Consider the following 126,719-nt stretch of genomic DNA (forward strand, 5'->3'; position numbering starts at 1 on the left):
CCAGAGCAACATGGTGTGCAGGGGCAGGGTTAGACCCCCGTAAAAAAAAAGGTATTTGCACCACCACCATGCCCAAAACGAAAGATGTTGGGAAAAAAAAATGGTCTTCTCCAGTCTGTGATGAAAAAGCCCTTTGTGGACCCACCGGTGATGCTATAGCCTGAGAGTCAGGCATAACCACTTTCTAAAGCAACAAGCATGTTTCTTTCCGGTCTGAGGTGAAGGCATATACGTGATTTTCCTGATGCTTCGCAGCATAAACCAAATACTAGCATAAGGCCATGGCGATGACCTGTCAGTCCCTACGTTTAGCAGCTCGGTCTCAATGCTACCATCACGTCCTTGCGATGTTACGTCAGAACTACTGAGACATGCTCAGCCGGACCTTCACAACGCTCCGCAGGCGACTCAAGGCCGCCGGCCCCCTGCGCAGGGGCGCGCTCGGCCCCCAGAGATGGAAGATCTGCGCGCCTCCGCCTGGACCGGCGGGGAACATGCCGGGGAACGGCGGCTGGCGGAAGGCGGGGAAGGCGAGCGAGGCGGAGGCAGAGACTGGCGCGGCGCAGCCAGTCACGGCCCCGGGGAGGTGCCCGAAAGCAGCGAGGGGCGAAGGCCCCGCCTCGCAGCGCCCGCGCAGGGGGTGGAGGCTCAGGATCCGCCCTCGCCAGCCGTGCCCGCCCCTGCTTTCAATCAGGTCGGATCCCAACACATAAAGACCGCGGCGCAGCGGGGCGAGCTTTGCATACTCGGAGCGAACAGAGAAAGGAAAATGTCTGGGAGAGGCAAGGGCGGGAAGGGGCTCGGCAAGGGGGGCGCCAAGCGCCACCGCAAGGTGCTGCGCGACAACATCCAGGGCATCACCAAGCCGGCCATCCGCCGCCTGGCTCGGCGTGGCGGCGTGAAGCGCATCTCGGGGCTCATCTACGAGGAGACGCGCGGCGTGCTGAAGGTCTTCCTGGAGAACGTGATTCGTGATGCCGTCACCTACACCGAGCACGCCAAGAGGAAGACGGTGACTGCCATGGACGTGGTTTACGCCCTTAAGCGCCAGGGACGCACTCTCTACGGCTTCGGTGGTTAAAGCTTTTCACTCTTGGATCGTTTCGAAAACCCAAAGGCTCTTTTAAGAGCCGCCCATGTTTTCTTTAAAAGAGCTGTATCGTGTTTTTCGACTTTTGGTATTCTTGCAGCATTGATACTCTATCGTGCTTTACACTCTTGCCCTCCCTTCTTTTTCATGCTCCTCTTCCCGCTTGCTTTTAGTGTCGGGCTGCAGCCAAACTAACGGCCTTGTAATTCAGCTCTGGGTCTTTCTCTAGAGCCCTACCGCATCGCTTCCCTTTTCTGTCCCTTTCCTTCCCGGCAGCAACTTTCGGTGAGAGCCCGCCTACAATGCTCGGCCCTGTAAAGCGAGCAGTGTGGAGTTTGTGACTCTTGCCGAGGCATTCACCACTGGCCAGGAAGTCCTAGAAATTGCGGGAGCCTGAAGGGCAAGTCTAGTCCCTCCCTTCAGAGGCTTTGCTTGGGAAAAACACGGGCCAAGGGAATGGGCCCCCTAAGCCCTCCCGCTTAAAAAAAGGGGGGCAAAGAAACAAAACCGGCTCTGCCTCGCGAGTTCTCTGCTACAGAATAGCAGATCCTTATTTTCCTCCTGCCTGCTCGTACCGGAAGGGGAAAACTGCAGTGACTACACCGCGGTCGCTTCAGTCGGCGAGGCATGGAAGGGCCCCCTCCCTGGGGGCCGGCAGCCTCTGTATCCGGGCCCCGTCTGCGGCGACGAGCAGCTTAAGCACCCTCGCATTTTCGAAAAGCCCGCGCGGCCGACGATTGGCTCCGGGCGGTTCCGCGCTCGGCAGAGCCCGCGCTCCACTCCCCGAGGGCTCGCCCCGGCACAGCCCCCACCCCAACAGCAGCGCGATCCTCCGCCCACCCGGTAGCCAGAGCCGAGGAGCGGGGCCCATAGAGAAAACGCAGACTTGCCGGCCGTGCCTGAGCTCTCTGCTTATCTGAGCCCGGGCGTCTGCAAAGAGACACCACCCCACGCCCCCACTAACGAGCCAAGCCTCCTCTCTCTCTCCCCTCCCTTCTGGTGCGGAAGGGTCCCTCCCGCACCGCTCCTCTGCCACCTGCTCAGTAGCGTCTCAAGCTCCTTCTCGAAACTGTGGGTGGCTCTGAAAAGAGCCTTTGGGTTTCGCTTCTCTGCTCGGGACGCTTGTACAGGCCCGGTTTACTTGCTCTTGGCTTTATGGCTCTCAGTCTTCTTGGGCAGCAGCACGGCCTGGATGTTGGGCAGCACCCCGCCCTGCGCGATGGTCACCTTGCCCAGCAGCTTGTTGAGCTCCTCGTCGTTGCGGATGGCGAGCTGCAGGTGGCGGGGGATGATGCGCGTCTTCTTGTTGTCGCGGGCCGCGTTGCCCGCCAGCTCCAGGATCTCGGCCGTCAGGTACTCCAGCACGGCCGCCAGGTACACCGGGGCGCCGGCGCCCACCCGCTCCGCGTAGTTGCCCTTGCGCAGCAGCCGGTGCACGCGGCCCACGGGGAACTGCAGCCCGGCCCGCGACGAGCGCGACTTGGCCTTGGCCCGCGCCTTCCCGCCCTGCTTCCCACGGCCGGACATTCTCGGTCACTCGGTGCTCTACGCCGGCTGCTACAGGAGAAAAGCAGGTGAGTTACCCGCGCCCTGAGACCCGCTCTTATATCTCTTCCCCTTGCGCGGCCGGCGGCTCCTGATAGGCCGAGGCGCCTATCGGGGAACCGGCACCCAATGGCGGAGCGAATCTCGTTCTGACCAATAGCGACGGGCTCAGCTTCGAAAGGCCTCCGCCCGCGCTCTCGACGCACCCAATGACGAGGCGGCAGGGGCGGGATTCAGCGGACAGCTCCGCCCGCGCCGGACGTTCGCTCCCGCCGCCGCAGCCCGGACCCGCGGAGGCCGCGCCGCCCCGAATTTGCTTGTGTACTCTCTCCCTCTCTCTCTCTCTCTCCCTCAATCTCTCTCGTTTTAAACTGTTTTAAAGCAGCCGGGTCGGCAAAGCGCGGGTTAGGAGAGCGGGCTTGCAGAGAGAGAGAAGGAGACAGCGTGACTGTGTCAGTGAGCAGGGAAAGGCTGTAGTCGCCCCCCGTCATTGTTTCGCACTGGTTCTTATCCCCGAGGAAAATTTCACCTCTTTCCAGCACAGAGTCACCACAAAGCTTTCCGACCATCCAAAGCTGTACATGTTTCCATGCATCGGCAAACCACAACAGCTCCCTGTTCTTTTCCCCTGTCCCAAATGCACAGAGTTAACATGACTCAGTGCCTGATTTAATATAAAACTTTACTCCACTGTTTTTTTATCATTTATCAACCTGAATGTTTGAATAAAGTGAATTTTAGGAGCTTATTTTAGGGTGAATAATTACTAGAGAAAAAAAACCTGCATCGCCGTGTCACAGCTCTTTTTATGTGCATGGAGTGGCTCTTAAAAGAGCCTTTGTGTGGGTTAAAATATTTTTCAACATACACGCCAAATGCACTGAATAGATTTATGCACGTTCACCGCGGATGCGCCGGGCCAGCTGGATGTCCTTGGGCATGATGGTGACGCGCTTGGCGTGGATGGCGCACAGGTTGGTGTCCTCGAAGAGCCCCACCAGGTAGGCCTCGCTCGCCTCCTGCAGCGCCATCACGGCCGAGCTCTGGAAGCGCAGGTCGGTCTTGAAGTCCTGCGCGATCTCGCGCACCAGCCGCTGGAAGGGCAGCTTGCGGATCAGCAGCTCCGTCGACTTCTGGTAGCGCCGGATCTCGCGCAGCGCCACCGTGCCGGGCCGGTAGCGGTGCGGCTTCTTCACGCCGCCCGTGGCCGGCGCGCTCTTGCGGGCCGCCTTGGTGGCCAGCTGCTTGCGGGGCGCCTTCCCGCCCGTCGACTTACGCGCCGTCTGCTTCGTGCGGGCCATGGCTATCAGATGATGCAAAGGAGCTACGAAGAGCAGCTCACAGTAACTGCCTGTTGCGGAGAGGTATATATAGCACTGGTCCCGTCTCTGATAGGTGGATGGGCTCGTGCTGACTCTCATTGGTGGATTCAAAGTTTGAAAATCCCGCCACTGGCAGGTACCGCCTACCCTGTTCCGTCTTTGGTTTTGCTGTGTAACTCTGCCTTTTGAAGAACCCATTCTTTTATCGCGGCATATTTTTTTCATTTCTGGATACCCATCGTATATTATTGACTTTATTTTTTTAATAGATTGTTTGACTAAATAACAAATGCTTCTTTTTAAAAAGATTTATTTCTTTTACTGTGAATTTTTTCTTTTTTTCTTGTTTTTTAAATAAGGATATTTCTATGCACAGTTAACAAGGATAACATTTTTGATGAGATACGAAAATACAATAGCTTTTATTTAAATATGTTTAACTATTACAGAAATACATAGAATATTAAAAAACGAGAATAGAATGAAAAAATGGAGCTAAAAAAGGGAAATAATAAAAAATGTAATAGAAAAAAAATAACTTCAATCAAAGAATTACTCCCCATTATTGCTACATGAACACATAACCTGTAAAAAGGAAATAAGAACCAGAGGACGAGTATGGGAATTAAAGCCTGTAACTGAAGTTTTAAATGTAATCATGTATTAAGTGCAGAGGCTATGTTAGACTGCGTTGTCACGCTGTGCATTTGGAACAACGTGGGGGCGACTACAGCCTTTCCCTGCTCACTGACACAGTCACGCTGTCTCCTTCTCTCTCTCTGCAAGCCCGCTCTCCTAACCCGCGCTTTGCCGACCCGGCTGCTTTAAAACAGTTTAAAACGAGAGAGATTGAGAGAGGGGGAGAGAGAGAGAGAGGGAGAGAGTACACAAGCAAATTCGGGGCGGCGCGGCCTCCGCGGGTCCGGGCTGCGGCGGCGGGAGCGAACGTCCGGCGCGGGCGGAGCTGTCCGCTGAATCCCGCCCCTGCCGCCTCGTCATTGGGTGCGTCGAGAGCGCGGGCGGAGGCCTTTCGAAGCTGAGCCCGTCGCTATTGGTCAGAACGAGATTCGCTCCGCCATTGGGTGCCGGTTCCCCGATAGGCGCCTCGGCCTATCAGGAGCCGCCGGCCGCGCAAGGGGAAGAGATATAAGAGCGGGTCTCAGGGCGCGGGTAACTCACCTGCTTTTCTCCTGTAGCAGCCGGCGTAGAGCACCGAGTGACCGAGAATGTCCGGCCGCGGGAAGCAGGGCGGGAAGGCGCGGGCCAAGGCCAAGTCGCGCTCGTCGCGGGCCGGGCTGCAGTTCCCCGTGGGCCGCGTGCACCGGCTGCTGCGCAAGGGCAACTACGCGGAGCGGGTGGGCGCCGGCGCCCCGGTGTACCTGGCGGCCGTGCTGGAGTACCTGACGGCCGAGATCCTGGAGCTGGCGGGCAACGCGGCCCGCGACAACAAGAAGACGCGCATCATCCCCCGCCACCTGCAGCTCGCCATCCGCAACGACGAGGAGCTCAACAAGCTGCTGGGCAAGGTGACCATCGCGCAGGGCGGGGTGCTGCCCAACATCCAGGCCGTGCTGCTGCCCAAGAAGACTGAGAGCCATAAAGCCAAGAGCAAGTAAACCGGGCCTGTACAAGCGTCCCGAGCAGAGAAGCGAAACCCAAAGGCTCTTTTCAGAGCCACCCACAGTTTCGAGAAGGAGCTTGAGACGCTACTGAGCAGGTGGCAGAGGAGCGGTGCGGGAGGGACCCTTCCGCACCAGAAGGGAGGGGAGAGAGAGAGGAGGCTTGGCTCGTTAGTGGGGGCGTGGGGTGGTGTCTCTTTGCAGACGCCCGGGCTCAGATAAGCAGAGAGCTCAGGCACGGCCGGCAAGTCTGCGTTTTCTCTATGGGCCCCGCTCCTCGGCTCTGGCTACCGGGTGGGCGGAGGATCGCGCTGCTGTTGGGGTGGGGGCTGTGCCGGGGCGAGCCCTCGGGGAGTGGAGCGCGGGCTCTGCCGAGCGCGGAACCGCCCGGAGCCAATCGTCGGCCGCGCGGGCTTTTCGAAAATGCGAGGGTGCTTAAGCTGCTCGTCGCCGCAGACGGGGCCCGGATACAGAGGCTGCCGGCCCCCAGGGAGGGGGCCCTTCCATGCCTCGCCGACTGAAGCGACCGCGGTGTAGTCACTGCAGTTTTCCCCTTCCGGTACGAGCAGGCAGGAGGAAAATAAGGATCTGCTATTCTGTAGCAGAGAACTCGCGAGGCAGAGCCGGTTTTGTTTCTTTGCCCCCCTTTTTTTAAGCGGGAGGGCTTAGGGGGCCCATTCCCTTGGCCCGTGTTTTTCCCAAGCAAAGCCTCTGAAGGGAGGGACTAGACTTGCCCTTCAGGCTCCCGCAATTTCTAGGACTTCCTGGCCAGTGGTGAATGCCTCGGCAAGAGTCACAAACTCCACACTGCTCGCTTTACAGGGCCGAGCATTGTAGGCGGGCTCTCACCGAAAGTTGCTGCCGGGAAGGAAAGGGACAGAAAAGGGAAGCGATGCGGTAGGGCTCTAGAGAAAGACCCAGAGCTGAATTACAAGGCCGTTAGTTTGGCTGCAGCCCGACACTAAAAGCAAGCGGGAAGAGGAGCATGAAAAAGAAGGGAGGGCAAGAGTGTAAAGCACGATAGAGTATCAATGCTGCAAGAATACCAAAAGTCGAAAAACACGATACAGCTCTTTTAAAGAAAACATGGGCGGCTCTTAAAAGAGCCTTTGGGTTTTCGAAACGATCCAAGAGTGAAAAGCTTTAACCACCGAAGCCGTAGAGAGTGCGTCCCTGGCGCTTAAGGGCGTAAACCACGTCCATGGCAGTCACCGTCTTCCTCTTGGCGTGCTCGGTGTAGGTGACGGCATCACGAATCACGTTCTCCAGGAAGACCTTCAGCACGCCGCGCGTCTCCTCGTAGATGAGCCCCGAGATGCGCTTCACGCCGCCACGCCGAGCCAGGCGGCGGATGGCCGGCTTGGTGATGCCCTGGATGTTGTCGCGCAGCACCTTGCGGTGGCGCTTGGCGCCCCCCTTGCCGAGCCCCTTCCCGCCCTTGCCTCTCCCAGACATTTTCCTTTCTCTGTTCGCTCCGAGTATGCAAAGCTCGCCCCGCTGCGCCGCGGTCTTTATGTGTTGGGATCCGACCTGATTGAAAGCAGGGGCGGGCACGGCTGGCGAGGGCGGATCCTGAGCCTCCACCCCCTGCGCGGGCGCTGCGAGGCGGGGCCTTCGCCCCTCGCTGCTTTCGGGCACCTCCCCGGGGCCGTGACTGGCTGCGCCGCGCCAGTCTCTGCCTCCGCCTCGCTCGCCTTCCCCGCCTTCCGCCAGCCGCCGTTCCCCGGCATGTTCCCCGCCGGTCCAGGCGGAGGCGCGCAGATCTTCCATCTCTGGGGGCCGAGCGCGCCCCTGCGCAGGGGGCCGGCGGCCTTGAGTCGCCTGCGGAGCGTTGTGAAGGTCCGGCTGAGCATGTCTCAGTAGTTCTGACGTAACATCGCAAGGACGTGATGGTAGCATTGAGACCGAGCTGCTAAACGTAGGGACTGACAGGTCATCGCCATGGCCTTATGCTAGTATTTGGTTTATGCTGCGAAGCATCAGGAAAATCACGTATATGCCTTCACCTCAGACCGGAAAGAAACATGCTTGTTGCTTTAGAAAGTGGTTATGCCTGACTCTCAGGCTATAGCATCACCGGTGGGTCCACAAAGGGCTTTTTCATCACAGACTGGAGAAGACCATTTTTTTCTATTCTGTCTGGAGTGTTGCTTTATATTAAGTCCTAGACATCCTGGTCACATTCAAAAATCACTATATTTCCATTTAGATTTCTGCTGCTAACTGGATGAAAATTAATTCTGTGCAAATGCACAGCAAAAACAGCTATGTCTGCTAAACTTATGTGTGACCTCCACGTTTTCAAAGACCTGAAATAATTCTGAGTGGATAGATACTCTTTGATGTAGTATGTTTTCCTTTCCCCACTGCACATTGCCAGTGATAACATTTCTCTTTGTGGTATGACTACATGACTCTCAAAATCAGTCATCCTGACTTAAATCCATACCTCGTTTCTGCTGGCTATCCTGCAGTTCTCCTTTTTGTAAGTTACAGTGCACTGGGGCTACGAGATTAGGATAATTCCAATATGGAGAATTTGCCTGTGATCATCATGGCTGAATACACATTTCGCTATCCACACAGAGACAAAGGAGAGCCCTTCAAGATGAAGAACTCAGGCAGATCTTTGTGAACTCTGGCAACCCTTTGTCTCTCTGATATTGGCATTTGGTCCTGCCTCAGTCACAGTGGCTCCAGGAGGGAAGGTCTGTGTGAGTGATGTGATCTAAAAATATAATGGTGAGGTAATCCTTTCCCAGCATCTTTTAGCTCAGATATTTTATATTGGAATGTCTCTGCCTGGCCCTGAAGACTTCTGGTTTCTTTTTCCCTGTTATTTCAAATGCCTTGTTATTCCCTCTGCTTCAAATATATTCTCTTCACCTCTTGTCAGCTATGGGAAAGGAGGTTCAATTCACTCTCTTTGCTGGTTGTCACTTTGTCCCACTTCATCTACACAATAGAAAGCACGTTTTCCAGCACCATTTTGTAACACACATCCACACAACAAGGACACTTAACTGCAAATAAATGAGATTCTCCTCTGTGAAACCGATGCACATACTAAAACCATATCTTAAAGCATGAAAAATTACAGATGTTATGTCCAAATAAAGCAACTGATAAACACACAGGAGAGAAATTCATTCAAGGTTCTCCAATTCAAAGACATCTCCTCTGACTACCGCACTCAGAGAGTAGTGGTCAACGGCTCGATGTCCATGTGGAGACCGGTCACGAGTGGCGTCCCTCAGGGGTCCGTGTTGGGCCCGGCCCTCTTCAACATCTTTGTCGGTGACGTGGACTGTGGCATGGAGTGCACCCTCAGCAAGTTCGCCGATGACACCAAGCTGTGTGGTGCCGTCGACACACTGGAAGGGAGGGATGCCATCCAGAGGGACCTTGACAGGCTGGAGAGGTGGGCCCGTACCAACCTCATGAAGTTTAACCAGGCCAAGTGCAAGGTCCTACATCTGGGTCGTGGCAATCCCAGGCACAAATACAGACTGGGCAGAGAATGGATCGAGAGCAGCCCTGAGGAGAAGGACTTGGGAGTACTGGTGGACGAGAAGCTCAATATGAGCCGGCAATGTGCTCTTGTGGCCCAGAAGGCCAACCGCGTCCTGGGCTGCATCAAGAGGAGCGTGGCCAGCAGGTCGAGGGAGGTGATTCTCCCCCTCTACTCTGCCCTTGTGAGACCTCACTTGGAGTACTGCGTCCAGTTCTGGAGTCCTCAACATAAGAAGGACATGGACCAGTTGGAGAGGGTCCAGAGGAGGGCCACGAAGATGATAAGAGGGCTGGAGCACCTTTCCTATGAGGACAGGCTGAAAGAGTTGGGGCTGTTCAGCCTGGAGAAGAGGAGGCTCCGGGGTGACCTTATAGCGGTCTTCCAGTACCTCAAGGGGGCCTACAACAAAGATGGGGAGAGGCTGTTCAGGAGGGCCTGTTGTGATAGGACAAGGGGTAATGGTTTTAAAATAGAGGGAGATAGATTCAGGTTGGATATTAGGAAAAAATTTTTTACCATAAGAGTTGTAGAACACTGGAACAGGTTGCCCAGAGAGGTGGTGGATGCTCCATCCCTGGAGACGTTCAAGGCCAGGTTGGATGAGGCCCTGAGCAACCTGATCTAGTTGGAGATGTCCCTGTTCCTTGCAGGGGGGTTGGACTAGATGACCTTTGAAGGTCCCTTCCAGCCCTAACCATTCTATGATTCTATGATTCTATGACTTGGTGACTCCCTGGCCTACAAATCATTAGGACTGAAGGGATCATTTTGATGAGATATCAGTTATTATTCTTACACTTTTTTTTCACTGGCCTCTGTCACAAATGGGATATTGGCCCAGGTGGAAGTTTCCTGTGAATTACCCATTTCTTCCAGTGCTATGATCATAAGTCTCTGTCCAGAACGCAATTCAAAGGGTGGCACAATCTCAATATTGCCCATTCATTTCTCCCCACTCTTAATCCATGCTGATATTCTTAACTGCAGAAAAGTTCTACTACTATGCTCTGTATTCTTCCTTTATCCTCTCCCAGACTTATGGCTGAAGAGATCACAAACAGTTGATTCTGCTACCTTAGGGAGAAGAAGGTGACAAATAAAAAACTCAACCAGAGCTAAGACCATTCATTATATAAGGAGAAAAAGCACATGTTGTAAAATGAAAAACAAACAAACAAACAAAAACAAAAAAAAACCCTCCAAAACCCAAACAAAAACAGTTGTCAAGAGTAAGAACATTTTCTTTTCATTAGTGTCAAATTCCTACCCTCATCCAGTGATGCAGCTGACAGTGGTAACCCTTGAAAGCCTTTCCAGTTACTCAAGCATGTCAAGGCCTTTTTTGTTCTAAAGAATTAACAAAACAAGCACAGTTTACACCTTTGCCTCCACTTAGGTTTTGGTTCTTTTTTTTTTTTTTTTTTTTTAGTTTGGCTTTTTCCTCCCCCTGACCTCAGAAGAAGTTTATATAAATGGAAGTGCATTAGATCTGGATAGTTAATATCAGAATTACTCAAATGTTTACTTTATTGATCAGCAGGCCCTTTTCTCAACAGCTTTGGGTAATTTGGCCTATTAAATTCCCTTTCTTGTAGGAGTCTCCTTTTGTAGTTTGGGTAAACCCCAGACTCCAGTTGTCTTCTTTTTACTTACCATCCCTATACAGGTGGACACAAGCTGATCCCTGTTCATAGATGCTCAGCGCTGGCCTTGCGTACTAGTCTTGTTAATCATACTATTAAATGTAAAGTGTTACAAACTAGAAACCTCAAACAGCACAGAAAAGTTAAACTTTTTATTCTACCTCTCATTTCATGCATAAATCAACCAAAACTTGATTGCATTTTCAGTGTCCAAACCAGAAAACCACTATGTCAGGAAGACCAAGATTTAGACTTAATGCACTTAACATGGAATCCAATCCTTCTTTCTGGGGCCAATTCATTCAAAGCAGGTTGCAGGCAAAATAGGTGAAATACATTCTTCTTGAATGTGCCCACACTGTATACGCTTACTCTCAGGAGCCTGTGAAGCAGATTCCTGACTTCCTAACTGATAGCAGGAGTGCTGAGTGGCTGGCCTAACTTGTATATTGTGGGGAAATCTGGGCACCAGCCAGCCCTTCCAGTGCCCCTGGCAGTTTAGATGACATCCTAACCAGGGACAGTGCCACTCTGGCATCAGCCTATGGACTACACAGCTGCAAAGCACATACTCTAAAAACCACAAGCTATAGCACAGCACTTACACATGAAACAACTCTTCAAAACCTTTTAGCTCCCTTCTATGGGAAGACAGCCAGCCTGTATTCCTGGCACTCAAGTGCTACCTTGTGCTACTCCTTCTCTAGAAAGACGGCACAAACAGTCTCGTCTGGAGCCAGTACCTGCTTCACCCTCACACCTCTGAGGAAAACCAGCAAGGGAGCATCACTTAATGAGAGCACCCTCACATGGTGCGTGACACAGTGCTTCGGCTCGCAGCAATGGCAGAAATCCAGCCTACACTGTGTCTGGGTGCCACCATCACCGCCTGTGTGGCAAAAAAATGGGTTGCCTGCCAATCCAGATGTACCTGGAAGCCTGTCACATCAGCACCTGGGGTGTCACCAGCCAGGGAGATGGTGGATTGCAGACCAGCTGTGCATGCAGTGTGTGCCCAAGGACACTTTATCTCTCCATAGGTACCAAACATGGCTCTGGCTGGAGTGGATTGGTCATGTTGCTCCCTCCCTCTTAGCAGCATTTGCAGGGAGCCCTGGCACACAAACAGGAAGCAGCAGAGGGCAGAAAGCATGTAGAAGTGCTGGAATGTTTTGGGAGGAAGAGTGGGTTGCTCAGCATTGCTCTGTATGGGCTGCTCATCTCTCTGAGCAGCCAGGCTTCAGAGCTGATGGAGAGGCTGCTCTGAAAGGACAATGTGGTGACACCCTTCCTTGGTGGAATTCACTGTTAAATGCAGGTGAAAGAGACGCGCTGTTGATTCAGGAGGAGACAATTTTTGGGAGGGAGCCATGGCTGATGGACCTTTTATTAATGTTGATTGCCTTTCATGGACAGTTTGCCTCAGGGCCTGAGGTCCTCAATCCAATCACTGGTTGATGATTACATTCAAAATGTGCCAGAGTGGTCCAGAAGACAGTTTGTTAAGTGCCTTAGGTTAGTTTTAGAAGACCGAAGTACTTTAAGACATAATTCATTCTGCTGTTTGATATCCTACTGACAGTGAGGATCTTTTCTTTGCCTCTGTGTGAGAAAAGTAAAAATATGTTAACCTGGTAAACTCCTGTACGGTAGAGAACAAAGTGCATCTTTTTTCCTCATTAGCTCTTCTGGGAAGGGTTTTGGCCCCCTGATCTTTTTTCGCTTTCCGAGGAAGGGCATCCTTCCCAGCGCCTCCTAACTATGGACATACCCAGGTTTTGGACTACTGGTTTTCAATTGCCAAATGACATGCCATGGCATTGATGAAGGGAGGCCACAATAAGTGCCCCAACCCTTAACCAAGCGTACAGGGAGGAGTGTGCAACATTCCAGGAAGCTGAGTCTATGGGGACAGTCATTTGTTGCCCTACCCTACTTGTCCTGCTCACTATATATGCTCAGCCATACACTGGATTTCAAAGGCTTTGTGTGGCCTCATTACACTTAGCAGTCTTAACAACACCAGCAACAGCAACATTAGTATTGTGCAGGCAGAGACTTTTTTGCTGAGCTGCAACAGGTTTGTAGTTTGGTAGGTAACACTTTAGAATTTCTTATCCAAGGGGTTAAAAGCTGTTAAACTGTTCTGGCTGGTTTGATCACATGAGTTATTACATTTGTAACTCAGATGAAGGATGAAGTCACTGAGGGCAAGTAAGGCATGGGTGTAACACTGCAATAGGAGCATCATCATGGTTGCAGGGAGTATTTACACTTCTTTCCTGTGGAACACGTATGCAGCAGTGCAGCACATAACACGTACAGGCCCTTACCTGAATCTCCCTGGAAACTGTCACTTGAAGGAGGGAGAGCAGCTGTGGTGCACAGGTGTATGTGCTGTACTTCCCCCAGCCGTTTAAGAATGACTGACCATGGGACTCACGTATAGCAGGTGGAGCAGCCCATTGGCCATATTCATGTGGCTAGCTCTCATGCTGATGCCTCCTAACAAAATTGCTTGAGAAGAACAACTACTGTGCTATCTCTCATTATTGCAAACATATCTAAATATAACCCAGAGCTCATTTTCATAGGAACAAGTACTGGCAAGTCCTAAGCTGGAGATGGGAATGTTTGATAGCTCTCAGGTGCAGTGCCAGCCCTTGGCTGTGGTTCATGTGTCTCCTTCCTTATGCCAAGAGGTCTTAATAGGTAACAGCAAAAGTTGGACAGATCTGGATATCTGAAGGGAAGTGACTTGCAGGGTTCAGATTGCAATCTGACGCAGGTTTGTGATGTAGTGTGGCCTGCTGGGGTGCCCATGAGGTGAGAAAGATTGAAGTCATTCAGATGTAGCAGACATTACAGTGATGCTCTCCCCAAAATTATCTCTGGAGATCCTGATATCAACTCTCCTCCTCTTTTAATGAATGATGAAATCTCCCTCCAGTCTCATTGGGAAAGCCAAACTGCATGTCACAGTGTATGTGGTGCCTTTTTCATGAAGTCTTTCTACAACGTCCTATATATAAAACAGGATTATTTCCTTTTCTCATTCGCTCAGCTGGAGGTGAAACTGCCATTCCTGCCTTTTATATAATCCTTCACCACATTTTTTCTTTGCCTGAGTACATCTGTTCGTTCCTTCTAAACTATCTGCTCTGACACTCTTTTTAAAATTGCCAAACGCACCTCAAATTTCAAAACTTTTGTTCCCGCATGTATTTCCTTCATGTGGAGAAAAACATGTGTTCCAAGCAGCAATTCTACATCGCTAAAGTTATTTTATGTCTTTGCTGCAAAGCCGTTAAAAAAGAAAGATCAGAACTTCTCTAAGTGTCATGAAATTTCTGAAGTTACTTCAGTTTATTTTAAGACAGTAGACTGTAACTGTTTGAGATCAGAAGCTGCTACATATATTACTAGCTATCCTTGCTGGGAATGGGGAGAGGGTAGCAACTACCAGGAGAAAAGTCATGTAGACAACCGGGATGGTGACCATTTTAGCCACCTCAATTTCAGCCACCAATAAAAGTGAATCAGCTCTCTATGAAGCCATAACTGAAGGCTGGAGTATTTAAGTCTCCTCCAGTGACGGTTACTGAAGTAAACATGTATGAGTTCAAAATAACAAGAGTAGGCAACATGAGTTTTCAGTTTGCTGATGTCACTCATAGTCTATGCTTTTCCTCTGTCTATATGCTATGAAGTGTCTTCGTAGCTGCTAAATGTCATCTCAGCATTGCTACTTTGTTTCACTACGTAGTCATGTCAATGGAAAGTCTCCTGCACTGATTTACAAACATATATAAGATATAGGGTTTAAAATATATGTATTAATTTAATTCAATTCTGGTAATTTGTGAAGATAATATCTTCAATATCCACATCCACTCCAATTTATTTAATTCTTGTATCCTTATTTTATGTTACAGAACTTTTATAAAGATCCTGAAAGTCCCAATTTGATTGGCCCTTCTCCCTATTATCTTCCTGTTGGAACATCACACAGCTCAGGTGCACTTTTCCTGCAACCTTTTTTCTGATACTTTTTCCTTTTAAGGTTCAGGTTGCAATTTTTCCGTTCATTGCATTTATTAATAGTTTTGTATTCAATGAAATACAATTTTTAAAAAAGTAAAATATTTTCATGTTATATACACATCCAATATTTACAAAAGAGTCATTGTAAATGAAACAATGAGGTGGAAATAGGATTATATTTACCTGAAATTACCTATTCATATAACCTGAAATTTTGGTTGCTGATATCAACTTAAATACTGTGTTTACATTATATATTTGATTCTATCAAAGGAAATAAGAGGGCAGGGCTGAAGTGTAGTCTTTGTGATTCTTAAATAACTATAAAAGGCAATGAATAATACATTTGTTTATAATCAGGTACAGTTTCATTAAATATTATTCCCGAGCTCTGTTCTGTCCAGTGTATTACATCATCTTCAACCAGATATCAATATTGATTGAATTCTTCCTGGTTCTTTAGGAACGACCTATGGCCTACCTCTCCCCTTGTTAAAACTCAGGTTATCAGAAAAGGCTCTAGTTTTTGTCCTGAACGTATTTCCTTATTTCAGTGATGGCTGTAAAATACATAAGGAAGAATTAGGTGGGTTTTATTTAGAGTGAGAAGAGGATTCAGAATTGGCTTTAGATAAACCTTCGTGTAGACATAGTGTAAGATGTATTAAAAACAAAACAAAACATTAATATGGTTTTAAATTCTAGAACTATTAAATACATAACAAGATAATACTCTCTGGGCACGAAAAACATAACTACTAAACTGCATGACTAGCCCTTAAACATCTTAAATTACCAGAGAGACAAAGATAATTTCAGTAAATATCACCAGAAGTTTAGGAGCTTGCTTTCTTTTACAAAGCTGCAGTTTTGTCACATTAGCTATCAAATGACTTATTTCCTTGACAGTGACCCGCAACATGAGAAGCAAATAGCTTGAATTACTTAATAATTGGTACAGAAGTTCATATGGAAAACAAACAAAAGAAAGAAAACACCCAACACAAGGTACAAGGGTAAGTTTGCCTCCCTTGTACTGAAATTCCAGGAAGACAAAATAAAACAACTCTGTGTTCATAAATCTCCAGATATTAACAAATTGCTTACAGCTCCACAATAAGTGCAAGGAGGTGTACGAGACCAAATTTCACTAGACTTTAGCGTTTTAGGAGGTAAAACACATGGTCAAAGGAACCGGTTCTTAATCCATATTCAGAGCTGAAAGACGAGTTTGTGTTACTTCCTCCTCTTCAAAATCAATTTAAACTGTCAAAATAGCTTTAAATGGGCAGATTTCGACTTTGACCCCAAGAAAAGCCTCTAAAGAATCAGACTGAGTCGTTGCTGTAACATTTATGTCAAAAGGAAATTTTTAATTTGCAAGGAAAAACAAAAGTTTCTCTCCTCAGAGGTCTCTCCAGCAGCAGCACACGGGATTTATCGCCTCTCCTTTAACTCAGCCTGCGTGTTTGCGGCTGGAAACTCTCCCGAACGCAAGTACCTGCTCTTTTCCTCCTTCACCGGGGAAATGGGGCGATTTGGTGGCAGAAATTCCGAGGAAAATACACTTTTGTTAGTCCAAAGAAACACAAATCGAGCACACCGAAGGGCTCCCTGGCCGTGCAGCGGGGCGGGCTCTGCAACGCACCAATCACCGCGCGGCTCCTCTCTAAAAATACGAGCATCTGACCCGCGCCAGCCCAATTGTGTTCGCCTGCTCCGCAGAGGACGCCGCCGCGATGTCCGAGACCGCTCCCGCCGCCGCCCCCGATGCGCCCGCGCCCGGCGCCAAGGCTGCCGCCAAGAAGCCGAAAAAAGCAGCGGGCGGCTCCAAAGCCCGCAAGCCCGCGGGCCCCAGCGTCACCGAGCTGATCACCAAGGCTGTGTCTGCCTCCAAGGAGCGCAAGGGGCTCTCGCTCGCCGCGCTCAAGAAGGCGCTGGCTGCTGGTGGCTACGATGTGGAGAAGAACAACAGCCGCATCAAGCTGGGGCTTAAGAGCCTCGTCAGCAAAGGCACCCTGGTGCAGACCAAGGGCACTGGCGCCTCTGGCTCTTTCCGCCTCAATAAGAAGCCTGGAGAAGTGAAGGAAAAAGCTCCCAAGAAGCGAGCAGCCGCGGCCAAGCCCAAAAAGCCGGCGGCCAAGAAACCTGCCAGCGCCGCCAAGAAGCCTAAAAAAGCGGCGGCGGTGAAGAAGAGCCCTAAGAAAGCCAAAAAGCCGGCGGCCGCGACGACGAAGAAAGCAGCCAAGAGTCCGAAAAAAGCGGCCAAGGCAGGTCGCCCCAAGAAGGCAGCGAAGAGCCCGGCCAAGGCAAAGGCGGTGAAGCCCAAAGCAGCCAAGCCCAAGGCGGCCAAGCCCAAAGCGGCCAAGGCAAAGAAGGCGGCGCCCAAGAAGAAGTAAATTATACAGAGGAGTCTTGATCTACATACTTTGTTATCCAACGGCTCTTTTAAGAGCCACCCACACCTTCCCTAAAGGAGCTGAGGCACCGAGGTCGTCAGTAGCTTGCAGCAAGGATCCAGTAATTCGTAAGTCGTCAGAAGTCAATTGTGTCCCTTTTTTCTCCCTCCCCCTACAATTACCGAAAGAAACGCTAACGAGCACAGTAAAACGCAGCGGCTTTAGGGAAGTGTAGACTTTTTTTAAATCTTTCTGCCGAGTAATGGTTTCACTACCAGGAAGCAATGTTTTATAGTAATGATTTGATAAAAAAACGGGTGTACTTTTTTTTAAGACTATATTTTGTAACAAAATTAATGCAATTGTCAGGCACGCTACTACTGAGCCATGTCTAATCTATTGTATTATTTCTCGAGTATCTCCTTAAATGGTTTTGTCTATTTGGGGGGCAGAGGGGACGGTTTCCTACTGACCCGAAAACAGCCCTGAGCTCTCCCATTCATTCCTTTTGTTCCCGATGAGAAAGAGCTTTTAAGTATTGAAAAAGCCCGCCCTGAACAAGGATTGGCCAGCGGAGCGCCCGGCCCGCTGCCCCTTCCCCTCCTTCCCCGAAGATAATTTACGCCTCATATCTGGTGCTGTTTCAGCCACTCCCTGAGAAGCAAAACGCGGAAGAGGGGGTAGGGAAGAACGGGAGCTCTCACCGAAATACAGCGTTCCCGTGGTCTCTGGCATAAGAACTAAACGGAAAACGTCCCACACCGGGAAGAAGTTGCTTTGGGAGGACGTTATGGCACGACTTTGTGTTAACGAAAACATGGAAAGAGTTGCTACTGTCACCAAGCCAAAAAATACTGTTAATAAACGTAGAGAAAATGAGATAAAACACGGGTTGAGTAATTCATATAAACGGGCACAACTATAGTATGGATAACTGAGCTCTCTTACGAGTTTGTGGGTGGCTCTGAAAAGAGCCTTTGGATTATTTCTTTCCGGAAGAGACAACATGCCGCCTTTCCCTTGTGTTCACTTGGCCTTCGCCTTGTGGCTGTCGGTCTTCTTGGGCAGCAGCACGGCCTGGATGTTGGGCAGCACCCCGCCCTGCGCGATGGTCACCTTGCCCAGCAGCTTGTTGAGCTCCTCGTCGTTGCGGATGGCGAGCTGCAGGTGGCGGGGGATGATGCGCGTCTTCTTGTTGTCGCGGGCCGCGTTGCCCGCCAGCTCCAGGATCTCGGCCGTCAGGTACTCCAGCACGGCCGCCAGGTACACCGGGGCGCCGGCGCCCACCCGCTCCGCGTAGTTGCCCTTGCGCAGCAGCCGGTGCACGCGGCCCACGGGGAACTGCAGCCCGGCCCGCGACGAGCGCGACTTGGCCTTGGCCCGCGCCTTCCCGCCCTGCTTCCCGCGGCCGGACATCCTTGTTTGCTCACTGGGTTCTGAGAGCAACCAGAAACAGAACGGAGCAACCAGCCACCGCTCCTCAGCTATAGCCTCGCTTTCCCACCTCGCCTCTTCGCTGATAGGCTGGAAATTAGGTCTCCCGTGGACAGCCAATGAGAAGGTGAATTGAATTCTGACCAATAAAATGCGGCTGTAGGAGAGTTAAGACGCTTGGTGTTTTCTAACCAATGAGAGCACGCAGAGGGAACGCCTTATTTGCATAAGGGATCTATAAATACGTGGCACGCAGCGGGTGTATCTCAGTCCGGTAGTCTGCCGTTCACTGTGCGGTTGTTCCGGTTTGTGAGGGAGACGCGGTTGCTGCGATGCCTGAGCCGGCCAAGTCCGCCCCCGCGCCCAAGAAGGGCTCCAAGAAGGCGGTGACCAAGACGCAGAAGAAGGGCGACAAGAAGCGCAAGAAGAGCCGCAAGGAGAGCTACTCCATCTACGTGTACAAGGTGCTGAAGCAGGTGCACCCCGACACGGGCATCTCGTCCAAGGCCATGGGCATCATGAACTCCTTCGTCAACGACATCTTCGAGCGCATCGCCGGCGAGGCCTCGCGCCTGGCGCACTACAACAAGCGCTCCACCATCACCTCGCGGGAGATCCAGACGGCCGTGCGGCTGCTGCTGCCCGGCGAGCTGGCCAAGCACGCTGTCTCCGAGGGCACCAAGGCTGTCACCAAGTACACCAGCTCCAAGTAAGCTGCCTCTGCCTCCTGTGCCAGACCCTCTCGACCCAAAGGCTCTTTTAAGAGCCACCTATCTCTTCAATAAAAGGGCTGTACAATCAAATCTGGCAAAAACCATCAGATTAGTTTCGGTAAATTATTCTCTAATTTTCTTTGTCAGGGAACGTATGCTTCATCTGTGTAGGAAACGGCTTACTGTAGATAGAATTTTTGTAAATTTTTTTTCCCCATTTTTTTTCTTGGGTGATACTATTTCCTTAATTTATTTTTCTATTACACTTCAGTTTGTGGTATGTGTATTTTTTTATACAATACGTAAATATTAGTTTAAAGTATGTTCATGTTATATGCGTTGCAATTTGCAGAGGGAAAGAAAACGGCTTCTGTAGATTCTAGTCGGGAATTAAAATTGATTCTAATGGGAACGCACCTAATTGCATCGTTGTAACTGCTGTATCAACATCTACCACTTGATGGCGCTCAATCTTTCTCTTTTTTCGGTAGCAGAAACGAGAGGCGTCTACAGTGCACTACACTGTAAAAGAATTCATGTCGTAACAAGTGACGTTTATCTTAATAACCTGTTATCAATAGCCCAGGGATTAATACAACACAGAAGTCCTTTCTAAACGTTATTTATCATTAGCGATTTTCTTAACAATTCTACTGTATCGTAACTTTTACAGTAACTTGGATAGCTTGTCTCTGAAACGGCTCTAGGTACAGAATATCCCCTTTGTAACTAAAAACACAAAGTGAAGATTAATATTGTTTCATATCTGTCCGACTTTTCCTGTATTTATACGTCATTAATTGTAATAAAACTTTTAAAAACTAAGAAGCTAGCCGCTGTGGGCTGACTTTGTAAACTCTCTGAGTTGATCACATAGCTGCTCATCAGCCCTAAACCGGAGGCTTTCTCGATCACTCCATCACATTTTTGGGTAATTAGGTGCTAATGTAGATGGAGATCAAAGCCATTATCATCTTCTCTCAAACTGGATCTGAATAATGCTGAATTCCAAGCATATTCTGTGGACATCTGAACACACTTAGCTCATACAGAGACCACAGAATCACAAAAGAATCTTTTTAGTACTGACTGCATGCTGTTTGGTAATGCAGGTATAGAGACAGGCACCAGGTGCCTTTTAAATCTTCCACCAATTTCTCAAAGTTAATTTCAGTTTGAAGTCTGATGAGGACCTCTCAGATTGGATTTCAGATATCCAGTGGGAAGAGGTATCCCCCGTACTCTGTTCTTCAGCAGCTTCAAATAGGGTTTAAAGATCTGCTCCCTGAGTGCCTTAATGCAAGCTCTGAAAGGTAGTTTGCATATTCTGGGCCTCTTTATATTCTGATATCTAAAAAGATGGATAAACCAGGATATATTCCAATCTCTAGGTTTTTGTGTCAGGGGATGTGAGTCACTAGAAAGGGACTCTAGAAAATATATACTAAAAGTGCTCATATTTTGACAAGGATGATGATCATCAAAATAATTTGTCAGTGGCTATTATTCTCAATAATCAGTCACGTGAAAGTCAAATTCAGTCATATTTTCCTAAAAAAAAAAAAAAAAAAACCAAAAAAAACCGACTAGTTCAAACTATGGCTGTCACAGTGCAACTCTGTTGCTTGGGTTAAAGTAGGAGCTTGGTGTTGCCTTTGGTCTCCTGGCTCAGGAATCCATAAGCATTCTTTTCACCTTTCCCATCTTTGTGTGTTCCATGCTGCGCGCTTTATTAGTATAGTGTTCACAGACATTTCAGGGGATCTTTTGTCTAAAAATAGGCTGTTTCACTGTGTGAAATTATTTCTAGGCTCATGAAACTCTTCACAAAATAGGAAAGATAATGTACCTTATGACTGATTCTTCCAATCTCAGTACGAATTATAAGGCAATATTAAGGGTCTACAATGTGAACATAGCATTTCTACCTGCACATGCATGTCATCAGATCTGATTCTAACATAATACATTAATTATTTTTCTAACTGTGCTGAGACCAAAGTCTCTGAAACGACAAAAAAAACAACTACCATGAAAAACTTTGTGTACTTGTTCTTTTCACTAGAGGTGAAAGTAGTAGGATTTAGGCTCAGGAAGAATAGCAAACATAACAATTTCATCCCACAGAAAGACAAACATTCAAAATTAATACAGAAAATAGTGTGAATATATAATCAGATGGCATCATATTCTTCCCTATTTCTTGTTCTTTAATGCTCTTTCCTATTCCATTCAAAGTAGTTTTCTTCATAGCCTTAAATCCATTCTGCCCAGATGGCATCATCCAGCAACAGTAATATGGCACGGTGTTCAAATACATCATCCCGGTGTTGCAGGAACTATGCAGCTGCCACCTAGACCATGCTAGGAATTATGTGGATGCCACTTCAACAGGGCTGGGACCTAGATTCCTGCTAGAAAAAGAGCAGTCTCCAATCCACTGAGTAAATAAGTGGTTCATTTATCTGGCATGCAGAGCAGCTCAATCTGGGTGCCTGCAAAGAGCGACTCCCACCCCAGATCATGTCCCCCAATTATATCCATACCACCCAGCACTCTATCATCAAGGACAATCACTTAATTCTGGTCCATGCTATTTTGATTTCTTACTGGTTTTCTTGGTAGACTAATCCAAACCGTTACAAAAAATTCTACGATCTTATTTTTGATAAAAAAGTAAAGTTAGTAGCATTTCTGGAAAGACTCATCTTCTCTATATCAGCATACCTATAGTAAAATTTATATTTATTAATCATCATTTTAGGGAAAAAAAAGTACTTTTATTTCTGCAAAAGTGAAATACACCAGCTGAGTAAGCAAATAACTGTATTACGTAGTTAACTGACCAGACAGTCAATCAGAAACAAGAAATAGATGCCATACACCTGATCCAAAATCTGAATAAATCGCACACTGCCTATAGCAATTTTATACTACTTCCTACTTCTTTTTTTTTTTTTTTTTAATGACACGAATCAATTTCTGATCGCCTACTTATGAAATCAATTTTTTTTTTTCTAATGGCCAGAGATCATAATTACTCAACACACAGGACAAATTATGGCTATGTTATTTTCCCATAGACTTTCTTTCCCAGTTTTAGTAGAAAAGAATATATTTCAAAATAATTAGCATTGAGGGAGAAAGCACTAACTGCAGCTCGGGAAAAAGATTTGGTCTTATATACACCTTAATGTAATGCTTTTAGCCAGTAATGAAAATGTGCCCAGTTCAGGTTATAAAGGAAAGGTTCGAGTCTTTGAGCTCCAAAAACCTGGTCTTGCGGTTGTGCTGTATCAGAGCAGAGCGCATCTCAAGGAAGGACACAAATCTCACTGGACAAGAGGGCTGGAAGTAGAGGCCTATGTAGGATGAAAGAGTTTTTCAGATTTGGGTTTCTTTGGTGGCTGTAAAGAACTAAATTATTTGATGGCCTTTCCTGATGGAGAGGTTGCTACAAAAGCACTTGTAGTCTACTAAGTATTGATCACAAAGGTTCTTCCATTCTTTTTTTTTTTTTTAACTCAGAAAACCTCAGGAAGCAATTCTGGTCGTAATTGCATTTTAAAAAAGAAAATAAGTGGTTTGTGTCTGAAAGAAGTGTCAGGACACCTTGGAATTTTCATCACCAGTAAAATCCACAACTTTTGTACTTGCACGTCTGCTTGCATTGCATGTAGATTTTGTTCTTGAAAGGGTCATAGGAAAATGGAAGAAATAATTCCCAAAACAAGAAGAGGGCACACATAGAGAATTATGGCTGAAATTTGGACATTAGTCAGAGTAAGGGATTTTGCACTACCTTTGTGCAGCGTCTAAGCTACGAAGAAACGCATGCATCTTTTGCATGCATCCCATTTTCTTTTGTAGCAAATAGCAGCCACTGCAATTAAACAGTCTCAACACTCCACATGATAAAAGCCTTTTTGCCTTATGCACTTGGGAAGAAGCCAGGTTTCCTCTTAGAAAAGGGGACAAGAATTACTGTAAGAATGACATAGCCCCAATCTTTCTACACATTAAAATAAGTCCTTAGGGCTACCTCCGGTGCTCCAAGCACCAGGAGGCCGGGCTGTCAGAATCACGGGCAAACCCGGGTGCCAGGGCTCAGGAAACCCAGACAATTTATCTGAATCGGTTTCATTCCCTACACGCAGAGGCTTTTCAACTCTTGTCTTATGAAATCGTGGGTAAAAATCCCATGGAAGAAGTGAAATGATCACATGGATGTAAGCTATATTTAGCTCCTGCAGTTTTAGCCTTTAGCCAATATTAAATGTCATGCAAAAACTTCACGGGATGTGTATGGGTTGTACTTCATATTTACATTAGCAGCTTCTAATTGTGTGTTTATTGACGGGACAAAAAAAAAAAAAAAAAAATCAAACAACGAGGATTTCTAAAACGTTGATAGATACAATCAGAGCAATTAACCCTTTTTATACCACCATGAGGCAGATAGCGCTCTTTTTTTTTTTTTTCACCTTTACAGTATTTTGCACCTGAGGATGTTTGCATGAAAGTCCATATTTCTCAGCAGAAAATGGCACAGGGTGTAAACAAGAGGAGACATCAGGAATCTTCAGAAGAACTGGGGTTTATTTACAGCATTTACCTGAACCGAATATTGTGGACTCTTCCACTTACCCTGCAAGTTTATTTCTTAACAATGAAAGGGTTAAAAATACATTAATTGGTGAAAAAGTGAAAAGAAAACAGCTTGTTTCTGGATTTAAAAATTCGAGGTCCTGCGCTGCCCTTTCCGGAGAGGTCCGACACTTTTATTTGCCTTCTCCCCGCTGTTCCCAGGCAGCTCTTGCAGTGCAGGGGGCTTGGAGCACTGGCGCGCGGACCAGGAAAATCTCCGTTTGCCACGGCCGGAACGGTAAACCCGGAGGGTTTCGTCATCGCTGGAGAAACGAGGAGTCCTGGTGGGGACTGTCCGCTCCGTCATCCGCCACTCGCTGCATCCCCGCAGCGACGAGATAACTCGGCTTCAGCCTGAGTTAACGTCTCTTCCATCGAAGTACCCAAATTAAACTCGTGAAATTAAATCACGCGGTAAAGGCAATACTGCTTAGTAGATATTCAAAGCCTTTTGAGTGTTTTGATTCTTTCTCTGCTTCCCTCGCTCAGGGAATAAAACGCTCAATGAAGAAAGAAACGAATCCATACAGAATTAAATCGTTTTAGTGTACAGCCAGCTCTTCAATCCGGATGCCTTTGTGCAATCCGCCGTCCGAAACCGTTCACATCCCCCTTTCCTCAAGCGCGATGGATGAAGAGGGATGTGGAGAGGCAGCGGCCCCATCAGCAGGCCGTCCTGCGCGGGAGAAGTCCCTTAGCGGGACCCGCCGGGAGCGGCGCTGGGGGGGACACGCCGCCGGCTCATCAAAGTTGCTAAGTGGTCCCGTTCACACGGGCTGGAGGAGACAGATTTCTCTTTGGGTCTTGATCACAGGCGTTTTCACCTTCCTCTCCCATTCCACTGATGCAAAGCCGAGTTAATGTTAAAGAAATAACCAGGAATCCCTCTGTGCCGCTAATAGGGGACTGCGGGTGTTGACATTCGCCTTATTAAGAAATATATATATTTTCAAAACGAATCTGTCCACTTATCCGAGTTTAGGTAAACTACATCTACGAAGCATCTTCAAGAAAATAGCTGGCTGTACAGTATACATATGTGGCCTTGTGGCCCTTCACAGTTGAGACCTCACGTAGCCCCGTCCATTTTTTAAGGTTTTGTTTCCCAGAATATGATTTGAAACTAGAGCTACATAACGCCTAAATACATTCTGTAACTGGGAAATAAGAGGAATAACTACAATAATAATAATGAATTCTATATCTTCTGTACTATTGCATTTATACTGTGCATACCAGAGAATTCGTTTATAGTGGAAAGAAAACCAAAAGATTGCACTTTTGAAAGTTTCTACAGTCTAGAAACTAGGACTTAAATCCTCTCACAAAACATCGAGCACATATGCAGCGGATTTCACAGGACCCTTCCCCAGTTTTGCTACAATCCCCAGTGGTTCTGATACGCAGACAACAGTTTCGTTACGTGGAAGAAACGCATATCCAGAGGGGAGTGGAAACTTCTTTCCCCTGTAAATGAGTGACCTTATTGCCGACTCAATTTTAGGAAAGCTAAACTCGGTAAACAAGAGGACCACATGTGTGTTAGCCCACAACTCTTTTCCCTAGACTGGAGAACAGGATGGGGAAAACTGGTCATGTGGAAAACCGCTCCTGTTGCTCCAGTGTCACTGAGCTGATCAGCAAAGCCGTGTCTGCCTCCGCGGAGCACAAAAAAAGAGCCTCTAGAAAGTCAAGAAGCTGACAGCCCCTGCAGCCAAAAACCCGCACAAGATTGCAAGGCTAAAAAAGCAGCGAGGAGCCCCTCTAAAGCCAGAAGGAAATCAGAAGCAAGCGGGGCATCACCAAAGCAGAACAAGTTTAAGGCAACACTGTGCCCTGCTAGAAGAGCAGCAGGTCTTCTGAAAGCCATTCCTCTTCTCAAACGAGGTGGGAGCTTGAAAATCCCCCTACCTCATAGAGAAGAGGGGGCAGTTCCCACTAGTAGTGCCAGAAAAACGAAATGAAAAGTGATAGTCTTCCTAGGGTAACACAGCAGCCATCACATCAGGCAGCTCACTGAGAGTACGGGTAACCATGCCCTGTCTGAAATCCTTTCCTCTGCAGAGCTGTAAATTTAATTCTGTTAAGGAAAGTTAGCAGTACTCTCACGTTGTAGCATTAAAAATCAGTGAAAAAAAAAAAAAAAAAGGAAATCAGAGAGGCCTGAGGCAGGAAACGTCTCTCCTGTTGTGAAAAAGCTGGTTCAGGATCGCTGCTGGGACTGCACGGTTTCTTGAGCGATTTCATGTGCACTTGTGCGTACTTTGCTTTTCCCTCCATCCACACTCCTACCCGGCAAGTTTAAAAACTCGAGATTGTCCGGAGCGCAGCAGCAATTGGCTACTCTTAAACACTCTCCAACGCAAAACAAATAATCTAGAGTAACACAAATAAAACTTCGGTTTATATTACCCTCTATCTAACAAGTACTGCATAAAGCACTTACAGAAAAGTCATAGTTGTCTTACTAGGAGGTGCAATGTTTACTCTATTATCATAAAAAAAACGTAGCTTCAACGACTGCAATGTTTACTCTATTATCATAAAAAAACGTAGCTTCAACGACTGATACTTTAAGAACGAAGACATTCACATTTTATTAAGAAAAAAAGTAAACAGTCATTCTTAAAAAAAAACAATAAACAACTAAATTCAATCCCCCAGAGAATCAGCGCATTTTTTAAAATTTCACATTTGATATTATTTAAACAACCACCCTAAAAAGAAGATAAGTAGGCAGGAACAAACACAGAACAGTTAAGGCAAACACTTCAAGAAAAACAGTCTACATGTTTCTGCTTGTGATCAACAGAAGAACCGAAACTAAAGTGACTCAACCCTTTATGACCGTTGTGGGTGGCTCTGAAAAGAGCCTTTTTATTCTGCGTCCAGATTAGTCTTACATATGTTTACTTGGCTTTCGCCTTGTGGCTGTCGGTCTTCTTGGGCAGCAGCACGGCCTGGATGTTGGGCAACACCCCGCCCTGCGCGATGGTCACCTTGCCCAGCAGCTTGTTGAGCTCCTCGTCGTTGCGGATGGCGAGCTGCAGGTGGCGGGGGATGATGCGCGTCTTCTTGTTGTCGCGGGCCGCGTTGCCCGCCAGCTCCAGGATCTCGGCCGTCAGGTACTCCAGCACGGCCGCCAGGTACACCGGGGCGCCGGCGCCCACCCGCTCCGCGTAGTTGCCCTTGCGCAGCAGCCGGTGCACGCGGCCCACGGGGAACTGCAGCCCGGCCCGCGACGAGCGCGACTTGGCCTTGGCCCGCGCCTTCCCGCCCTGCTTCCCGCGGCCGGACATCGCAGCGACTCAGCCGAGCAACACGACCACAAGCAGCACAGAAAAAACAATCTGCTCCCCGGCCCACCCGCCCGCCTGCTTATATTCGGCTCGGGCGGAGCGGCGGCGCTTTCGCTGATTGGCTGTCCAAACACGCGTTGTTTCGATAGCCAATGGGAACGCGGATCGAGAGGAATCCAATGGCAAAGCTTTAACGCGGCGTGACGACCAGCAACAGAACTTCCAGCCAATGGCGATGCGACGCTGTCGAGCCGCTGCTTTGCACAGCGCTGCTATAAAAGGAGCTCCCGCAGCCAGCGGCGTTATCCGCTGCTTCGTGATCGCTGCTGGCTGTTGAGCGAGAGACGCGGTTGCTGCGATGCCTGAGCCGGCCAAGTCCGCCCCCGCGCCCAAGAAGGGCTCCAAGAAGGCGGTGACCAAGACGCAGAAGAAGGGCGACAAGAAGCGTAAGAAGAGCCGCAAGGAGAGCTATTCCATCTACGTGTACAAGGTGCTGAAGCAGGTGCACCCCGACACGGGCATCTCGTCCAAGGCCATGGGCATCATGAACTCCTTCGTCAACGACATCTTCGAGCGCATCGCCGGCGAGGCCTCGCGCCTGGCGCACTACAACAAGCGCTCCACCATCACCTCGCGGGAGATCCAGACGGCCGTGCGGCTGCTGCTGCCCGGCGAGCTGGCCAAGCACGCTGTCTCCGAGGGCACCAAGGCTGTTACCAAGTACACCAGCTCCAAGTAAATCTCCGTTCAAAAGTTCTTTTAAACCAAAGGCTCTTTTAAGAGCCACTTATCTCTTCAGTAAAAGAGCTTTAATTTCTGTACATTACTTAACTCTTATCTCTGGTCTCTGTTTCTTGTGGTCTGTACATGTCTCGATGGTTTTCTCAGCCGTGCTAAATTCAGCTGCGACTGGTCTTCTCACTGCCCTTTTGTGTGCGCTGTTGTCGGCTGCTTTGAATGCCATCTGTTTGTATATCTTCCCTATGCATTCCGTTTCTTGTGCACCATTGTTCAGGAAAAGTCCCTGGCATCTGAAATGAGATAGTGGTTACAGTCCTTGCTCTCATCTTCTCATACCATGAACTTGTATGTAATCAGTCACAGACGTATGCCAATATATATTAAATTGCCTTTGAGGATTTAAGTAATTAGTAAGGAAAAACGCTTTTTGAAGAACATCAATGAAGCACAGCACTATCTAGCAAAAAAACTTATGTTCAAAATATATCCTTTTAAGCGATTAATTAAGCTGTTTCCTAGTTGTTTGTTTTTGTTTTTTTTTTAATGTATATTATAAGGTTCCTAATACAAGGTCGTTAATGGTTTCAGAATGGACCAACATTCACACGGATAAGGTCTAATCGCGCATCAACGACTGCGATTTGTTAGTCCCTACTGCCACCTAATGGGCGTTTCGGAAGTTTCTCTCATTTTGCGTTTTACTGCATCGGGTTAAAAACGTCAGACTCAGAGACATCGGAAAAACTGCAATAACCGATGAAAAACTGGTCCCGAAGGACATGACGCAAGCTAAACTTGGAAGATAAAGCATCTAAATAACTATCGGAAAACATCAGTGACAAAATTTTTAAAAGAAAGAATTGGTGGCTCTTAAAAGAGCCTTTGGGTAGAGAGGGTCTGGCACAGGAGGCAGAGGCAGCTTACTTGGAGCTGGTGTACTTGGTAACAGCCTTGGTGCCCTCGGAGACAGCGTGCTTGGCCAGCTCGCCGGGCAGCAGCAGCCGCACGGCCGTCTGGATCTCCCGCGAGGTGATGGTGGAGCGCTTGTTGTAGTGCGCCAGGCGCGAGGCCTCGCCGGCGATGCGCTCGAAGATGTCGTTGACGAAGGAGTTCATGATGCCCATGGCCTTGGACGAGATGCCCGTGTCGGGGTGCACCTGCTTCAGCACCTTGTACACGTAGATGGAGTAGCTCTCCTTACGGCTCTTCTTGCGCTTCTTGTCGCCCTTCTTCTGCGTCTTGGTCACCGCCTTCTTGGAGCCCTTCTTGGGCGCGGGGACGGACTTGGCCGGCTCAGGCATCGCAGCAACCGCGTCTCTCGCTCAACAGCCAGCAGCGATCACGAAGCAGCGGATAACGCCGCTGTATGCGGGAGCTCCTTTTATAGGGCGCAGAGCCAGTAACACCCGAGGAAGCTCCGCCTCCCACGGCCGTGATATTCACTGAGGTCAGAGAAACAGGGGCGAGAGGAATTTCCTCACCAGGCGATGGGCGCGTCGGTCGGATGGAGGACCCTGTGTGTTAACAATGAAATTATAAGCGATGCGTCCGTCCCCGCCGCCGAGCCATATACGGGGTCCTCCGTGTGTCCTAGAGAGCAAAGGGAAGTGTGTTTCCTACGACGCTGAGAGGTGGCAGTATCGCGGACCGATGTGTAGTCAGCCCACGCAGGGCGATGGGATCGTCTTCGTGGAGCGGTGAAGAGCGATGTGCGTCGTCGACGCGCAGAGCGCTGTGCGTGTTGTTGGGCTCGCGGCGTTGGTGTATGCTGGGGGAGCGGAGCGCCGTGTCTGTCGGGACATAAGGGTACTGTAGTTTGAAGGGTGCAGAGCGATGACTGTGACATTCGCAGGGGAACGCGTGCGTGGCGGGGTGCTGAGCGACGTGTGTGTCCTTCGGGGCGCTGCGCGATGTCTGTGTCGTTGAGGCGCAGAGCGGTGAGACTGTCGTAGGCAGGGCTCTGTGCTCATCGCCGGCCGCAGAGCGATGCGTTCGTGAGCCGGTGTAGAGCGACGAGAGCGTCTTTCGGGAGTGGAGCTGTTTGTGTGGTGGTTGCTCAGGGCGTTATAGGGTATGTTGGGGAACTCGGAGATATGTGTATTTCGGAAGGTGAAGAGCGCAGTGCGTCTCGGGTCGTAAGGATCCTGTGGTTTGGAGGGCGCAGAGCGACGTGTTTCGGGGGGATGCAGAGTAACGACTATTTATTTTGCAGGGGAACGTGTACGTGCCGGCGCGCTGAGCATGTGTATGTCCGTCAGGGAGCAGAGCTACGGGACTGTCGTAGGCAGGGCTCTGTGTGCATTGTCAGCTGTAGAGCGATGTGTCCGTAAGCCACTGGGGAGCGATGGGAGCGTCTTCCGGGAGCGGAGCGGTGTGCGTGGTGTTTTCTCAGGGCGTTAGCGTCGTGTTGTGTGGAGCAGAGCGCTGTGTGTTTCGGGAGGCGCGGAGAGACGGGACTGCCGTAGACACGGCTATGTGTGCATCGTCGGGTGCAGAGCGATGGGAGTGTCTTCAAAGAGCGGAGCTGATGTGCGCGTCGTCGGCGCAGAGCTATGCGTGCGTAGAGGAGGAGTGGAGCGATGTGTGTGCCGTCGGGACAAGACCGATGTGTGCCCCGTGGGGCGCGGAGCGGTGTGTGTGTCGGGCTGTGCACAGCGCTGTTCGCTTTGGGGAGTGAAAAATCTATCGTGTGTTTCGGGGTGCACTGTCTCTTTCAAGAGCACTGTGCGATGTGTGTTTCAGTGAGACTCTCTGATGTCTGTGTCGGCGCCACACTCTGTGTGTGTCTGTGTATAATTTTATTGTAAACATATTACAGAATGTTAAGGAAGTGAGGGGTTGTTTCCGGAACAAAGCCGTGTAACAGCACGGCTGTAGGCTGTTGAGAGAAGTGGTCTCTTAAGGTCACTGTAACAAGTGCTTCGTGTTGGGACCCCCGAGCACTTGGAAGGGGACATCAGGTCATCCTTCTCCTGCTGCTTTGACGACGTGGGAACGAGTATGTTGCGCACTTCACTTAGATTACCCTTTGCCAATTTTCGTTTCGGGTTTCTTCGGTCGAGCTTGCGCAAGCCGCGACAGCATAGGCTCGGGACTACCCACCTGCTCGTGGATTCCTGTGTCCGCGGTTGCCGAGCACGGCGCCGCGCTGCTGCCCTAGGCTCAGTCGGCAGCGGGACCCACCCCCGCTCAAGGAGGCTGCCTATTGCGATCAGGAGCTCGGCGGCTGAGCCCAGCATAAAGCCGCAGCTCGTTCCTCCCTGGATCCGGCACGCCGTCCCGCCGCGCTCTGCTCCCGGCCGCGCTTCCGGCTCCTCTCCCGGCCCGGCCCTGTGACTGAGATGTTAGTTACACACATTCCTGTAACCAACTTGTATTTGCCTCATCTGGCCATGCCTGTCCGGAAACATTCGTGTTACGGGTGCAACTACCTTCTGTTTCTTGCACCGCTGCGGGAAGCTCTCGAACGGAGCTGCCGTACTGGCGGGCCCCGAATTAACCCTTACGGGGCTTCAGCGGTAAGTGCGGGAATAGAGGGGTTGCGCACACACCCAGCCGTGACCCGGATCGGCTCGGGGGAAGAGTGAAGCCTTCCCCTCCGCGTCTCGCCGCTGCACTCCACCTCGCCCGCCCTGTCCAGGAGGGACCGGCGTGGAGCGGACAGCAGTCCTGCCCTGCCTCCCCTCTCGGTACTGAGGCTCTGTCTTGGCTGGATGTTGAGGGAAAAGTGATTGTTTGTGAAAGTTTTCTAAATGTGGGAACTGCTGAAGTAAAATCCGTGGTTTATCCCGTATGGAAGTATGGGACTCTTCCCCAGACCCCTCCGTCCCTCCATGTGCTGGTGCCCAGACCTGTGGCGGAGCTCACCCACGCGGGACCATAGGCACGAATGGAGAAATCGGAGAGCGGAGCCTGAGGCGGTCGGGTTCAAGGCTGAGTCACAGCAGGACACTGGCAGCCTGCTTATACAACACTGGTCTCAACGGCCCCTCTCCTTTCCATTCTCCCACGCTGATTCCTCCCCCATTTCCTCCAACTTTAGACCGGCACGCTCCATCGCTTCTCCACGACGGCTGCAACTGCGGCTCCGAGCCCCGCGCACACATAGAGCCGGGGGAGGGATCTCCGGCCGGGGCGGGGGAGAAGGCTCCGGCAGAGCACGTAACGAACGGCGGGGTGCGGAGTCCTTAGCCTGCCTTCGCTCGTGTGGCACAGGCAGCGCTCGGGGCAGCCAGGCACTGTGCCCTTCAGCAGTCGAAACTCTCCTCCCAGCCTGCACAAGGGGCAGATTATCCGGGAGGAACATCCCCATCCTCCCCTTTCCGTCAGTAGCACATATTCATGTGCACGGATTTGGCAGGGAAGCCACCCTTCGCCTAATTAAGAGCTACACATTAGTTATCACTAACCGATTTTCTGTGTTATCCTTAGCTGTCCAAGAACAGCTTCATACGGTCCTTTCAGAGGAAATAGTTAACGACAACAGTGACAATATCTTGGCATGACGTGGGGATAAAGTTCTTTTCTCAGTGATGGGATAAAGTGCCTTCTCTCCTCAAAACTATGGCAGTCATCGCTGACGTATTTTACCAAACAGCCTCGCACTTTCTCTTGCATACGATCTGTACCCTTAGAAAATCTTATGGTTCCAGGATTATTTTTTTTTCTTGAGATTAAGATAATCTAAATTATAACTTTCTTCTCTTTGTGTTTTTGCAGACATGTGTCATCTATGCCATTTATCACCTACCAAAGTCTTCTCCCTAATAGGCACCGCTGTATATTGCATATTGTCTGGGGAAAAAAAAAAAAAAAGGTAAAAAGGAAAAATTTATTTTGCCATGGAAAGAGATGGTGAGAAACAGCTGGAATCAGGACCAAAAGGCACAGCAAAAAAAAAAAAAAAAAAAAAAAAAAAAATCCGAGGCAGTATAAATCAGTTTTCCTTTAGGAGTTGCTTATCAAACTTCATCCGGTAGCCACGAGCGTAAGGAAACAAAATCATACGAGCGGCAAAGGTTAGTTTCACGTCTTTCTAGACACAAACCAAATTGAAGGGAAAGCTGAAAACGATTAAGGTGAACTCATTGCTCAGGGTGGATCTATTAACCCAATGTCAAAGGAAATAGGAACTCATCTAAGACAAAGAAAAAATTTGCACATCTGAAGACAGGGGGGTTTGTTCTCGCAAAGCACTGTCTTTCCCAAGGGAACAGCCCACAGAGAGATTCGGCCAGCCTGTCCCTCTCCTAATCTTTTGTGTGCTTTCAGATCTTAGATAAGAACTGATTCCCTGAACACAGATTGACAAGTGGAAGGGGAGTTCTGGGTGCCGGTTCCACGCAATGGAAAATTCGACCCTGGGCGAACAATGCAGAGCAAAAATGCTTTATTCATCACACGAACTGTGTACAGGCAGATTTCATTGCAGTTCTGCTTGTACTTCTGCATCCAGTCAGACTCTGTTCCCATAAGGAAAACATACTTCTTATTGCTAGGACCTTCTGTCTCCCTTTCCCTTTGCCAGACTTGAAGATGACTTGTTTGAGGATTTCTCAAGATCTTGCCCTCCGCCTATTGGTTCTAACCTCTTGGCTTTGGGGTTGCATTTAGGCTCAGGCTTTACCTTACATGCTGTGCCTGAGCACCTCTGACTCCACTGGCTCCACTTTCCTGGCTTGACCTCAAACCAGCTTCGTCCTCGCGGACTTGCCCAGTGATCCAGAGCTGTGGCTGTCTCTGATCACTGCCACCATCCCTGCCCCACTCACCATGTGTGGGTGCTGCGGGGCTGTGTCCTTGTTGGTGACAGCATGGTCCTGACTACTCTGCTGTCCCCCTTGTCTCCCAGATCACCTGCTATTGTGGAGCAGCCTCCTCCTGCTGCTTCCCCATAGGCTTTATGGAACTTGTTTGTGTACTGTGCTGATTTTGGCTGCGATAGAGTTAATTTCTTCATAGTAGGTGAGATGGGGCTATGTTTTGGATTTGTGCTGAAAACAGTGCTGATAACGCAGACGTGTTTTAATTACGGCTGAGCAGTGCTTACAGAGAGCCAAAGCCTTTGCTGCCTTTCACACCACTCCACCAGAGAGCAGGCTGGGAGTGCACAAGAAGGTGGGAGGGGACCCAGCTGGGACAGCTGACCCAAACTGACTGAAGGGATATTCCATACCATATGACATCACGCCTAGCATATGAAGCTCAGGGAAGAAGGAAGGGGGGGACATACAGAGTGATGGCATTTGTCTTCCCAAGTAACTATTACATGTGATGGAGCCCTGCCTTCCTGGAGATGGCTGAACACCTGCCTGCCCATGGGCAGTAGCGAATGAATTCCTTGGTTTTCTTACTTGGTGCATGCGGCTTTTGCTTTACCTATTAAACTGTTTTACCTCAACTCACGAGTTTTCTCATTTTTACCCTTCTGATTCTCTCCTCCATCCCACTAGGGAGGGGGGAGCAAGCAGCTGGGTGGGACTTAGTTGCTGGCTGGGGTTAAACCATGACATCCACCTAGGAATGTATTTACTGAAGTTAAATTAGACTTAATACAGAATTTCCTCTCCATTCAAATAGCCATCATTTATACATCTGTCCTCATCTAGTGTGTTAGTGATAGTAGCACAGATACGAGGACTGAATTAAAAATTCAGCGACTTCCAAGCACTTCCTGAAGCATCAGCCTTCAGTGTTGATCCTGCAAAGATCATTTTTTCTAGCTTGACATGACATCACTTTCTTAAGTACCCAACACTGGAATAATATCAGGGCAGGCTCCCCTTCATTTGTGTAAAGATGACCTATTGCTGACTTGGAGTGACACAGTTCAATATTGCATCTGCTTCTACAAACTTTGGCTGCAAAGTATCATAGGTGTCAGTAACAGTGGCCATCGAGCTGTTCTGTCTTTCCTTCCTCTTCCTTCTCCTGTTCTTGTTCCTATCTATCCAAACCATCTGAAGGTGCCTCCTATTCATTATTCCCCTTGATCTCAGGATGTTGCTACATACCAGGACTATCCCATCCCTACTCCTCCTCCTAGGGAAGGACCATTTCTTCCTTACAGCACGCAAGCAATGTGTATCATTACTGAACATGTAGCATCCACCTCTTCCCAGCTTCATCAAATGTCCTGATTTATGTCATTGAATTACGTTTTTGAGCTGTAGCAACTCAGCCAAGGAATGTGTTGAACATTGCTACAGTCGGCCTAGACAGACAGGAAAAACTTGTGAGTGTTCTTAAGCACCAGAGAAGACGGACTATTTCTTTGTCCAGCTGATCAGAGAATAGTTACCACCCTCACTATTTTGCTTCAATCATCTGTGTGCAGTCAGGCAAGAGAGATGGACAAGGGAGAGAGCTAATGGCAGAGGTGACACAGTGATGCAAATGCATGATATCCTGAGGAGAGAAAGACATCCCAGGGAATCTGTGAATCAAAGCTGAGTCACATTGACCACCTGCCACAAGTACCTTTATGCCCAAGTGATAGTTGACAGCATTTTTCAGGGAAGTGGATGCTGGTGGTGGCCCCATGCTTTCCTCTGCAGCGGTCCTACTGTCAGGTGGGCAGTCAGGGTACTCATGAGCCAGGTTAAGAGAAGGAATCATCAAAAATTAGAGGTGTCATAGGTACATCTTGCTAATTTTGCTGATCTCATTCTGTGAATCAGATTTACTTATTCTGTGAACACTGGGCTGCATGCAGAGCAACCTTGTCAGGGAAGCTCCCAGAATAATCTGCAAGGCCTGCAATACTTTTTTTTTTTTGAGGAGGGAGAGCGAGGAAACAGCAGTTAGAGACTGTAGCAAACAACCAAGTTGGCTTCTGGGAGCAAAAGGCCCACTATGACTTCCTGGGTATTACCTGGAAGGAGAGGAGCACAAGCTCCTACTGATATATATAGGTCTTCCCAACTTCAAATGTCTGGGAAGAAGCCATGGATATCAGCTTTCCAGAGTCTCAGCTTGCTTCTCAGTGCTCACCTGCAATGCTCTGCTGTCCATTTATCACAGCCTACAAGGAGGAAAGGTAGCTTAGATGTCTTCCACATCCTGAAGTACTGCAGCTGATTGCACTCTTCCCATCTTTGTGGTACTGCTTTCTACCATAGATCACAGGTCTTCTGAACCAAGGCACCAGGCAGCTAAGAAGTGACTCAGCCCCTCAATCTCTGCCTGCGCTGCCTGTGACTTGTAGGAGACTATACAGGACAGTTCCATTCTGCAACAAGGTGTATTGTTACATGTTTGTCACTTCTTATTTCACCCTGACAAAAAACAGACCCACACTGCTACCAAGGCCAGGCAAGAAGTCAAAGCTAAAATTTTTTTCTCACCATCTTGAAATGCAAATGAAAACTTGGCCATGTGGTGCAGCACCTTTGCAGACACTGTTTGTGGAGTGGATGGCCTAGGAAAGAGAGTGCTGCCTCCTTCCCCAGGGTAACCTGCAGTGGGAAGGAGCTGCTCTTCCCCAATGCACAGGGCAGGCACCAGCGGTCAGACATGCTGTATTGGGAGATCCCAGATGACATGGACAAAGTGTGCAGCAGCAAAGGAATTGTCAAGTTCATGTGGCAGTGAAACGTGTTATTTCACAGAACAGAACATAACCTTCTGTTCCCCCCAGAAGATCTCAAACATTTGCCTGAACAATTAGAAATATTCAAATTACCGACACCCAGAGTTTACATTCTACACATCCTTCTGGTCTCCAGCTTGTACACACACACATTTTTCAATCTCATCACATTTTCTGTACCCTGTGATCCTTTCGTCTTGTTAAAGAAATGGGCAAAGCAGAAAGGAAGAGTGGTGATTGGCTACTTCCTATCTATCTGAATTCACATTCCCTACTGGCAAAATTAGGCTTTTTATTAAACCATTAATATACATATATAAATTCAGCCAGTACAGTAACATATTCATACATATTATATGACACTGAAACATTAAATACTAAACAAGAAACTTTAAAACTTGACTGATTAATTGCTTGCTTGCTCGATCTGAACTGATTCTTGGAATTATCCCTTAACCAACCTTGGAAGTTACCAAAAACGATGTGGTCTGGAATGATCAAGGAGCTATTTTTCCCTTGCTTTGAACCAAAATACAACTTAAAAAAAATCTGAATATTTTTGCAAGGAAATAATTTCAAGAAAAAAAAGAGGAAAGCTGTATCTATGGATCCTCTTGTAATAACTAAATTTTCTGCCTAATTCCTACCATACCTTTCAGTCATTGATTTCTTATTTGAAGAGATTACTGATCTATCTGGGGATTTTAAATCTACATGAATACAAATCCCTTTTATCATGGGGAAGAGTCTTTTGCTGGAGACTGAACAATATGCAGTCGTAACCCCTTTCCTATGGAGATATAAAGTTTCTTTACTCATGTAACAATGTGCTATGACTTAGAACATCATGATGAATGTGATTTTAAATAAAATCTGCCATCTACAGACAAAATATATCTCCCAAATCATCCAAAATCTGCATTTACATCAAGGACAAATTTGAATTCCCTTGAGCGACTCTGTGACTTCATTTACGTTTCTTATGTACCTGGAGCACCCATAAGTCTGAATTAATTTAACTGGATCACATACATAAGTATGAATGGTCAGTAGCACAGGCATCAGGAAGGGCTACTTGCCTGAGAAAACATTGAAGATGCTGTGCAGCCTTTGGCAGCCCGAGGCGAAAAACGTATTAATGGGGCTTTGCAGCTATAGGCTTAATGCATGATCTTGATCACCCTGTTTGATACATGCTGCAGTCCTATCTCTTCAGCTGCATCTGTGAGATGGGTGCTTCCATATAATCCTCCTAAGCAAACAGTAAAAATCCAGCACGGTCAAAGTTCACTTGGTGGGATGAATCACGAGACTGGAGTGCTGCAATTGATGGCTATAAACCATTCAGAAGGGACAGGCAAGGAAAGGCAGGTCGGCTGGTGGTGGAGTGTCTTCTATATAAAAAAAAGATTGATTGCACAAAGTTGTCTTTGAAAACCAGTGATGAACAGCTAAGAGTTTATGGGTAAAAATTAGAGTCCAAGACAACAAAGGAAACATTGTGGTTGGTATTCACTACAGGCCGCCTGATCAGGAGGAGCATGTTGACAAAGCCTTCTTACTTCAACTACAGGAAGCATCATGCTCGCAGGCTCTGATCCTGCTGTGGGGGCTTCAATCAACCTGATGTCTGCTGAAAAAGCAGCACAGCAAACTGTAAGCCACCCTGGAGACTCCTGGAGCATGTTGAGCATACTTTTTTAATCCTGGTGAAAGACAGCCCAACCAGAGCAGAACCACTACTGGATCTGTTGCTCACCAACACAAATTAACTGATTGGAGAGGTCAAGATTGGTGGCAGCCTGGACTGCAGTCTCAGCTCAGGCCCATCACAAACTTGAGGGAAATGTGTCAGGTGAAACATAAAGTTGAGATCCTGAATTTTAGCAGACCAAACTTTCAATTGTTTAAGGAGCTAGTGGATGGGACTGCCTGGGAAACTGCCCTCAGGGATAAAGGAGTAGAACAGAGCTGGCAGCTCTTCAAGGACGTTTTTCTTAGAGAATGAGTGCTCTTGATTCCCACGTGTAAGAAAGCAGGCTAGGAAGGTAGGAGACCAATATAGCTGAGTAAGGACCTCCTGGTTGAACTGAAGTGCAAGAAGGAAATGCACAGGTAGTGGAAGCAGGACATGCATTCTAGGAAGAATATAGGGATGCTGTCCAGGTATGTAGGGATGGGATCAAAAAAGCTAAGGCACATCTGGTGCTGAATTTGGCAAGGCATGTGAAGAATAACAAGAAGGGCTTCTGCAGTTACATTGTTCAGAAAAGGAAGACTAAAGAACAGGCACCCCCCAATAAATAAGACAGAAGATCTAGTGAGAAGTGACAAGTGACATGGAGAAAGTTGAGGTGCTCAACGTTTTTTTTTGCCCCAGTTCTCACTGGCAATTTCTCTTCCCATATCTCTTAAGTCCTTGAATCTCAAGGCAGGGACTGGGGGAACAAAGTACCTCCTATCGTAAGAAAAGATCAGATTCGAAACCATGTGAGGAACCTGAACATACATTAGTCCATTGGACCTGATGAGATACATCCCATGGTCCTGAGGAAACTGGCAGATATAGGTGCCAAACCACTCTCCATAATATTTGAAAACTCATGGAAGTCAGGTGAAATCCTCAGTGAATGGAGAAACGAGAATGTCACACCTATTTTTAAAAATGTGTGATAATCCTTTATAATAGGGAATAGGTAAAAAGGAGGGCACTAGGAACTACCGACTGGTCAGCCTGAGCACAGTTCCCTGTAAGATCACGGAGTAGATCCTCCTGGAAGATGCATTGAAGCATATGGAACACAGGGAGGTGGTAGACAAGAGGTATGGATTTGATGGATGGACTGCTGGATAAGGAATTGGCTGGATGGTAACACACAAAGAGTTACAGTCAATGATTCCACGTCCAAATGGAAACCAGTAATGAGTGGTGTCCCTCAAGGGCCTGTGCTGGGACAAATATTGTTTAATATCTTCATCAATGACATAGATAGCGGGATTGAGTGCACCCTCAGCAAGTCTGTGGATGACACCAAGCTGAGTGGTGTAGTTGATTCGCTAGAGGGAAGGGATGCCATCCAGAGAGACCTTGGCAGGCTTGAGGAGTGGGCCCATGTAAATCTAATGAAGTTCAACAAGGCCAAGTTCAAGGTCCTGCACATGGGTCGGGGCCACTTCCAATATCAGTACAGACTGGGGGATGAAGTGATTGCAAGCAACCCTGCAGAGAAAGACTGAGATACTGGTGGATGAAAAATTGGACATGAGCCAGCAATGTGGGCTTCCACTCAGAAAGCCAGTTGTATCCTGGGATGCATAAAAAGAAGCATGACTCACCGGTCAAAGGAGGTGATTCTCTTCCTCTACTCTGCTCTCATGAGACCCCACCTGTAGTGCTATGTCAAACTCTGGGGTCCCCAGCACAAGGAAGACAGAGACCTATTAGAGCAGGTCCAGAGGAGGGCCACAAAAATGATCAGAGGGCTGGAACACCTCTCCCATAAAGAAAGGCTGAGAGAGTTGGGGTTGCTCAGCCTAGAGGAGAGAAGGCTGCGGCGAGACCTTACTGTGCCCTTTCAGTATATGAAGAGAGCTTATAAGAAAGGCAAAGAAAGACTTTTCACCAGGGCCTGTAGTGACAGGCAAGGGAAAATGGTTTTAAACAGAAAGAGGGTAGAATTAGATTCATTCTACAGAAGAAATTTTTCATTATCAAAATGGTGGGACACACTGGAACAGGTTGCCCAGAGAAGTTGTTGATGCCTTGTCAGTGGAAATTTTCAAGGTTAGGTGGTACAGGGCTTTGAGCAATGTGGTCTAGTGAAAGATGTCCCTGCCCACAATGAGAGGGTTGGCCTAGATTATCTTTGAAGGTCCCTTCCAACCCAAACCATGCTATGAGTCTATAGCACTAAGTCACACAAGCTCAAAAATACGACCTTCATGAAAGCATTTATCTGTTACCAGAGTAGAAGAAAAATGAGTTCTTGCCTTTCTGACTGAAGTTCTGAAAAATTTCTCTCATGCCCAAATATGAAGGCACTTCACTGTGAGAAGTGCCTTCTACCTTTTGTATTTTAATAAATGTTCTGTTTGCTTGAGTATTTTTTTCAGGGAAAAATAGGAGGCAGAAATCACTCTGTCTTTTACTGAGTACATCATTGTACAAAGCTTCATATCTGAAAAAAAAAGGTTAAGATCTTTTTTCTTGAAGATAATATTTGAAATAAGTAATGCACTTTGTTTTATAAGGTTGCCCATTAAATTATAGGAATTAAACAGCACCTACAAAATTATTTCATCCTTCCTCTCCTCTACCTGATAACACTTGCAAGATCTCTTTGAGTTTCCTCCTTTGCTGAGCCTAAAGCTAACTGTCTATGACTGTAAAGAACAAAATTGAAAAGTCCAGATGTGCGGTCAAAATTTTGGAGAACCAGAAAGCTGAGCTTTTAGGAAGGCATACAGGCTGCTCAGGTAAAGCTGCTAGTGGACTGACTCTGATATGAGTGAATAGAATGGAATAAGATACAGAATATGAAGTAAATATATATGCTACAGATCTAACCACCGGAAATTACTTCTCAATGGTATGTGACCTTCCCCACAGATTCACTTCTATGACAATGTAGTTCGCAACCCACAACCACTGTGAAATCTAGCATCAGTACAGACATTGTCTCCAAATCCACGTGATCTTCTGGTTTTATGCTCTCATACATGATGTTATCCTGCTGTTTGTCTTTTCTAATCAAAAGCCCCTCTGAAATGCTCCCACATCTCTTGGCAGTTTCTCACACTTCAGGTGCACCTTAGTCATGGTAAACCAGCACCATTGGCAAGCTCTTAAAGCTGACCGCTCCCTCCCATCACCAAAACTCCACAAGATGGTGTGTGACATTACATTATCAAAAGAAAAAGTGAAAGAAGCCAAATGACCCCATTTTCAATCATATGAAATAATCTTCAGGGTCTCCTATTCTGTCCCACATTGTACTACGTATTTTTGGACATGACACATCTCTATCTAACTCATCCCAAGGAAAAATAATCTTATATATATTCCATTTATCCTACATCACAAAACTCATAGGTTGGAAAAAGCAATGCCCCAGTTTATCTCGGCAGTTCCGAGGACACAATTTTTTTTATTAAGCCACCTTATTCCTATTATTTTATTTAAAAATTGCCTGCAAACTTACCTCACCTCTGTTTTTCGTAAAGAAAACATGTGCACCATATTTTGAATTTTTTGTTTTGCACAACTGCTGATTCTGGGTGAACGAAATGCCTGAAGTACAGTGTAAAAATAAGCACAAAATAAACTCTTAAAATCTTAAACTAACAACATACAAATGTATGTGTTTACCTATTGCACTTAATCAAAACAAGTATTTCAGAGAAAACAAATGGGAATATAGTTCATCAAAATATTAATACAAGCATGCACAAAACTGAGGGAAACAGTGAAAGAATTTCTATATGTTCTTATGAGATGTTGACAGTACCGGCTGATTTAGAAGAGCTATTTTTCACATACACGCTTCTGGAGAAAACCGTTTTTCTTTTACTATTTATTAGCTCCTGGTAGAGGTAAATAGGGCTCTATGTCCAAAAGTTTCATTATTTTTAAGAGATTAAGCAGTGTTACGGGAAACAACTCATAACACAGATACAGAGCTGAGTGGCTACTTTGTGTTACTTGCTTCCCTCCAAAGCTAATTTACGCTAAGAAAATGCCTCGAGATTACCTCCATTTTGCACTGCTTTGATGAAAAATCGTCTCAGGAACATGAATCCGCTGACACTGTGCCGGTGCTGTCAGCAGCGAAGTTTTAATTCAAAAGGAAAAATAAAAATCTCATCACCGCACTCTGTGTGTTATCCCCAAACTCGGGGATTCTTGGCTTGCTTGAACCCCATTTTAACTCTCAGCTAAAAGAAAGGCCGAAAGACAAAAATATGGTCTGGCCGCAGTAACACTGCTAAAAAATGGGGTGCCACGGTCACGTTGTTTTTACGAAAAACACACTTTTTTGAGAAGGAAGAAACACAAGCCGAGAGGCAGCGCGCGGGGCGGGGGGGGCGGGGCGGGCTCAGCAATCCACCAATCAGCGCCCGCGGCACTGCTATAAATGGGGCGCCGGCCGCTGTTACGGCAGCTGCTGCGCTCTGCTTTGAGCTGCGTCAGAATGTCGGAGACGGCTCCAGCCCAAGCTGCGGAGGCAGCGCCTGCCGCTGCTGCACCGGCTGCCGCTGCTAAAGGCGCCGCCAAGAAGCCGAAGAAGGCGGCGGGCGGCTCCAAAGCCCGCAAGCCCGCGGGCCCCAGCGTCACCGAGCTGATCACCAAGGCCGTGTCCGCCTCCAAGGAGCGCAAGGGGCTCTCGCTCGCCGCGCTCAAGAAGGCGCTGGCCGCCGGTGGCTACGATGTGGAGAAGAACAACAGCCGCATCAAGCTGGGGCTCAAGAGCCTCGTTAGCAAAGGCACCTTGGTGCAGACCAAGGGCACCGGCGCCTCTGGGTCCTTCCGCCTCAGCAAGAAGCCTGGAGAAGTGAAGGAAAAAGCCCCTAAGAAGCGGGTAGCTGCAGCTAAGCCTAAGAAGTCGGCGGTCAAGAAAGCTGCTAGTGCTAAGAAACCTAAAAAAGCGGTGACAGCCAAAAAGAGCCCCAAGAAAGCCAAGAAGCCGGCGGCCGCGGCGACCAAGAAAGTAGCCAAGAGCCCCAAAAAAGCGGTTAAGGCTGCCAAGCCTAAAAAGGCGGCAGCAGCAGCGAAGAGCCCGGCCAAGTCAAAGGCGGTGAAGCCCAAAGCAGCCAAGCCCAAGGCGGCTAAGCCGAAAGCGGCCAAGGCGAAGAAGGTAGCACCCAAGAAGAAGTAAGTCCCCTTGGAAGGAAACTTCCTTTGTACTTAAACCCAACGGCTCTTTTAAGAGCCACCCAAGTTTTCTCAAAAAGAGCTGAAAGGGATTTTTTTTCCTGTTTTTCTCTTTTATTACGATATGTTATGGGTAAAGAGGGGGAATGGCTTTGTGCTTTTGACTTAGCCCCGTACAAAAATTCGTAAAGCGTGCGCTGTTAACTGGGAGAAACTTCACTCCTGATGGTTATCTTGCTACAATACCGGGGAGATAGGTCACTCCTGAGTGCGAGCAGTCCTTAAAGCGGCTGCTTAAGTACTTAAGAGATAGCGAGTACTTAAAGCTTTCTCTTCCGCATACGTATGTGCGACTGCGTTGAGAGGGACAGGGAAAGTTTTTCGGAAGAAAGAATGGAGCAGGGAAAGATTACTTTTATTTCGCCGTATGTAGTAAACTGTGGAATCACAAGTCATGAAACTTGTTTCCTAGACGATTTGAATGGAGTGAATAGAACATCAAAAACATCTCATTAGTATATAGAACACAGTTTTAGAAGTGTTCTACATAATGTAACTAATTATTTTCAGCAAGAACGAGAGGATCATTGGTGTTCGTTAAGCAATTTAGCTCTTTAGTGATCTAGTGGGTGGCTCTGAAAAGAGCCTTTGGGCGTCTCTGGGAAAAGCTTTCCCGGTGTTAGTCTTCGCTGTTCACTTGGCTTTCGCCTTGTGGCTGTCGGTCTTCTTGGGCAGCAGCACGGCCTGGATGTTGGGCAGCACCCCGCCCTGCGCGATGGTCACCTTGCCCAGCAGCTTGTTGAGCTCCTCGTCGTTGCGGATGGCGAGCTGCAGGTGGCGGGGGATGATGCGCGTCTTCTTGTTGTCGCGGGCCGCGTTGCCCGCCAGCTCCAGGATCTCGGCCGTCAGGTACTCCAGCACGGCCGCCAGGTACACCGGGGCGCCGGCGCCCACCCGCTCCGCGTAGTTGCCCTTGCGCAGCAGCCGGTGCACGCGGCCCACGGGGAACTGCAGCCCGGCCCGCGACGAGCGCGACTTGGCCTTGGCCCGCGCCTTCCCGCCCTGCTTCCCGCGGCCGGACATCGCAGCGACTCAGTGACCGCTGACAGCCGTACGGAAATGACAGCAGCCGGGCAACTGGCACTTATATCCCTTCTCAGGGAAATGAGTCAATTTCTATAGGCTGAGAGGATGACATTGGAAAAACACCCAATGAGAACGCGGATCGAATTCTAACCAATAGTAATGAAACACGGAGCCGTATGACGGTTAAAACTGCCCTCAGCCAATAAACACTAAGCATACAGAAAACCGTAATTTGCATACGGTGACTATAAAAGGAGGGCGCTCTCACCGATTCTGTGTTCTGCAATCTCAGTTTACGGTAGTGGTGTACGGAAAAGTTGGCTGTCATGCCTGAGCCGGCCAAGTCCGCCCCCGCGCCCAAGAAGGGCTCCAAGAAGGCGGTGACCAAGACGCAGAAGAAGGGCGACAAGAAGCGTAAGAAGAGCCGCAAGGAGAGCTATTCCATCTACGTGTACAAGGTGCTGAAGCAGGTGCACCCCGACACGGGCATCTCGTCCAAGGCCATGGGCATCATGAACTCCTTCGTCAACGACATCTTCGAGCGCATCGCCGGCGAGGCCTCGCGCCTGGCGCACTACAACAAGCGCTCCACCATCACCTCGCGGGAGATCCAGACGGCCGTGCGGCTGCTGCTGCCCGGCGAGCTGGCCAAGCACGCTGTCTCCGAGGGCACCAAGGCTGTCACCAAGTACACCAGCTCCAAGTAAGCTGCCTCTGCCTCCTGTGCCAGACCCTCTCGACCCAAAGGCTCTTTTAAGAGCCACCCACCTTTTCAGTAAAAGAGCTGAGACATGGGTTTTGGCCATCAGGTTCTTCTCGGGGAAGGGGGGAAAAGACGATAATAGTGTGCAATCACTTGTCGGTTGTTAAAAGAACCTGGGACTTACCTGTTCGTAGTAAATGGTGTGTCCGATACCTCGATGTGCAGCAGGAAACATTCCTTCACGGTTCTGTACCCCGCGAGCCCACTTCCCTTCTGCGCACAGTGAGGGGGTTGGGGGCTGAACACTAAACGAGCGATGGAGGTGTTCTCGTTAAACGCCTGGAACAAGTGTGCTCTGGATTGACGGCGTTTGCTCTTTTGCCTCGTGAAGGCAGAACGGGGATACAGCGAAAGCACAGGCGGTTTAAGATGACCCGGTGCTTTCTCTTTTTCAGCAAAATCCTCCAGGCTCGACCCTCCTACGGTTAGCGTTCTCGCGGGCGACCGGGGAAGACAAAAAAGAACGCGTCAAGGCGTCGTCGCCCTCGAACCGCACAGCCCTGCCTGTGGCCCCAAGCAGAGTCTACCCGCCCTAGCCCTTTTCCCCGATTCTCTCCGCTTCTCCCTCCACCGCCCAGCTGCCCCGCACCCCGTAAATCCCGCAGCCGAGCGGCGGGCGGGAGGGAGAGAGGACCCGGAAACGCGCGGCTGCCGGGCTCCGTCCGACCTGAGTGAGGACTGCGCGGCGCTCCCCAGCAGGCAGGCGTGGCGCAACTCGCGACAGGACGGTGATTGGTCGCGGTGGCGCTCGCGGCCCCGAGCCCGTTCTCGTTTCATCAAGGCTGAACAAAGCCGGGCCTTAAACCGAGGCGGGGGTGCAGCCAGGAAACGTTCCCCTTATGCGAAACGTCGTCTGCCACCTGCGCCTACAGCGCTCCTGCCGCGGCCCTGAACCCAACGCCCTTACCGAGCGGGAGGAGACAGCGAGCGCTCGGGGGAGCGGGGGAGGCGGCGGCTGCGAGCCAAGGAGCTTTAGCCAGCAGCTGCGATGCCAGGGGTGGGGGGCCGGTGTGAGGGAGCGGGTTGGGAGGAGGCCGAGTCCGAGTCGTGGGCGGCGGGACCCTGGTACGCCGGTCACCTACAGTGGTTCCTGCCACCTCCTCGCCACCCAAACCGCTGTTCGTGGGGACGGCCCACGCCTTCTTCCTTAGACAGCGAGAAAGCCGGCGCTAAAGCGTTCTAGAGAGCCAGAAAAGGGCAAGCGGCCGGGCCGGGGCAGGCCGTGGCGACGGGGGAAGAGCGGGTCGGTTCAGCGGCTCTGGAGCCGGAGGGGGCGGGGCGGGTGCCTGTCGAATCCTCGCCCCGCCCAATGGCAGCCGGTTTCTCGCGGATGGCCAATCGGCGGCGACCTGCGGCTATAAATAGGGCCGCCGCGGCGCAGCCGCTGCAGTTGAGGTTGTGTTCTTGAAGAGGCTGGTAGCGGTGAGTGTGGAGCGATGGCCCGCACGAAGCAGACGGCGCGTAAGTCGACGGGCGGGAAGGCGCCCCGCAAGCAGCTGGCCACCAAGGCGGCCCGCAAGAGCGCGCCGGCCACGGGCGGCGTGAAGAAGCCGCACCGCTACCGGCCCGGCACGGTGGCGCTGCGCGAGATCCGGCGCTACCAGAAGTCGACGGAGCTGCTGATCCGCAAGCTGCCCTTCCAGCGGCTGGTGCGCGAGATCGCGCAGGACTTCAAGACCGACCTGCGCTTCCAGAGCTCGGCCGTGATGGCGCTGCAGGAGGCGAGCGAGGCCTACCTGGTGGGGCTCTTCGAGGACACCAACCTGTGCGCCATCCACGCCAAGCGCGTCACCATCATGCCCAAGGACATCCAGCTGGCCCGGCGCATCCGCGGCGAGCGCGCCTGAGGCTCCTGCCACGTTCCCTCTCCATTTCTGGCAGACACTGAGACCGCCCACACAGACCCAAAGGCTCTTTAAGAGCCACTCCATGCACAACAAAGAGAGCTGTGGCACTGGTTTTAGTGGTCTGGCTTTAGAAATAACAGTTTTGTCGTCGTGTTTCTTTTTCCTTGCACTGCAGTATTTGATTTGATGGTGTGAGCTCCTGGTTTTGGTTTGTTGCGTTTTTTATTTGATTTTGGGTTGTGGCGTGTTTTTTTTTTGTTTGTTTTCTATTTTGCTGCATTGCCTGTGTTTAAACATTTGTCTTTTATAAAGCCTACAAAGCTCTAACCAAATTTTCTGCTCTGCAAGGGGGGCTTTGCAAATACGGAAGAGGACTAATGGGCACTTTATGAACACTGGGCAAGAGAGGAGGAATTATACTGGACGTAGAAGGGAAGTTAAAATGTTAGTTTAACGGCAGTAAGCAGAGAACATCAGGCAAAATGGAGTGTTCTCTGTTGCTATGACTATGCTTGACTTGAAACAGCTTCCAGGAAGATGGGGAAGTGGGGTGGAGTGTACGCCTGGCTCTGTCTGGGACACGCCCAGGCTCAGGAAATCTGTGCCTTAAACTCCCCTACCTGGCTGGGTTTAGGTAAGAGCATAAAACTTCCCACAGCTCACTGGAATTGTGTTACTGTTGGACCTGGCTAAGGCAGTCTGTTCTAAAGACTTGCTTCAGAACTTGTTTATCCCGGGAGCAAGAATAACTGTCTCAAAAGATCAGTTTTGAGGCCAGTCTCAGTGATGCAAGACCATTCTGAAGAGACAGGGCTTGTGAGGCTTCTTTCTCACAGCATAGAAACATATTTTAAAAGGCCAAGAAACTCTAACTGAAAAATACTCTACACAGGAATTCTTATCATTGATCAGATTTGTTACCACTGATAATACAAAAATGTTGAAAAAAGTTTATGTATTTCCTATTTTTTTTTTTTTTTTGAGGGGGCGAGGCAGGCAGGAGGTATTTTTGAAGAGCATTCTGTTAAAGCGTTGGAGTGAAAATGAGTGTGTTCTTCTACTAATGAGTCTACATGTATTTGTCTTGAACTTGGGCTTCCCCGGGTAGTTATCGCAAGATTTTATGCAGTCAGAAAACATACTGAGTTGTAAGATTTCTGCAGTTGGATTTCTGGATTTCTTCAGAAGATACTGGCAGGATATATGGATGGATGTACATAGCTTTCAGTCTTTCCTGGAACAACCCACCTTTGTTTCAATTGTTACTATGAGACATGCACACCAGTGTAACAGGATCCTGAGCATTAAAACAGAAAGTTAAAAATCAGGCCTCGGACTCAAAACTGGGTGTAGATTTTGTTTCTCCCGTTTTGGAAAGTGTCTTCCCATCTCCTCTCCATCTGTGGAAGCTCGCAGTTGGTATCTGGGGTGTAAGAGCCCTGAGTTCTGGGTAGCACTGAAGGGAGCTGTTAGAGGGCAGAGCGGCCACCTGTTGTCAGAGGCTTCTGAGCACCATCTGCACTTGTTCCCCTAGAGGTGCTCGCTGCACAGTAGGCATGATCTGTCAGAGACGGCACTCGGGTGGAGGAGCAAAGAAAGTGGGGAGACCTACTGAGTGCAGCAATGAGCCCAGGTTAAGGTTTATTGAGGGATTTCTTTCCACTTTCCCCCCCCCCCCCCCTAAAGCCTTCCGAATGATTTTTTTCATTTTCATGGTCTTATTTTGAAACTGGGTTGCAACGGAAGCAGAGTTCTGCAGTGTCACCAAGTGAGGGATGAAACATTTGCACAGTCTGTAGCGAACAGAGGAGCTAGTCTATTTTTTGATTTTGTGTCTTTCAAACAGAATGTTGTGTTTATTCTGGGTTTGTTTGTTGTTGGTTTTGTTGTGTTTTTTATTTTTTTAATCACCTCTACTTATTTGTATGTAAGTTAAAAACATTTCTGAGTATGTAGCAAATCAGAAAAAAAGAAACCCAAATGATACAGAAAGAAAATATTGGCAGCTTTTGGAGATGGAGTTTTATACTATAGCATAACTTCAGATTTCTCCTTGTCTTGAAAGGCAGCAGGACACTTACAGCCTGGGGACTGAAGGAAACCTTCCAATACACCATATAAACCTACCATGGGTCTGCTTTAGTTTTCCTAGAGCATATTTAATGTTAACTAGAGAGAAAAAAAAGCGCACACAAAAAACAACTCTGTCTTATTTCTAACAATTACTGTCTTGTTAACACAGTCAGATCCTGTGCAGTACTTCTTAGCAATTTCACTGGATAACACTGGTAGGTGGCATGGGAATACAGATAAGACATTGAGTACCTATTAGTCACGATGAATAATTTCCTCATTCACTTTTGAGAGCAGATTCCACAGACTGGTATTAGTGAGGGCTCCTTATAGAGCCTGGGTGTGCATTAAGAAAGTTTTTTCTCTACCCCATGACCTCACTCTTTATTTACAATTGTAACAACCCTGAGATTTTAGCCATTTTAACCTTTGCTAACCTTGAAGTGGTGCCTAGTTACAAACTTTCATTCCAGTTAGTAATATGTCACCAATGTGCAACAATTAGAATGGCACCTACTGCAGTTTTACAATGTAACCAGATAGAGAGTTAATTTTAAAATTATAATAATAAAATTCCTTTTAAATTAAACTTATAGGCACAGTCTCTGTGCTATTCTAGCAAGAGCACTTTCACCTTTATAACGTTTTCAGCCCTTACTCTGCAAGTGGTGATGTACAAATTGATGAACAGAACAGAATAGTCCAGGGCTCTCCAACAGTCATATAAGTCCAACTGTGAAGTAGCTTCTTTCATTTCATGTACCATATGGTATTGTTGGAATGACAAAAAATAAAGCCAGGTAGTGCTAGGGCAGAGGGGACTGTGGGAAAGAGACAGGATGCATACTAAGAGGAATTAAAATTTGTGAGTGAAGGAAAAGCATATATATGTTCACATATAGATATAGAATATGTACATATACGTGTGTGTATATACATCCATACCTACATCATTCTGCTAGGAATATTTCTTGTACCTACTATGTTCTACCTGCTGTATAGTGTTTCTGAAGTACACACTATGGAACTTCTTGCAGGGTTCCTTAGGTGCTGTAATCAAACACCTGAATTTTTGTTTCAGAGCAATTTGGCTGGTACCATGTACAGAAGCATATGGGATGGGCCAGATTCCATTATGAGAGGCAGAGGAAAAGATGCTGTGGCAACAAAGAAGCAAAAAACATAAAAATATGAATGTTTTATTTGTGAATGAATGGAAAAGATGACTTTTCTGAAATATGAAAACAGCTAAAGTCTGCAAGACTTGACACAATCAATCAAGAAATTGAAGTGAACTAAAGGTCAACTAATTTCCTAATTTTGTAAAACTTCATTGAATGGACTAAGTTCTAGTAAATGTTGAACCTTCTGATCCCTCCATGTCTATTCCTCCACTGACTCCATCTTCTTTTTATCATCAAACACAAAAAGTTTGCCCTCAATTCTCTAAACCAGATAACCATATCTCCTACGGGCCTCTCATTGGGTAGAAAGCTGCCATGGCTTGACAGACGCTTTCTTTCCCCCAGCTCTTTTAGTCCCAAACAAAAGCCATGAAACTTGCTCCTGTGCCAGTGCTCTCCATGTATTTGGCAAATGGGAGGGTGGATTTCCCAGGAGCATCCACCAGGTTCTCTTTGCTTTTTGCAAGTTTTCCTTCCTCCTCCTACTTTAGTCTTTCCTTAAACTCAAAGTAAACAAAGAAAAATAAGAATTTAATATCACAGTAAGACTAACTTGTTGAATTTCCCATTTTCATCCCTTGTTTCAGTCTTATCTTACCAGCACCTTCTGTTTTATTCATAGAAGAGTTTAGGTTGAAAGGGACCTTAAAGATCTAGTTCCAACCCCCCTGCCATGGGCAGGGACTCATTCATCTCATACTAAGGGAAGCAGGGCTCTTAGATAACCAATACAGTGTTAGGATTTTTATGGTGTATCCTAGTAAGTGAAATGATACTGTATATTTACATCAATTGTTCTATAATAAAAAGCTGTTTGAACCTCATCTTCCAGTACTAACTCAGGTCATGCCTTTCACATTGCTTGAAAGCAAAAATCTGCACCCATCCACAAAAATATTGTAAAATAAAATATTTTACAGTAAGTATCAAGTCTGGAGAGAGAGCAGGCAAAGTATTAATCATAGGCTTTCTGTAGCATTCTTTATTTTTTAAATAAAGATTGCAACTGTTATCATGATCAATAAAAAGAAAATTATTTTTCAGTTACCTTATCTGAGCACTCCTATTTCTGATTTGTGTAGTTATTTTCTGCACAGTTAATTAGATGTTTTCAAGCCCTTCAATGTAACAGCATACTCAGTCAAGTGGTTTAAGTTAATGACTTAGGAAGGTTTATAAACATGTTTTCATCAGAAACGCAGTATCTGATTACAAAGATCTCTTGACAACGTTCAGAGAAACCAACCAAGCACAGAGCTGGGAAGAACGACAAAATAAATGCTACAGGTATTAGTACTTATAAAACAGTTCGGAAAACTTACACTACCTTAAAAGAGCGGCAAAACGATTTAGGCTGGAATCCATGTATAAAAAAAGATCGCGTCACAGCTCTTCCATGTATTGTGGTGGCTCTTAGAAGAGCCTTTAGGGTGCAGGAACAAAGGGTCGCAGAAAGGCGGCTGGGGCAGGAGCCTCAGGCGCGCTCGCCGCGGATGCGCCGGGCCAGCTGGATGTCCTTGGGCATGATGGTGACGCGCTTGGCGTGGATGGCGCACAGGTTGGTGTCCTCGAAGAGCCCCACCAGGTAGGCCTCGCTCGCCTCCTGCAGCGCCATCACGGCCGAGCTCTGGAAGCGCAGGTCGGTCTTGAAGTCCTGCGCGATCTCGCGCACCAGCCGCTGGAAGGGCAGCTTGCGGATCAGCAGCTCCGTCGACTTCTGGTAGCGCCGGATCTCGCGCAGCGCCACCGTGCCGGGCCGGTAGCGGTGCGGCTTCTTCACGCCGCCCGTGGCCGGCGCGCTCTTGCGGGCCGCCTTGGTGGCCAGCTGCTTGCGGGGCGCCTTCCCGCCCGTCGACTTACGCGCCGTCTGCTTCGTGCGGGCCATCGCTCCACACTCACCGCTACCAGCCTCTTCAAGAACACAACCTCAACTGCAGCGGCTGCGCCGCGGCGGCCCTATTTATAGCCGCAGGTCGCCGCCGATTGGCCATCCGCGAGAAACCGGCTGCCATTGGGCGGGGCGAGGATTCGACAGGCACCCGCCCCGCCCCCTCCGGCTCCAGAGCCGCTGAACCGACCCGCTCTTCCCCCGTCGCCACGGCCTGCCCCGGCCCGGCCGCTTGCCCTTTTCTGGCTCTCTAGAACGCTTTAGCGCCGGCTTTCTCGCTGTCTAAGGAAGAAGGCGTGGGCCGTCCCCACGAACAGCGGTTTGGGTGGCGAGGAGGTGGCAGGAACCACTGTAGGTGACCGGCGTACCAGGGTCCCGCCGCCCACGACTCGGACTCGGCCTCCTCCCAACCCGCTCCCTCACACCGGCCCCCCACCCTGGCATCGCAGCTGCTGGCTAAAGCTCCTTGGCTCGCAGCCGCCGCCTCCCCCGCTCCCCCGAGCGCTCGCTGTCTCCTCCCGCTCGGTAAGGGCGTTGGGTTCAGGGCCGCGGCAGGAGCGCTGTAGGCGCAGGTGGCAGACGACGTTTCGCATAAGGGGAACGTTTCCTGGCTGCACCCCCGCCTCGGTTTAAGGCCCGGCTTTGTTCAGCCTTGATGAAACGAGAACGGGCTCGGGGCCGCGAGCGCCACCGCGACCAATCACCGTCCTGTCGCGAGTTGCGCCACGCCTGCCTGCTGGGGAGCGCCGCGCAGTCCTCACTCAGGTCGGACGGAGCCCGGCAGCCGCGCGTTTCCGGGTCCTCTCTCCCTCCCGCCCGCCGCTCGGCTGCGGGATTTACGGGGTGCGGGGCAGCTGGGCGGTGGAGGGAGAAGCGGAGAGAATCGGGGAAAAGGGCTAGGGCGGGTAGACTCTGCTTGGGGCCACAGGCAGGGCTGTGCGGTTCGAGGGCGACGACGCCTTGACGCGTTCTTTTTTGTCTTCCCCGGTCGCCCGCGAGAACGCTAACCGTAGGAGGGTCGAGCCTGGAGGATTTTGCTGAAAAAGAGAAAGCACCGGGTCATCTTAAACCGCCTGTGCTTTCGCTGTATCCCCGTTCTGCCTTCACGAGGCAAAAGAGCAAACGCCGTCAATCCAGAGCACACTTGTTCCAGGCGTTTAACGAGAACACCTCCATCGCTCGTTTAGTGTTCAGCCCCCAACCCCCTCACTGTGCGCAGAAGGGAAGTGGGCTCGCGGGGTACAGAACCGTGAAGGAATGTTTCCTGCTGCACATCGAGGTATCGGACACACCATTTACTACGAACAGGTAAGTCCCAGGTTCTTTTAACAACCGACAAGTGATTGCACACTATTATCGTCTTTTCCCCCCTTCCCCGAGAAGAACCTGATGGCCAAAACCCATGTCTCAGCTCTTTTACTGAAAAGGTGGGTGGCTCTTAAAAGAGCCTTTGGGTCGAGAGGGTCTGGCACAGGAGGCAGAGGCAGCTTACTTGGAGCTGGTGTACTTGGTGACAGCCTTGGTGCCCTCGGAGACAGCGTGCTTGGCCAGCTCGCCGGGCAGCAGCAGCCGCACGGCCGTCTGGATCTCCCGCGAGGTGATGGTGGAGCGCTTGTTGTAGTGCGCCAGGCGCGAGGCCTCGCCGGCGATGCGCTCGAAGATGTCGTTGACGAAGGAGTTCATGATGCCCATGGCCTTGGACGAGATGCCCGTGTCGGGGTGCACCTGCTTCAGCACCTTGTACACGTAGATGGAATAGCTCTCCTTGCGGCTCTTCTTACGCTTCTTGTCGCCCTTCTTCTGCGTCTTGGTCACCGCCTTCTTGGAGCCCTTCTTGGGCGCGGGGGCGGACTTGGCCGGCTCAGGCATGACAGCCAACTTTTCCGTACACCACTACCGTAAACTGAGATTGCAGAACACAGAATCGGTGAGAGCGCCCTCCTTTTATAGTCACCGTATGCAAATTACGGTTTTCTGTATGCTTAGTGTTTATTGGCTGAGGGCAGTTTTAACCGTCATACGGCTCCGTGTTTCATTACTATTGGTTAGAATTCGATCCGCGTTCTCATTGGGTGTTTTTCCAATGTCATCCTCTCAGCCTATAGAAATTGACTCATTTCCCTGAGAAGGGATATAAGTGCCAGTTGCCCGGCTGCTGTCATTTCCGTACGGCTGTCAGCGGTCACTGAGTCGCTGCGATGTCCGGCCGCGGGAAGCAGGGCGGGAAGGCGCGGGCCAAGGCCAAGTCGCGCTCGTCGCGGGCCGGGCTGCAGTTCCCCGTGGGCCGCGTGCACCGGCTGCTGCGCAAGGGCAACTACGCGGAGCGGGTGGGCGCCGGCGCCCCGGTGTACCTGGCGGCCGTGCTGGAGTACCTGACGGCCGAGATCCTGGAGCTGGCGGGCAACGCGGCCCGCGACAACAAGAAGACGCGCATCATCCCCCGCCACCTGCAGCTCGCCATCCGCAACGACGAGGAGCTCAACAAGCTGCTGGGCAAGGTGACCATCGCGCAGGGCGGGGTGCTGCCCAACATCCAGGCCGTGCTGCTGCCCAAGAAGACCGACAGCCACAAGGCGAAAGCCAAGTGAACAGCGAAGACCAACACCGGGGAAGTTTTTCCCAGAGAAACCCAAAGGCTCTTTTCAGAGCCACCAACAAATTCAGAGAAAGAGCTTGAACTTCATTTATTAAAAGTGGTAAAAAACCGCGGCGCCTTTTGAAATAGCGGAGACTGACGGTGAAACACCCGCACTAACTGCGGAGGCGCAGCCCCCTGCACCTACCCCACCGTCCCCGCGTTGCGCCCCTACGACGGGGCTGGGGCGGGGCTGACAGTGCTCCCGGGAAGCAGCAGCTCGGCCCTTCCGAAGCCTCAGCCAATCTCTGCGCCGTGTGGGCTTTCCAAAGCTACCGGCGCGCTGCTTCACTCTCCCCGACAAGACGGCAAGGGTAAACGCAGCTCTGAAGTTTGCTGCTTACCGTTTGCCCATCCCCGAAACAAAGCACTTTGGCCAACCTGCTGCTATTCCGCTGGTAATCTCGGTGTTTTTCTGCCAGACAAGGAGCCACAGCGTTTCAGCACCTTTTGAGAAAACTTGGGAGGCTCTTAAAAGAGCCGTTGGGTTTAAGTGCGAGGAAAGCGCTTTCAAGTAAGGGCTTACTTTTTCTTTGGCGCCACCTTCTTCGCCTTGGCTGCTTTCGGCTTGGCCACCTTGGGCTTGGCTGCTTTAGGCTTCACCGCCTTTGCCTTGGCCGGGCTCTTCGCTGCTGCCACCGCCTTTTTAGGCTTGACAGCCTTAGTCGCCTTTTTGGGGCTCTTGGCTGCTTTCTTGGTCACCGCGGCCGCCGGCTTCTTGGCTTTCTTGGGGCTCTTTTTGGCTGTCACCGCCTTTCTGGGCTTCTTAGCAGCGCTAGCAGCTTTCTTGACCGCCGACTTCTTAGGCTTAGCTGCAGCTGCCCGCTTCTTAGGAGCTTTTTCCTTCACTTCTCCAGGCTTCTTACTGAGGCGGAAAGAGCCAGACGCACCAATGCCCTTAGTCTGTACCAGAGTGCCTTTGCTGACGAGGCTCTTGAGCCCCAGCTTGATGCGGCTGTTATTCTTCTCCACATCGTAGCCGCCGGCAGCCAGCGCCTTCTTGAGCGCGGCGAGCGAGAGCCCCCTGCGCTCCTTGGAGGCGGACACGGCCTTGGTGATCAGCTCGGTGACGCTGGGGCCCGCGGGCTTGCGGGCTTTGGAGCCGCCCGCCGCCTTTTTCGGCTTCTTGGCGGCGGGGGCCGGGGCGGCGGGCGCTGCAGCAGGGACGGTCTCCGACATGACGGCGCCGAGCGGAGCAGTGGGTGGCGGCGGCGGCGGCGCTGCTATTTATAGCGGCGCGGAGGGCGCTGATTGGTGCCTCCCGCCCGTCCCGCCCCGCCAGTGCCTGGCGCTCCGCGCTCCGGATTGTGTTTTTTCGGGGACAACAAAATAGTTTTTTTCTATTTTATCTGTCACGAAATTGGCCCTTTTTTGTGTCTGGGGGGCCGAGGAAGCGCCTGTTTTCGCCTGTCGGTGTCTTGTCTCGAAAAGAGTGTAGTCTGGGGAGATAGAAGACAATAAATCCCGAGTCTTGGAACCAAACAGACCTTGAGAGACCGAAAGTTTTGTTTTTCTTTGTAAATTAGAAATTCTCCTTTAAAGATAGCGTGAAACAAAAAGCTCAGCGTTAATCTTCAGAGGGTCTTTTTCACATTAGAGAAGAAAGCGAACATTTAGAATCTCATTCTTTAGAATAAAATAGTTTCAAAGAGAGAGAGGTAGCACAAACTCCCACAAGTCATGCCTCCGCTTCTCTTACCGAGGTTTATACCTCTGGCTGCTGCGAAACACTCAATTAGGGATTTTTTTTTTTTTTCTCGTACTTGCAAAGTTAAAGTTTCCGGAGACTAGAGATGAAATAATAGACAACATATACTTTATTTGCCTCAGAATGGGCTACTTTCTCTGCAAGTATTTGCGGTCGTTAATATAGCAAAAGGTTCTCTAATGTTAATGGAATAAACTGGGACTTGAAGACCAAAGATGAAAAGGCTTGTGTAAAATCCCTGAGCTTCATGTAAGTCTCTGACATACAGAAAGAGACCACACTCTAAATAAATCACATGGTGCTATTTCTGTAAAATCTGTTGGTATAATTCAGTAACACGGAAAAAATTGGCAGAGGTCAAGTCTGCAAGAGATGTGAAAGCACCGTTTTATTCATATTTTGATGCCCAGCTAGGAAAAAGAATCACAATTTTTGCTCACTGCTCTTTTGCCAGGTTACAGATCAAGTCACAGCAGCTTCTGTCCATAAAACCTTTGGCTGCAGCACAAAGGGATGCAAAACTGTTTATCCACAATGTGGTGACTACCCTATTAACATGCACATCTCCTTACCAGCTAAAACTTTGTATATATTTTGGTGTCCCTAGCAGGAGTTCCTCATTCATTTGCCTTGAAGTTTAATGGCCATCAGCCACTTTAGCACCCTCATATTGCTGCATTTGTACCTGATGTATACAAACTACACTTGCACAGTTTACATATGATGCTGACCAACGATCAACTTCACTATTTCAATGAAATGCAAGATCTGTGAGTGAAAAAATATCATCTCACTCCTCTCTCTCATTCCACTACAGGGAAGGCGAATGAACCTCTTGAAGATTTTGGGTGACCCTTCATTTTCAATTAATTCACAAAGTCCCGTTCTCTAAGACCTCGTATAGGGAGTTTGACCTTTTCTTGTATAGATATGGTAAAAAGGACTTTAGGAAAATAAACATATTATTCTCCCTCACTTATATTTTATTTCTAACTCTTCCTTATCATTGAGGTCTCCTAGCTGAGGCGTTATCCCTGAGACAAGGAGCATAAATGAAATGGCAAATTCAGCAAATCTGAATCTGGGCTTTCAAAGCTGTGTTGGAAGCGGGATGGCTTATAAACCAATGTTCACTGGGGATTTTACAAAGGCAAGATAACTTGACAGTAACACATTTACTTCATGTAGTAATAGGGTGCATAAAGAATTGAATAGTGAATGTATTAATATCTCCTAAAGTTTCCTGAAATCAGGTAGATGACTGTATGTCTGCTCTGTCCCATCTAGGTCTGGTAAAAGCCCTGATGTCCTTTAAAAACTAAACTTGTTACAGTGTCTGTAAGCTAAATCTTTTTATACTCACTAACTATTTTCACATAACCGATGCCAATACTGGGTCGGGACAGAAGCCTTTCTATCTCACAATAAAACAATTTCCCCCATTCTCCGCAACTCTTATTTTGCAAGACTCATAATGCAGCACAATTTTCTCCAATTTGTAACTTGATATTTTCAAGGCTATTTTCCTTACATGCGCAGATGGAATACAACTGTATGTCTAAATCCTGTATAGCATTGATAACTACAACATCAACCATCTCCAGAGGAAAAGCCTCTCAGAATGTGCCAGAGCAACACTGCAGTGCATTGTTGTAGTCCTCATCTTACTCCACTTTTGAGGCTATCGATCGCCATCAAATGTTAAACGGGCATTTTGCAACTTGAAGCTCTTTTTGTATTATTTTTACTTTTTCAAATTATTTGATTTTCCACTTACATGTTTACTCCATTATTCTCTTCCTTTATTGTTAAGAAGACATTATATTCTTGTGTCCATCTCACGAATAAGCAGTCAAGCCATGTGTATTCAGGGGAGGATGCAGAAGTACCAGAGAAAAATCAAGGACTACAGGGAGAGCTGAATACAGGGTCACCTCATTCAGTAGTAAGCACACAAGGACCATAGTTCGCCATCCTCTCCCAAACACTGATATTCCTTGTGTGATTAGCAGCAGCAGGAAAAGCCTGAAGTTATGCACCAGAGGTTATTACTCTAGTCATGATCAAGCTTCATTAGGATACATGGAAGTAGTACACACTTCCCTGCAATGCAGACACAAAAAAAAGAGCAGATAGGGAGGATACTTTCTGGGAGAGATTCTCCCTCCCTCTTATGTATTTGCCATCACAATTACAGCAAGCTTCACTGCTTCACCTTAGAAGAGGTGACCATCAAGAACAACAGAACCTCAATGGTATTCTGCACGGTTGAGCTCTACATGCTCTGTCAGTATGGACAGAGATATCTAGTAAAGTAACAAAGATCTGCCAGCAATCCTACAGAATGTTTTTTGCAGGTGCTACCAATGTGAGCCAGCTCAGACCACAGGGCTAGATCTGAAAGCTGCTTTAGAGTTCTTCTCAGACAGCATGAAAAGTATAGATTATTATAACCAGTAACATATGCCTGCTAACTTGAAAAAATAGATAGTAATCCAAACCAAACTTAATGCCTGCAAGACAACAAGCAGTTTTTTCAAGATTAGGTAATTTTCCATTTATTGTATGTCTCTTTTATGACACTTAACCTGGCACTAGGTGACAAAGCATAGTGGTCAACGTAGATGACATTACAAGTCCTGGGAAGAGCAACGTACAGAAGTTCAGTGTTCAGCTGTTTGTACACATACTGAGGATAATTCTTCCTGAACTGTTTGCTTCTTTTCCTCCCCTTCCTTATGACTTTTCCATGTGAGTATCTAACTGCACTGCATTTATTCATTTCACATTGCCACATCTTGCCCAAACACGTAAAGCCCATCTCCATTTTAGAGACAGGAGAACTGATAGCCACTTAACAACATTTCTTAAAAATGCAGTTACTTGGTTTCTCCGACTTTTGTCTATTTAAAGTTTTCCACCCTCCTCCTGCTGAGGCCCAGCTATACATGTTAACTCTTGCCATTTTCTGTCAGCAGAAAAATGGTTCAGTGATGACTCATCTATTTTCACAGGGGAAAAAAACCAAACCTGTTCAAAATGCAATTAATTTGTCTGCTCGTTTTAACTTCTAATTTATCACAAACCTCAGCTCTTTCCCATACACACACAGGCCAGGCCAGGACACCGATCTGCAGGTGGAGTCAGGATCAGGCCCTGTGAGGGGCCCCAGGGTCAGACACAGCCCCAGGCATCGGGCACCTCCCTGGTGCAGTGGGGCCATGGCCAGGCAAAGCTGCGGGGAGATGAAGACAGGCACCACTGCAGCATCTCTGGGGCAGGGTCTGATGGACTTGGGGGACTGAAATGGGGTTCTGAGACCTGGACAGGGTCAGGGGAGCCCCAGAAGATGCTGCGCAGGGACAGATAGGGCTGGTAGTGCCCTGACAGGATCCTTCTTTTGTGTAGCAAGGACTATAAGAGGCTCTCAAAGCTACTGCTTCAGCATTCCTCTAGATCCAGACAATAAAGAGCAATTTTGACCAAGTTGCATGCAAATATTTGATTACAGTCCTAGTAGACAGAAAAGTAGATTTCAGTTATAACAAAACTCTACTGCCACTTGCACTTATCCTAGACATGGTATGTAGCCACCAGCTTTAAGATTCAAGACGGCTGAGAGCAACAGTTCCTGCACCTCAGTTTAGTGATTTCCAACGCTTTTGTCATCAAACTCGTCAAAATGTGGGAATGCTTGACTGACCTTGTATAGGGCCCACAGTGGTCAGTTGGATCTGAACCAGCCTTCCACTTTCATTTCATTGAGTCTTACAGGGAAATATCTCAAGAGGTTTTGGACTAGAAGCAGCCAGCTTCAATTGCCAAACTGTCATAGATAACAGCATTTCCATCCCCTCCAGCACAGTCACAAAACCCAAAAGGCGTCAGTAGAAAGAGCCAATTGTTCCACCTTTTAGCTGCTATCTGGAGAAAATGCTGACCCATAGTTTTGGTCTGGGTGACAGTGTACAAGTCTTGCTATTAACAGCTGGTGGGAACTCCCATCCTGTCCTGTCCCACTCTGAACCATGATGCTCACGTCACGGGATGCCTCATCCAGTTTCATGTCCTCTGAGGCAGATGGTCTCAAACTTCTGGCTGGCATGCAGTCCTTGGGGCTCACCTGCTCCCCATTAGTGCCCACCCTGGCCAAGGAGAGGATAACTGCCTTTACTTGCTATCAGCACCTAAGCTTATTAGCTGTTGCTGTTTTTCGATTAACTTAGACACCTAAGAGCTGCCTTTGGGACCTGTTTTACCTCTTGAGTGCTGTGACCCACGGTTTGGGAAAAGACCTGCTTGCAGAAGAGCACTCACTGCATTTAGGCACCTCTGCAGCCTCCATGGAAAGATCCTGCATTATTAGCTTTGTTCCTCCTCTACAGACTGATTGCTTTGACTCTTCTCACTGCCCTTCTTCCACCATCAGTGATCCACGGTGCCCAAATACAACCTGCAACCCCTCCACTTTCTGCAGAGAAGCCAGAGAGGTGAGGTGCCACCTCTCAAAAACAAGTTCACAGTGGCTCAGCACAGGTGGACAAACATCCGTGAGGGGGAAGAGATCAGCCCTTCTCTGCGTGTTTCTGGAGGGCAGGGATTGAAAAGGACGTTCCCTGCACTTTTCCTAGAGGACGCTGGGATGCAGAGTCTGCAAAGGAACGGAGCAGTTTGGCATAGATGTCCAGCAGCTGAAGTGCTTCCCTGAGCTAAATGCAAAAATAGTTACTGGCATCACTGCACCTGTGAAAACAGGGGAGCTGTGTGGAGTTGTGCAAGCAGACATCTTCAGAGAAGAGCTGGAGGAGGAGGGATACTTCTGGTGGGTTGTTTTGTCATGTTCTTTTTGAGCATATGTAAGGTGTGTTATGTAAAGTGCTTAGTTTTGGGACTCTGAATACATCCATGTCTCTTGTTCCTTTTCCACTAGACTCCTCTAGTAGTTTTGAACTGATTAACAGCTTCTAAGAGAATTTAAAAAATTACCTTCATGAAGCAACATTCTTTCCTTATTGCTGGCATGTATTTAAATGAGAATTCCTATGACAGCTGTCTCATCATGTTCATATTAGAAAAAAAAAGAAATTTTGTCCAGGGGCCTTACAAAGGAAAGATTCCTGTTGGCCTACTGGTGCCTTTTCTTTTCCAAGAAATATAAAGAAAAGAATGCTGTGGCCTTGAAGGCTGGATTAGCACTCCTCACATCAAGCTGTTTAGAAACAGAAGTATGATATACACTTAAAATGGGAAAGTCTCACCCTCCAGTCTTGAAGAGGTCTAGAACAAGGGAATTTAAAATCATGGCCTGATCAGTATTACAAAAGCTGTGCTAGGTCACAGGGTAGTCTCAGGGAGCAAACACTCATCTGAAACTGCAGCCTACATTCACCATTGGTTCTGCCCATGAGGCAATGAGCAAACCACCAGCTTCTTCCCTACGCATCAGGTGATAACAGGCACCTCCTGAGTTCATTGATGTTGCTGCAGAAGAGCAAGAAAACATGAGTTGTTTGTAGCTTCATATTAGTAATCGGAGGTCCTGGATCCAAACTGATGTGATTTTTGAATATATATCAGGAAATGCGTGAGCCACCATATGCTTCCTGAAATATAAATGGTGTTGAGAAGTAGGTGGCCCGATTACCAATGCTTACTTACAGTCTACTATGCTAAGGAAGAAAAGACTCCTAATGAGGAGGAGATTTTAGGGAAAGAGACTGCTTTTTGCTAGGCTCCTTCATGACCATCCATTGTGAGAAGACCTGCCTGTAGAAAGGATTAAGAATAAAAAGTGTTTCAGGTGCAATCCTTGGTCTGTACTAAAGTTGAAAGAAGAAGGATGCTCATCTTCAGACACCTTTCTAGAGAGGTACAAAATAGAGCAACATATTTGCTTTCTGAGACCTGATCCAGCTCCCTGACTGCACTATATTAAAGCAACGGCTGACAATAAGAGACCATATCCACCCTCACTGCCCAGTTCCAGTTCTCCAAGCCTGCAGAGCTGCTTCAAGTATGAAAACATTTTTCTAGAGCTATACCATCATCTGATCTGTACAGTCACTCAATCTCTGATGTGCTGCAAATATAAAATATACCTAGCCTAGAGAGGAGCCCTAGGATTGTCCAAGAGGTGTTAGTCTTGTGGATCTGAATTAAAACCCAATCCAGGTATCAAGAATGCAATTTGTCCTTAAAGACAGTCTCCAAAGCAGGTTTGTCAAATTCAGAGTCTTGATTCAAGCTGAACATACAGGCCATCCCGACAGCCAAATCCCTGAGTGCCTGTCGTGGGTTAGGTTGAACCGTCCCCCCACACACAGCCAGTCACTCCCCCTCCCCCACCCCCAGGAATGAGGGAGAGAATTAAAGGAGAAACGGGAAACCCGTGGGGTTGAGATAAGAATGATTTAATACAGATGATTTAATACAGTGTAGGTGCTCACCACCCCTCGTATGCGAAGCCCGTCTCGTCCCGAAGCTGCAATCCCAGACGAACGCGAGGCCCCGAAATAGAGAGGGGCAGAGAGGGAGAGATAGTACTCCAAGAGTGGGAGTACTGGGAGAGAGAGAAAAAAAAAGAAAGAAAGGAAAAACAACAGAGCAACAGCGCAGCAAGCGCAAAAGAGCAAAAGCGCAAAAGAGCCAAAGCGCAAAAGCCCCTCTTCCCGGCTGACCCTCACTTTTATACTGGGCATGACGCTGCATGATATGGAATACTAATTGGCCAGTTTGGCCCTCAATCTTAAGTTCCACCACAAATGACAAGGGGAATCGTGTCCCCCTTGTCCCAGCTATGCTCCCCCCTTATCCCGCCGTTTCTGCACTCCACACACTGAAAAGTCCTTGGAGTTTCACTTCCAACCACAAACATCAGCTTGCTATCAACATTCTTCTCAGAGTGAGCCTCTGAGTAAACCAAAACACGGAGCTCTTCTGGCTGTTAAAAACTCTGTCCCAGCTAAAACTAGGACAGTGCCAAACACTGAGTTCACTACATATGGGAGCAGCGGTAGCTGTATGAGCAATGTTTGGGAGGTATGGAAGGAAACCTTCCCTAAGATCATGGCCATCTGACGGCACCACCACAGTGCACAGCGCCAGTCCACAGAGGTCTGAGGTGTCTGGAGGTGGGGATGCTCCAGGCAAAAGTGTCCCTGCTCTCAGTGACTGCCCTCCACACTGCTGCTCTGCTGCCTCTCATATTAACCTATTGCAAATCTTCTCAGCTTGAATGAGGGCTAGCACCACTAATAACAATTAAGAGGCTCCAGTTTGAGTTATGTGATTTATGGTCAAGGTTCCAAATGATCTTTGTTAATTATCTCACCCCCTGCCTCAAGCTATAAGAGCAAACATGGTTAAGATGATACTTAGTGGACATCAACCTCACATTGCATTTTCAAAACAATATTCACTGAAACAAAAGCTTCTCTAAACAAGCAACTGCACCAGTGCTTTGACTAGTCATATTGTCAGCAAACCCCATCATCTCACTGTTCACCCCTTTTTCCACATCATTTAGGAACTTGTTAAAGAGCACAGATCTTAGTGCACACCCCTGCAGAACTCCCTGGTGGCCTTCCTCTATTTAGTCTTATGCTTTTTTCAACTTTCTGTCAAATAACTATTCGTGCTAGATTTTCTCTTTTATCTTGCTGCTGTTGACTTTTCTTTAAAGTGTTTTCAAAGAGGCTTTGTCAAAAGCCTTTGGAAATCCAGGCAGATCCACATCAACCAGATCACACTTCCCCATATACTAGTTGACCTCATGCAAAAAAAATCCGAGATGTTTGTAAGGCAGGACCTCCCCTTGCATGCTAAAACTACACTAACATTATTGAAAATGCTGTATTTATCCAGGAGATTGTTCTGACCCTTGTTATAGCTCTACTACCAGTATGTCTGGCACAGCCAGTAAGCTTAAAGACCAAGAGTCCTATGGTCTGACAGTCTCTTAGGCAGGATTCTTGCTGTTGCTGTGACAGATGGAGGATTTAGTGTTAGTTTTGATTTTTCAACTAGCCGATCTTCTAATCCCTTTTTGGACAGTTATATTTTTGTGCTTAATCTGCTAGAGTTTATGTGCTTTTCTGTGTTCTTTACTCAGACACACCTACAGCTTTTTGAATGATGGTTTCTTACTTTCAACCCTCCCTCCTGTTATCAGCACCAGCATCTCTCCCTTTTTCAGGCCTTTCTGGATGGGTAGCAGCCCTACCACTGTGTCCCTAGCACAGTCACTTCAGCTATTTCCACCCACCTGTGAAGATTTAATCCTCCCAGCTGTTCCTTTGAGTTTCTTTTAACAAGATCAAGGTTTCCAAAGTGCCTATCATATTAGCAATATGTGCCAGTGCTCCTGTCTTGTTTCTCAGGCTTCAAGCCATGATGTTGAGACAATCACAGCACTGATTTGGTTCCCTGGACTTGTTTTTGAATGCTAACGCTCTTGTTTTATGCTATTCCGTGATGTATCCTTCCCTAGAGTCCATAGAATTTGCTATGTCTTGTCCTTGGGATTACTGTCCTCAAAAATATCACTGGTTGGCTTTCCTCCACTCCTCAGTTAAAAGCTTGCTGACAACCTCCTGCATGCTCATAGCCAGAAGCCCATTTCTCTTTTGATCCAGATGAGGTCTGTCCCTCCTGTGCTCTGTAGTATAGAAGTGTTCTCAGCTTCTGCTGAAACCTTATTCTCAGCCAGCTTGTGAAACTGCTATCCACGTCCCTCCCTGGTCCCAAGCAGCACACTGGGAGCTTTTGAGCAACAGATGAGCATAGACATTCTGGTTTTCATCTTCTTCTCCAGAAGCTTACACATCGCATCCAGAGCTTTTCTGCTTCCTTCTACTATGACACAGGTACTGAAGTAGTCTATAACAATGCATCCCTCTGTGGCTTATCCTAGGTTCCACCCATGTACCCTGTGAAGTATGTCATCTTCATGTCCTTCCCCAGAGTAGTGGGAAACTCCTCCGGCCCTCCACCCCCCCTTCCCTACCTGTGTCTCAAAACAGGGAGTTAGACTTGAAAGCTGGATGCTAGATCTAGCATGCATGCACAAAGACGGGAATGAGATGAGAGCTAAAAGGGCCTTGTTGGGGATACTGCAAGGAACACGCGTTGTAGAAGAGGGTTCTGCGTATATGGTGTGTAGCAAGCATAAGCCACAAGACATGGGAATGCACATGGGAATGGTGTACTTCAGTCTGGCAGTTTACTCCAGGGTTGTCCTCTGGAGCAATTCTCCCAAGCCACATGGATGTGTCCCCTAATCAGGAATGGAATAGGAATAGCGAATGGGAGAGATCATATGATGAGGAGGTGGGCTACAAAATAATCTGGAAAGGGCTATCTGAACAGCTAAATTAAACACGTAGCTCTGTGTAGCCTGTGAGGAAATAAAGAGGAGATTGCCTTCCACACAGCATCTCTTCTGCATAGTACTTGTATGGACCATGATCCTGATGTAAGCATGAGTCAGAAGAGCGGTCCTTGGTAATTTAGTTCTTCCCTGGTGCAGTTTAGGATTTCTCTTTCCCCAGAGCTCCAAATGTCATGGAGCTCAAAGGAAATGCTGTTGTTAAGATGTTCATTTCCAGAATCTTCCTTGAAAATACTTTTTTGGGGGAGTATTTCAGAGGAGAATCTCCTCATCTCATGCCAGCAATTTCCAGCTGCCAGCAGAGCATCTTCCGGCAGTGAGAAGCAAAGTGTAAGGTAGAACCTATTCTGAGTTGCCCTCAGTGACAATGGGGTTTATCTTGGCTCCATCCAACCTGGAGAGATACAAACAGTTTTACTGCCCTCTGTAAGTTTTGTCCTAGGGCCCAGCTCAGCTAGACCCAAAAGCCAGGTCTCTCTGACTGTTTGTGCCTGGGATGGTTAGAAAAAATCAAACAATAGCTAAGGAAATATCTTTTTTGCATTTTTGTTTGTTTGCTTACTTTGTTTGGTTTTGGGGTGGGCTGGGTTTTTTGTATTACTGGACTGGTGAAAAAGAGGCACTACCTGATCAAAGACATTTACTACCGCTCCAAGCCTTTGTACCTCCCAGAATGACGTCATTTTTAGAAAGCATTTTCTAAAACTGTGTGTGTTTGCAAACCATGGGGTCACTCAGCCATGCCTTGCCCTCATGGCTTCTTCTAACTGTGCAGGGCGTATCTGCAGATGCAGGGAAGCACATTCTCTTCCAGGTTTCCTTTCCTCCCTTCCATGTCCTGATCATTTGTTCAGAAGGGTTCAGGAAGTAGGCTGAATCCACCCGGGCCAAGAACATCTGCTGATCATCCCTGGTAGTCTCACGAAATTGCTTCAGGGACACTGGGCAGCAGAGTGTTCAGGCATAGCGCACATCTGAACTAGGAGCCTGAGAGAAATGCCAAGCTCCTGTTCCCTCCATGTCCTGGTTCTGCAGCTGGCCAGTTTCCCCTTTCTGGAAACAGGCTCCCAGGCCTCACGGAAAGGTGACTTGCTCTTGTCAGATCTCCCATTAACAGATTCAGTAATGTGCTTGAAAGATGCCCTCACACTCGGTTATTATGCCTTAATGTTAATGCTAACAAGGGTACAAAAAGGTCTATCTGACCTTCAGTGAGGAAGCATTTCCCTTTCTCCCTCCCTCTAAGCACACTGGCATTAGGATAAAATGTTTCTGATTATTTTTCCCAGCCCTGGTGGGTTACCAAGAGGTAAACACCTTGCAGCTATCGTATTTAAGAATGGAAGACCTGATCTGAAAATGAAAGTCCTGGCTTGACAAAAATAATAATGATTTGATTTTTTTTTTTTTTTTTCAGTTCAGATTCAGCCATTTAAACTGAACCTCAATCTCCCTGGACCTAGAAGAAACCATTAGGACTGTGATGCAGTGATGTTACCCATCACATGCTTTCTTTACATTCCCAAATGCAGCTGTGCAAAGCCTTCTGCACATGTCTGGCTTGTACATGTCCTCTGCTAATCCTGAGAATGTGACTGACAACTTGTCACTCATGAGCATGAGAGGGTATCATGTGCCACACACCCTCCAGTGCAGGATCATCAAACCCATCAACTTTACTTTTCCTGATCTCACACAGCTACCATAAGAGTCACTCTATGAAAGGAGTACATTAGCTGAAAACAGGCAAAAGAAAATACTTCTTTATACCATGAGTAGCTGGGAATTTCTGGCCTTTACTGTCCCAGGAGGCAGTGGAGAAGTTGGCATCAGTGGAGTCAAAAGGTCCCAGATAAATCTGTGGGCGAGAGGGGCCTATTATTGAAGGGAACAGGCAGGGTTGTTCACCCTGTCACCCACACTCTCTTCCACAATAGCATCTCCTGCTAGCACTGCAAGACACCAAGTGCTGGTTACGGGGACCATCTCTGACCCAGAGCAGTCTCTGTGGGACAGGGCACTTGAAATTGAAGCATAAACCTAACAGCCCTGGGGGACATCGAACGAAGTGGGAGAGGGATAAAGAAATTGCCGTCTATAATAATAGATCATGTATTATAGAGCAGGTGCCTGAAAGAGATGGACTGAACCAGCCTTTGGGGACGGCTGTTTCTTTTCCCGGCTCTAGAGGGAGCTTCGGAAAGTTAATCAACTGGCTGCGTGTGAACCTTTGGAGAGGGCTGAAATCAGGTGAGATGCATCCCTGTCTGAAGTTCAAGCTCATAGTTTTAACTTTTCCTGGTCCTTACGTGTCTGTCATGTTTCTACGGTGCCAGATGGGAGGGCTAATCGATATAATGAATGTCATTATTTTATGTTCATCACAGTGCATTTTTTATATGGAATGTTTCCTTCTGAACCTTAATCCTGTTAGTGAAAAGCTTAACAATATAAATTAATATTAACTTAAATAAAACAAAATCCCCCAAAAATTAGTCTTGCAAGCATTTTAAAAAACTGAGAGGAGACCTGAAAAATTTAGAAGAGTCTAGAATTGGTCTTCTCACCACTTCAAACCTCTCAACTTGTGGTTCATGTTCTTCAAATGTAGCAACAGTTTCTATAAGGACTGTGGATAAACTCTCTTGTTTGATGATGCTGGAATGCAACAGTGACACATGACTGTGACTATTCCAGGACAAGTCAAATCCCCCTTTATGAAATTGAGGTTTCAAGCTGAATATTCCCAACACAAAGTCAGTATAATCAATAAGACTGATATGGAATTAACATGCAGACCTGCAATGCAGCCTCAATCTATCCAAATCACTACTTCTCCAATACCTAAAGTGATTACAAGTTATTTTATCTAAGTTATTTTTCAATGAAATGCCTGTGTATTGTTATGAATATTAAATATCTCTTTTGCCTAGCTACAAATGATGTATGATAGACAGTCAGTTAATTTGAAGACGCAAGAGAAGAACTAAGATTTACTAAAAGCCCAAATTCCTAAAACATACCCCTTTTTCTTTCATATATTTGAAAAGATATACTAGAGTTCATAAAAATAGTGTTAAAAGTTAGTTTTCTTTACAAAATTTAAGTCAGACAATGTCAATGCACTGAGACCCCATATCATCTCACGATTTTTTGTTTTTATTTTTTACATTCTGGTGCAATATTGGAGCACATTTGAAATTGCATTGCCCAGCCACTACCTGGTAGCTATCAGGGAAGCACACAGGGTTATGGGGTGAACCCAGTCACTGCAGCTTTCTGGCCTTGGCCAGTGACAAGTACAGAGACAGGATCAAGAACTTTTCATTGTGCAAATACAGGATGATAACAAATCCAGTTTTCCTGACAAAGGTATGTTTCCCTAGCCCTTCACTCCACCAGGACCAATTAGTGAATTGTTGCTTGGTGCCCTCAAGCCTCCAAGTTTAGAGTTTTTTCTAGGTACCCTCAAAGCTGAGACTTGTTACCTCACCAACAGTCATATCAGAGCAAGTGAGAGCAGAATTGAGGAGCAAGAGATAGCGAGAGTCTCTCTGTTTGAGATCATTACCCGGACAGCAATCTGCTACTGGCAGGAGGCAAATAGGGGAGCCAGGTAAAAGCTCTGTCCCGTGCTGCCTGATAGAAACACAGACACTCTCATTCCTAGCTAATAAACACTGCATCTACTCAGTAATCTGTTATCCCAAGGCTCCTGAGACTAGTTTTGGGGATTTACACCTGAGTTTTTCCAGTTCATTAGTTTTTCTTGGTAAAGACACGTTGTTGGTGCCACGCTTCCCAGCTGAGCTGCTTTTCCTTCCCATTCAAACTGTGGTCCTGGAGGCACTGCCCAGGCCCACCAGCATGCAGTACTGAAACACCACCAAAGGCTCCTGCACCAGTAACTCTTCCTCTTGCACTGGAGGACATGGACATCACCTTGGCAAGGGGAAAACCACAGAGCAGTACATGAAACCAAAAATTCACTAAACACTGCAAGTTCCACACCAGCAAAGGGGAATAAGAACCGTGGACATCTATGCCTTGTGTTTCGGTTGCAGGACGCAGGGATTTGTTCTAGCTTGGCTCCCTATAGCAATTAGGGTTATGGAGAGGGGCCATTAGCAGTTTTGTCAGCTAGTAGCTTTGAGCTTCCTGGGTAATCTCAGCCAGAATTTGACAAAGCAGCCATGGTTTCAAAGACACTGGTTTATTTTAAGTTTCATGAAAATAAGCAGTTTTGTCATTGAGAAGAATCCAGATTATTGTTTCCTTCAAGAAGTCCACAGGAAAGGAGCCACAAGAACCAGGCAACCTCATTTCTACTTTTCAGCAAGCTATTAGATTTCTTTAAAGTTGTGGAAATATGATAACCATTCTCTATTCTCTACAGTGCTTGAGGGTACAGGTAGCCAGACTTGCTCATTGTGGCACTGCTGCTGCCACTGCTGAGACACTGAACAGAAGAAGTCCTCCAGCAGCACCATTCTCAGCAGAACCTGCATATGGCCACAGTGAGCCACATCAGCTGTGCCACAGGCAAGGCTAGAGGCATATGGGCTAAGTGGGAAGTTGTTTTTTTGTGCATCAGAGAGAGTGCCTTATGCCATACAGCCTGCACTGAAACATACAATTAAAGGTGGCAAATGGCAGTACAAGATGGTCTGTTTAAGTCCATTGCATTCGCTCTCCACGTCCAATTAAATACCTCATCTCTGCAGACACTGCTGGCAGTGTTTTAGACAAGGCATTTTAGGATGGTATTTTTGTTACATAAATGGTTGTTCACAAAGCAGGAACAGGCACAGTCAGTGCCCTTGGCTAATATCCTACTTAATTGGAACAAAAAGAGGTGTTTCCATCCCACAGGTTATCCTGTTCCCTCCACTCTGCCCTGGTCTTTGTATCTTTCTCCAAACTCAGCTGAATTCATACATACATTGGTGACCAGAGCCCAGAGCAGCCTGTCTCATTCTGGAATGCTTTCTAAAAATTCATTTGGATGTACTAGTAGGTTACTAAAAGCTGAGCAGTCCTTTTTGATATAATTTGCTTAATTTGTTTAGTCTTAGCCTAGTCAAGATCCCACTGAATCTGAACAAATGTCTTGCTGTGAAGAGTTAAAATTTGTCATTGATTCAATTGACCACAGGAAAAAGAAAAAGAAAAAAAAAAAAAAGACAACTTTTAGCTTCAGGATGCAGCAGTTAAGGTTGGAAGTACCAAGCATGACAGAAATCCCTGTTAAAAAGATGATATTTGAATGTAAATTTACTCAGTTATTTGATCAAAACAATGTTAGTAAAGAAAGTGTATCTTTGAAACTCCAGTTTCAAATGTTACACCTTTACATTCAAATGTTACATTGCAGTAGCTCCAAATAGCTTCGGAATAAACACTTCTGCTATGTATCCCTTCTGCTGGAGAGAACAAGAGTAGAAAGACCAACCCTTTCTGCCAAAATCCATTGGAAGGAAGAGAGCTGAGGCAATAGAACATCCTTCCTTCCCCTTGTTGGTCATCTGCTCCCACAAAATGCATCCAGGGCAGATTTTGCATGGGTTTGGCTTCTGCTCATTTCAAGAGGATGTGGCTAGACGGGAAAGGGTGGAGCAGAGGGATCGTTTTTGGCCAAGGTAGTTGTGAAACACCTGCTGTGCCCCTTCCACCCTCAAGCCCAAACACTTCACAGGCCAAGAAGCAAGAGACTGCAGCAGCAGAGGGGCTGGTTGAAAATGTACAGCAGCCAGGATGGTGAGGCTTCTGCTAACTTGCAGGACTGCCCAGTGAAGGTCAGACCTACCTCACAAGTCTTGAGATCCCTGGTAGCTAAGATTCACTCCAAGGAGGCCCCTGCGACATCCTTGGTGACTTGGCAGATGTCCTTACATCTGGGCAGGTGCACTAATGGCACTGAAAGCCTTTCAGTCCCTCGGAGATGCTCAGAGAAGATGCTCCTTTCCCATCCTGCTCCCATTTCCACCTGCTTACCTTTGCTGGAGAGAGCCTCTGTAATTATCAGTGGGAGAAAAGACCAGCACTGTCACCAAAGGGACGCCTGTGAGAGTGTCAGCAGATCACACCATACTGCTGTAAGGCAACTCCTTAGGAATAATGTTTCTTATTCAAATATACATTTCTTTTTAAAATCAAGTTGACATCTGTAGCTCCTCGTGGGATGTCCTTACTTTCTGGGTATGCACTTCATTATTGGGGTGGATTATGGGGAAACATTCTCTTTAGACAGTGAAGGAGCCCAGGGATAATACCTGTGAGAAACCATTCTAGGCTGAGACCACATCTCGTCCTGTAGGAAGTGCAAGTCTTTCAGTGTGCAGGAAACTCTGTGAGAGAATACTATAAAAAAAAAAGTGAATTGTCTCTTCTGCACTCTAATCATGTCCTCGCCCATGCACTGAATATTCCAAGGGTTTCTGACAGCATTTGCAGCTGAATATATCAAAAGAAGAGCACTGAGAAAGGAAGAAGAGCAACCAAAACTGTGTCATCTTCTCAGGCTCATTCTAGACCTTTTTTTTTCTTTTCTTCATTATTTCATTTTTAGCAAACTCAGTGTCCTAACAAGGACATCTCTGCTGGCACATGTCCTAATGCAGATGCAGTTACATAAAAAAAATGTAATTTTTTTTTCTATCTGGGAATATATTCTATTTGGGAATGTGCGAAAGAACTCGTGTCTATCAGCTGCAAACCTTTGCCAAGGCAGATGGGCTCCAATTCAAGCATATTGTTGCTAAACAGAGGGAAAAGCTAAAGCACAGTTTTCTTCAGTGTCAAAACTCACCTTCCTGTTAATATGCAGTATGTACAAAGTATAACTGACCAAGATTGCTTATTTAAGCATCTTCAGAACAATATTTTCTCTTTTCAGATCTGTGACAAGTTGAAGTAGCTCTTCAGTGCTATTTACTTATTCGTTCATGTCTCATCTCACGCAGATCCGCCCTGACAAAACATTTCACATACTGTTTCAGTCATTTTAAGATGATCTAAACCAAAATTTGCCATTTAAATTAATAATCCCAGCCTTCTCCTCTTCCTGCCTGCTGCCTCTGTCTTTGTCCCTTCCTAAGGTCAGTTCCAGCAATTCTGCCGCTACGCATCTCATATTCACCAGTAACCTCACCACTCAGTGACAGGTAGGTAGCTTTCAGGTTAGCCAGGCCAGGGGGACACTAAGGCACGATCAGAGGTTCCCTGTCAACAAACAACCCTGAAGAGAAAGAATCCGACAAGCAAGAAAGTAGATGCCCCATCTTCAAGCACAACTGCTCAAAACAGATATTCCTGGCACCACAGGCTCTGTGTCAATATGGATATAGGACACGTTGGTCTTAGGTGGGCTGCACCACTTAGTGCCACCAAAAATCCTTTTTCCTGAACGCATCTAAAGAATCTGTCTTTCATTAAAGCTGGTCCTGGTTCAGCATGAAAGGCAGTGCCAGGAGCGTCACTTAGCCTGTTCTTCCCCAACACCTTTATCACTTCCTCCCTCTGGCCACATCTGTATGTGGGCACAACTGCCAGGCGACAGCAGGCAGCAAAAAGGGGATCCCAGTGACCTCTTCTTTCTGATCATTGATTGCTGGGCAGGCACCTCGGAAAGCAACATGTTGTTTCTCAACCATCATGGTGCCCATGGTTAAGAAAAAAGAGCAGAAACACAGGGAGATCACTCCTTTTACAGAGTGCTGCATAGTTTTATCTACTCAGAAACAGAAGAGATGGGAATTGTGAGCAATTATCTTGCTGTGGAGCTGCTTCCCTTTTATGGAGTGGAGCTATGCTCCAGCTCTCATATAGCACTGCTGTGCTCCAGCCAATCACACACACAATTGTCCCAAAGAGCTGGGTTTTAAAAGTACACTGGCCTTGAATGAAGTAGCTGGCTGGCTGATGCTCCACTGGCTCTAGACGTGTGGTGGGGGGAAACTTCAGTCATCAAGCAATTGGCGGCTCCAGCACAGAGTAAAGTCAGTTGCTATTTCAGGGAAGGAAAGGCAACAATTCCCTGGAGGGAATGACTGCACTAGCTCAGTGCCACGAATAGGCTGAGATTTTTTCTTTTATTTTTTCTCCCTACAGTTCAGGAAAAGCGAACACACAATGTTCATTCGCAGGGATCGTTTCCTGAACATGATGTGTGCTCGCTGTCCCGCAGGTCACTTTCCAGTGTGTCACATCCTTCTGCACAAGGGAGAGCAGGAATGGCAAACTCCCAGTATGAGGCAAAGCATTCCCATCGCAGCAATTGGTCCACAGGAGCTATAAATTGGTCTCCTCCAGAAACAGATCAGAATTTGTCTTTGGAGAGGTCGGCTGGAAACTAAGGTAAGTTTGAACCAGTATTTTTTGTGGAGTCTCTGAGAGTACTGTATTAGGAAAACATTTGCAGGTTTTGGAATAATGTATACCTTTATCGTTGGGGAGATTTTTCTCTAAGAGCAGGATTTGGTTTTGTTTTCCTTTATGATGGCATAAATCAGTGTATTCAAAGACATGCATCACTGTACAGCTTGTGCTATATATTGAATGACTGTATTACTGCAGTGAGATGGCTGAGGTTATTAGCCGAGATGGTTCTCAGCAAGAAAATCTGCAGAAAAAAATTGTTAAGAGGCTACAGGAATCGATACATTTAATGATCATCATATTGATCTGTTGTTAAGTTATAGATTATATGCTTGTTGTTCATTTTAGTGCCAGTTTCCATTTACCTTAGTGTTAGTCCTAGCGCTTTCAGTTTCATCTCTGACTACAGTGTAAAAATAAGAGGACACTGTCTCCAGCTACGAAAAGCGCAATGTATGCAGTGGCTCAAGTGGCCCAATGATGCCAAGAGAGACTGAGGTCATTGTTATGAAGAGCACAGGCAGAGGTCCTAAAGGATTCTACATTAGATGGACTAGGACAAGTAGAAGGCAAAAAAATTGCAGTGAGAATTATTTACTTACACACTTCAGGATGGAAAGACTCTCTGTGGTAGGAGGCTTCCTCCTTCTGAAACAGAACGATGGGATTCTGTAGAATGAAAGCCTCAAGGATCCTAATTATATCATGTGCCTGTGTGAGCGACCAGGCGCTTCCAGTTCACACAGTATAGAAGACTTAAAAGTGAAAAAGGTGGCTGCAGAAATTAATAGTTTTGTTTAGTTGGATCTGAGACAGGGTCTTTCTACTATAGAGACATTTTCACTATGATGGCATTATGGACTGCACACAGCTTCTCAGCTTTGTGACTAGGTGCAGAAACAGCATATCCTTGTGCACAGTGCAGTCTTGTGGAGCACAAAACTCTGCTCCCACCAGACAACTGGTGGTGCTACATCACTCCTGTTGCCTTCCTTGCCTCAGGTTGCCCTATGTTTAAGGATGGTTAAGGATGCTGGGATTCCTTTGTAAAGCACTTTGCAGCGCTAGAGCAACTTGCAAATGCTTATTGGAACATTTCTTTCTACCTTTGTGACAAAGAACAGAGAGAGCAAACACAGATTGCCTAGCACTGAACCACACAGATTCACCCTCTAAAAGGGAAAGTCTCCTGTTATCTTGCCAGGGAAGGTTGCTATAGCCAGCAGTTTTCAAAACTTTTCTGTTCACAGGCCCCTGTATTTGCCCTGTTCCCCCACCTCCAAGGGAGTGCACACTGAAATTTGGCTCGCTTTTCTGGTTGTCCCTTCGTGAACCTTTTAATCAAGATCTGCAGGCCTCCCTGCCACTGTCACTGGGGATTCACACCACGGGTTGGACTAAGCACCACAGAACACTGGTTCTCACCTTGGTCCAGACCCTGATGTCAGGTTACAATGGGGAAAAAGTGCTGCAGCTTGAGTTGCTTAGGGTTGAAGAAAGGAAGGATTTCACAATCCCCGTCTGAGGCATCGATGAGCCTGGATGGAAAAAGCCAGACCTTGACTCCTCTCAAAGCTTTGTTCGTCCTCCTTTAATGGGAAATGACCCCTAAATAGCACCTGGGATGAGTGGCTTTCACCTCCTCATAGTCTGGCCTTTCTTGCGGAAAATGCCCTTGAATATTGCTGATCTTCTGAATCCCATCAGGGGGACAACACATCAGTTTTGGCAGTGTTACTACTCTGGGCAGTGAGTCACTTAATCTCAAGGGAATTTCCATCCCCAGGGTTGAAAGGAACATTTTGTGTCTTCACAGAGGTGATAACAACAGCACCTCTGACCCCAGCCCTTATGATATTTTAGTCTTCTCAGGGAAGAAGAAGAACATTTACAAGTTCCTCTGCCTGAAAGTTACAGTGGAATATGGTAATTAAATGTACATATATGTATGTGTACGTGTATGCGTACGTGAGTGCGTACGTGTGTGCAGACAGCAAACCTTTCGTGTAGCTGGATGAAGCAAAAAAAAATTGGCTGGATTCCATCCTGAAATGGTGGTCCAGGCTGAGCATGTCTCATGGGGGTTTTTTTTAACATAAATCTCAACCCAGCCTTTTCTATTTCTGGACAGAGGCCATGGAGAGAAACAGTCCTGCCTTTCCCCAGACACTAGACCCACGCACCACTTCCACGTAGAGCTGCTGGATCAGAGACGGAGGCTGCGTGGCCAAATTGCTCACCTTCACAAGGCAGCTCGTAAACTCAACAAGCTCCGCAACAGGTCCCTGATTGCCAACGTCAGCGGGAGCACCCTGACCGCTGCGGGAGCAGTCACAGCCATCGTGGGGCTGTCCTTGAGCCCAGCAACGCTGGGAGCCTCTCTCCTGGCGTCAGCTGTGGGTCGGGCCTTGCCACTGCTGGGGGGGGCTGTCAGCATCCACCTCCGATCTCTCCTTAGTACTCTGCAATTCCCGGAGGTGAGGAAGGTGCAGGAAATCGCAATGACTTGTCGGAAACGATGAGGGAAATCCTTGGCGGCCTTGAGTTCCTCCGCCGGGTCAGGGCCAGGGGACCCCACGCTGCGCCAGTCAGAGAAGAGGGCCTCCATCTCACTGTACAACTCTGTCTGCTTCATGGTCTTCTGCAGCTCCCACAGCTTCCTGTGCCAGAATACACAAAGGAGGTCACAAAAGTGAGCCAGGCTGTGCTGAAGGCCAAAATTCAGAAGCTGGCTGCCAACCTTGAGACCTGCACCAGGGCAATGGATGAAGTCTGTGAACTTCTTGAGTCCAGGACAGAACTTTCCCCTCGCACAAGGAGACTCAACTTGGGTGCGAAAACCATTGCTGAGATCCCAAGACCATCCAGCTGAAACAGTGTTCGCCCCATAATTAAAACCAGGCTTGGAGACATTATATTACTGTCACCGTTAGCACTGCTGCCTGTTGCTATTGTAATATGGGTGGTGCTAATCCACACAGGTGCGCACATCTCTGGTGTGCCTTATCTATATCTGAACACAAACTTCTTCCTGATAGGAAGCTAAATCTTATACACATACCCAGGGCCAACTGACAGTAGCCACCTGATTCAGGTTGGAGGTTGTGATGGACGTGTGGACTATTGTGTACACAGCAGCAGATCCCAGAGCCTGAAGGCAGGGATAGGTGGCCGTTTCTCAGATCCATGTTTCCCCAGCCATCCCCCTGGTTCTGCTTCCCCAAGGCAGCAAAAAGCAGCATGTCAGGAGGGTGATGAAATGCCTCTAGTCCTGGTGTTGACTGAATATGGTTTGTAACCTAACTTATGAATCTATGAATGGTAAGGGGCTGAGGCACCCTCAAAAAGCCAGCGGCTGCCAACTTCCAGTAGAGTACAGTCCCGCTATCAAGGTACATCCAGAAAGGCTGTTGAAGGAAGCAGCTCCAGATACAACACACTGTACGGATAGCTTATCATCTGAGGGTGAAGTAGCAGGGCTAGAAATTGTTATCCCTTTTGAAGAAACCTCTCTAGGCTGAGGACTGTGATGCTTGTGTTCTATTTATTTGCATAGGATTATTTTAAGGTTGTGATACTGTATTTAAAGATGTATATTTTTTTTCCTTTAAAAAGGAGGCCTCTGCTCCAAAGGAAAGCAGCTGTTCTTAGAGGCAAAGCAAGTCTGCAGCATGTGAGAGCAAGTTACCTGTTCTTTGGCTGTGAGGGAGGGCAAGTCCCTGTAGGAAAAGAAAAGTATAGCCTGAATGCTGGTAGTTATAAAATAGGTGAAACATGGTCAGCCAGTGACAGGTCTTAGGAACCAAACCAAGGAGAAGGACAGGTCAGTGACCCTGGGACCAGAGCCTGCCCCATGGCTCTGGTGGAAGAAAGCCAGTTATATCTCTTGCAGCAGGAAGTAAAGCGTAGGTTGGTGTGACTGGTATGAACTGGAGCCAGCTGTGATGGGAGCACAACTGTGAGGCAGGTGTGTTGCTCCTTCGTACAGTCAAGTAGCCTGTGAGACCCACAGTTGTTTGCCTGTAAGGGAGGAGGCAGCACTCATGAAGAGCTACACATATTCCTAGCAATGCTTCCCAGGGAATGCTTCATGTTAACAAAATACATACCTGGTACTAAGACTCAAGAGGGGTGCAGAGGAGTAGGATGATTCAGCGGCAGAGCACTTACAAAGCAGGAGGGAAGGGCTGGGACCCTGTTTCAAGTGGACTGTTCTGCTAATATGTCCTTCATGATTTTTGACCCCTCAGTGCCTCAGTTCTCTACCTAAAAATGAGGATAGTAGCACTTCCCTACCTCACAAGGATGTTTCTGCGACAAATATTTAAAAGTGCTCAAGTATGTGATGATGGGGATCATGTCAGTACCTGGAAGAGGTACAAGGAAGGACCCCAGAAACTAACTTGAGACAACTAGAGGAGTTAGTGCAGTTATAATTCCACCTCCACAAGTATGCCCCAGCGGATAAGGAAACTTATGCATGAATCAAAATGATCAGAAAAACCCACTCTGTAATTCTGTAACACTGAGCAAACCTCTTAGGAAGGGCAACACTCCGCCTCACAAGCTTGAATCCTTGTCCTTTTTGTTTGTTCCTCTCATGACATCAACATTTTTTTACACATAAGAAGAACAAAGCTTGGTCCCTTAGAGTGTGACCCAGATGCTTGTAATGCCCATGCCTGTTTGCCAGAAATGAACAAGTACACTGTTGGTTCAATTAAATGAATACGAAGCATTTTTGTGTCAGTGTCTCTCTGCACACCGCATGTGATCACATTCCTGCCCCTGACTCACCCTGCTCGACTTCATGCTCCAGGCACTGGAGCCAGGGAATTGATACCAGCAGCTGGATGCGATCAGGAGAGAATGAAAAGTGAGGTCATCAGCTCCAGCCACACAGCTGGCATTTGCCTACGAGCGTACATGTTTACGTCTGTGTGAGTCCATATCCTGGTGTGCATATTAGCCTATGTACACACTGTGCATGTTGGTATCTGACTTGCAATCGCTGAGATGCATGTGTGTGACAATGTATGTGTGGTTTTGGAGTCTGAACTGCACACTATGCAAAGGCAGACACGATGCAAAATTTTTCCTAATGCTCCAGCATCTCACCAGCTAACTCCACCAGATCAGTTACAATCATGCTTCTGAGATGGATAGTTTATCATCACAGAGGAAACTGTGTTAACATATACTTCTCCTTACCTCCTCCTAGTTTTCTGGCAATGCAGCTTTGTCCACACATCCACACATAGAGAACAGCAGAGGAACAACAATAGCTCTGAACAGACTAATCTGACTGGCAGAAGGATCTGAATTTGATAGCTCAGAGCTTCGCAACAGCTGGTTTGCTCTGCTCAGCACAGTCCTGCGCTGCAATCACAGCCACTATTTCAGCAGCTGGGGACAAATCAGACACTTTAGCTTACAGTCTCGGCCACACAGGCAAAACAAATCTGCTTCTGTTCTGTTTTTCTCTGGGCTAACCTTTCACTTGAAGTCAGGATTTGGGCTGTCACACAGTGCTGCTGTGCAAGTGTAATTGAGCTCAAGGTACCACCACTCTCCTGGCCAGGTCTCAGCCACTTTCCTCTCCTGTTTAGTTTTTTTTTTTTTTTTGCCAGGAATGCAAAGGGATGCTCAGGCAGAGAGTGAGGCCCCCAGACTGAAGATCTGTAATCCTGCACAAGACAGAGAAGCTATATGACTTAGTTTGCTTCAAAACCCATCCAGTGCTCTCAGACACCTTCTAAGACAGGTGGTCCTGTGAATCTAAGTCTGCACCCTCGCACCTCAGCTACACTTGATCTAGCAGCTAGCAAACAGGGCAGGAGGTGGTCAAATCCTCCTCACCCAGCTCTGGGCATGTCGTCCTGTCTCCTTCCATGCAGTCAGCAGTAGATCTCATGTGATAGATACCCTGGGGAGCCAGCTTTGGGAGCTGTGCTGGCAGATTTCGAACATATTTGGGGGTAAGATTCATTTCTTATTCCTTTTCTCCCTGAAACAGCTCACTGCTGGGTCAGATGAGCATCTGAGCTGGTACCAAGAAAGCACCAGATGACCTGGGCTGGGACAGGAGTGCACTTACTCCATTATTAGTATTAGCTTAGTTCCAACATTGTGAGTCCCTTAGAGTCACAAGCAATATTTGGGGGAAGTGCTTTTGAGAAGCAGCTTTTCTGCTAATAGTTATGTTATTTACCCTTCAAAGTAGTAGATATGCTGGTGGAACCCTTCGTTTGGTAGCTAGGCAGCAGGGGGAGAAGGGTACATGTGTAATTTGATGTTTAGCCTGGGCTGGCAGTTATGAAGCCTGGCATCCTGATGCCATTTTTACGCCTCTTTTATTGAAACTGCTGCAGGGAGGAATGATTCAATGGTCAAGCAGGAACGCAAATGTGGATACTAAAAAGCTAGAAATAGAGAAATTTTCCAGCTCCTGCAGCATCCTTTGAAAGTTCTCTTTCTCATGCAGCTAGCTGAGAAACAGTTTGAGTTTTTTTATAAACTAAGACTATCTTGCACATGTAGCTTGTTATGCAGTCTTGTTTATGGTACACTGGGAAAGTTGTTTTGAAATGGGTGTCGTAGCATTCAGCCAATCACTCTGGGAGGTGGGTGGTCAAGCAACCAATAGCGTTGGCCCTTCTTGCAAACCAGGAATATATACGGATTTGTAATTGATTAAATATTGGCATTTTCTCCTGGACTTGAATTCTATGTCGTTCTTCTCTCCATCCTCGGCACAAACAGTGACATGCAAACATCATTTTAACACAAAGTCCCATAGCATGTTTTGAAAGCATAACAAAAGGTGTCTATGGCAAAGGAGCCCAAGCACAGTCAGGGAGTCAGGATATTCCAATACCCCCTCTCTGGGCATCCCAGTGGGTAGGTAGGATCATCTACCATTAATTGTGACCTACTATACACACTGTCCATCTGGTCTTATTATGCATCCCTTATGAAATAGTTGGACTTATACCTGCACTAAAATTCATCTGCTGCAGATGCTCCCACCCTGATCCCACTAAGGCTGAGCTTGTAACATGCAGTAGGGCCAGGAACATATTTGGTCAAAGCCAAGTCTAAAAGGTCTGGAGTGAGAATTTCTAAATCCAGTGTAATCTGCAGTGTCCTGTGCTGAAAAGCACAAAAAAGGAATCACCGTTTAACAGCAGCACTTATTTTATCACACATGAGTTCTTCCAAGAGCAGTTTAGGACAGAAGAGAACTTTTATTCAAATACATCCACTGACAAAAGAAAATTACCCAAACTGGAATTTCACCACAATATAATTAATTCACCCTGCTCCCCATCGAAACAGCACCTATCATATTATATGGACAATGAGTTCAACAACGAATTGCAAGCAGTGACTTTCTGTCACATCCCTGACTCCATTTCCTGAGGCATCGCAGTGACCCTTACAAGGATTCATGCCTAAGGACTGGCCAGGCTTAACCTTTAGCACTAATGTTATATAACAAGGTCATGGCTCAGACTGCTGTAATTTTTGAAACCTATGGTCACAACTAGCATCTACACTGGGTGTTTCTCACCAAGGTTTTGTTGGTTTTTTAAAAAAAAAAAAATTACTATTTTGAAATCATTGCTCCTGAGCACAGTGGGACTGCAGCAGTTTCATTCCACTGCTGCCCAGTGAATTGTTTCAGGTTTCCTCTCCTTTCCTTGTCACGCAGAGAGTTTGTTCGGATTTCCTCTCACTTTCCTCATTGTTCTGGGAGCAGAGGAAACAGCACGCTTGGAATCCCGTGACAGATACTCAGGTACGTCAGCATTTCTACTGCGAGCACACCCAGCCAGGCTTCCCGACCAGCAAGACAGAGGGAGGTCTGCTCAGAAATGCAGTCACGAGTTCCATTTTGCAGTCGGCTCTGCTGTCCTTTTGAAGCCTGAGCTCTTGGATACGTTAGCATGCTTTTCCCTAAAACAAAGGGGTTCACCTAGCTGCAGGATTGCCCTGCTGCAATCAGCACTGGGACTACAGATCACAGAGGCCACAACCAGATTAAAGAGCTCAGAACTACCATGACGACACGATATTTTGATACTGCTCTTCCTCAAAGCGCACTAAATCCATCACCATTTTCACCTCTCACTGTACACTCACAGACTCCCTGCCTGAGGTGACAACGGCAACAATCAAGAGAGCTGGGGGAGTGTTTGCAACTATTCCCATCCTTTATGCTCTCATTTCATGCTGCGAGTTGCCACAGTTCAGTTTATTTCATATATTTCTGGCACTTCAAAGTTGCACATTGGCATTTATCATAAACACAAACCAAGGTGGAACAATGATAATTCTTGACTTTTTTTTTTTTTCCCCTTTACTGGTACTTAAAATGTTTCATACCAGCACTTCTGAAGAAGTTAATTTGCTCTTTATATGTATTATATATGTAAGTTTGTATATATTCTTATATTTTTGTACCTGGCTAGCTCATTTTGTCTTGTTCTTCACAGTCATAGAACTTATGACACAGAACACCATCACATGCTGCCTAAGCAATGCAAATGTTGAGGTGCAGACCACAGGTGTAGACATTTGTGGTTCATGCCAAGCAGGCAGGTCTCCACACAGCCAATTCAGCGTGCTCTTATCCCAATACAGGTGGCTATAGCTCTGTAACTCCCCCTTCCCTGGAGACCTCTTTGGAGTTCAGTGAAAATCCACCCACAGTTGGTAATTAAGCAGAGCATTGCACTCATCACATAAATCAACCCCCCTTGCAGACGCAAAAGCCCAATTAAGTTTAAAGAAAATAAGCCTTGAACACATTTAGAAGAAAGGCTTCCTCAAGGGCGCTGCTCAATAAGCTTGTGCAGGGGCGGGATGTTTCCACGAACACGGCAACTCGTCCGACCTCGGCTCCGTTACAGCAGGAGAGGAGGAAAACGACAGCGCGTGGTACCCCGAGCGTCACGCCCATCTCCCCGAGCGCTGCACTCCGAACAACCCCGGACGCAGAAGGCACCTTCTGACCTCAAGAAAACGAGACCACGCGCACCCCACGGCAGCGCTACCGCCGGCGCCGTGCCCTGACGAAGCGGCGCTGCCCACCCTCCCGGAACCCCGGCCCGGCTCCTGCCGCCCACAGCGGCAGCGAAAGCGACACGGCTGCCGCGCGTGGCCCCTCAAGCCCCGCCCCGCCCGCTCCCATTGGCTCTTTCCTACGAACTACAACTCCCAGAACACCCCAAGGAGGAACTACAACTCCCAGAGCGCTCTGCGCTACCTCAGACGGGGACGGTCCAAAATGGCAGCAGGAGGCGAGGAAGGGCAGGCGGGCGGAGCCGGAGGCAGTGGTGGAGCCCGAGGCGGCGGTGGTGGAGGAGCCACGGAGCTTCAAGGACCTGGTGAGGCCGAGCTGGAGCTGCTTCTGCTCCCGCTGCTCCCTCCCCCGTCCCGAGGAGCACCCTCCTGCTCCCGCCCCGCATATCATGCCGCAGGGGAAGGGGGAGCTCCCCGTGTGCCGCACACCGCCCCGCCCTGCTTGCGCCGTTGTGACACGGCCCCGGGCTGCGGCCCTCCGCGGGCTGCAGGCGGCCTCAGGCCCGGCGGAGCTGCCGGTGCGCGGGGGGCAGACACGTGCGCCGCCGTCGCTGTGTCGATCCGCGGGCGCGGTGCTGTGACCGGGCAGAAAGTTCAGGTCTCTGCTGCGGTAGGGTTGGCGTTGCTGCTCCAGTTTGTTCTCCTCAGCCAGTATACTGGACTTTCAGTGTGTTAACTTGCGCCGGCGCTCTCCTTTTTCCATGCTCCTGGGATATCCCCAGACTGAAAGAGACACAGCTGGGGGCGTGTGGAAAGTTCTTTGTGTAAACTAAGGGAAAAATGACTCGTTGTTACTGATGGCACTCCCTTCTAACAGTTTTGAACAAATCTACAAAGTTACTGACAGAGATGGGGATTGCTGTGAACAGTGTGACCTTTATGTAGTTGCATTGAGGGCCTGATGAGGTTTGTCTCTGCTGGAGTCAAGCTTGGCTCTGTTGCAGCATGCATTTAACTTTGTGATTTAATTTAAGTCTCCATGGTGATGTCTTGTTTTCCTTTTCTCTTTTCCCGAATGTTTAGGGAGTGACAGATGTCCTGTGTGAAGCTTGTGACCAGTTAGGCTGGAAGACGCCAACAAAGATCCAAGTTGAGGCTATTCCAGTGGCTCTCCAAGGTGAGTAGCATACTTCTCTGATCCTGCATCTGGGGATACCCCAGGAGAGCTATGTGACTGAATTTTGCTGAGTGAGAAGTAAGTAGCAGGGATGAGAGTGTTCTCATTTTTTTGTGATTGAAGATCTCTGTTTAGAAGTAGTCTCTGTGTTCATTCTTGTGTCCTTCCTACATGGAGCTTGGAATACTAATTTCTCCTATAACACTGCCTGCAATTGTAAACTTTCAAATAGGTACAAACACGGGTTCTTAAGTATTCACTACTGTTGTGTAGTTCTAATGCTCTATGTTAAATAGAATTATTATCAATCATTTGAGCTGCTAGTCCACATTGACCATTTTCTTTCTTAAATACTCAAAGATACACAGGAAACTTCTGATAGATCTAGCACTGTGCCTCTTCTGCTGGAGACCTACAGTATGTATCTGAAATTAAAGATGCCTTGGCTGATTACAGAGGTTGTATAATCTGCTTTCCTGTGAGCAGGCAATTCTTTGAAATTAGATTTCTGGAGTGAGTAATAACCAAACCACAGCGACTTTCTGTAAAGATCCTGGAATTACAGGAAAATAGATTACTGAATTCAGCAAACATTTCTACCTCTAGAATATTTGGTTATGTTTTTTGGTTGTTGTTGTTGTGTTTGTTTTTTTTTAAAAAAAAAAAAAAACACACCAAAACGTGGGTGAAGCAGGAGCAAAACAATGTAGTGACAGAATGAGAATAAACTTTCAGTGTCTAGTCTGTCTTAGTACTTAACTGTTGTCAGACTCTTCTACTGCACGTACAAGATTCTCTTGAAAAAACAAAAGTAAGATTACATACCTGAGAAGTTGTCTCCAGTTTTAAGGCTTGTTGGCAGTATGTTCTTCTCAGAACATGGAGAAGTTTAAGAAGTCAGAATGGATTTTACTGATGAATTTCTACCCTGTTGCTGCACTGTTTTTGGACAAAGGACTTGCTGTGCTCACCCTTCCTGGTACAGGCTGATTTAGATTACTCTCTTAATGGCACAAAATTGTTTGTGGCTGTCAAATGTGAGTTTGGTAGAGCTGTTGTCTTGTAGTTGGTATGACCTAAGTCTCAGACGCTGAAGTTCTGTTTCCTTGTAAACCAGTAAACAGTCAACAATTGGTCTAGAATACTTACCCAGAGAGAAGCAGCAGATTGTAAAATGGCAGACAGGTTTGAGAAATAATGAGGCAAAGCTTTTTTTTGAACCTGAAGTTTGTATGAAAAACTGTATATTGTCAGAAGTTTAACTAGAAAATGGAAAGATCAGGACAGTAATTATTGTACAAATGAAGCCACACTCTAAAGTGTTGCAGAGATATTCTGAAATTCTTTGGTTTGGCCCTTTGTTCTTGTTTACCCTTTGTGTGTCTCTTTTTTTTTTTTTTTTTTTTTGTCCTTAGGGAATTCTTGTGCTTTATTGCACAGTGCTTAAAGGCTTTTTTCTCTGCTCTAGATTTGTAACAGTTTTTTTCTCTCCTTGCTGCTCCTTGTAGGCAGAGATATCATTGGACTGGCAGAAACTGGCTCTGGAAAAACAGGAGCCTTTGCCTTGCCAATTCTTCAAGCACTACTGGAAACACCTCAGCGATTATTTGCTCTTGTCCTCACACCAACAAGGGAGCTGGCCTTCCAAATCTCAGAGCAGTTTGAAGCTCTGGATCCTCCATCGGTGTCCACAGTAGTAAGTAGCTTTGTGATATTGGGGCAGTTTTTGTATGGAGGGTTGAGCAAAAGGTGAGAGAAAAGCTTGTGATGCTGCAAGACAAAGATCTGGTGTCAGGTTTGGGAAAGAATGACTGTATGGTCTTTCCTCATGGAGTTGCCTGCAGCTCTTCTGCTTTTTATGTCCGAACAGTTAAAGACGAAAGAAGAGAATCTTCTCAATATTAAGTTGGTGTCCAGTGAAATTGCATAGAGCTCTACTCTGTAGTGTAATGTAGTTTAATCTTTCCTTCAGACTGTCTATATTGGTTCTTTAGATATTCTCTACAAACATAAAAGCTTTGTGGGTGTTTTTAGAAACCCTATTTTTTTTTTTAGCTCAGTTAAGCTGCAAGGAATAGATTTTGCCTGTAGCTCTTTAATTGTGAAAATAAAATACCTGGGGCCAGTAAGGACTTTATTGTATGGTTTAAGAGGCCTGGGAAGGTCAGGTGTGCTAAGCTAAAGTGAATGCTCATAAAGATACACAGCCTTCTTTTGTACAGAGTTGTTGTGGGTGGCAGAGAGTAGAAGGAAACACTATGGTGCCAGGGGCTGCCTGGTGCTACACTGAGAGATTCACTATATTCTATTTGTCCTGCAGCGGTTATTGTGGGTGGAATTGACACGATGTCTCAATCTCTGGCCTTAGCCAAGAAACCACATGTTATAATTGGTAAGTAATGTACTGTGCGTACAGGGTGTGAATATTATCAAACTGCAGTTGTCCACAGAAAGAGTGCCGAAAGGTTTGTACATTTGAAACTGTTAATGTTCTGAAGTATACACCGGTAGCCTTGCTGCTACAAGCTCATTCCAAAGCATTCCTACTAGACTGCCTTTGGCTTGTTTTTTCATTCTTCTCAAGTATTCAAAATGCTGGTCTCATGCTTCTCAGTACAGCTTGTCTACAGCCTATTTTGTCTTGTGGGTCTTTTTTAGAGGAGAAGGGGAAGAAGGGCATTCTTCAGAGAGTCTGACTCCATTAGTCTTATGTAAAACACTCTGAAGATATCCTGTGAAAGGGTCCTTCCCACAAAGCAATCTGCCTTTACTTCTCTTGGGCAAAGAATCCCATTTTTGTAACGGATGATTCTCTGTTCTTTTCCTTTGCTTTCATTCTAAATTTGCTCTCATGATTTTGTTGGTAGCAACCCCTGGCCGTCTAGTTGATCATCTGGAGAACACAAAGGGCTTCAACTACGAGCTCTGAAATTCCTAGTGATGGATGAGGCTGGACCGGATCCTTAACATGGATTTTGAGACAGAGGTAGGAATCTGCTAAAAGAAGAGTTTGGAACACCAGATGAGTCCCTTTAAAATCATTTCATACAGTCACACAGTAAACACTAAGCTGTTGTGTAGAAATTAACAGCAAATTGTAACTAAGATCTAATAGTTGCATAAAATCCTGTGGTGGGAGTAGGGCTTAGCAGAGTCTGCAGAGCACTAGCAAGACAGTAGGAGGCATTTTGTCTTTGAAATATACTGGTTTCTCTGGAATGCGCTTGACATTGACACAGTTACTGTAAAACACAATCACATGCGTGTTCCTGCAGGAATATTGCCTGATATTTGCACTTCCGAAGTTCACACTGCCCAATTGTCAACAAGCGATCAGCCTACACCTTCCCTTTAGAAGTGGGGAAATTTGTTCCTCCTGTGAGTCTGTTGCACACATGCAGTGCTCTTCATTTGGATGGTCATTACATTTGGGGGAGACTTACATCTTGATTGCTGTTGTATTCAGCATTTCATTTCCTTTGTATTTTTCCAGGTGGATAAGATATTAAAAGTGATTCCTCGAGACAGGAAAACATTCCTGTTTTCTGCTACCATGACCAAGAAGGTGAGAGCAGAGTATTCTGCTTTAGTTCTCTTTCCCATCAGGCTATACTGTTGACTGGACTGTATAATACAGGTTGTCTGACAAGATCTCTGTCCATCCAGTACTAACTTAAATTAACCTTCCCAGGTTCAAAAACTCCAGCGTGCTGCTCTGAAGAATCCTGTTAAATGTGCTGTTCTTCCAAATATCAGACAGTTGAAAACTACAGCAGTACTACATTTTCATCTCCCCTCCAAAATTCAAGGTAATGCCGGTCTGTTTCTTCCCTCTTTTTGATTGTGTCTTGTCTTACTGTTCCCACAGCTGCACAATATCTTCTCTTCTCTGGCTTATAATTACTCTTTAATGTGGCTATGTGATTATATCCTTTTTTTTAATTTTTTTCTTCTTCTCTGTTTCTTTACAGGACAGCTACCTGGTTTATATCTTGAATGAACTAGCTGGAAACTCTTTCATGATATTCTGTAGCACGTGTAACAATACTCAGAGGACTGCTCTACTGCTCCGCAACCTGGGGTTCACTGCCATTCCTCTCCACGGGCAGATGAGTCAGGTACAGACATACCCTACAGAATGAGGTAGACAGGAGACCTGTCTCTTGGGAAATGGGCTGCACTGTGCTAAAATCACAACTATCTTGCAGGAGGAGTATTTCACAGTTAGTGGACTGGACTGATGCCTAGACATTTAACTAATGTGAATGCTGCCACTGATCTGTAATAATTCGAAAAGAAGTTAGAGAAATTAGATTTTTGAGTAGTTTCTCTCCCAGTTCTTCTATACCAGTATTTCAACACGAGCGTATTAACCAGAATGAGCGTTATTCTCTCATTACTTTTTTGTCTTCCTCTCTTCCAGAATAAACGCTTGGGCTCTCTAAACAAGTTCAAGGCAAAAGCACGTTCTATTCTGCTGGCTACTGATGTTGCAAGCAGAGGTCTGGACATCCCACATGTAGATGTGGTGATAAACTTTGAATTCCTACGCACTCTAAGGTAAGCTAGTTTGTGTGCCAGCTGAGAGCTTCTGGTCACAGGAGGCATAGTGAAGCTAGACAAAGGAACAAAGACACCTTTTCTCTGTTCTGCTGACTGGAAGTCTAGTTCATGCTTCTGTAAACTAGAAGATGTAGTTCAGCCTCTGCAATTGAGTTAGTATCTGTGGTTGGGTGGCCTCATCTGGATTGTAGAACTGATCCCGTAAGTGAAGACATTCCCATGAGTGAGGGACATTCCATGTATTTCTGCTCAGAGTATGTGGTTTGCTATATTACATTAAAGGGCTTCTAGACTTTGAAAATAGTTTTAATGTATTACTAGTTTGAGGTAGTCATCTCTGTTCCTGTGATCTATGTCTACTTTCACATTTCTTAAACTGTGTTTAAAAAAAAATAAAAATAAAAATAAAAGTTCTCCCATTATGTTCAGTGAGGATTTGGTCAAGAAAGATGTGAAAGATATGAATGTTTCACCTTCATGTCGCAGAATTGCAGCAAACTGAATAAAAGTGAGTTATTAACTCTCTTCCTTATAGAAGGTGTAGTATTATCTTAGGCGTGTGACTTTGTTTCCCAGCCAAGTTTCAGGAAGCATACAATTAACATGCATTTCAGGAGTTGCTATTGTTCCTTATAATGATCAAAGATACTACACAATGCAAACAGAAAGTATGGTAGTTCTTTTGAAGACACTGCTTTTGACATTGCAAAAGGACGAAAGTTAAGAAAAATAAAGGTGGAGGCAGCAGCTTGAATGATTTTGTTACAGTTTTTGTTCTGCTCCCTCTCGTCTAACTCTGTCATGGGACACATCCTTTTTCATGATGCTTCCTTTCTCCACAGATCCTGAATGGAGAAGGGAATATTTTAATTTCCATAATGCAGTATAAAACCTGGAAAACAGCCTAGAACCATATAAACAGAGATGCTCGATAGATCAGACACTTCCAAATCGTTCTCATTCATTCTTCCTTTCACTGTGCTTGCCAAATTTAAATCTGCTTGCCAGAGAGTTTGTCTGGAAGACAGACTACATAGAGCACTAGATCCCAAGACTAGAAATGCAGCCATTGATTCACTTTAAATATTAGCTTTCCAGGGAAATGATAGTTCATTAGCAAAGTCATGTATCTCAACTTTTGTCCTGCAATCTTGAATGATTGCAGGTGATCTTCTCCATTAGAAAGAGAAGAATTCAAATGTTAAAAACAAAGATGTGCCTGCACAAACCAGCATCTTCTCAAATCCTAATGCTGCACAGAGTCCCAGGTATTAGTCCCGGTTGTATTTTCTCCCCATTTTCTTGTTCTTTCCTAAAAGAAAAATTATATGTGCTGGTTTCCTGTAACTTCTGCTCTGTTTGGTGTACATGTCTTATTGCTTATCAATAAAATTGTTTTCAGGATTACATTCATCGTGTTGGGAGAACAGCTCGAGCTGGGCGATCTGGCAAATCTATCACCTTTGTCACACAGTAAGTGTTAAAATGCAGCAGACTTATTCTTCCAGCTATGTTTCAGGGCAAAAAACATCTGACATCCTGGGTGAGAAGAAAATACTGCTTTTGTTTTGAGATGCCAGTTGGATTTATTTAATTAAAAGGGAGAGAATTCAAAGCCCAAAGTGGGGAGGGAGAAAGTTCTAGGATAAATTCTAGAAGCAGGCATGTCATAAGCACAACTGTTTATAAATTGATTGTTTAATATACATACACTTTTATAATACATAATGCAGTTTGAATAAATGTGTTGTTTTGGTAAATGCTAAAGTATTTGTCTAAAAAAAAGTTTACCAATTACTTCTGAACAGAGATGAGCTGAATAAGTCAGTGAAGCCATCCTGAACGATGGTATCATTCGGATGCAATTAAGATTTGCTTGTGAGACCATCAGCACAAGCTGACCATCTCAGCTGGATGGAAATAAGGAATGATGTCTGTGGGTGGTGACAGCTGAAGCACTGTCAGGAAGGCTGATTCAGGCTTGTGTCTTGCCTGTTCTCAGGTATGATGTAGAGCTGTTCCAGCGCATTGAACACCTGATTGGCAAGAAGCTGCCAGCATTCCCCATGCAAGAAGAAGAAGTTATGATGCTGACAGAGCGTGTGGCTGAGGCCCAGAGGTTTGCTCGAATGGTGGTGCTGGCTTTTTGTTCCTCTACTCGATGTTGTAGTCTGTTTCTCCTCAGGTGCCAGAACTCTTGATCAATCCCCTTGATTGCATTGCAGGAGCTGCGGGAGCAGGAGAGAAGAAGCGATCTCGGAATGATAATGATGATGACGACACAGAAGAAGCTATTGGTGTCAGGAATAAGGTGGCAGGTGGAAAAAAGAAGAAAGGAAAGCCTTCTAGTTTAGTACTTGGACAGACTCTTTTATTTTTCTCTTTACGGCTATATGAGCTCGACAGAAATAGTCTACCAAGCCATCTCCGGTGGATTTTTTTTCAGAACTACTTATGAAATTGGACAGTCCACCTGGAAAACAACTTCCTCTTTTCTACTTCACTAGTTAAAAGACTGAGCTTGGCCCATTGTGGTACCATGGGACCAGTCTTCCTTTCACAGGCACCAGACCATCACCTCTGGATCTGAAAGCAGCTGTGGTCTGGCCCTGCTCATTCGCAAAGAGGTACAGCACGAGTGTGGCTTTTCCACTGCTGCAGCCTGTCTCACTACCCAAACTCACTGAGTGCATCTGGGGTCAGATAGGTCTGTCAGAAGTAACAGAGAAAAAGTTCAAAAGAAGCAACTGAGTGTCCACAGCACAACTGTGATGCCCTTGACGTAGTGAAGAGACGCATGACATGGAAAGCTCCAAATATATTTTGCTTAATTTTAAAGCTACCTGGTTTTCCTTGTCTTATCACTGACCTGTTCTGCTCACTTTGAGTATCGGCTCTGCCAGGTTTTCTTTTTAGATCAACCTTAGATGTGTCAGCTGAAGAGTGGCCAGCACAAGGAGAATCTGTTTCAGTGGTATGGGCTATTCACTGCCCGGAATCTGATTCAAAATCTGTAATGATTGGCAAGATCAAGGAGTGGTCTGGGTTTTGGGGTTGGGTTTTTCTGCTGTTTGGTTTGGGTTTTTTGTGGCTGATTCTTGTAGTACTTACAAACCAACACAAGAGGGTAGTATTTACATAGGAAAGCAGCTCATGAGATGGGTGGTGAAGAAAGCACGGGTGTCATCGAGTCTTGCTCTGTGTTTCCCTGTTTATTTCTCCATCTCAGACCAGAATTCAGTGCTGTATAAGTAGACTCTTGGAAGAATGGGATAAATGTACTTCTCTTCATATTAAATCAGAAGGTTAGTGCTACTTCCCATTGGCAATAAAAATTTTCACACTGGACTTCTGTTGGTGAGCAGAGAAAGGGGGAGAAGCTCCTTCGTGATCACTCAACATAAAAATTTAATGTCCATTAGAACCACTTGTAAATTAGATAAGATTATTTTTAGATCTAAATGGAAAGCAGGGTCTCAGTAGTCAAGATGACCATGATAGTTACTTCATAGTGTCAACATAAATCCAATTATTCTTATAAAGCAGGAAGTGTGTGTCTTCCATGGGTCCTCCTGCAGGGAGGCAGGGGTGGAAGCCCAGTAACAAAAGCATGTTAATTCTATGGGGCCCTTTGCTAGGGATCCCCCTGGGTAAGAGGAAAATGCACCAGAGGGAGAGGAATAAAATGAGTGAGCATATGGGTGGAGATGAAAATGCTCATTCCCCATAGAGCAAGGGAACTCTCCCAGCTGATCTTCTGGCCTGCTGGATGCTTGAACAAAATTCGTTATCTTTCACAAGCAGGGTCCCGCTATCAGCAATGAACATTAAAATCCCTCTTGAGGCTCCTGGGTCTCTCTTGGTGTTATTCCCAGTTATGTAACGGGTGGCATGCAGAGTCAGTCCTGAACCAATCTTTTAAAGTGACATGAAAGGCAATTTACCACTGGAGGAGGTAGGGCAGAGTTGTTTCTTTCAGAAGTAGTATGAGGCACTCTTTACTCTTGGTGGGAGTTTCTAGTACCTCTCTGTGTTCTTTCCTGTGTGGAAAGGTGGAAAGCTGAAAAGCGGAGGGGGTGAGTTGCCCCTTGATGGATCAAAGATTCTCTATCCATCTTCTACAGTTGCAAGTACAACAAAGGAGAGAAGTAGAGCTGCTCCTTGTAAAAGGGTTCAGAGCCTCCTTGAGAGGACTGACTCCTAGACAGCTGGCCACCTCCCTTCATTTGGAATGACAAGCCGTAGAAACGCTTGGCACTAGAAAAGCTAAGGTATCACCACACCTACATTCTCACTGGCGCCTCACCTGCCACAGGTATGTGCATTCAATTTCAACTAAAAATATCTCACAAGGTTGGAGGGGCAGGAAATAGTTTCTTACTGTGACTACGCCATGAGGGCTGGATCAGAGGGTGTTTGTATAACTGAAGTGGAATAGGGAGTGTCTAAAGATGTATTTGGTCAAAACAGAATTTGCAGTCAGGCTAAAGCAAAATCTGTAGCTGATCTAAAATGAAACACGAGGGGAAAGAATGGAGTGAGACCTGTCTCTCTTTAAATAAAAGACTGTTCAGAAAATACCAGCATTGGCATGTGTGTGGCTGCATAACTTTGTACAAAAACTTATGTCAGCATGTTTGTTCAGTCAGGAGGACTCTTGCGAGGCAGTTCTGAAGCACACCTCTCGAGTCTTCGCAGGGCAGGGAGCTGAAGTGGACGATTAACCTTAGTGTGATGTAAGGTAGGATTGGGCTAACACAACTTGTCATTTTTTTTTGTGGTTGAAACTCAAGTGAAGTTTCAACAAAACCTGTGTTCTCAAAAGGTGTTCAGTGGGCATGTTTGCAGTCAAACAATTCTGCACTTCCCAAGTCTGTAACAAGGTCATTATTCATATACTTGTAATACACATTTTAAATAATGTTTTATAGTTTGGGTTTTTAATGCTGCATAAGTGACTTTCTCAGGCAGTAAAGAATGAGGATATAGTGTCTTTCATTTAAATGTTCTAGAGCTAGCAGAAGTGGGACAATCCTTTGGAGGGGAGGAGTAAAATTAAACACTGATGTCCGTGTGGATAAATGACTTAAGGAAAAGTGAGGATAGCTGCAAAAAGTAGCAGTCCCTGCAACCACACAGTGATCCAGAGAAGAAGCTGTACTGAATTGACCTGTCTGAAATAGGTTTGGCCGTGGCAGTTCCCCAGTGCCATGCATCTGCTGTCCCGGGGCTGCAAGGGATGACAAGGGCAGGAAAGCACAGCTGGGAACCAAGGTGGGGAATCCAGGGCATTTTTCTGTGGTAGCAGCCTGAACCGAAGTCTGCTTAAAGTAATTGTGAGAAACACAGCCCGATCAAGGACCTGGCAGCCCGCCTTCCCCTCGCCCCAAAAAAGTAGTGATGACCAGCAGGGAGAGCTAAGTATGATGACTTTCTAACAGCAGCATTAACTTGTGCTGAGAAGAGGCTCAGTTTAGGAGGAAGATCTCAGAGTAAGAAGTGATTGGAATCTGGAGGGCCTTAGTTTACAAAGCAGGACTGAAATTAGTAAACATGTTTAGTTTAGCCAAGTATTGAAGAAGGAAAACATCCAACACACTTAAAAGACCGTGGAAGCACTTGAGATGGAATGGAATTGATTGCATGACCTGTGAAAGACACAGGCATCTACCAAGCATTTTGATGTATAAATGTGAAGTTGTGGTTTGGCCACAATGGCATGTGAGGAGCTTCTGTAAACATTCAAGTGAGGAATTAATTCTTGTAAATGTTGCAGAGCAAACGCTGTAAAAATACGGCATTTGTGCTAGAGGTAGTCCATGCAGTCATTCTGAATTCTTGCTGCTCTTGCTTACGCACTTACCAGTACATTTGAGACGGAAAAAAACAATGGCTGTGTAATCGTGGAGAATCAGAATATGAGTTTCTGACTGAATCCAAAGCTTTGGGTTAACTCAAAAAAAAAGTAATTATACTTTCTTAGTCTTCACATGGCTTTTTTTCCTGTTCAGACTGTGAAAGTTCCTTCTGAAGAACAATATTTAAAAGGGCAAACTAAGGACTTTTTTTCCCTCTGGCACTTAAAAAATGGGAATGGTCACTTGCTCTCTGGCCCAGCGATGCAAACTGTGCATGCATCCAGTGCTGCATCTCTTCCTGAGGACCCTTCAGGTGTGGAAACTTAGGATGATGACACTAGCACTTTCTGTCTGCTTCCAAAACCCCCTGGGACACAGGTACATGCCTTCCTGAACGTGATAAGTGTATGTCATGTTTCATGGTAGGGTGTGTGTTGGACTGTGCTAAGGTCATGCCTAGTTGTCTAGTAAGAGAGAGTGGCACTGTGCAGTCTTCCACCTTTGACATTGTAGGTCCTCAGGGAGAGGTGGATGCCCTTGGAGCTTGTTCGACACTTTTTTCAGGGAAACATCTACAAACCTGAAGCTGCATTTACTAGAGGTTAACAAAGAGTCATTTTGCATGCCCAAAGGGAAGAGGACTATCTTTGCCTTCTTTGTTGGAGGATCCTTGTAATTGTGGCGATGTACTTGCTGCTCTGTTGCCTCTCCTTAAAATAAAGTCTAGCAATAGGACTGTGTCAAAAGTTTCTGCCTTCCCTTAGGCTTGGTGCTTGCTAAAGGTTTCTGAAGAAAGGGAATTACAATGTGGGCTTTCTATGAAAACAGAGAGGAATGTTTTGTCTTCCATTCAAATCCTGGCAAAGGCAGAAAAAGCCCTGTTGACAGGGCTGTCACAGAGACTATTCCTTCTGTCCGTCACTTCCTCCTCAAGATTTTCACCCACGAACACGTCTCTGTGTAAAGAAAGGCAAATAGCAAAACTTGCTCTGCAAGTCACGTGCATGAGGTAGAGGGAGGGTTGCATGATAAGGTTGAGTCGCTTTGGTTGTGCTGGCTTTCCAGAAGAAAATGATTCCTTTGTGTGGTTTTTGTTGTACATCTGCTCCATCCCATGAGCAGGGCTAAAACATGACATTTCTTGGCTTTGATGTAGGATAAAGTCTTTTGCACAATGAGAGTTGGAGTCACAAAAGTACCTTCTTTCTTGCAGTAGCAATGTAAGGGGGCACAGTATCCATGGAGCAAGCCTGAGACAGAATGTGAGGAGGCTTGTTCAACTTTATTTAAAGCAACAGAAATTAACGTTTCCCAGTCAAGCATGTAATTGGATATACTTGCTTTTCTACTGTCTTTATTGTCACTCAGTTTAAGGGAATTTATAATAGGAGATACCTAGCCTGATCTGTCCTTGCCAGCCTCTGTGCTTGATGTATCGTCAGCAGGGAAATAGTATTTCTTCTACCTCAGTATGTTTTCAGAATGATAAATCTGCCACTACTGAGTGATTTCCTATTACTGCTGCTCATATGCACACTTACAGGTGTGTTAAACCTTATCCTGCGGCGTGCCAGAGGCTCTCTTTAGTTATTAAGGACCGGTCTTCTCCAAACACAATCAGCAATACAAAGCAGATAGCCTAATAGACTCCTTTGACAGAGCCTAGGCAGAATCAGCTTTCCATTCCTGCAGTTGCAGATCTGGAGATGCCTCTTAGAGATTCTGCAGAACTGTGGAATATTTTCCATTGGTTACACTCCAGATATGTATGTGTATCTTAGCCTACGCTTTCTCCACCTGTTAGTGAGAATTGCTTTGATATTAACGAGGAATCTTGGAGTCACCTTTCCAATTTTCAAAAAAAAATTTAGGGCAAAATGCAAACTTTTAAAAATGCAAAGTATTGGCTATGCTCTCCAAAATGGATAACACAGTGAGGAATGGTTATAAAAGATCTATGGAAGAAACGTCAGAAACAGATTTGCTAGGCTGTTCTCTCTAAGATCACATCAGAGACAGCTTCACTTCTGCCTGTGTTCAGCTGGCTGGCTGCAGCCAGGCTTGCTTGTCTCTGCTGAGTTCAATAAAGAGCCCTTCCTTGTGAAAATGCTAGTGTTTGTGGCCTTTTGGTCTTTCCAAGGCTCCCCCTCAGATATGACTTCTTTACTCCAACTATACTGCCTCTGTCTAGTCAGAGGATGACTTTTTGAAGATTCATCCTCTGAATGCCAAGCTATCTCCTCTCTTTGAAAATGCCAGCACTGCTTTCACAGGGGAGATACTGCCACCTGGTCTGGCTGATGAACAGCTCTTTGTGATTAGTGAGGAATCTCCCTCTCCATCAAGGTTGTGTTAAGCTGATGGAAGGGGAATTGCTGGAATTGCTGTCACTGCATGGACTGTTTGTGAGTATGACTGCTATGTTTCCTTGAAAAATCCTATAGCAGACAGTTGAGGCTCTCTTGAATGAAGTAGAAGCAGCAGATGTAGAGGAAGATGCAGCTAGTGCAGGGAGGGCCCTGTAAGCCTTCCGTTGTTGATAACCTGTTGTGCAATGGGAAGGCAGCTTGCTGGAGGACATAGTATCAGTGAAATCTTTGGTGAGTTTTTGAATCCTTTCTTAGAAGGGAAGGTAGGGACACATGGATAAAAACTTTTGAGAGCTCTCCTCCTTTGCCATGTCTTTAGTCTCTCCTACTGGGCCAGTACAGCCTCTTTGGAGAAGTGTTCGGCTTTGTTAACCGTGTCAGCCCCTTGCTTCTCAGATCACCTGAGGTCTATAGGACTGTGTATTGTGAATTTACGTGGGTAGCACAGAAAATGGAGGGGAGATGCTTTTCTGCCTCAAAGAGTTTGTGGATTAACATCAAAAAATATGCTGAAGTCTGTGGAAAGGGTTGTGCAATAGTTATCGACATATGAAGATACAGGGATAAAGAGGAGGACTGATGGGAGGGGAGTCCCTCTCAATAGCTCGATGGTGAAATTGCATGGAGCTGTTATCTGTCTTGGTGGGAAAGGCCTTTGACAAGTAAGTATCTGAAGGAAACTATGGCTGGGTGACCTTGCCTTGAGGTATATTCTGGACACTCATCTGCTTGGCCTTTGCAGTGGCAGGCCAAATATATAAATTTCTGTCTGCTTTGCTAAAGTAAGGTAACTGTGCACCAGAAGCCATGCTGAGCTGTAAAATGAATCCTGGATAGAAGGAAAGAGCTTGGGAACTTGTGCACTGCTCCAGGTCCTGCTTCAGCTGGAAGGCTTTTCTCTGTGACTGAAGTGGGCAATGGGCTGAGCCCTGTGGCAGAAGCCAGGACTGCCTGACAGACAAGGCTGTGCTGGTACACCTGAGCAGGTTAGCCTGCCTGCTCAGCATGTCAGTCAGCAAAATCTCACTGCCCAGATAGACAGTTAGCATCTTTCTGCTCTCTTGCATTGTCTGCAGGATTGCATCATTACCCTGTCCACTCCATCATTTTATCAGATAAAGATGATCAGGGGGCTCCACTAACCTTTGGAAGCATTCAGTGATGGAGATCATGGGGTGGTGATGCTGTCAGGGCATGCAGCTAGAGAGCCACCTGAGAGAGTGCGAATTTCCCTACACAGCCTGGGGCAGGGAACCCCCTTCACCCACGAGTGCAACCTCCCTCCCTGCCTTCAGGCCTCTCTGGGTGGACTGACTTATTCTTTTGGAAGCATTGGCCAAGGCCTCCCTTCACATAATTAACTAGCAACCCATGCTTCACTCTTGCAGCTGGCACAGGCCTGCCTAATTCTGCTGAGATCCTCCCCAAGCAAGATTTCCTCATGCTCAGCATGCCCCACAATGTCTTGCATTATTAAGCTTTCATTATTTGGTGCTTTTTTGAGACCTCTCATCTTCTCCCCCCATCTTTAGCCGTCCTACATGTCTGACTCCCTGCCTTCTCCAAGGTCTCATGCACGCTTCTCTCTTTCTGAGCATATTCTGCACTCTGCCCTGCTCACTTCTCCCCAGCCTTGCCCCACCAAGCAGCCTGCAACCAGGTCCCTAAACTGCCCAGGGCTGGCTCTTTGCTTCGTTGTTCATGCTGTACTGCAATATGGTCCTGCAGGCTCTCCTCCTGGCTGATGGACAGGTGCCTACACAAGCTGTTTGCTTCCAGCTCTGCCTTCTGTGTGTTTTCTAGGGTGCAGGGGAGATGTGAGCTGCCTCAGCAGGTCCCATGTGGCTCTCCCTATCTCGATGGTGTTTTAGGAGACACCTCTGTGCTTCGAAGCCTCTTGCCAGAGGAAGCTACTACAGCCCCTGTGCAGGTGGAGGTTCCTCCGTTGCGTACCTGCAGGTGTATCTCACCTCAGCCATTCAGGGACTGACTGGGATCTGTGTTCACAAATGCTCTAGAAGATACAGAACAATGAGGTAAATGATAGAAAGCAATGGAGATCCTGCTGGGCTCTCTGGGTGAGTCTTTCCTTGCTTAATAATGTGGGACTGCTTGTTAGGAAAAGATGGTTCATTTATATTAAACAACTTCCTTCAACTCATTGATTGTATTAGTATTTATTCCTTTTGATGAGTAAAGAAAAGGATGGTTAGATTTAGGGCAAATTTATCAAAATTTTGTGCTGTCCTGGAAGGTTAGGATACATCCTAACCAGCAACAGACTGAACAGTGTCATTCTCTGCTTGATGATTATAAATAAGTAGTTAGGAAAGTCAGATTTCAATTGGCCAGCAGAGGTTTTAACCATGTGTACATCTAGATTAACCACTCGGAGATTGGAGATTATCAACTGTTACGTAATAGCAGACGTTTTTTTTTAATTGGAACAGGACTGCAACAGATGCTGTGTTTGCTAAGGAAACCAGACTGTACATCCAGAACATGTGTTGTGTTTGGCAGAATCATGCACGTGGATTGCTGCTTTCCTTTGCCTCTAGTAAATCCACACTGCTGATCAGACAGGTGAATCATTTCTTTCAGGATTTAGTTCTTATTTGGGTTGTCAGGTAAGAGCTGAAGTTGGTTTAGTTCAGTTCCAGTTCAACACAGCTTCACATCTACTGTATGAGTTCAGTTCTGACTGAGGAAAGGCTAACCTCATGTAATGTAGATCTCATGGTAATTTCACCCCTATGTACATCATGGCCCTGTGACTTGATGAAGTCCTTGGAGTCAGCGGTAATGTTGCTCAGATCCATAGCATATGTGAGATCCCTTCATTCACATACAACATAGGCTTTCCTTCTCCCACCCCCCCTTCCCCTGGCAAGAATATGCCTTAGCTTATCTCACAGATGATGGATGTGTTGTGTGCCAAGCAGAAGGTCAGAGACAAAATTTGTAGTGATTCCTTTTGCCTTTGAAAATGTAAGCACAAATGTAATGAATTTTCTGTGCGATTAAATTAACCTTCCTGCAGGTCCTGGAGACGGAATATTGCATGCTTGATGAAATGTAGCCACACTGTCTGGTGCCCAGCAGGTACTTGGTTTACCCTGAGGTAAGGTCCCGTCTGCAGCAGGGATTCCTGGAAAAAGCACTTTACAGCCTTTTCAGGAGAGCTACTTATGTGCCAGTTGGTATTTCGTTACTGCAGACAAATGTCTGTTATGGCAGTCTGTCAATAATGAATAAAGAAGGGATTATCAGGCAATGCAATGATGCTGGAAGAGAAGAACCTGCTGTGGGGAGGCTGAAGATTCCCTTTGCTGTGTCATGCACACACCAAGAGCCGTACCTCATCTCTGATGCTCTCCTGGATTGCTCATACCGTTAGCTGAAGCTGTGTTGGCATATCTGAAGAGGTCGATTGGCAATTAACCTTCACTAAACCTTTCACTGGTGTACGGCTGTCACTTAGGTGCTGTCACTTTTGTTTGCTAAGCAAAATAGCCAGAACTGCTGGGTCTGGAGAGCAGCAGGGAGCCCAGGGGCTCCCATGGGAGAGTTTGTGTGTCCTTCCCACTCAGGAGCCCAGCTAGGTAGGAAGAAAGGAGCACAACAGGGCTAGAAAAGGGGTTCCTTACTTTGAGGTTACTGGTCCAAATTGAAGCATGTATTCTCTTTTTCTCCATGCTGCAAGCCAGAAGAGTGTAAACCTCTTTCCTTCCAGCCAAGTCCTTTCTATTTGGCTACTAATAATGGCTGCACACTGATGTTGTTCTCTCTGGCTTAGGGGAGCTCCTGGTTGTCAAGAAGGTTGGAAGAAAAATAATCAAGGCCAGAGACTTGGCAATCAGCTGTATTTTCTGTCTAGTTGAGACCTCGCCTCCTCCCAGCCGTGGGCACAGCGTCTAGGCTGGAAGCTCCTGGAGTACAGAAGTTTCTACTTCACATTTAACACTGATGCTCTTTTCTAAACCCGCGTTGCTGCTTGTTTACATCCGTGCAAACATAGCAAGCTTCCAACATCTTTAGTGACCATCAAGTGAGATGGCAGATATCCCCGCAGGCTTATTTGAAATCAGGAGGAGTTAAACGAAGGCATGAGGTGAGACAGAGAATCTATCCCAGCAGCAGATCAAAGACACTCAGAGTCCCGCCACCAGCTGTGAATCATCAGTGGAAATTTGTATTTGAACTTTCAATGGAGTAATGGATTTTTGGTTAAAAGAGTGAGGAAGAGTGTGTGTGTGTGTGTGCATCTGTGTATGTGTGACTGTGTGTTTAAGACTGCACATTTGAAGAGTTATTTTTTCTTTGCATTTATTAGAATACTTAAAACAGTAAGAGTAAGAATTTTATGCACAGATTGCGTTTTCCAGTCAACTCTTCCTTTGAGACTGCCACTCTTTATTGTCATAGAATTAAAGAGAGAATAATGAAATGGATTACATTAGAGCCTCAGCTTCAGTTCTCAAGTACTTAATCTCTCTGGCTAGGATTCAAATCTATGGCCTCAAGTGCTCCATCTTTACGAAGCGCAGCCACTGAACTAGACAGCATTTGAAGAGTGCAGATCTTTCAAATTTGGCTTCGCAAAGCAAAGAGAGGGGTCCTATCACACTGCAGCATGTGCTAAACATCCTGCAGTCATTTTTCTATGGAAACACATTTTCAGTGGTGCACTTGGCTTGTGGTTGCCTCCCAGCTCTCTCTCTCAACCTGCCTGGCTACCACTTCCTCCAACTGCACCCTCACACCTTGCAAGTCCTGCGTTTTTATCTAGTTTTGATAGGTATTGCAGTAACAGTGGTAAAAGCGTGGCAGGCAGTGTGAGGCTGGGTGCAGCCGGGCTGCTATGTGTGCGTGCCTGCGCACAAGTATGCGTGTGTGTGTGTGGTTATGTGCCCACCGAGATTAGGTAGAAACTGCAAAGAGAGGCATCGTTTTACGGAAGCAAGCAGCTGATAGCATTCCTGCTATCAGGCCTCTTAAACACACCCATTTAAATTTCTGCCTTAGTTAAGCAGATAGAATAGAGCACCATTTCCCTGTTTTCCCCAAGTACAGCTACTTGAATGTGCATTATTATGTCATAGATTTTTATGCTGCTTAACTACCAGATACAGCAGGCATGCACCAAATGCACATTGCTATGTCCCTTTGAGACCTCAGTGTCACTGGTGATACTAGGAAATTGGAGATCTTATAAAGCATCAGTTGTGATTAGTGGGTAGGACAGGAGGAAACTGAAAAGACCTTCATGTTGATGCAACAACTGATCACTCTTGGCAAATATTGCACTGGGAGAATCATTCAAGAAAAGATTTCGGTGGGAGTAGTGAAGAGCTGAACTGCAGTCCTGGGCCTCTAGTGAGGTGGTATCTGGGGATGCTTATGTGAGTGTGTTGTCCTCGAAGTTAGAAGAGCAACACACTCACCTTAATGTACAACACGATAGAAGAAGTGGTGGAAGGAGCCCTGCATGCATCGTCTTGTGCCAAGTGAAAGCAACCTGCTGGCCTTTTAAATGGAGGATACCAAGCTCTGTTGCCCAGCCAGCTTCATAACCTTCACCCAGCGTGAAGTCCTAGGCTACCACCCACACTCCCCCTGTGATGGTCCACCTGAGGAGCACCAGACCTCCAGGCTCTCAGGGCATGCCATCTACCTGTGCCAGAAACCAAGTGCTTCCAGGATGCTGCTATCTGCAGAGCAATTCCTCTGGCTCCTGGGTTGCCAAAGTGGGGGGAGTTGTCAGCATTTGAGTGAAAAGGCATTTTGTTCATGTTGAAAGCATGGTCCTAGCCCTACCCCAATGAAACATACATTCTGTTTTTCTCCCATTCCATCTCTCTGAGTGTTTGCAAGACTGCATTGACCTTTCTGGCACATGCACACTGAGCTGGGGAAGGACCACAGCATGGGCTGAGCTTCGGCTCCCCTCGTGGTTGCTGACATATGAGTGCTTGAGCTGCCCTGAAAGGCATCTGAGGAGTTTTATGGTCATATATAATCATGGTCAAGCAACAAACTTAACCTAGGGTGAACAAGCAAGCAGAAGAGAGGTGTTGGCTTTATAAACCATTTTTATGTATAATCTGGCAACTATTACTGGTATTTCTGCAGGTCAGCACTGACATGGCTCTTCCAGCAGCCTCCAGCTCAAGCCCAGAAGAACACAGACCATGTCCCCTCAAATCAAAGGACCCACAGACTGTAATGCCCATGGCTGCTGGGAAATGGCTGTGTCTGTGAAGCAGAGCAGTGCTAGAAGCCTCTGCTTCCAACTGCCTGTACTTTGCCACCAAGCATCTGACACCCCAGAAGATGAAACTGTACAGAAGAGAAGCACCTTCTCCCAGGGCTACAGTGAGACATTGTTCCTCAGGGTTAGCACCAAAACCTTATGTGTTATCATGTTCCTTGGTTACATTTCCCTAAAGCCTAACTGAGATTCCCAGGGACCTATGTGGCTACTCAGGAGCTCTCCAATTCCAAGAGGTGACACTGAGATTTGTGGCACCCAGAGATCAAGAACTGCCTGCCCTGAGGACTTGCTCTAAGCTGCAATAAAATATTCAGGAGCAATAGGCTGTGAATTCAGTTACTTGACCTTACCTTACAGTTGTTCCTTATATTTTTCTCCCCTGCCACCCATTTCCTTCAAGAAAAATCACGGCATTGATTAATGATTAGCCTTGGTTGGATAACACACACCAACCAAAACTGCTGGCTGATCCCAGGCCGTGGTTCTGCAGTCAATAGCAGATTTGCGTATAGCCATATCGCTCAGTAGGATGTGTATGACTAAGATTAAACAGGTAAATACAATTGCATTTTTTGGTAGTTTAGCCAGGACAGACAATACTGAGTTTACGCCAGCTTTTATGCTGTCTGTGTAGGGACACAAATCTGAAAAATCTTGAAGCTTCTTGACAAAAAATAAAATCTATCAACGCTTTTTTTCTGATGAAGTCTAAAGGGAGGAGTGATTTATGTTGGATCTCAGCTTTGCTTTGTGTCATTGCGGTGATGTTTGATCCAGGAGCATTAAAGCAGAATTTTCTGTGTCATTGAGCAGGGAGTTTTGTGTGCAACCTGATTCCCAGGAATGCTTCTTGCATGGAAGCAGTCCTCTGCAGAGCCTTTTACCCAAGGCACTGCTGGCAGGAGAAATCAGCTTGAGACTCCAGGGCATGACAGCCGTCTCACAACATCTATTGCTAACAACCACCCATGTGAGAGAGGGCCTAATCGTCTCCCAGTGAGAATATCAGCCAGTCATCTCAACCCCGCTATGTGGAGTGGAAAAGGAGGGAAGAGGGAAAACTACTCCAGGCACAATGGGCAAGGAATACTGAAGAGAGCACCTTTAGGGGCCAGGCAAGGGTACCAAAATGAGGATGGGCACGGAAGGAAGCAGAGGCTGACTCCTCCTGGAGTTCTTTGCTGACAGTCTCTCTTGTCAGGCTTCACCAGCTAAAGATGCAGCCAGACATCCCCTCTCCCCTAAATCACTCCTCAGCCTTGGGATCAGCCTTTCTGGGAGATAGAAAACACAGGTTCTCCTACATCTCCCTTGGCATGTCTTCCTTTCTGGGAGTATCAGGCAACATTCCCACCAGTTGGTATGTTTTCGGATTCTGTATTTCCTAAAAGTTATGCGCTTCTCCCCAAATATCTGTTTACATACAATATCCACTCATCCATATCAGTGCAACTTGCTGCTTTGAGAACACAGCACAAAAGCAGGTAAGGTTAATGCCATAAAGGAGAACTGGAGCCTTTTTAGCTGCTCTGGTAAGTGGGTGGGCACAAGATACCTCAGGAAACCACATCTAGAGGAATGGCTCTGTTGTCATGAGTGAAATGTTATCAGCATACTGTTGAAAGTCCTGAAGGATGTGATAAATCTAATTATTTTTTTCTTTAACTTGCTCACTGCCTTCAAGAGTATCAGTTTTGTTGTATGAAAAGGCTGTTCCTAGTGAAAGTGATCACAGCCACAGGTGCTCTTAGCAGCTCTCCACTTATTTCTGCCTATTCCTGCTTCAGCTTCCACACTTGTGGGGTATGAAAGGCAGCGTGACACCTGCCCCCGTGGGATAGGAGCAAGTCTAAGGCATAAACTCAGCACAGTTCCAATGGGTGCTCCCGGAACCACCCCTATCCCTGGGTTTCAGGTACTAGGCTGGCCATTCCTGGGATTGCATACAGAAGTGATCCTGTCTGCAGCACAACAGAGCATTATGTTTGTAGTGGAGAACGAGGCAGTCTGTTTCTACTACATTTCCAGAAGCAGAGTGTCCTCGCCAATTAGGAATACTCTGGCAGATAATGCACAGGCTTGAAAGTTTCTGTTTATAGGACATACACAGTAGCACTGATTTCAATATTTTAACAAGTCTCCTTCCCCTTTTCTTGCCCAAATCTCTCGCTTTCCCAGTAAATGAATGCCCTATACCAGGAATCTGGGCATTTAGGAGTCAGAAAGTGAAAGGAGCTGGCCAAAACCTACTCATTTAAAGAAGGGAGCTTCTTTTAGAGGAGACAACAATCAACACTCAAGCAAAGCACATCACTGTTACATATTAGAAATGTTTATTTTGTTCTTGAGACTGAAAATGGCAGGGAGCATAACATGCAGTCTGGAAGAGCTGATGGCTGCAGAGACAAGTAACAACTCTGAAGGACACCTATATGAGTTTCTTTTGAATTTTTTTTAAGATAGCATTTACTATTGGTGCCATGCTTTTAATTTCAAAAGGAAAAGGATTTCACTTTTTTTTCACAACTTGTTTGTGAAAAAGGACTTGTGGGTGATGTTATAGTTGGTGGCCATCTTAGGCATAATGATCACTAAATGATAGAGTTTTCGATTCTTGGAGGAGTAAGCAGAACTGCCACCTTGAACTTCCAGAAAACAGACTTTGGCCTGTTAGGAGCCTGGTTGACAGAGTCCCTTGGGAGGCAGTCCTGAAGGGCAAAGGAGTCCAGGAAATCCTAGATGCACAGGAGCTGGCCAAAGGATGCCGAAGGATGAGCTGGTGGGGAAGAAGACCAACCTGGCTGAACAGAGAACTTTGGCTGGAACTCAGGAAGAAAAGGAGAGTTTATGATCTCTGGAAGAAGGGGCAGGCGGCTCAGGAGGACTATAAAGATTTTGTGAGGTTATGCAAGGAGAAAATTAGACGGGCCCAAGCCCAACTAGAACTTAATCTAGCTACTGCCAGACAATAAAAATGTTTCTATCAATACATTAGCAGCAAAAGGAGGGCTAAGGATAATCTCCATCCTTTATTGGATGCAGGGGAAAACATAGTAAACAAAGGATGAGGAAAAGGCTGAGGTACTTAACGCCTTCTTTGCCTCAGTCTTTAATAGTAACACCAGTCGTTCCCGGGGTACCTGGTCCCTGAGCTGGAAGAAAGGGACAGAGAGCTGAATGAAGGTCCCATAATCCAAGGGGAAATGGTAACCAACCTGCTACACCACTTAGACGTACACAAGTCTATGGGGCTGGATGGGATTCACCCAAGGGTACTGAAAGAGCTGGTGGAAGTGCTCACCAAGCCACTTTCCATCATTTATCAGCAGTCCTGGCTAACCAGGGAGGTCCCAGTTGACTGGAAGTTAGCAATGTGACACTCATCTACAAGAAGGGCTGGAAGGAGGATCCAGGGAACTACAGGCCTGTCAGTCTGACCTCGGTGCCAGGGAAGGTTATGGTGCAGATCATCTTGAGTGCCATCACGCAGCATGTTCAGAACAACCAGGTGATCAGGCTCAGTCAGCATGGGTTTATGGTAGTAAGTTTGCGGACAACTCCAAGTTGAGTGGGAGTGTTGACCTGCTTGAGGGTAGGAAGGCTCTACAGAGGGATCTGGACAGGCTGGATCGGTGGGCCGAGGCCAATTGTATGAGGTTCAACAAGGCCAAGTGTCGGGTCCTGCACTTGGATCACAACCCCATGCAATGCTACAGGCTTGGGGAGGAGTGGCTGGAAAGCTGCTCAGGGCGGAAAAAGCACCTTAGGGGTGCTCGTCAATTTGCAGCTGAATATGAGCTGGCAGTGTGCCCAGGTGGCCTAGAAGGTCAACAGCATCCTGGCTTGTGCCAGAAATAATGTGGCCAGCAGGACTAGGGAAGTGATTGTCCCTTTGTACTTTGAACTGGTGAGGCTGCACTTTGAACACTGTTCAGTTTTGAGCCCCCCACTAACAGAAAGACGTTGAGGTGCTGGAGCACATCCAAAGAAGAGCAAGGAAGCTGGTGAAGGGTCTAGAGCACAAGTCCTTCAAGGAGCAGTTGAAGGAACTGGGGTTGATTAGCCTGGAGAAGAGGACGCTGATGGGAGACCTTTTTGCTCTCTACAATTACCTGAAAGGAGGTTATAAGTGAAGTGGGTGTCAGTCTCTTCTCCCAAGTAACAAGTGATAGGACAAGAGGAATTGGCCTCGAGATGTGCCAGGAGAGGTTTGGGCTGGATATTAGGGAAAAATGTCTTCATCAAAAAAGCAGTCAAGCATTGGAACAGGCTACTCATGGAAGCGACTGAGTCACCATCCCTGGAGGTATTTAAAAGACATGTAGATATGGTGCTTAGGGACATGGTATAGTGGTGGACTTGTCAGTGCTAGGTTAGCTGTTGGACTTGATGATCTTAAAGGTCGTTTCCAACCTAAATCATTCTATGATTCTAACTCTTAGACAGAGTTTTTGGTAATCCTTGGATACATGCTTTTAGAGCCAGAGCACAAGTATTTCAGGGACTGGACCTCCCGGAGAAAGCCCAGTGTCATGTGGATGTGCTGCATGTCCCTTTCCAGAAATGACACCCCTCACTATTGTCTTTGCTCCTGTCTAAGGCAGAGGTGCTTGGAGTTGGCTGCTTGGATAGAAGATCCGTCACCTCTGTTCCAGGCTGTTTCCAAGAGTGTCATAATGTTTATACCTGAACTGATTTAAGGATGGAGGAAATAGACGGGGCAGGACAGGGTGGAGGCTGCTGTAATGTTAGCTTTGTATGAGTGTGATAAGTGCTGGCGGGGAGGATTTTTTCAGGGAGTGAGGCTGTTCTTGTGTTGTTAATGTACTGTACAGGTAGCTAAGCAAAAGGAATGACACAAGCATATTTGCAACGCAGACAATATTAGTGACTAAAAATAAAAATATTATTTAGTCACATTCCAGAGTGCAAAGCACCTTCTCTCCCCAGGCATCTACTTGCTTTGTACCTGGCATAATAAAAGGTACTAACTCCCTGAGCCTCCCAGATGTACTCTCTCCCCTAGACCTGGCTAAGCTGAGAGGGGCTGCAGCACTCTGCCCTTGGCTGGCAGCTCAGCCCTGTGACACTGAAGTTGGTGGAGCCGGACTAGCCCAGGGCACCGTGGGCAGCACTGGGCATTGGCACCCCTTGGGAGGGTGCAGGGCCAGACAATGCCAGCAGCAAGAAGAGGAGAGGAGCAGAGTGGACGCAGAGGGAGAGCTCAGCCCTCCTCCTCCACCTCATCCTGCTGCCCAATGCCTATAAGGGGAGGTGTGGATGCCTGCTGCCGGAAGAGGTCAGTCCCTGCTGACGTCTCTGTCTCTCCTTGTCAGCCGTAGCCACTGCTCCTTCCCATTCACCAGCAGGCAGCTCGCTTGTCCAAGATTGCAGTATGGCCAAAGCAAGCTGTTTTGCTATCAACAGCCTCCCGCCCAAAGGAACTTCCTACATTACCAGCATTTGCTACTGGATTGTGTTGAAATGATTTTGGAGATTTGCTATGCAATTCATCTGACAAGTGTAAAGATCTGTATCTGAATTCATTATCTTGTCTCCCTTCACCTCTATTGGAGAGAAACAGATACTTCTCAGGTGTGATTTTGTTTGTTATGAAGCAAGTCAACTGAAGCTTTCCTGGAAGTACCTCTTTTTCTCCATCAACCATAGTGGGAATCTAGATAACTGCCTCTGATGAAATCTACTCTGTAGACACCTAGGATTCAATTTAGTTGCCACACACTGGCACCTAGGACCATTTCAGATTCCCTGGGATATTCGGTGTGAGCTGATGCTCCAGAAGGGTAGTTTCGCAAAGCTTTTGTATCCTATATGCCATCCCTGTGCTGATGACAGAGTTACAGTACCTTCAATAAACTATTTGTCTATGCTGATCCACCAGAATGTATTCCATATGGTGGACATCTGCATCTAGCTACCTACATAGAAGTTGGACATCTCAGCTCTGAAATAGCAAGTAGAGATTCAGCACTCAATCCCTTTGCTCTACGAATGTGGTTTGAGGCACCTAAGGGTACCCAAAATATCTGCACAGAACTGTCAGATCTGATACAGGAGTCATGATACCCATGGACTCCTGGAGTGGTCCCTGGAAGCTAATCAGGATACCCTGTGGCATCTCAAATGACACTATATGCTGATGTGCAAGAAAATAAGGTAAGGCCCCAGGCAATCCAGCCAACCACACCTGGGAGCATTTCAGTGTACACAGAAATAGGCATCTTCATCCAATCAGCTGGGCCGGACCTTCTGACCTTTTGACTGTTGGAGCTGAGACACCGCGCTCAAGTTAGATAATAACCATCAGACATCTAAATTTAGATGCCTCTGTCTGCAAGTTGGATCCCATCCCTAAAGTGAGGTGGCAATCATCTCACCTTTCTGATGTGATCTCTGTGCCGTTTGTATGCACATAGACCTGCAATGCTTCTCCACCCTCCTTGACACAGCATGAGGGCCATGGGTGCCGTTTCTCAGGCTACCTATCACAAGTCAGTAGTACTTGGACTCTTAAGTCACTTGGGATGGTTTTTTAAAATATAGCCCCATTTATTAGCCTTTTGAAAGTACAGGGTGTGTTTGATGAATGACTCAAGGATTTCTCAGACATTTCTGGAAAATGTGTTACTGTTCTTATATTTTCTTCTTTTTCCCCCAATATAATTTGACATGCTGCCTTCCATGGGCTTTTGTGTGTTTGTGTAAATGTAGGGAAGTAGCTGGCAGTCCATAATGTGCTCTGACAAGATGCAAATAGGCTGGCAGTGACAAGTGACCTTTGAAAGCTTCTTGGGATGTCTTCCTAGGCAAGTTGGGTCCCACTGAGTTGGTGCTAAACTCCTCCCTATGTCTCTTTCTTTCTTTCTCTCATTTTTTGCAACTCCCTCCTTCTTGGCTGGCTCACTAAGCCTGGGACCTACTTCAAAGTTAAGATTAATTTCACATGAAGAAACCTGGTATGTCCTTTCTTAAGAAGCCTCTGGATTTTACACTGAAACAAAAGTCAGAAGGACATGAGGAACTGTCCTAGGGTTCAGCATGGCCCACTCTGCAGTGCCTTGCACTGAGCGTTGCCTTTCACTCGATGAGCCACTCATCTCTGCAAGCCCTCATGTACTTCTTGGGGGTGTAAAAGAGAAGACTCTCTTGTATGCATTTTGTGGAAGTCTCCATATCTCACGTTTCAAAAGAGATCAGCACCCAGAAATAAACCAGAGACTCTAAAACAAACACACAAAATTAACACGCAGATGAGACAACCATGGGCAGTCAGACCTCAACACAAGCATGTACAGCTGCTGCCCCAATTTTGGGAATGAGCACAACCTTCACAGGTGGAAGGGATTTCCAGGTTTAAGGACTGTGTGTAGGAACTGACTGCTTGGTCAGGATTAGGCCCTGATGTCAATTCCTTAATAATTCATAATAATAAAATACTCACAGTGAGTAATATTTAAAATAACAGATGAAGTCATGAACACGTTGGAGATACCCGGGGCTTTGGGTGCGATTGCGCTGATATGTGTGTCAGGCCAGAGGCACAATGTAGAACAAGGGGAATTCGTCATTGCCTTCATTCATAACAGTTTGGGCCAGCAATTTGGACAAAGTGACTCAGCGCTCATGAGCAGACAGAGCTGCGCCTTCAGAGAGCAGGGCTGGACTGAGCCAGGCACCAGGAAAGGTAACTTCCCTTTTCAGGAAAGGAGCCTGTGGCTCTCACTGGCACAGGTGGAAGAGGTGAGTGCAGCAGACGTGTCCCCATCCATGGGTGCAGTGCCCAGCAAGAGTCCTGAGGAAACCGTCTGGAGCCGGGCTTGCAGCCCCTCTCCCTCCAGGTGCTGTGGGCCCTTTTGGATCCCACCATCTCCTTGTCTTCCACCGTGCAAGCAGTTGTGTGGCAAGAAAGCACTCAGAGAGACAAAAGGCTCGTATCAGGGAGGGGACGTGCTGCTATTCATAGCCACGGTCCCCACCCACAGGTGCCAGGAGTCAGAGAAGGGAACACCTTAGCAGGTTCTTGGCTGAGCAGCGTTCAATCCTGTCCCAGGGCTGGGACAGGCAGTGGCTCCATCTCTACCCCGATGCAGGGGTGAGTGCCTGCTGACGTCAGGAGGCCTTACTTCATTTCCTGGCACAGGGACTGTATTTTCATAGCCGTGTCCCATCGGAGAGCAGAGGCGGTGGAACTGGAATAGGCGTGCTCGGCCACACCTCCTCAGCCCTTCAGCTGTTAAGCTCCAAGAAGGGCGAGCGTGGGGCTGCTGCTTGACTGGGGTTAACAGGAGCAGAGGTGACTGTTCTGGTGCACTGAGAAGTTGCCTCTTTCAGCAGGAGCCTCCCTGTTGCCTTCTCCCGGCAGGACCCAGAAAGGTAATTTAAGGCAATGTCCTACAGAATCCAGGGTGGACCTGCCTCATGCAGCTGGGGTGGGATGGTGTGCAGGACTGTGGCTCTGGAGGGTGGGAGAGCAGAGGCGTGGGGTGTCACGGAGAACAGAGAATGCCTCCCACTCTTGACTCTTAGCATGCAATTGCCAGCTGGGGCTGGAGCTGGGGGACTTATGGCAGACTTTCTTGGGAAATTATTTGAAATTTGTGGCTGGATGGGTGTATTTTATGCTCAAGTATCAATGAGAGAGAAGGCTCAGGCTGGAGGGAGAAGACTCGTCGCTACAGTGAGAATCATGATTTGTGATGTAGACACAGCAGTAGTGAAGTTATCACAGCACAGGCTCCACTGCACAGGCTGCGAAGCCCCTTGAAATCTTGGACGCTTGTATAGGTGCTGGATGAGCAGATGCAGCTTCTGGAAGGCAAAACTCACCCAGGAGACAGGACAGAGACTATTCATGCCTCATAGGATATCCACCCTGGAAACAGAGAAAAGGGAGTCAAAATCAGAGCAAAGTGGCCCAATTCTCCAAGGCAGGGAGGTTCTTTTCCATCCTATTTGTTCCAAGGGCTGTGGCAGCCGACTGTGTGGCACGTACCACTTGCAGTAAGCACCAGTCAGGACACAAAGTTATGGATGTGCTGTGTGCTGCCCTGCAGTCTCACACTGGCTCTCTGGGCTCTCCAGCTGTCCTGACAGCAGGCAGCAGTCTATATCTGCCAGAGCTGTGAATAGATAAGCTAATCTTATCAACAGTACATGTCTGTGGATAAAATTGTAGTATTTTCTCTCCAGATTTTCAGAAAGGTTCTGTATTTGTTATGCACAAATGTCCAGATAATTTTCAAGTATTTGTGCAAGAGATTATAAATCTCCAAAATTTTGTGAATGATGATTTGTGAAACTCCTGCATGTGTTATCCACCAATTCCATTCTCTCCATGAGAGTTCAGCATTCCTGCATATTTGTAGAACTTGCATTTTATTGTAGCCAGCTTTTTGAAGAGCTGCACATCTCCTTTTATACAGTGAGGTTAAAAGCTGGAAATATGTTCCACCATTTATAAGCAGGTCACATTGAGGCATATATGGGGCTGAGAGTGAGTCAGTGATATTTTCTCCCTTTGTTCATCCCTTGATTAGATCAACTGCCATTTATCAAAGAGTCATCCTACACTCCCTAAAATCTGCTGGAAGGGTTTTAGAACCAGTCTCATAAGTACAGTGTGTTGTTCTGGAGTTGAAAAATCAAGGCAAATGGCATGAGATGCACTAAAGGTTGAATTTTATAAGGCGAGCTTTTTTTCTTTATATCTCAGAAAAGAAAGCCCTAGGCTTTCCAGTGTGGGTCACCATTAAGGCCAGATTTCCCCATGTTTCATGACGATCTTGTATCTAAACTCCTGTTGTACTAGGTTTTAGAGACCCAAGCCTAACTGAGCAATTTGGTACCTAGAAAGTAATACCTGGCCCCTGGAATCTAAACTCACTCAGTACCTGCATAATGGACCACGAAGCGCCCAGTGTCCTCATGCAGTGGTTTCTGCACATGCTTCAGGCTTCTAAGAAAGTAGGTAGCTTAATTCTTCACCGAGATGGGCAGAGCTCACCTAAACAGCTGACTTATCCCCTGGCAAGACAGGCTTAAACTGCACTCTACTTAGACAGCACGGAACTCTTCATGACGAGACAGCAGGAACGCACTGGGTGTATTAGAGACCTTGTACAACCTTGCCTCGTGGACTGGTCATTACTTTTCATGCAGCAAACAGCATTAGCTCTAACATGTCCTGCCTGCACAAGGCAGTATATCTTGGGGAGGGGACTGAGGTCTTTGAGACAGTTCCTATTGCTGTGCTGCCATGAAGAAGAAGGAATAGGAGTTTAGGGCTCATGGCTGGTGGCCTATATTTGCTATTTAATTTGGAGTGAGAAGAGCTGTGCTGGAGGCAGCCGGGTTAGTTATCTGCAGGGTAAAAGGCAGTTAGATTTCCCCTTCATTCACAGCTGTAAACTGATGCTGAGTGCTTCAGAGAAAGTAAAAGAGAAAAGAAACAGAGTAACGAGTTTTCTGTTCTGCAGTGCTCATCTCTGAACCTTACTGGTATAAGGTGCTGATGTTGTCTGGACTTGTTAAAAGAGCGTACGCTGTATTATGACTAATAGCTGCTCTTGTATCACGAAAGTGACAAAGCAGCTCGGTCTCTGCACTGCGGGGTACCAAGCTAATGCCTATGAAAGCACCTCACCTTCTCCCTGCTCCCCACGCTCCTGCAACATTGCACAACTCCAGGCACAGTGCAGAGGACCTGCAGGATGAATTGCCTCCTGCTTGGAGGCAAGGCCCTGCTCTTTGCAGGGCTTGGCTTGCCCTGCACAGAGAGCCGATGCCAAACAAGGGGGTGACTCTGCTCCCACAGACCCATGTCCTTAGCACTACGGTGTCCTCAGTCAGAAAGGTGGGGATGGAGGTCTATCCTGCCTTCCTTCCCCACTGCTGGCAGCACCCAGGTGGTTGATGTGACAGCCTGTGTCTTTTCTTCTTTGACAGCTTTGGGGAAACATTTCACAGGGAAGTCGTTCAAGAAGGCGAGAGGATGACGACATCAGCTCCCAAGGCTGCGGCAGCATCGATGCTGACTATTACCTGCTCTGTGACATGCAGCATGCCTGGGGGATTGTCCTGGAGTCACTGGCTGCAGCTGGAGTTCTCATCACCATTTTCCTCATTTGCTCGCTCTTCTTTCTCATCTGTAAAGTCCAAGACAACAACAAGCGGCACATGATCTCCATCTATTTCTTCTTCCTCTTAGGCACGCTCGGCATTTTTGGTCTCACTTTTGCCTTCATCATTAAACTCAATGACAGGACTCGCCCCACTCGCTTCTTCCTATTTGGAGTCATCTTTGCTCTCTGCTTCTCCTGCCTCCTCACCCATGCCTGCAACCTCAACAAACTAGTGAGAGGAAGAAAGCCCTTCTCCTGGCTGATATTGCTGCTCCTCTTTTTTTCCTTTGCCCTGGTACAAGTTGTGATCAACATTGAGTACTTAGTCACCATGTTAGTAAACCAGAAAGAAAAATTTCTGAAAATGCCTCAGGAAGAGACCAACAAGGACTTTGTCATGCTTTTGATCTATGTGCTCTTCTTGATGGCTCTGACCTTCTTGGTTTCCATGTTCACATTCTGTGGGTCATACAAAAGCTGGAAAAGGCACGGGGCACACATCTTTGTCACTGTCCTGTTCTCCATTGCCATTTGGGTAGTGTGGATCACTATGCTCACAAAAGGCAACACGGTTTTAAACAAACGTAGCTGGGATGATCCTGTCGTGGCTATTGCTCTGGTGTCCAATGGATGGGTCTTCCTGATAATGTATATTGTCCCTGAAATTTGTTTCCTCACTGCCCCCCTGAAGCTGGAGGACTATCCTCCAGAAAATGACTTCTGCCAACCCAAGGTCATAAAGCAGGCTGGAGTGGACAACCGTGCCTACACCCAAGATGAAATTGTGCAAGGTATGATGAAGTGAAGACTCTGCTGTCCCCCAGCCCTTACCACTCATGAGCTAAAAGGGGTAAGAGGGCTGCAAGAAAAGATTTGAAGATGGTGGATAATTTAGAGGTAGGAACGGTTTCAGACTGATGACACTTCAGAAATGGAAGAGAAAATGAATCTCAGGCAAAAGGGAAAATAATAAGGATCAATGCAAAAGCCAAAGATGTATAGGAGGAGTGACTGAGTAGGAGACTTACTGTGAGTCAGGGCTGAGATATAACTCCTTATGGTTCTGTTATGTCCGGGAAGTCTATGTAAAAATTTGGGAGTTTTTTTTTTGTCTAGTAGCAATACTCCAGCTCTTCAGACCTCTCCAGGTTATACCTTGGAGATTATTCATTCCAGTTCTAATCTGGTTCCCATTATCCATTTAAAAATGAGCCCATCATCCAAAAAAGAGGCAAGGAGGTCTTATTTTTCTGTATGAGTCTCATGCCTGCTTGGACAAAGAAAAATGTTTTATCAATTGAGGCTTCCCAAATCTATTAGATGTGACTGTGCTCCCCATGGATCTGCTACTGAGATTACATTTGTCCGCTGGAGTTAGACCTCCAGGTTTGTAAAAGAACAGCCAGAAAAGGCTGTGCTTTCCCAGGAAACACAGCAGAAGGGGTCTTGTGCATGCACGTGGGAGGGATTTGGCTGGTGATGACAGTAATTGTGAGGCAACAGGAGGTGTCTAAACTCCAAGGCCACCTCTGTCCTGTTATTTACAATACCATTCATTCCTGCTTTCAAAAGGAAATATTTAGTAAGTCACCCACCTAAGGATTTTAACCCATTCCTGTCTACATATTGCATAGTTTGGTCGGTCTAAAAGCAGCTGCTAATGTAACCACAGGCCCTTTGAGTGTCCCTTGATGTGGTATTTCCAAGCTACCACATAACGCTAACTCATTAACTTTCCTCCTCTGTTGTCTTGTGACTCAGGAGACACAGGAGACCTCAGCTGCTCTCCATACTCTTCTCACTTTCAGATGAAGGTAAGTTCACACCCCCTCTTCACCCATTTCACCACATATAGGCTATCGTTCAGACACTGAAGGCAAGAGGAGAAAAAGGGGCAAAGACAGATGAACACAGAGCAGGCTCCACGGAAGCAGGCAAATGCTTTGCATGGAGCCAAGTGATGCCATGATATGTGTTCATGGAGGTGTCTGTGGCTGGGAGGAGGGAGCTGTGACCTGAGGAGGCAAGAGGGGCCCAAGGCAAAGTCCGAGGTTGTGGTTTTCAATACTTCTGGATTTGACATCATATAAGAAGTCCTCTCTTTAGAGCACAGTTCTTGAAGTAGACCATGCCCTTTCCTTAGTAGATTGTGTTTCTTTTCCCAGCCCATGCCCTGGATGTATTCCCACTAGCAGTCACTGGAAGTTGTAGTGCAGATCCAGAGTGGGCAGTCTGCGTGTCCCTATGTCCATTCACCAGTCCTCCTTCAGACCACAGCCTGGCCGGGTCTAGTAGCTCACATCATGTCCCCCACATACCCTCTGGTGACATGTCTCCGTTACTGGTTCGTTCTGCCAGGATCCTTTTCCACAGCCCCATTGATCACACACTCAGGAAACCTTCAGCTTTGTTTCTCCCTCTCCTGTTTTGTTTTGTTTTGGTTTGGTTTGGTTTAGTTTGGGTTTTTTAAAGTGCTATTCTATTATTTCCCTCCTGTTTTGAAAGGTAAAGACTGTCTTACTTCCTTTACAGACTATCGAAACTCAAAATGATTTCTCCATCCCTCGGCCCATGGCCGGACAAGCCCATACCATGACTACACAGGCGGGAAAGGCCCCATGTAGCAGCTCCGCAGGGAGCAAAGAAACTAAGAGCCCATCAGCAGAGGTGTGGGGAATGGACAATGTGGTGATAAATCAGTCATTTCTGGAGAAGAGACAGAGTCAAACTACACTGGCAAGAGGAGAGGGGTCCTCTTTTCCCCACACAAACACCCTTGTAGCTCCCTCTCATTCCTCAAACACAGCTTTCAGACACCGCTCTGGCCATCCTGCTGTCTATGTTTCTCCATGGGATGGAGCTCATCTCTTCTGACAGAGGAACGTGCTGGCAAGAGACTGTCCTGGTCTATTTTCAGCAGGAATGCTGTAGGGCTAGAGCAGCAGGAATGTCATCAGCTGGGTCTGCAACCGGCTCTGCCTTGGCCAGGGCTCACTTTGATCAGTTCGTGGGGATGCCTGTGTCCTACCTGTGACAGGAGAAAAGGCAGGAGCAGGAGCGTCAGCCCTACACATCCCCACTTCTGCCCACCTGTGAACATATCTCAGGTACTACTGAGGACACTCTTATCTATCCACTATTACTTTTGTGCCCGCTGCCAGCCCTGCCTGGCTCTCCTTCAGTGATCAGTGGGGAAGAGACAGAAAGAGATATTTTTTCTTGATCATGTTCACTTCCAACCTCTTCCTTGTCATAAAAACATCTACTCCAATTTACCCTGACATATTTTCTGATTTTCGCTCCAGCATCAGCTTCCCTCCTAGCTCTGACTCCTGACCATGAGCCCCAGGAGAGCATCCCAGGGTTCCTGCCCAACCTCACGAACCCTCCCTCCTCACCCCTGCCACCCCAGGCTGTGGATCCCTACAAACAAAACTTTTTCTGTGCAGCTGCTTGCAATACCCTGCTGGGATCTAATCCTGTGCACCTTGGAGCTCTGCCTCCTCCCAAACGTGTCTGTGGCATTAACACGAGCATTTCCCAAGCAGCTAGGTTACAGAGGGCAGACGCCCTTCTTCCCAAGAATGAGCGAGCATGAGCATGTGTGTGTGCATGCGTGTATGTGTGTGCTGTGTGGACTGCACCCTGGCGATGCGCGATGAGTCTGCAGAGTTGAATCATTCTGTAACCTGCTTTGCATTTGGTAAATAGCTTTCCATGCTATTTCATACATAAATACATACAGCTCTCCAAGTGGGTGTGTATGGTACATTGGTGCCTGACACAGCTATATATTTATTTAGTACTTTGTATGTGGAATATTTAATTAATAAAAACCCAAACAGCCTGACTATGAGAGACTGATGTTCTTCCTTGGGAATGTGATTCCTCTAATGGCTGGTGGAGGGACAGCAACAGCTCTCCATGGGCTGTAGTGGGGCACCTGGGAGATTGCAGATAGGGAAAATGGCAAAGAGATGCTGTCTTTGCACATTGTTGTCACTGTGGACGAGAGATGAGCTGCTTGAGGGTGCAGAAAAGGGTTAATAGCTTCTCCATGCTGCTTTTCTTGAATAAGGAAAGCTGATTGAATGCTAAAAGTGCTTAAGAAACAAAGAAATATAAACCCAAGCCACAGCAAGCAATGCAGGAGGAAGGATGTGATCTTTTCATCACTGCATGGGTCCATGTCTGCTGTGTCTGTATTCCTGTATTTATTTGCTTGCATCTTGCTGGGTACTTGCATAATCAAGAACAGGAAAAGAGCTCGTAGGTATTTAGTTTGGCTCGTAAAAATATGTCTTTCTGATGTTCTGAACACATGGAATACTTTATTTGAAAATACAAACAATATCAAAGCAAAATAATGATGATTATAATAATAATGATAATTATGATGATAATAATAACAATAATAATTTTAAAACCTCCTGATGGTATGAGGCTGTAATCTCCTAGTTTAGAGGCTTCTTCTCCCATGAGTTTTTACATGGTATGTTATGCTACCACACATCCATATGCTCCTGGTAAGGAAACTCCCTTCCTCAGGCACAGTGCTGTCTAGAATATGCCAGGCTGGGGCTTCCCGCTCTGCCTGCCAGCAGTGATGGGCAACACAGGGACATCTTGGTTTTCTGAATCCCTTGGCATGAGAAAGAGCCTTCCTAGGCATTTGTTTGGAACAGGACGTTTTGCCTTTTTCTCGTAAATTTGAGGTGGAAATGATGCTACCCTCCCCTCCTCCTCTCCCCTCCACCTACACAGTTCCACACGTGTAACAGAGGATGGGAGAAAAAACTCGAGGATCCTAATGTAACATTGGGGAGCAAATTGGGAAGGGGGTATGTGAAGCCATGATGCAAGTTGTTGGCTTGCAGACTGAAGGTAGGAGGGATGTACTTGAAACAATACCAAGTTTTCAATAAATCAGGTTTTTAAGCTGATGTGGTGCCACTGATGGCTTAAATGTAGCTCAAGTATGTCCCAGGAGGAGCCAAAGATGTATTAAAACAGAGCCAGCCCCTCTGCTTCAGTGGTGTCTCGTAGAATAAAAGCACAGGCTAATAGGAGAAGTAAGAACGAAGTGTGCTCTTATCGTGTGTGTTTTCCACATCCCAGACACTTATAAACTCCTTCAATGACTGCCACAGACCAAAAGTACCTCCAAAATGCACCTTGGCCCCAGGGGCAACAGAACTAGGAGGGATGAGGGATACCATATGCACTCCCATCAATTCAGGGCACGGCGATTTTCTTGATTACTTGGTTGCTCTGTGCATGCAGCTCGGCAGTGAGTGAAAATCTTCTTCCATGGATTTACAGAGTGAGTAATTTTTTTAAACCTCTGTAATGACACAAATACTAATCTGTCCAGAGTTATTTTGCACTTGTTCAATATTAAGACAGCTTTGGGTGAGGGCTGATTTAAATGCCAAAATAAATACTAACTTCCGTGGAACTTGGCGCTGGCAGGATAGGAGTGGTTCTACTCTGTAGGTTTCTCACACCTCAGGAGAAGCTTTTGAGAAAGTAGAAGTTTCCTCTTTCCTTAAAACTGGGCTTAAACGAAACCAGTCAGCCACTTAGTCACACACACACATGTTCCAGGGAAATCCTAAATTGGTGAAGCCAGAAAGGCTGGACCTGAAAGGAACAAGTGAGTGGAGGAAGCAGGAAGGTTGCCTGATCCTTGAGCTCATTTTTCTTAAAATCTGCACACTGAAAGGCTAGTTAACCCCGTAAGGCTTGTCCTCATGCTCTCTCCTGCAAAGGACTCCCTTGGTTGTGGAGGCTGCATGTTCACTGTCTTCAGGGCCCTCTGGTCTCTGGTCCCTTCTCTCCCTGTTCAAGAAGACCAGAGCGCCAGAAATATGCACATTAGAGAAGGGTTGGCACAGAGCACACCTGGATTATGAAAGCACACAGGATTGTCAGAGACAGGATAAACTCAGCTGAACTTCAGGTCATGGATGTCATGGAAAAGGGCAAGGAAGGGCAGAGGCACTGCTCGGACCCAGGACCTTCAGGGTCACCATCCCATGGGCTTGCCAGGGCTGTAAGGCTCTACGTGCCCAGGCAGGTGTGGGCACAGAGGCTGTGGTAAATCCTTGGGTCACAGCCTCAGCCCAGTGGTGCCAGGGCATGGGACCGGGAAGGACCTTGCTGAGTTTACCTCCCAAATGCTTCCCTGCTTGCCAAAAAAGCTTCCCCTTTGGCAGCTCATGAGGCACCATCATCCCCACACAAGGTATTGTGTTTAACTCTGTCCCAGCCAAAACCAGTACAGGAAAGGATCCATCCTCTGCTTCCAAGTGTTGTAGCTCTTGCGGTAGCACTGAGGTGGTAAAGGAGTCCCCTTTCCTCAGCTGGGTCATGAGACGCCAGGAACTGGTTGGAGACAGGGAGGAGCATGCTGCCAGCCAGTGGAGCCATGGATAGGTTGCATTGTCTTTCAGGCTCTGGAGGTAGAGGTGTTGGGGAGCTTGCCCAGTTCCCATGCCCACCAGGCTGGGACCACAAAAATGAGCACTGGTCTCCTGGGGTGGCAGAAGGCAGCTGCATGGGATGGGGAACCCACAATGGCTTGTAAGCCCCTTGTAAGCATGGGCACCTCTCACACCCTCCAGCCTTTTCTGAAGCAAGTGCTGAAAAGCTGCATTCCCCTCTGGCCTGTCCCATATGAGTGATGGGTCACTGGGAGTCACCCCTGCCTCCCTCCTTCAGATGTCTCCTCTATCCATTCCCCTCCCTGTTTTAGTATTCAACACAGAACAGTGTCAAACGGTGACTCAGGCTGTGCATGAGTAACTGGGGCTGGTGGAGAGGATGGCACAGCCTTGTGCACCCACGCTCTGCAGGCTCGTGGGGCCAGGGGATCGCTTTCATGATATCTGCTCCCCAAGGAACAGAACCACTGGGACACATCTGTGGCAACTGTTGGCCCAAGTGTGCATGGTGCTGCTTTGCCAAAGATGACCATCCCTGCAGCAGGGCTGATGGTGTGTCCAGTCCCAAATAACAGCAGTCGCCTTTCTCCATACAGACCCTACACTGTAGATTTCAGTGTCTCTCATCCCAGTGGACCACAAATAGAGGTAGCTGAAGAGCAGAAAGACCTCTCAATTTTCTGGCCCTGATACAGGCAAGGTGAAAAGCTGGGAGGAGTCTCCTTCAGCCACCCCCGTAGCTGCACTACAGCCTGTGAGCAGCACCCAGAGGACACTAGCACCGAAGGACCAAGTAGCAGCATCAGAGCATGAAAAGACCCGCCACACACATATTTCCATCTGGCCAGGTGTGTTGCTTGGCTTACACTGCTCTCCTTGACACACACATTGACCAGAGAGAGACTGGCTTTGCAGTGTCTTAAAGACAAACATGAGATCTAAATCTGCTAGTGTGTAGGTCATATGTGGATAATACGTGGAAAGCCTCTTGCTTTATTCTGCCTCAATCTCCCTTCAAAGCATAAGCTCTCACACATGCAGGGGACTGGTGGTTCTGAGAAGCCACAGAGTTCCTCCTCATATCCAGCTCTTTCCTGGACCTTAGTAGGTTTAGCAGAATTACAGAGTCACACAAAGCTTTCAGTCAGATGGGACCTCTGGAAAGGTCTCGTCCAGCTTCTGCCCTGAACAGGAATCCCCTCAGAGCCAGACTAGATTGTCAGGACCTTGTCCAGGTAAGCCTTGAATATCTCCAAAGGCGGAGATCTCACAGCTTCTCAGGGCCCCTGTGCTGGTGTCTGATCACTCTCATTATGATTTTTTTTTAAAGTTGCGTCTAATCAGAATTTGCTGTGTTGCAACTTGTCTGTCACCCCTTGTCCTTTCACTGTGCACCTCTAAGATAAATTCTGGTACTGTCTTCTCTATAACATCCACTTACTTAATAGAAAGCAACTGGATCCCCCTTAGCCTTTCTTCTCCTGGCTGAGCAGGTCACTCAGTCTCTCCTCCTGGCAACATGCTCCAAGCAGCCCTCAACTGCTTCAGTGGCCACCCTACCGGACTTAGAATCGTTGAATGGTTAGGGTTGGAAGGGACCTCAAAGATCATCTAGTTCCAAACCCCCTGCCATGGGCAGGGAAATCCTCCACTACACCAGGTTGCCCAAAGCCTCATCCAACCTGGCCTTGAACACCTCCAGGGATGGGGCATCCACAACTTCTCAGGGCAACCTGTTCCAGTACCTCACCACCCTCAATGTAAAGAATTTCTTTCTTATATCTAACCTAAATCTGCCCTCTTTCAGTTTAAACCCATTGCCCCTTGTCCTATCACTACACACCCTTGTAAAAAGTCCCTCTCCAGCTTTCCTGTAGGCCCCCTTTAGGTACTGGAAAGCTGCTATAAGATCAACCCAGAGCCTTCTCTTCTCCAGGCTGAACTTGTTCCACTTTATCAAGCTTTGTTGCAGTGAGAGACCCAAACCGAACACAGTACTTCAGATACAGCCTCACAAGTGCTAAACAAAGGGAAATAACCACTTCTTTTACCTTGCTAATTTCACCCTTACTCATGCAGCCTGGTATGTGGTTGGCGTACATTGCCACGAGCATACACCACGAGGCAATGTCTTCTTCAGGTTCAGTTTCCCCATGATCAGTGACTCCTTTTGCCCTGGAGGAGCTTGTGAGGTTATAAATGGAAGGGATTAAACAGTCTTGAGGTTCCTTCTCTAAGGCAGGTGGTTTCTGGCAGGAGCCAGAAACAGTGCCTAAGGCCACTCATCAGCTGAGGACTGCAGTGGCAGCTGCCAGCAGGAACCCCTGGGGAAGGAAGTCCAAGGGCCCCTGCCAGCATTTGCCAGCTTTCTGAGGCCTCTGAATGTAGAGGTGTGCCTCTACACCAGCAAGCTCAGCCCTTGGGTACCAGCTGGTCTGCATCACTCCACCCAGGCTAGGAATGGTGACCAGCTGTGCTTGATAAATCCATGCCCTTACTGGGCCACTCAACCACAGGAACTCAGCACCTTCTGCCCCAAGGCAGTCTTTGTCACTACACTGAGCAATGCAGGACGGTGGTCATGGGAGTCTGTCCTGGGGGATCCTGCCCCACTCAGGCCACCCTGGTCCCTGTGTGCCTGGAGCTTCTGTCCCCTCTCCCTACCTGCAGCACAGTCTTTGTTCTGCACCCAGGACTGTCCTATGTGAGATTCTTTCCCTCCCTTAAAGTCAACATGTCCTACCACCTGCAGTTTCTAGGGAAACTGGTGTTTGCTTTGCCTTTGCTATGGTGATGTGTGAAGCACCGTGCTAGGTATGAGTGCCATTTTCAGAAAAAGGCTTTCTGAAGTGCCAGGCAGGGAGCAGGAGCTGCCCTCCCAGCTGGCCAGGCTGATCTTACCTGGATCTATCTCTGCAGTCAGCCAGGGCTCTGTCTGGCTGAGGAGCTTCTCCTGTCAAACCAGTAACAGGTGCATTTGAGGAGAAAGCAAAGGCTACGGCTTACAAAATGGGCATATTGTTCTCTAATTAATTAATCAAGACGTGAGACAGAACGCCATGTCTCCAACATATGGCACTATCTGCTGTTTCCAAAAAAAAAACGGTCTGCAGTGAGGCTCAAATGCTGGAGCAGGAGTGTAAAGTGCCGAAAATTTTGGGTGAGAAAAAACCTGGGTAGCATCCTTGACTCCGGTACTGCTCCTTGCTCAGTGCTGTAAGAAAACACGTTTTCCTACAAATCAGCTCTTTACTGGTTTTGCCAGACTGAACAAACACATGGCTGAATCTCAGAAATTAGGCACTTCAGTGTTACTCAGCGTCACTTAGTCATCCCAGGACCCCTCTATAATTAAAGTGACGGGCTGTTCCCGCAGGCACTCGGGTTTTAGCAGTGCTGAACCACCCTCTCTCACCGCCTATTTGCCCGGTAGGAGCCGGCCGTGACCCTCAGTTCCTAACCCAGCCATCTGAGACTGGTGCCAAGAGAGCAACGAGGCACGCAGGGTCCAGGATGCCTCCAGCATCTGCCTGGTACCCCTGGTGGTCCTCAGACCAGTGGACCACGTGCCACTGGGCTAATTCTGGCAGATGCGAAAGCAACTCCCTTCAGAAACAGGGAAGAGGCTGGTTTTAGGTTTCTAGTTCCGCAAACGAAGCGGAGGCAACGCCAAGAAAGTCGGTGGGAGGAAAAGAGCCCGCCCCGCCGCCCGTGGGGAATGGAACCCCTCCTCCTGGCGTTCCGGCAGCGGCCGCCGGGTGGCGCCCTTGTCCCGCGGAGCCCAGCGCCGCGCGGGCCGGGCAGCGGCTGCCGCCTCCGGGGGCGGCGGAGGGGGGCGGGGGAGGGGGCTGCTCCTGCCGCAGGCTGAGGCGTCTCCCCCTCACTGGGGTCAGAGCAAAATACGCCGGAGTCCTTGTTGTCATTAAAACCTAAAAAACCTGCGTCTCATTAAAGCTTCGATATTAAAACCATTTAAAGAAAAAAAAAAAAAAAGGTCTTTCGTGGCCTTTCACAGAACTTTGGTAAAATTTGCAATTTTCCTCCCATGAAATGTTTTATTTGACTCAGCATGTTCCAATAAAATAAATAAATAAAAGAAACCAATCAAAACTAAAACTTTCTGGCCTAAAAAGGAAGGTTTTCCCCTGTGACTTCCAGCTTGTTTTACACAGCAGTACAAAAGGTTTGTCTCTGAACCCTCTTTATTTTAGGCACAGTTTGGTTTGATTTCAATTAACCTCTTCACGACTGGCTGCACTTCAGCTGCTGGAGAGAAATGACTGCCTGGAGAGCCTCTTGCCCAGCTCTGGTGAGGTGTCTATAGGCAAGGAGGGTCAGTCAGTCCCCAGACCTTGGGCCAAAGACTCCTGGTGCTTCACAAGGCCGTGGGAGATGGACGGTCATTGAGAAACGGCAGCAAAAGCCCAAGCAGGCATGCTTCTGGCAGCCTGGCTGTCCAGGCAGGTTATGAATCACCAGCTCTGCTCCCCACCCTGTCCAGCCTCCCAGATGGAGGCCACCAAGCTCCTGGGCCTGCCTGGGTGGAACTGTCCTGCTCAGCAGCACAAGAGGTCCTCAGTGGCAGAGCTGGTGACATCTGGTAGCGATACGTGCAGGACGATTTTATTACACAGTGAAGTGGCAGGTAGATAACATTGCAAGGAACTGCTGGTAGATAACATGACCTGTCTGTGTCATGTTCTCCCCTTACCCATCACCACCATCATCACTACATACTGAGGCTGTGTTGTAATTCCCCTAGCTATATTCAGACTTTTGGGTTCAAAATGGCAAATGATTTGTGTGAGATGAGACCTTGGCAGGGCCAGGATTAAATGCCCAGCTCTTAAGCACAAGTCACCTTACAAGCAGATGTAGTCACTGATGCAGGGATGTTTGCACTGGTTTGAAGGAGAAAGGGTAGAAAAGAGTACGAACTCATCTACCTAGGTCTACTGGATGATCTACGGACAAGACAAAAGCATAAGGTTTTTCCAGCACAACAGACCTATCTGTGAACTTCTGACAGTGCGGCAAGCTATCGGATTGTGAGACAGGAGTCTGGTGTGCTCAGTTCTCCATGGCATGGGCTGCTGTGAGGCTGCTGGGAGGACTGTGAGGCAGTTATAACACTGCTTCAGATGACCTGGGATCCTGCTTGTGCAGCTCTCGCAGTATCGCAGTGCTAGTGTCACCCTCCCTGCTGCCCTGCTCCCCTCTGAGGAGGAGACCGGCTCTGCCACCCACTCTGCTTTGGCGTATTCCCTGAAATACAAACTAAAACCTGTCCTGTGTGAGAACCTGAAATACTGAACCAGCTTATTTTTCCCATGACATTGGGCCCTTGTTCCAAGATCTTCAGTAAGCAGGTGGGGGCAACTATGTGATCTGCAGTCACAAGTGGACACATGGTCCCATTTCTGCTGAGTTACCCAGACTGCATGA

The 126,719-nt window shown here is 47.2% G+C and overlaps 22 protein-coding genes across 22 annotated transcripts; 12 read left to right on the top strand and 10 right to left on the bottom strand.

Annotated features, from left to right (window-relative positions):
• Positions 1-769: 769 nt before the first annotated feature.
• On the top strand, positions 770-1,156 carry LOC147528869 (histone H4). The gene has a single exon (XM_086610361.1). The coding sequence runs from the start codon at positions 770-772 to the stop codon at positions 1,079-1,081; it is 312 nt and encodes a 103-aa protein (XP_086466487.1). The 3' UTR covers positions 1,082-1,156.
• A 1,071-nt stretch (positions 1,157-2,227) lies between these two features.
• Positions 2,228-2,617, bottom strand: LOC147528870 (histone H2A type 2-C). The gene has a single exon (XM_086610101.1). The coding sequence runs from the start codon at positions 2,615-2,617 to the stop codon at positions 2,228-2,230; it is 390 nt and encodes a 129-aa protein (XP_086466227.1).
• An 833-nt stretch (positions 2,618-3,450) lies between these two features.
• On the bottom strand, positions 3,451-3,936 carry LOC104380773 (histone H3). The gene has a single exon (XM_086610102.1). The coding sequence runs from the start codon at positions 3,934-3,936 to the stop codon at positions 3,526-3,528; it is 411 nt and encodes a 136-aa protein (XP_086466228.1). The 3' UTR covers positions 3,451-3,525.
• Positions 3,937-5,183: 1,247 nt separating this feature from the next.
• LOC147528871 (histone H2A type 2-C) lies at positions 5,184-5,573 on the top strand. Its single transcript, XM_086610103.1, has one exon. It carries the CDS (start codon positions 5,184-5,186, stop codon positions 5,571-5,573), a length of 390 nt encoding a protein of 129 aa, XP_086466229.1.
• Positions 5,574-6,644: 1,071 nt separating this feature from the next.
• Positions 6,645-7,031, bottom strand: LOC147528872 (histone H4). Its single transcript, XM_086610365.1, has one exon. The coding sequence runs from the start codon at positions 7,029-7,031 to the stop codon at positions 6,720-6,722; it is 312 nt and encodes a 103-aa protein (XP_086466491.1). The 3' UTR covers positions 6,645-6,719.
• Positions 7,032-16,516: 9,485 nt separating this feature from the next.
• Positions 16,517-17,928, top strand: LOC104383336 (histone H1.01). The gene has a single exon (XM_086610105.1). It carries the CDS (start codon positions 16,517-16,519, stop codon positions 17,174-17,176), a length of 660 nt encoding a protein of 219 aa, XP_086466231.1. The 3' UTR covers positions 17,177-17,928.
• Positions 17,929-17,976: 48 nt separating this feature from the next.
• Positions 17,977-18,592, bottom strand: LOC104383334 (histone H2A-IV). The gene has a single exon (XM_009991475.2). The coding sequence runs from the start codon at positions 18,590-18,592 to the stop codon at positions 18,203-18,205; it is 390 nt and encodes a 129-aa protein (XP_009989777.2). The 3' UTR covers positions 17,977-18,202.
• A 301-nt stretch (positions 18,593-18,893) lies between these two features.
• Positions 18,894-20,037, top strand: LOC104383335 (histone H2B 1/2/3/4/6). The gene has a single exon (XM_009991476.2). It carries the CDS (start codon positions 18,943-18,945, stop codon positions 19,321-19,323), a length of 381 nt encoding a protein of 126 aa, XP_009989778.2. The 5' UTR covers positions 18,894-18,942; the 3' UTR covers positions 19,324-20,037.
• Positions 20,038-26,638: 6,601 nt separating this feature from the next.
• On the bottom strand, positions 26,639-27,286 carry LOC147528873 (histone H2A-IV). Its single transcript, XM_086610106.1, has one exon. The coding sequence runs from the start codon at positions 27,267-27,269 to the stop codon at positions 26,880-26,882; it is 390 nt and encodes a 129-aa protein (XP_086466232.1). The 5' UTR covers positions 27,270-27,286; the 3' UTR covers positions 26,639-26,879.
• A 63-nt stretch (positions 27,287-27,349) lies between these two features.
• On the top strand, positions 27,350-28,538 carry LOC147528874 (histone H2B 1/2/3/4/6). The gene has a single exon (XM_086610108.1). It carries the CDS (start codon positions 27,628-27,630, stop codon positions 28,006-28,008), a length of 381 nt encoding a protein of 126 aa, XP_086466234.1. The 5' UTR covers positions 27,350-27,627; the 3' UTR covers positions 28,009-28,538.
• A 6-nt stretch (positions 28,539-28,544) lies between these two features.
• On the bottom strand, positions 28,545-29,520 carry LOC104382545 (histone H2B 1/2/3/4/6). The gene has a single exon (XM_009990517.2). It carries the CDS (start codon positions 29,309-29,311, stop codon positions 28,931-28,933), a length of 381 nt encoding a protein of 126 aa, XP_009988819.2. The 5' UTR covers positions 29,312-29,520; the 3' UTR covers positions 28,545-28,930.
• Positions 29,521-42,791: 13,271 nt separating this feature from the next.
• On the top strand, positions 42,792-43,568 carry LOC147528875 (histone H1.11R-like). Its single transcript, XM_086610109.1, has one exon. It carries the CDS (start codon positions 42,792-42,794, stop codon positions 43,473-43,475), a length of 684 nt encoding a protein of 227 aa, XP_086466235.1. The 3' UTR covers positions 43,476-43,568.
• A 479-nt stretch (positions 43,569-44,047) lies between these two features.
• On the bottom strand, positions 44,048-44,731 carry LOC147528876 (histone H2A-IV). The gene has a single exon (XM_086610985.1). It carries the CDS (start codon positions 44,552-44,554, stop codon positions 44,165-44,167), a length of 390 nt encoding a protein of 129 aa, XP_086467111.1. The 5' UTR covers positions 44,555-44,731; the 3' UTR covers positions 44,048-44,164.
• Positions 44,732-44,818: 87 nt separating this feature from the next.
• On the top strand, positions 44,819-45,472 carry LOC104374327 (histone H2B 1/2/3/4/6). The gene has a single exon (XM_009980408.2). It carries the CDS (start codon positions 44,884-44,886, stop codon positions 45,262-45,264), a length of 381 nt encoding a protein of 126 aa, XP_009978710.2. The 5' UTR covers positions 44,819-44,883; the 3' UTR covers positions 45,265-45,472.
• Positions 45,473-46,725: 1,253 nt separating this feature from the next.
• Positions 46,726-47,187, top strand: LOC147528877 (histone H3). Its single transcript, XM_086610981.1, has one exon. It carries the CDS (start codon positions 46,757-46,759, stop codon positions 47,165-47,167), a length of 411 nt encoding a protein of 136 aa, XP_086467107.1. The 5' UTR covers positions 46,726-46,756; the 3' UTR covers positions 47,168-47,187.
• Positions 47,188-51,861: 4,674 nt separating this feature from the next.
• LOC147528878 (histone H3) lies at positions 51,862-52,340 on the bottom strand. Its single transcript, XM_086610982.1, has one exon. The coding sequence runs from the start codon at positions 52,307-52,309 to the stop codon at positions 51,899-51,901; it is 411 nt and encodes a 136-aa protein (XP_086467108.1). The 5' UTR covers positions 52,310-52,340; the 3' UTR covers positions 51,862-51,898.
• A 1,252-nt stretch (positions 52,341-53,592) lies between these two features.
• LOC147528879 (histone H2B 1/2/3/4/6) lies at positions 53,593-54,250 on the bottom strand. The gene has a single exon (XM_086610987.1). It carries the CDS (start codon positions 54,179-54,181, stop codon positions 53,801-53,803), a length of 381 nt encoding a protein of 126 aa, XP_086467113.1. The 5' UTR covers positions 54,182-54,250; the 3' UTR covers positions 53,593-53,800.
• Positions 54,251-54,333: 83 nt separating this feature from the next.
• On the top strand, positions 54,334-54,911 carry LOC147528880 (histone H2A-IV). Its single transcript, XM_086610984.1, has one exon. The coding sequence runs from the start codon at positions 54,511-54,513 to the stop codon at positions 54,898-54,900; it is 390 nt and encodes a 129-aa protein (XP_086467110.1). The 5' UTR covers positions 54,334-54,510; the 3' UTR covers positions 54,901-54,911.
• Positions 54,912-54,921: 10 nt separating this feature from the next.
• Positions 54,922-56,126, bottom strand: LOC147528881 (histone H1.01-like). The gene has a single exon (XM_086610983.1). The coding sequence runs from the start codon at positions 56,124-56,126 to the stop codon at positions 55,470-55,472; it is 657 nt and encodes a 218-aa protein (XP_086467109.1). The 3' UTR covers positions 54,922-55,469.
• A 20,429-nt stretch (positions 56,127-76,555) lies between these two features.
• On the top strand, positions 76,556-77,291 carry APOLD1 (apolipoprotein L domain containing 1). The gene is given in 7 exon segments (XM_009980261.2): positions 76,556-76,586; positions 76,589-76,857; positions 76,859-76,889; positions 76,892-76,933; positions 76,936-76,972; positions 76,974-77,077; positions 77,080-77,291. Coding segments are annotated over 7 exon segments (726 nt in total).
• Positions 77,292-83,705: 6,414 nt separating this feature from the next.
• Positions 83,706-92,024, top strand: DDX47 (DEAD-box helicase 47). The gene is given in 20 exon segments (XM_086610110.1): positions 83,706-83,741; positions 83,743-83,811; positions 84,530-84,623; positions 86,132-86,290; positions 86,293-86,319; positions 86,944-87,015; positions 87,491-87,538; positions 87,541-87,575; positions 87,577-87,609; positions 88,117-88,188; positions 88,315-88,360; positions 88,363-88,383; positions 88,386-88,432; positions 88,595-88,741; positions 89,047-89,161; positions 89,164-89,183; positions 90,589-90,659; positions 91,189-91,318; positions 91,412-91,421; positions 91,424-92,024. Coding segments are annotated over 20 exon segments (1,467 nt in total). The 5' UTR covers positions 83,706-83,711; the 3' UTR covers positions 91,645-92,024.
• Positions 92,025-113,605: 21,581 nt separating this feature from the next.
• On the top strand, positions 113,606-117,452 carry LOC104381339 (retinoic acid-induced protein 3). Its single transcript, XM_009989035.2, is given in 5 exon segments — positions 113,606-113,671; positions 114,653-115,629; positions 116,609-116,642; positions 117,361-117,397; positions 117,400-117,452. Coding segments are annotated over 5 exon segments (1,167 nt in total).
• Positions 117,453-126,719: the final 9,267 nt, after the last annotated feature.

This window comes from Tauraco erythrolophus, chromosome 4, assembly GCF_009769465.1.
Source record: "Tauraco erythrolophus isolate bTauEry1 chromosome 4, bTauEry1.pri, whole genome shotgun sequence".
Taxonomy (NCBI): Eukaryota; Metazoa; Chordata; class Aves; order Musophagiformes; family Musophagidae; genus Tauraco; species Tauraco erythrolophus.

Coding starts and splice junctions, on each gene's coding strand:
- LOC147528878 (XM_086610982.1), bottom strand. CDS start 52,309: ATGGCCCGCACGAAGCAGACGGCGCGTAAGTCGACGGGCGGGAAGGCG.
- LOC104380773 (XM_086610102.1), bottom strand. CDS start 3,936: ATGGCCCGCACGAAGCAGACGGCGCGTAAGTCGACGGGCGGGAAGGCG.
- LOC147528870 (XM_086610101.1), bottom strand. CDS start 2,617: ATGTCCGGCCGTGGGAAGCAGGGCGGGAAGGCGCGGGCCAAGGCCAAG.
- LOC147528869 (XM_086610361.1), top strand. CDS start 770: ATGTCTGGGAGAGGCAAGGGCGGGAAGGGGCTCGGCAAGGGGGGCGCC.
- LOC147528881 (XM_086610983.1), bottom strand. CDS start 56,126: ATGTCGGAGACCGTCCCTGCTGCAGCGCCCGCCGCCCCGGCCCCCGCC.
- LOC147528877 (XM_086610981.1), top strand. CDS start 46,757: ATGGCCCGCACGAAGCAGACGGCGCGTAAGTCGACGGGCGGGAAGGCG.
- LOC147528880 (XM_086610984.1), top strand. CDS start 54,511: ATGTCCGGCCGCGGGAAGCAGGGCGGGAAGGCGCGGGCCAAGGCCAAG.
- LOC147528872 (XM_086610365.1), bottom strand. CDS start 7,031: ATGTCTGGGAGAGGCAAGGGCGGGAAGGGGCTCGGCAAGGGGGGCGCC.
- LOC147528879 (XM_086610987.1), bottom strand. CDS start 54,181: ATGCCTGAGCCGGCCAAGTCCGCCCCCGCGCCCAAGAAGGGCTCCAAG.
- LOC104383336 (XM_086610105.1), top strand. CDS start 16,517: ATGTCCGAGACCGCTCCCGCCGCCGCCCCCGATGCGCCCGCGCCCGGC.
- LOC147528871 (XM_086610103.1), top strand. CDS start 5,184: ATGTCCGGCCGCGGGAAGCAGGGCGGGAAGGCGCGGGCCAAGGCCAAG.
- LOC104383334 (XM_009991475.2), bottom strand. CDS start 18,592: ATGTCCGGCCGCGGGAAGCAGGGCGGGAAGGCGCGGGCCAAGGCCAAG.
- LOC147528876 (XM_086610985.1), bottom strand. CDS start 44,554: ATGTCCGGCCGCGGGAAGCAGGGCGGGAAGGCGCGGGCCAAGGCCAAG.
- LOC104382545 (XM_009990517.2), bottom strand. CDS start 29,311: ATGCCTGAGCCGGCCAAGTCCGTCCCCGCGCCCAAGAAGGGCTCCAAG.
- LOC147528875 (XM_086610109.1), top strand. CDS start 42,792: ATGTCGGAGACGGCTCCAGCCCAAGCTGCGGAGGCAGCGCCTGCCGCT.
- LOC147528873 (XM_086610106.1), bottom strand. CDS start 27,269: ATGTCCGGCCGCGGGAAGCAGGGCGGGAAGGCGCGGGCCAAGGCCAAG.
- LOC147528874 (XM_086610108.1), top strand. CDS start 27,628: ATGCCTGAGCCGGCCAAGTCCGCCCCCGCGCCCAAGAAGGGCTCCAAG.
- LOC104383335 (XM_009991476.2), top strand. CDS start 18,943: ATGCCTGAGCCGGCCAAGTCCGCCCCCGCGCCCAAGAAGGGCTCCAAG.
- LOC104374327 (XM_009980408.2), top strand. CDS start 44,884: ATGCCTGAGCCGGCCAAGTCCGCCCCCGCGCCCAAGAAGGGCTCCAAG.